This window comes from Stenella coeruleoalba (assembly GCF_951394435.1).
Source record: "Stenella coeruleoalba genome assembly, chromosome: 5".
NCBI classification, from domain to species: Eukaryota; Metazoa; Chordata; class Mammalia; order Artiodactyla; family Delphinidae; genus Stenella; species Stenella coeruleoalba.
In genome coordinates, this window is record NC_137150.1 from 27,725,958 (window position 1) to 27,870,136 (window position 144,179).

The 144,179-nt window shown below is 44.7% G+C and overlaps 2 protein-coding genes across 2 annotated transcripts; one reads left to right on the forward strand and one right to left on the reverse strand.

Moving 5' to 3' along the window:
* Nucleotides 1–47,227: 47,227 nt before the first annotated feature.
* On the forward strand, nucleotides 47,228–78,741 carry COPB2 (COPI coat complex subunit beta 2). Its single transcript, XM_079922672.1, has 22 exons — nucleotides 47,228–47,362; nucleotides 51,711–51,848; nucleotides 55,353–55,439; nucleotides 55,647–55,773; nucleotides 56,646–56,794; nucleotides 58,866–59,012; nucleotides 59,942–60,041; nucleotides 60,690–60,832; nucleotides 61,082–61,281; nucleotides 62,601–62,711; nucleotides 65,757–65,845; nucleotides 65,936–66,042; nucleotides 67,113–67,256; nucleotides 67,903–68,033; nucleotides 68,304–68,511; nucleotides 74,324–74,434; nucleotides 75,678–75,892; nucleotides 77,265–77,357; nucleotides 77,446–77,626; nucleotides 77,813–77,881; nucleotides 78,035–78,106; nucleotides 78,368–78,741. The coding sequence occupies exons 1-22, from the start codon at nucleotides 47,360–47,362 to the stop codon at nucleotides 78,461–78,463; spliced, it is 2,721 nt and encodes a 906-aa protein (XP_079778798.1). The 5' UTR covers nucleotides 47,228–47,359; the 3' UTR covers nucleotides 78,464–78,741.
* A 126-nt stretch (nucleotides 78,742–78,867) lies between these two features.
* Nucleotides 78,868–98,618, reverse strand: MRPS22 (mitochondrial ribosomal protein S22). Its single transcript, XM_079922673.1, has 8 exons — nucleotides 98,445–98,618; nucleotides 91,808–91,971; nucleotides 90,577–90,741; nucleotides 88,591–88,734; nucleotides 88,202–88,285; nucleotides 86,568–86,713; nucleotides 80,472–80,580; nucleotides 78,868–79,475 (listed from the first exon to the last, which is right to left on the reverse strand). The coding sequence occupies exons 1-8, from the start codon at nucleotides 98,614–98,616 to the stop codon at nucleotides 79,380–79,382; spliced, it is 1,080 nt and encodes a 359-aa protein (XP_079778799.1). The 5' UTR covers nucleotides 98,617–98,618; the 3' UTR covers nucleotides 78,868–79,379.
* Between the last annotated feature and the right edge of the window lie 45,561 nt (nucleotides 98,619–144,179).

Sequence of the window (144,179 nt, forward strand, 5' to 3'; positions counted from 1 at the left end):
TGTCCACAGGGTGTTTTGGAAACACTGTACATCTGCATTCAATGAGAGAAAACAAACAATATCATTTAAAACTCCCCTTTCCCAAGTGGGATTTTCTCAGTATATTTTCTTTCCACAAAGGAAGAGTAACTGAATTACTTTACATATGGTATGAAAGACTGGTTGTGGCAGTATTCATTCTACTGACCCTTCTTTCTCAACTAAGATGCATCTGAACTCATCAGAAGTAGTCAAGAGGGAAGTACCCATTTTAAAGCAAGGGCAGGTATTTGGGGCCAGGGCTGGCCTCCCAGTCCTGCACTCACTGCGGATAAGGTAGGGCAAGTCCCCTGCCTCCTATTCCTGTTCCCTCAGCCTATTTCAAAACCAAATCATGACAGGAATGCCTCACCCTGATACCGACAAGGCTGTCTGGGGACAGAGTGGAAGGGGTCACCTTGGTGGGAAAGGCGCCCAGACCTTCAGGACCCCAGCCTCCAAGGCGTGTCAGGAGAGAGACTGGGGTTAACATAAACCAGGGGGCCTGATCTGTCCCATGAAAATCCCAGTGCACATCTGGGCAGTGCCGCTGAGTGGTTTAAGCATGGCCTTCTCTGTCAGCCCTTGGATCAAATCCTGCCCCGCCTCTCTCCAGCTGTGTGACAGTCTGGCAGTTACTTTCCCCCTCTGAGCCTCTGTTTGTCCATCTGCAAAATGAGGAATAAGGACTGTGATTCATGAGGGGTAGTCAGGATTGAATAAGATCTTAGCACGGTAACCGAACCAACAGTCAGTTACCCTTATTACCTACCCTCAGTGCTCTGTATCCGCAGGTTCTGAATTTAGATCCCCGCTTGGTTGAATCCGTGGGTTCAGAACCTGCCAATGCAGAGGGTCAACTGTATTATGCCATTTCATATAAGGGATTTAAGCATCCACGGACTTTGGTATCCGTGGGTAGCCTGGCACCAATCCCCTCGGATACTGAGGAACGACCACATGTGTGTGTATATTACGTATACACACACACACATATATATACACATTCTCCACCCCAGTCCCACATATCTATACATACATACATACATACATACATACATAGTGAGATAGTGATTCCCTTCATTAAAACTCTTTGCTTTCTAAAAGCTTCAACACTGAGATCCTTACTACAATCCCCAGATGGGAAGATCACTAGTAAGACTTACTAAGAAGACAGATTCCTGCCCCCCACACCCCTTCCGAGATTCTGGCTCTGAGGTCACGGGCGCGGTCCAGGCATGTGTGTGCTTACAAGCTCCCTAGGTGAGCGCCCTCAGGTGCTTGGCAAGCACACCGACAAACGCTACGTTGTTCAGGTAAAGCATGATTCACTTTAAACGTGTACCCACCCACGTGTCACCCACGAACACCCTCAAGCAAAAGCCGGGTCTATCTCTGCAGGTGGCCAAAGGTCACGTGACCCACCCACACGTTTTTTTTCCTGCCATATGGCATCGGGGCCGCTGCCTGTGTGGCTGAGCCCTGTAACAGAAGTGACGGCACACTTTCTGGAGCTGCTGTGTGACAGGGGACGCACTTGGGCCCTGGAGGATGGCGGTGGGTGATGGAGACAGGGCACAGCGGAGAAGGAAGTGACGTGAACAAAGTCAGGGGGCGGAAAAGGCAAAGCGGGCTGGGGTGGGGGGAGTGGAGCACCTGCCGTGAGGGTCAGTGAGGAGGCCGGGTGCGGAAGGTGTTCGTCAGCCGAGGGAGGTTGTAAAGGCCTTGCTGGGCCTCATGGAAGCATCATGGGGGCCGGTGCAGGCTTCTGAGCAGCAAGTGATGTGATCCGATTCATGCACCAGGAGTAATGCTCGGCCACTGTTGGCAGGACGGATGGAGGCGGGCAGAGGGACTCAGGATTACCTGCTCAGAGGCTGTTACAGTGTCATTCCCAGGAGAGGCTGTGAGGGACCCACCTCAGGGCCAGGGAGTGGTTGCAGGGAGGGAGGGAGGGAGGGAAGTGAGAGGTGCTGGGAGGGGCCCCTGCACTAGGTGATGGCTGCACAAAGCTCCTAGAGGACGTGAGGCAACAGGATGGTGTGAGTTTGGGGAAGAGGGGAAGGAGGAGCCTCAATGCGGCTTAGCAGTGGGGGGGGGGGGCGGGGAGTGGGGCCAGAGGGAAGGTCATGGGTTTGGGTTAGGCCTGCTGCACATGCGGTGACAGAGCAGTGATGGCAAAGCCCACACGCCTCTCCCATTACCCACTGCCAGCCTCCGATAGCCAAGTGTCACCCCCTTCATCTTACCTTCCTGCTGGGGTGGGAGGCTGGGCTGGGGCTGGAGTGGCCAGCTGTCACAGACACTCATGAGGCCAGGAAGTGATGATGACACCAGAGGGGGGGAGGGGAAGGAAGGGGAGGGGTGGGGAGAGAGGTGGAGGGGAGGGGAGGGGAGGGGAGGGGGGAGGGGAGGGGAGGGGGAGGGGGAGGGGAGGGGAGGGGGGAGGGGAGGGGGGAGGGGAGGGGAGGGGGAGGAGGGGAGGAGGGGAGGGAGGGGAGGGGAGGGGAGGGGAGGGGAGGGGGGAGGGGAGGGGGGAGGGGAGGGGAGGGGGAGGAGGGGAGGAGGGGAGGAGGGGAGGGAGGGGAGGGGAGGGGAGGGGTGAGGAGGGAAGGAGGGGAGAGAGGGGAGGGGAGGGGAGGGGAGGGAGGAGGAGGGATGCCTTGACTAACCAAGTACACAGACCATAGCCAGAGTGGCAGTGACTGAGACACACCCCAGGGGCTTTATCTAGTTTTGTTCCCCACAGACACTCCCGAAGCACAGGAAGGTTTCTTTAAATATAACTAGGCAAGTCAACACAGAGCAGTTGTAATTACAGGCGCTCAATAGGCTTGAACACCTTAATCGGTGTTCAAAGAGAGGATACTGGGCCTTTTGTTAGGCACCTCATCAGTACTGGGGCACTTTCTAGGACTAGGATAGAGGAGCCCACTTCACAGAGGAGGAAACTGAGGCTCTGACTGAGTCCAACACTCACCCAGGACTCCACAGCTGGTAAGTCACAGAGGCAGAATTCGAACCCAGGTGGGTCTGTCTCCAGAGTTGGAGACCTGCCACCGAGGAGGCAGCCCCTGTCAGGCACAAGGTGGCCGTCCCCATTCCTGGACGTCCAGTCCCACCCCTGCAGGCTCCGGGCCCCCGGCATGTTCAGGAGACCACGAATGCCATTTTTTCCCAATCGTTTGAAATCAGGTTTTATTTTTCTTAAATCAACATTCACTTTGTCTCCTTCAAGACTAATGCTGCTGCTGACGGGACGTCATTGGAAGTGACTCATTTTCATTCTCCCGGCTGGGGGCTTGGGTCCTGCCGCTGTGCAGAGCCTGACAGAGCTGATGGACAGAGCAGGCTTCCTGGAACTGATTTTTCCACTTGCACTGGCATTTTTCACTCGTGATTTGTGATTGATTAGAAGGTCAGGAGTTGGGGATATTTAATTTTGGCTCACTGATTACACTGGTTATATAGATGGATCCTATTAGAAGCTGGGGCTTAAGAAAATGAAATAGAATTTTCAGAACTTTCAAGATTTGTTCATAGATTTTCTGGGACTGGCCCTTACTTTAGTTGTTCCTCATGCTTCTGATTGCTAAGGTTATGGAAAATGAAGGAGCGCCAAGGGGAAGGCCTGGAAAATGTGGTCAGATTCCACCTTTTTAGAATATTATAATAGAAAACGCACTTGACCAATAAGAGATTAGTGAACTCCTGCCATGGTCAGAGGCTGGAGACACAGATGTGTCAGTCTGCTCCTGTCAGGGAAATAGCCATGGAAGGCATTTCTCATGGAGGGCATTCAGTTCAGGGGATTGCTTACACAGAAGATGGGAAAGCTTGGAAGCCTACTAGGAGATGTGGAACAGCTGGGAGCTTGGCCACAGCAGGAAGCTGAGGGACAGATGCGTCAGGAGGAAAATGGTTATCAGAAGCCAGAAGCCAGCTGCCAGGTGGGGCTGGACCATAACAGGAGAGGCTATCCGATGAGACCAAAAAGCACCACCAAAACAGAAGAGGGAGGAAAAGACAGAGAAACACCCTGGCTTCTCCTTTCTTTCCACGTCTCAATCTCCAATCAGTGCTCCCACAAGTAGAAACTAGCCCAAAGCCTGTTGCCAGGAAGCCTAGGAAACGGAGGCAACAGCACAGGGAAAGGAGGGGAAGGCATCTGAGAGCAAATGGACACCGAGGGGCACTCGGAGGAGTGGCCCCCAGGCCCTGCCCTCCAAGAGCTCCCAGTCTGACTCAGGCCAGGGAAGAGGGGAGGGGTCATGATGAACTGACCCTTCCTTGTGCCGTGCGGTGTGCCAGGTGCTTTCCATATGTACCGTAGCTCTCTTAATCCTCAACACAACCTTGCACGGCAGTACCATCCCCACTTTACACAAGAGGAAACTGAGGCTTGGCAGGGTTGGGAGGGTGACAGTAAAGACACGGGAGGGCAGGGGTTTGGATGCAGCCTCACACAGCCCAGGCTGCTGTTGGCATTTCCAGTGCCTGTGGCTGCCTTACTCCTGACATCCGTCAGCCTTTGGGCTAATGTGACCTTTTCCAAATGCAGGCAAACTCATCCCAATCCTAAAGGACAATGAAGTCGATAAAAGGGAGCACTTACTGAATTGAAACAAAACAGACTATTTTATTCGCCTTACTTTTAACTCCTGTTAAGTACTTAAAAGCTCAATGGAAATGTTTTCTTTTATTAAAGTTCACTGTTTTAAGCTTTAAAAGCAATGGAAGGGTCCTCCCTGGTGGCGCAGTGGTTGGGAGTCCGCCTGCTGATGCAGGGGACACGGGTTCGTGCCCCGGTCCGGGAAGATCCCACATGCCGCGGAGCCTGTGCGTCCGCAGCCTGTGCTCCGCAACGGGAGAGGCCACAGCAGTGAGAGGCCCACGTACCGCAAAAAAAAAAAAAAAAAAAGGGATGGAAACCTCTCTAAAACTTCCCTAGAGCCCAGATCTTTGGCTAACCACAATCCCACAGGCTAGCCCACGGCTGTAGCCGGCGTGCTTACATGTGTCTGGGCAAGTGTGAGACGTGAGTGACTCTGAACACCCGCTTTGTGGCACCTTTCACACTTGTAATTGTATAGTGATTTGTAATTCTTATTCATTGTCATTCCCATCCTCCTGGCTCACAAACTCCCGCAAGGGCAGAGGCGGTTCTGGTTTGTATCCTGCTCTCTACAACCTCTGGTGCCTGCCGCTGCCTCTGCCCTTTGCCTGTCTGCATCGCAGACATGGTCAGCCAGGAAGGATTTATCAGACACCTCGGTGCCAGGGCCTGTGACAGATGCAGACATTTTTCTTCATCAACCTATTCATTCCAGGAACACTATCAATCATCTACTCTGAACCAGACCCAGTGGCCAGGCACTGACGGGTTAGAGAGAAACGAAGTAGCCATGTTCCCTCCTACCAAATTTTGTTTCTAAGCCCCACAGGCTTGCAAGGCAGGCGTCATTATCCTCTTTTTATACATGAGGCTCAAACAGGATAAGAAGGCTTCCAACAGCACACTCCTGATTTGGAAGTGACCGGGCCAGGCATCTCACCTCCTCTCCCTGCCCGGCACTGCCCCTCCTCCTTGCTGGGCAGGGCAGGAGGCAGAGAGAGAACCTGCAAAGTAACTAGAGAAATTGGAAGATGATGTTGCTTTATGTGTTTCCCATAATAAGAGAAGAAAATAAAAGACCCTTGTAATCCACTAGCCACTGATAAACAAGATCTTGTCTGTAAGGCCCTTAACCCAGCACCTGGCAGGTAACAGTCACACAGCAAATCTAAGACAATAGTCTGTAATTACTTGTTTTTAAGAACAAAATGGGACCATTTTTTAAAACCCAAAAAGGAACAATTTTGCCCTCCAGGGGACATTCAGCCTTGTCTGGAGACAGTTGTCATAACTAGGGGTGGGGTGCTACTGACATCTAATGGGTACAGACCAGAGATGCTGCTAAACGTCCTACAATGCACAGGACGGCCCTACAACAAAGAATGTTGTGGCCCCAATGCCAATAGTGCAGAGGATGGGAAGCTGGTCTCCTGGAGACTTTTCTTGCATCATTATTTTTTATAACATTATTTTCAGCAGACACAGAGGGATCGATTACATGGCTGATGATCTAGACAGTTGGAAGACTATTTTTTCTTTGTAACCTAAGTATAGGATTAATCTGCTTTATCCTAGCTTCACAGATGAGCTTCGGCACGTTGCCACCCTTTGACTCATCCCACCCCCCCTCCATCTTGTTGGCTCTCTCAGGGACCATGGAGGAGTTAGACAAGACCTACTTCTTTGCAGAAAGAGTCAGAACTCCAAGACTTAGTTCCTATTTTAAGTGCTCTCCCTCTCTGAGTTCCTTCTCTCCCTGTCACAGGCCTGGAGGCCCCTCTTAGCCCCATTATGGTCTTGAGGGAATGTTAATGCACTTTCCAATAATGGGAAATCTGAAAGCCAGCGCCATGTGATGTGAGCCCAGCCAGATTAGAACAACTTCAAATCCCTTTAGACTTAAAGAACAGTGGCCTTGTCGGAACTGTAGGGATAATTAGAAAATATGGTGCCGCTTTCTCTAATCCGGGTGAGGTTCTAGGATTGCAGAGGTGTCAGCTGGGAAGCAGCTACATCTTCTGTAACAGGTGAGGCTATAGAAGACCTTCTAAGATACCCTTCACACATAACCAAAGGGACCCTAGTCCCTTTGCTCTACCTTGGCCAGAGGTCGGGTCCCTAGTTTGTCGTATGTCCATGGCACCTCAATAGAGCTCTTTTTTTAAAAGTCAAAGCTCTGTGGTGGGAACCTGGTTATAACTCTGGCTGTAGAGATAAGGATTTCAATAAAATTCACAGAACAGGAGCCAGGAGGAGCCTTGGTGGTCATCTGACATCCCTCCCCCTGCTAGAAGCCAGAGAAGGGACTTGCTAAAATGGCCTACTGATGTGGAAGCTGGGACTCGAATTCATGTTTTCCCAACTTCCGCTCTAGATCGCTTCCCAATCACAATGGCACCTAAGGAGAATAACCTCCTCACTGCTGCCCACTCCCATGCTCTTCTTTCCAAATAGGGAGAAATCATAAGGCACAGCGCTGGGGTCACTAAAAGGGCCACCTGACATTCATGAAACATCTCTAAGTTTGCACGGAATTTTCATCCTTGTTATTGTGTGTAATCTTCTTAAAAACCAGGAAGAAAAGGCAGGTAGTGTTAAAATTTCCTCGGCAGATGAGGAAACTGAGGCACAATGGGGTTCAGTGACTTTCCCCAGGTCACTCAGATGCTAACAGCAGAGCAGGCCCTCAGCTGCAGTTCTCCTAACCCGTGTTCCAGGCCATCACCCACTCCTCTGAGGACTACATTTGTTCCAGCCCCAGGAAATCCAAAAGGCAGTAGAAACCTCAGGGTGCCCAGAAATCCCCAGTGGGAGCCACCCAAGTTTGGGAGACTCCCTTTGGAAAAGGAGAGAAAGAACCTGGAAGAACAAGGCACTCACTGACATGGAGGGTGGGCGTCTGAAAGGCCAGAGGAGCCCAGAGCCTCCTGCTGGCGCCTGGGAAGGGAAGGCCCCTTGTCCAGGGCAGGGGGATGGAATGGATCTTCCTTGACTCTGGTTCTCCCATCAGAATAAGAAGAAGAAAGAGAAAAAGGCCACACACACCCATCTCCCTGCACCCCTCCAGGAGCAAAGGTTAGGCGCCTCCAGCCCACAAGTGGACTCTGCCCCTTGGCTACTTTGAAAACCAGCTTGTCCAAAGTCCTGTTTCCATTCCCGTATTTTGCACCAAACATCAACAGGGAAACTCCTTGGAAGGAACCACATCTTCCAATGGGTGAGTCAGTGTGTTTGCCTCAATGGCATCGACATTCCAGGGGCAGGACCTGTACTGATCCACTCAAACCTGCCCGGATGGGCTTCACTACCATGTAGCCTCCGGGGGAGCTGCCCCAGCCTCTCTGTATGGGAATGTCCTTCTTCTCTCCCTCCTCCCTGTCCCCTGCCTGTCACACCCACACTGGGAGGACTTCATCATTAACTGATAGTGGGGAGTCGGGAGACAAAGGTACATAGAGGTAGGAAGGGAAAACGTGAAAAAGCATTGCCTGTGGGTAGGACGCAGGGGAAGGGCTGGGTGCCGGGGAGCAGCTGGTTGGCGGCTAAGGGCTGGGGGTTGGTACAAGTCTAGCACCAAAGTTCTAGGATGTGCATGTGGCGGGATTGTCTCTGAGTGCATTGTTGGGTACCAGTCAACTACAGAGCCCAAACTCAATGGCCTCTGGGCCTCCATAGGGCTCTAGACCACGAAGAAGCTCTGAGTGGGCAGGGAAGGGAAAAAAGACCCACTGTTTCTCCTCCACCCGTGTGACACTGAGTCCTTTCTTTACCTCTCTGAGCCCCTTCTGGCAAGTAGGTAGACTAATCCTTGCCCACCTCTCAAAGTTGCCATGGGTCTTCTTATGGTCAGGCTACTCAAGATGGCTGTTCTCTTGTTCTCTGGACATCCCCGGCTCAACCAGTGCCTGTTTCACCTACACCTTACACACATAACTGACCTTTCTACATACTTGCCCCAGCTAGCGACAGCTTCTCAAAGGGGTGGTGAGGGGTGTGCGCCTCTGCTGGTTTCCCTGCTAACTAATGAACCCACCTGATGTCACTCCCTTATAACTGGCAACCCCCCCTTGCCCCTGGGCGTGAAGACTGCCACCACTTCCTGCCCACCATCTGTCTCACACGATGGAGTGTCACTCCAGGACCTTACTTCAGATGTGTAAGCTCTCCTATCCATTAAAACACAGACGTCTCTGTTGCTGACTCTGGACTCTTTTTTGGTCTTGAAGCTGGGCAAACACAGGCCTTGTAGGCCTCCTGGGTGCATCCCAACAGACTTCAAGAAGCTAGAGGAGGGGCTTCCCTGGTGGTGCAGTGGTTGAGAGTCCGCCTGCCGATGCAGGGGACATGGGTTCATGCCCTGGTCCGGGAAGATCCCACGTGCCGCAGAGCAGCTGGGCCCGTGAGCCATGGCCGCTGAGCCTGCACGTCCGGAGCCTGTGCTCCGCAACGGGAGGGGCCACAACAGTGAGAGGCCCACATACCGCAAAAAAAAAAAAGAAAAAATAGAAAAGAAAAAAGAAGCTAGAGGATATGACAGTCCTAAAATCCTGGGAGTGCTTCCCGTGTGCCAGGGTGAGGCATGTATCTGTTAGGACATGTTGGGAGGTTGCTTGCCTACCCAATCCACAATTCTCCCCTGCCCCCACTTCCAGTCCAGTCTCACGTTTGTTCTGGGACCCACCCAGCTCCAGCAGGAAACCATGTTATTGGCTCTGGGGTGCCCTTAGTTGCCCGGTCGGGCTGCAAGGATTTACATTTCATGGTTAGGGGAGGGGGCTCTTGTACTCATCCCCCACCCTCACAAGAAGGCAGGTACTTGCCATTTTCCCTGCAGCCATGTGGAGACTGAAGAAAACCATCTTAGGAGGATGTCCACAGCAAGATGGCAGAGCCCAGACGCAAGGACGGCCAGCATTCTTAATGACATCGTTGAGCCACCTGTAGTCCCTCACCTGTGTCGTCAAAATTCAGCCTCTGTACCTTGACACGAAATTGAATCTCGGAGACAGAGTTTTGGGTGAAGTCGAAAAAAATTGCTTTGCCAGGCAAAAGGGGCCACAGTGGGCTAATGCCCTCAAAACTGTGCATCCCGACCTGGAATGGGTAGTGAGGAGTTTTACAGTAACGGATCAAAGAGGGTGTGATCAGCTCGTGGACATTCTTCTGATTGGCTGGTGGGGAGGTAAGTGGGAGTCAGCCTCATCAACCTTCTGATTCCAGTAGGTCTGGAGTCTACATGCTTGTGAGCAGCATACAGTTAACTTCTCCCACCTGCAGGGGGTTTCAGCATCTGCAGAACAGCTCAAAGATACTGTTGTGTGTATCCCTTGAGGGGGTGCCAGGACCCTGCCCCATGACTGCACTATTGTTTCTTTTAACTGTTACTCTCCTGCCTCTCCATGCCCTCCGTTCTCTGATTAGCAACTGTTTGAACCTGCCTGTTGGAATTCAGGGAAGGTCATGGAGGCTGAATGAAGCCTATTTCCTGCAAACAAGAAAACAGGAGGACACAGAAAGGCTTTTGTGCCCAAGAGCCCCACTGGGTCCTGCTCAGTTTCACATGGAGCCCGCCTTACCCCTGCACTTCTAGAATTGTGCGAAAACAAATAGCCCTATTTTTCAAGCCCATTTCTGAGACTGGCTACCCAAGCATCTTAACTGCCTGAGGTGTGGGTGTCTTTCTCACACCAGCCACTGAAGCTGTCCCAGGTGCTGCTAGAAACTGCCACACTTCTCCTCACACCCTAGGAAGCAAAGCAGCCACACGGTGGTGGGACAGAGCGAGGTCACTATCTCCCCCCACCCCCAGGATCAATGGTCACTCTCGGGGCCCCCTGTCGTTCAGGTGCTCTCCTCCTCCCAGTTTGCCTTACGTCCTGGAATGCCTGTCCCAAATCTCTGTTTCCATTCTGTTCCTGATTCTTCTCCAGACCTGGATGGAACCCTGGACGCTGACCCATGCAGACCCCCAGGCCCTTCCCTTATGGGCAGACTCCTCATTTGGACCTGCACACCTTGCCTCTGCTCAGGGGCCCAGACCCCACAGGACTCAGAGGGACCCTCCATCTTACAAGAAGCCCCTGCCCCTCTCCTGTCATCAGTGGCAGCCACCGAAGGGCTTCAAGTAGTGCGAAAGGTATGTTTAATAGCTCCATGTTTAGAAAGACCCTACTGGAGGCCCTGTGGAGGGTGGATCATGAAGTGGGCCCAGTGGACCTGTGTCTGGGCCTCAGGCCCCAGGGTCTGTGCAAGGCTGACAGGTTGATCAGTCTTCTCTGGAGTCCCAGCTTCGACACTGAGTCATTGTTTTGAAAGGAATAATAAATATACAGTAATAAAGGTTCCCATTTTTGAATACTTACCATATCCCAGGCACAGTGCTAGACCCCTCCCAACCATTTACTTATTGAGTCCTCACAATAGCTCAATAACCATTTTTGATCCCCATTTTAGAGATGAGGCTCCGTGCTGTTCAGAACGTTTATGTAAACTGTCCAAGCACCCCCAGCTGCAAAGCAGCAGAGCCCACAGTAAACCCAGATCCAAAAGCCCTGCTGGCTCTTAAGCAAGTGCTGGTTCCCGTCCTATAACACACATCATGAACAGCACATCTCTCACAGGGCAGGAGAGAAGAAGGGCTGGCCAGCGGGGCTTTCTCAGGAGCACCGTGTCAGATACGCTTGTTCATTGTTCATTGGGGCAGAGCCCTACCCGGGCTCTGGGACCTGAGTGGCCACCCAGGGCAGAAGAGGCCGGTCTAGGAGGAGGTCTCAAGGCCCTTCAGAATCCTGATTCCCCTCGGCTCTGAGCTCAGGGATGTGAAAATGATACATGTGGGAACAGTGGGCCCCACTGTATTCAGGTTGTGCTCTCTTTATGGGTGGGCAGTGGGTGGGCATGATGCCGGCGGTGGGGGGCTGGGGAAAGCATGCCAAAAAAACCCCAAGGTTCTTGTGTGTCCTAGAGGTGGGCCCTGGGTGGGTGAGCAGGTCAGTCCACAAGACCAGATACTTGCAAACGAAGAGGAGGAAGAAAAGTTTTCATGATCTGTCCCCTTTTGGATTTCTGGATGCCAGTGGGAAATGCTGGTAAGAATCCAGCAGGTCCTCAATCAGTAATGCTGTTAAATCTCTAGAACCTGAGATTTTATTTTATTTTTTTATTATTATTTTTTTAAAGCACGATCTTTCTTTTTTTTTTTTTTTAAGATGTTGAGGGTAGGGCTTCCTTGGTGGCACAGTGGTTGAGAGTCTGCCTGCGGATGCAGGGGACACGGGTTCATGCCCCGGTCCAGGAAGATCCCACATACCGTGGAGTGGCTGGGCCCATGAGCCATGGCCACTGAGCCTGCGTGTCCGGAGCCTGTGCTCCGCAAAGGGAGAGGCCACAATAGTGAGAGGACTGCGTATCGAAGAAAAAAAAAAAAAAAAAAAAAAAGATGTTGGGGGTAAGAGTTTATTAATTTATTTTATTTTTATTTTTTGCTGTGTTGGGTCTTCATTTCTGTGCGAGGGCTTTCTCTAGTTGTGGCAAGCGGGGGCCACTCTTCATCGCGGTGCGCGGGCCTCTCGCTATCGCGGCCTCTCTTGTTGCAGAGCACAGGCTCCAGACGCTCAGGCTCAGTAGCTGTGGCTCACGGGCCTAGTTGCTCCGCGGCATGTGGGATCCTCCCAGACCAGGGCTCGAATCCGTGTCCCCTGCATTAGCAGGCAGATTCTCAACCACTGCACCACCAGGGAAGCCCCTGAGATTTTATTTATATTCACTTGTCTTTCATTTTTGCTTATTCACCACCATGCTTTGAAAAAAGAGACCTTTAGCTGATTGCAAAACGTCCCTGATCAGCCGGACTCTGGCCCTGCCCTGCCTCCGCCTGCAGTATTTCCTCCAATGCAGAGGCCAGGCGGGCCGCCCTCAAGCCGGAGAAATCACTGAAAAGGGAGTCTAGCTGAGCTCCCAGCTCCCAGTCGCAGCACTTTCCCGCCCTGGTTTCAACCTTGTTAGTTAAGAAAGCAGACTGGGCCTGGTTGTAAGGGAGACTATTGAGCCTGCTTCTCAAAAGCAAGGGCACCACTGTAAGAACCAGTTGGCACAGCGACTGAGCCAGGAAGGTGCTTTCAAAATGGACAATTTAATTTAAAAAATCATTCCGTTTTTAACTAAATGTCACATTCCCATGATTCCAAGGACAGCTAATTGGGCAATTAATTGTTTGCAATCTTTTATTTCTGTTCTCTTAGTCCACTTAATGTGTGTGAAGGCACACACACACACGCACACACACACACACAATCCCTCACAATACGGGCCAAGTTACTTAATCCCATGGTTACCAATGACGGAAATTTTGAAGAGCTTAGTCTCAACGATTGACCGTTTGGTGGTGGTTGATTCATGGCTGATTCATCAGCTTCATCATTTCCTAATCGTGTTCACCCCAAGACGTCACCTCATCCCCTCCTCCCACACCGAGGATGTTGATACCCTCCCATCCAGAGAAGGTTGATGAGGGTCAAGATACTGTCAAGCCCCATGCAGAGGCACACCCACCTGACAGAGATGAAATTTACCTAGTGGAGGGACTCTGACTTGGGAAAGTTATCACCTGGACCTTCATGCATTTTTAAATTCTGAAGGCCCTGGCCTAAGCACACACCTAGGTTCACTTGTATATCCATTTTTCTAAACACTGACCTCAGTGAAAAAAGCAGATGTTGTCCTCTGAGGGAGAAATCGCTTGGACGATGTGCAGGCGTGCTGTTTGCTGTGATGAATCCTGGGTTCATGGCTATAGGCTTGGTGCCTGAACTGGAACTCAGCTCTTTGAGTTCACTGCTTTGATATACTAATTGCCATAAAATAGGCTTTGTTTTAAACGTTGTTTCCAAAACTCTGATCCTGTGAACAGCTCCATTTTGCTGGGTTCCTGTGTTAGCTGACTTCAGAGAGAATGTTTTCACCGTACCCTGGGACAGGCTGTCCCTCCAAAAACAACATGGAGGGCTGGTTCACTCATCTTAATTATTTTTTAAAATCCAAATTGCTGTTCTGAATAAGCTAGAAGGAACCGAATGTGCTCAACTTGTGTTTCCGCCCAGGGCAGCAGGCTGACTCTGCTGTTTGATTGAGCTGAAATCCAGAGATGAAGAGCTGGGAAGCAAGAGCCCGTCACCCCGTGGGGGAAATGGAAACCCTACTCATCTCAGAGGACAAACGCCATTCTGACCTCTCAACGTTGACCGTGAGCCTTTTCAGCGCAAAGCTTTCCCTTTGTTCTGATTTCCTGACAAATGTTTAATCATGCTCTATTCATAGAAGTTACAGTAGAATTCTCTTGTTTCCCACATATCAAATAAGATAATGCACAGGGAAATCAAGTTCTGGAAACAAATATTTGAGTTATAAGTCTCCCGCCAGTAGTGAAATCCTAAATTGTGTTGAAGGCTAGATATGTGGATACGGACCAGGGGACAGGGAGGGCATTTATCCTCCACAAATATTTCCTTGTAAATTTGCCCTCAACCCCAGGTCCAATCATCAATAAAATTTTAAAAATCTAATTTTAACAGCACAATGGAAAGACTTTAAAGAGGGAAACTGACATTTATGGAGTATCTTTCTAGTATGTTATTTTATCTGATTCCTACTATGACCCTATAACATAGGCTCCATTAACTGTATTTTATGGACAGAGAAACTGAGCTAGAGAGGAGAAATAATTGCCCAAGATTGCCTTCCCAAAAAGTTGCTGGGTTCTTAATCTTTCACCACCCCATTCTGCTTCCCAAAACAGGTCATCTGCCACAAGTCCGACGTCCCAACAGCTGCCTGCCCAGCTGGTCATCGGTAGCTTTAGGTCAAGCAGCTGTTGCTGAAACTTCCCAAAGGCTCAGGGCTATAGAACTGTCCTAAGACCAGGCAAGGTGTTCGGCCACTCATTACAAAGCAAACGTGACCTGGTTTCATTCTGTCTGGTCCATCTCATCCCAGATGGCTTCAGCGACCTTGCAAGTCCCCTGAGCCCAAGAAAGGCAGAAGGGGGTATAAGCTTCTTTTTTTTAACAAAAATGAAATCAATATATATATGACGTAGAAGAAAAAAGTCAACTCAATACAGAGAAATGCAGAGAATGAGAAATGAGAGTGAAAAATGAGAAATCCCATCATCCCGAGATAGCCATTGATAACATCTTAGCAAACACTCTCTTGGGCACTTTTCCAAACATAAGTACACAACTACAAGTATGCAGATCAGCATCCAAAGGGTCTTCCTTGGGAATTCCCTGGTGGTCCAGTGGTTAAGACTCCATGCTCTCACTGCTAAGGGCCTGGGTTCAATCCCTGATCAGAGAACTAAGATCCCACAAGCCACACGGTACAGCCAGAAATGAAAGGGGGTGGGGTCTTCCTTTACATGTTGCTTCATATCCTAATTATTTTCACTCAGAAATCTTAAAATCCCAATCTTCAATCTCAACACTACAAGGTATTCCTTGTATGATTTTCCATCCTTTACCCAACCAAGTTTTGACTATATAAATCATTTTTGCTTATGATTGTAGACAACAGTAGAAATATCCCTGAACGTATATTGTTTTTGTTTGTTTCATTTTCTCCTTAAGCATGAATTCCCAGAAGTAGAGGGCTAATCAAAGATCTAAGGCCATTTCTTTCTTTTCGTTTTCTTTCATTGCTATAAAAATCTGGTGAACGGCCAACTGGACAAAAACAACTGCCTCAAAATGGCTAGAGGGAATTTTCTTTTATTCCTTGAGATTTTCTTCTAATCAATGTTCTTCATCTATCCTCTGACTTCTATGTGTTGCTTGCTTTCATATTTACATATTTCTTTTTGCTTTGGTCATTATAATGTAGGTACCTCTGACAAAACTTCCTTTGTGGACTCTGTTCCAATGTACCCAAAGGCTGTTTGTCTTCTCCAAGCTCTAGAAACTGGGGTAATGCAAGTCTCTCCAATTTTTTATATCCTGAGGGTGCAGTAAGGAAGAGGACTCATGTATAAACCTGGAGGATTTTGGCTTCCTCTCCTGGGATTTTACTTAAGCTATAGGCAGCTCCCCTAAGGCTTTAGAATGGTCCCTTATAACCCCCCTTCAGAAAGGAGCCTAAGGAATGTTAAGTCTTATTGCTAATGAGACCTTTCTAGGGTAGTTAGGGGCTTCTACTTGAGGTGCTTATGTTTTTTTTGGTTTTTTTTCTGTATGCGGGCCTCTCACTGTTGTGGCCTCTCCATTGCGGAGCACAGGCTCCGGACGCGCAGGCTCAGCGGCCATGGCTCACGGGCCCAGCCGCTCCGCGGCATGTGGGATCTTCCCGGACCGGGGCACGAACCCGTGTCCCCTGCATCGGCAGGCAGACTCTCAACCACTGCGCCACCAGGTAAGCCCCGGTGCTTATGTTTTGTTTTTTAATTTTCTACAGAGTATCTGCTCATTACCTCGGTCTAGTGTTGCCAGATTTAATAATAATAATAATAATAATAATAATAATACCAGGACTTCCAGTTAAATTTGAACTTCAGATAAAGAAAAAAAATAATTTTTTAGGATCCATAAGTCCCAAGTATTGCATGGAATAAATATTATATTATAATATTTATAAGTATAATTTAAAATTATATTGCAATGAACAAAGAATTATTCATTGTTTATCTGAAATTCACATTTCACTAGATATTCTATATTTAAGCTGGCAGCCCTGCCTTTGTCACTCTTGCTCCAGATGCGGGCATAGTTGTGTGAATTCTCAGAATTTTGTTCACTCACATTCTTCTGGAAAGTTTACAAGTCATGGCAAGTCAAGCCAGACTTCTTTGCTTTGTTCCTTGACCGCCACTCTTTGGACTTTTTGGCATGAAGTTGTACCCCTTTCCTTGATTGGCTGCTGCTGGTTTTTATTTGTAGGGTGGGGTGGGTGGGAGGGGGAGGTTGGTTTTAATTTTGTGATTCTTTCATTAAGTATCCCAGGAAAGTGAGTTTGTGATCCAACTTCATTCTCTCTCTAGAGCTCAGGAATTATATTCTCTATTGGAACGTTTTGAAAAACACAAAGGTGAATCCAACCCATAACCCCCAGCAAATCTCCTTGGAAATGTTTTCTCTCCTTCCTAATTCTCTTCTACTCCACCCTCTCTGAAGACCTTCATCAGCCAAAATGCCCTCAAACTTATGACCCTCTACCTCTAGCCTTCACAACTTTTTTTTTCTCACCTCCTCCATTTTTTCTCTCAACTCTTTACTCTCCTGGTGTGGACGAGGGGTGGGAAAGTATTGAGGTAGGGCTAGAATGGAACCAGGTAGAAATTAAGGGGAGTGGGTTCTCTTTGGTGGGCTGGGAAAGGGGAATATCTTTGAATCTCTCCATGCTAATAATTGGTATCTTATCTCAAGTTCAGTAGTGGCCTTTACAGTTTAATGGTTCAGAGGGCTTAAGTTGATTTGCGCAAAGTCACATAACTAGTCAGGGATACAGCTTGAACCCAGACCTTCGGATTCCAAAGCCTGGGCAGTTTCTATCTCATGATCCTGCTTGTCTCATATTTTAAGTGTACATCATAGTAGCGATATTAGTATAACATTCTTTACCTGATGGTAAATGTAGTGAACATGATGATTCGCTCCCCAACGTCTAGTCTGCCTCTGTATTAGTTTGCAAGGGCTGCCATAATAAAGTACCAAAAGTGAGTGACTTAAGCAAAAGAAATGTATTGTCTTATAGTTCTGGAGGCTAGAAGGCCAAGATCAATGTGTCTGAAGGGCTGGTTCCTTCGAACAGCTGTGAGGAAGAATCTACTCCCAGCCTCTCCCCTAGTTCCTAGTGTTTGATGGCAATGTTTGGTGTCCCTTGGCTTCTGCTGCATCACCCCAATAGCTGCCTTCATCTACCCATACGGTTCTCCCTGTGTGCAGGTCTCCCTGTGTCCAAGCTTCCCTTTTTATAAGGATAACAAGCATATTGGTGTAGGGGTCCACCCTACTCCAGTATGACCTCATCTTAACTAATACATCTACAATGACCCTATTTCCAAATAAGGTCACCTTCAGAAGTACTGCAGGTTAAGACTTCAACATGGAAATTTGGGAGATGGGAAATGGGGACACAGTTCAACCCATAACAACTCCCCAAGATTGGTATAAGCCAATACGGTTCTTCACCACCTTGTTGGTTACAGGTTTAGAAGTGGGCATGTAGTTTAGGACCCGCCAATGAGACCTGAAGGTAACCCTTCCAGGACCTTGCAGAAAAAGATTCCTGGTTCCTAAAGAAAGAGCCACAAAAATGGATTTCTTTCTTGCAGTGTTGACAAAGTCTGGGTGTGACATCTAGAATCTCCGCAGCCATCATACCCCTACCCTGAGAATACACCAACACATAAGAGCCTGCAGAACAGAAACTGTCACAGAGCAGCCAAGTGCCCCAGATGAGCCGCCATTTGATTTTTCTCCACAGAGACCACGCACTGCTGGAGCTGGACAGGCAGGGCGGGAGGAAACCTGGGAAGGCAGACCCTTTCCGTCTGGTGAGGCCAGGATCTGAAGCACTCCCTAGATGGTAGTTTGCTCCCATAGGAGATGTCTTACTCATCACGAAGGATACAGATGAGCAAGGAGCCAAGTCCACACTGCAGCCCCCGCTCAGGACATGTTAGCGCGAGGTCGTGGGCCCGACGCATAGCGAAGCCAAATACAGCAAAACGTCGGAGTTTGGAGCATAGAAAGGCTTATTGCAGGGCCATACAAGGAGATGGGCGGCTCGTGCCCTAAAAAGCCCCAAGCTCCCCGAAGGGTTTCAGCAAAGCATTTTTAAAAGCCAAGTGAGGGAGGGGTGGGTCCCAGGGTAAGTGATCAGCTCGGGCACAATTCTCCAACTGGCTGAAGGTGAGGTAACCAGGCAGTGTCACAGGAGTTACTTTATCAGTCCGTAGGCTCCAGGAGGCCTGGGACTATGCGCTCATGGTCATCAAGTAGTTAACATCTTCCATTTGGGGGGACAGAGTTCACATACGTAAAACAACTCAGGAAATGGGCATCAAATACGGTTATCTAGGTACTTCAGAGAGGAACTAAAGCAGAGGATATGAGGGAAGGCCTGTCCCGGGAAAGACCCATAGGGTCCTGCTGGGTTACAGAAAGACATGCCAAAATGGGTAGCCCCCAACCAAAAGTAGGCGGCTGAGAAGCTAGATTGTTTGTTGCTGTTGTTTTCACTACTTTTAGTCTGAAGGAAAGAACAGGAAAACTAGAAATTCAAGAAGGCGGGCTGCTGCCAAGTACCATTGTTCTTTGGAAGCCACTGATGGGTCTGCTGTGCTGGGGAAGAGAGCAGGTCAGCGCCTCTGCTTTAGACACTCAGGGACCCTGAGTGACTTTCCTCCGAGAAAGGACAGTGCCCCCATCCAACACACAACATTTTGCAGGGTGGGGCGTTGTGCCAGAGGGGAAACAGAGACCACTCTGAATTCACCATCCTTCTTCTCTAGCTCTAGACAGACACGAAGGTTCCCTTTCCATTCACAGCTGGACCACAGGCCCAGGCCCAAGGTCCCAGAGGATCTGTCTCTTCCCTTGGACTTTCATATGCAACTGTTTCTTGAGTCCTGCCATTTCTTCACTCCTAGACTGTAATCTTGGAGTGAAGGAGCTGATAAGTGGAACCCAGAGCAATCATCTAGCCCAAGCCTTTCATTTTGGAGAAGATGCCCAAAGAAGGAAGTTGACTTGTCCAAGTCACACAGGATGTTAGTGACCAAGGTGTGCTGAAGAAAGACCCAACTGAGGGCTGGTGCTGAGAAAAAGCTGGCCAGGAGACACATTTTGGCCCAGGTTTATGCTTATATTTCTTACCAAAGAGAAGCAGAGGGAAGGGGCAAGGTACATGTCAATGAGGTGCAAGGCGAAGAAACACACAGGGAAAAGAGTTAATCTTCAAAAAACCCCACCTCTGTTCTGGGTATGAGACACTTTACCTATAACTCCAGTTTACCCCTATTTTACTGATGAGAAAACTGAGGCCCAGAGAGGTTAAGTGACTTGCTCAATGGCACACAGCCCATCTCTAGTAGAGCCAGGGTGAGAAGCCAAGTCTCTGTATAATGCCCTTGATGTTCATACCTTCTCTCTAATCCCCCCAGGCTCCCAGCAGGTCATATCAAGGTTATAGCCAGCCTCCTGGCAGGTACACCACCATGGTGTTCTCCACAAGTCAAGTAACCTCCACATCACCCCTAAATCACTTTTCCCAGAACATCCCTGTTTAAAGTTGACAGAACACCATGTAAGTGGAATTGTGTAATTATGTGTCTGCCTTCGTTCACTTACCATGTTTTTGAGATTCACTCACGTTTTGCATGTTCATCCCTGGTTTTAAAATTGCTGCACAGCATTGCATTGTATGGACATACCACAGCCTTTCATCCATTCACCAGCTGATGGGCATTTGGACTGCTCCCAGTTTTTGGCTACTATGAATAAAGCTGCTATGAACATTCACATACAAGCAGTGTGAGGACTTATGCTTTCATTTCTCTTGGGTAAATACGTACGAGTAGAATTTCTAGGAATTATATTAAGTGTGTGTTTTACTTTATAAGAAACTGACAAACTGTTTTCCCAAGTGGCCTTATGATTTTACATTCACACCAGCAGTGTATGAAAGTTTCAGTTGCTCCATATTCTTGCCAACTCTTGGTATTGTCTTTTTAATTTTAGTCATCTAGTGGGTGTGTGGTAGTATCTCACAGAGTTTGTGACTAGCATTGAGCACCTTTTCATGTGTTTATTTGACATCTATATATGTTCTTTATTAAAGTATTTGTTCAAGTCTTCTGTCCATTTTTTTAATTGGGTTGCTTGTCTTCTCATTATTGAGTTGTAAGAAATGTTTCATGTATTCTAGATACAAGTCCATTGTCAGATATATGTTTTGCAAACATTTTCTACTAGTCTGGGGCTTGCTGTTTCATTTTCTTAACAGTGTCTTTTGAAGGCACTGTCTTTTTTTTTTTTTTTTTTTTTTTTTTTTTGCGGTACACGGGCCTCTCACTGTTGTGGCCTCTCCCATTGCGGAGCACAGGCTCCGGACGCGCAAGCTCAGCAGCCACAGCTCACGGGCCCAGCCGCTCCGTGGCATGTGGGATCTTCCCGGACCGGGGCACGAACCCATGTCCCCTGCATCGGTAGGTGGACTCTCAACCACTGCGCCACCAGAGAAGCCCCTAAGACACTGTCTTTTAATGAAGTTCAATTTAATCATTTTTTCTTTTATGATTCATAATTTTTGTGTCCTATTTAAGAAATCTTTGCCTAACCCAAGATCGTTAAGGTTTTATTCTATATTTTCTTCTAGAAGTCTTTTAGTTGGCTCTTACATTTAAGTCTATGATCCATTTCATGTTAATTTTTGTATATAGTGTCACATAAGGGTCAAGGATTGTGTTTTTGCATGATATCCAACTGTCAACCCTTCTATTCTTGAGGCTCCTGATACTGAAAAAAAAGAAGCTACACCAAAACAGAATCTTAAAATATTCTCAAGTATTTTAAGTGGTCACATTTAATAAGTTAGTACTCTTAACCTCAAATTATGATGAGACAGTGATTATATGTAAAATCTCATTTGCTCAAATTATCTCGAGGTCCCTGAAGACAGGCCCCACCCACAAGCCTTCTTCCATCAGTCAACCTGTAACTCCCCAGGGCCTGAGCTATTATCTTCACACTCCCTACACTCTTCAGAAGGACTGGAGGGCAGGCAGGGACTCACAAGAGATGGATAGATATGTTACCCACATCCATATTACACAGCATGTACAAATGGAAATAACATGCTACTGTCCTCATTTTACAGTTGCAGAAACTGAGGCCCTGAAGTTTTAAGTTCCTTAGCCAACGTCACTGAATGATGAAACAGCAGGGGAGCTGGGATTTGAGGCCAGATATGCAGAGACTAGAGCTCTACTCCCCACCCCTAACCATCTCTCCACAGATCCAGGCTTGATACTTGTGATCCCATTCGTGTGGGTTCCTGAAGCCCTGCTCACGTAATCATTTCAGTTGGATGGAAGTGACTTTTGCCAGTTTTATGAGAATAAAGGGAAGAGGGTGTTTCTTCAATAAATGAAGGATATAAAACCAGGCTGTAAAAGTAATTTTCCTTCAGACTTTTTATTTTGAAAAATTTCAAACAGAATACTGAATGAGGATGACTGTCGTGTTATACGCCTAGATTAACAACTGTTAACATTTCGCCACATTTGCTTTACTTTATAGACTTTTTCTCGGAATTATTTGAGAGTAAGTTGCAGACATCACCCTTAAGACACTTCACCCTTATATAGTTCAGCATGTATCTCCTAAGAACAAAGATGTTCTTCTACAGAATGATGATACCATGATTACACCTAAGGAAATTAATAATTTCTTGGTGTCTAATATCCAGTTCGAGTTCAGATCTCCTCAAATGTCTCCAAAATGGCTTTTATAACTTTTTTTTTTTTTTTTTTTTTTTTTTTGGCTGTACGCGGGCCTCTCACTGCTGTGGCCTCTCCCGTTGCGGAGCACAGCCTCCGGACACGCAGGCTCAGCGGCCATGGCTCACGGGCCCAGCCACTCCGCGGCATGTGGAATCCTCCCGGACCGGGGCACGAACCCGTGTCCCCTGCATCAGCAGGCGAACTCTCAACCACTGCACCACCAGGGAAGCCCGGCTTTTATAACTTTTTAAAAATCAGGATCCCATCAAGGATTGACACATGGTATTTTGTTTTATGTTTTTACGACACTGACTTTGTAAAGAGTCCAGGCCAATTTTCTTGTAGAACATTCCACACTCTGGATATGTCTTGATGTTTCCTGGTGGTATGCTTTCACTTACTCCTCTCTCTGTAGAGGAAAGAGTTTTCAGCTTAGACATCCTGGTTCCTTTAACCAGCCTCATCTGCATTTGAACCATTATTATGTGAATAAGAAATGCATTGTACTTACAAGAGCTCTGGCTGTCCACACCAGCTGAAAAATGAGATGATTTACTTTTATAGTCATATAACAGCAACAATAACGATAACCTAAAGGTTTACCTTCCCAAACGATTGACTGCTTGCCAGGAGCTGGGTAAGACACAAAGAGCCACCAGAGGCCAGTCCTCCATGGCACTTGGCTCCAGGAGTTGTCAGGCGTAAGTGGAGAGAGAGCCATGGCTCCCAGCCTCCCAGTGACAGGCTGAGCCCTGGGAATCAGAAATGGGAGGGATGCCTGGGATTACATGAATTTCTTGGTAAACAAAGGCTGTGAAGTGCAGAGAGGCAACAGGTCCCTTGGCAGAGAGCAGGACAGGCATTCAGGAGACCTGGCTTCTAAGCCCAACCACCCCTAACAGCAGCCTGCCTTCTCGGACCCTCCCCCCCAGTGTATGATGGGGGATATGCCCAGGTGATCTCCACGGTTACCAGATATGACCTTATGGGAGGGCTCAGGAAAAACTGGGGCACGTGACAAGACACACCACCAACCTGAAGGCAACCCCATCGGCCAAAACTGGAACAAAATGAGAAATAAGTAAGGACTGTGTAATAATCCATAAAATAACATAAACATCCATGATTCCATACTGATATAAATTTTCAATTGCATAAATAAATGGGGAAGAAGGGACAGCTCTTCCTTAAAGAATTCCAAGAAATAAATGTAGAAGAAATAAGAAATGTAACCAATCACGATTAGGCAAACACCACAGTGATAGTTATCACAGGCAAAACCTACAGATGGATGCTCAAATTAGTATGAGAAGGTTTGAGGAGAAACAGAATAGTTGCAGAGTTTCAAAGTATTTCCCCCGAGATGTTTATTAATTATAAAGGGAAAATAACAATTTTACAGTAGAGAAACCCAGCAGACACCACCTTAACCAACTGCTCAAGGTTAATTATCACCAGTAGTAAGGCATATTGACATCATCTACCCCCAATATGTACGCTGAGAAGGTCACATCCCTCTGAGATATTCCTGCCAAAAATCCTTAACCTCAATCTAGTAGTGAGAAACATCTAACAAACCCCAATTGACAGATATTCTACAGTATAACTGACCAGTATGCTTTAAAACTGGCAAAGTCACCAAAGTTGAGGAAAGACTAAGAAACGGTCACAGGTTGGTAGAGACTAGGAGATGTGGCAACTAAATGCAATGTGAGAGCCACATCAGTGGAAGAACTGGTGAAATTCAAATCATAATAGTGCTAATAATAACATTCATAGTACCACTGTTAATTTCATGGTATTGATTACTGGACTACGGCTAGGTAAGATGTTAGCATTTACTTCCAGAGGAGCTGAGAGATGGGTCCTTTCGGGGCAACTTTTCTGTAAGTCAAAATTCATTTCAAAATAAAAAGTGAAAAAAAAAATACTGCTGTATACTTAAGTGAAGTAGGAGTTCCCTTAGACACTGTGGTCTGAGGGACACAGGTAGGAGTCCCCTGCTTTCACGTTTTCCTCTCCAGCCTGTCAAGATGTCTGAAATCCCATCAGTCAAGATGCATGCCTTTCAACTAAGGTCCAAATAGTCATGCAACAGATATTTATTGAGCACTTTCTACGTTCAGAAACCAAAGACATGCAACACCATTGTCCAGATAGTAGGTATGGCATTTCATAAAAAAGATGTTCTTCCTGGCATCACAACTTGGTGCATTGCACCCATGTCACTGTGTAAAAGAAGTAACACAACACAGTATAGATAAGAACCCCACCTGGCAACTGTTAGGTACTAGGGATAGGCGGAGAAAAAGACAGATGAGACGCCTCTTCCCCTGGAGCTTATAAACAGTCATTAGCATCTTAGTATGAATTAGTTGGTTTGCTCCATTTTCTACAGCAGCTACAAATCAGGCTACTAAGGAGGGGGAAATTTCAACAAGTAAAAGAGGGAAGGTTTAGAGCATGGGGCAGGTGCCGTATGCAGAAGGTAGGTCTGCATAGGGACTTCTAGAAGTTCCAAGATCTGAGCATGGCACTGAGACAAACAGGTTGGGGCACTGGGTGGCAATACAGCCCCTACCCTGGGTGTGAAGGCCAGCGAAGAGGTGAATGCACATGAGTCCTGAATTGAACCTGAAATAATAGGAGTAGCCAACACCTGCAGAGCACTAACTATGCAGCAGGTACTGTTCTCATGGTTTTAGAAATGATGACTCATTCGACCCATCTAACAACCCTATGAGACAAGGTACTATTACTATCCCCTTTTATAGATAAAGAAACTGAGGCACTAGGAGTTTAGAAATTTGCCCAAGGTCCCACAGCGGGTATGTGGTGGAGCTGGGCCACGGACCGGGGCTGTTTGGCTCCTGAGTCCATGCACTTAACATCCGTGCTCTAATGCTTCTCCCAGAGCTAAGGGGAAACACTTTGGCACGGGGCAGGAAGAAGAGTGCCACAGAGCCAGGACAAAGGCCTTCTCTGCCTCTAAAGGAGCAAAAAGAAAAAACCCCGAATCTTGTTTTATATGAGTGCCTGCTATGTGTTAGACGATGCCCACGGCTTTTCATGTATTCGACATGTAACACTCATACTTCTGAGGTCCTATCATTCCTTTTTTACAGATGAGGAAGCCGAGGCTTAGGGAGGTTAAGTGTTTTGCCCAAGGTCACATAATTCTAGCTAGGATTTCGTGGATTTGTGGAAAGAGACTTGGAGGCTATCAGTCTCACCCATGGCCTAGTACTAAATAAGCCCCCCCCCCGTCTCTTTCTCTCCTCCTCTCTTCTTCTCTCCCTCTCTCCCTCCCCTTCACACGATAAAGTTTATTATTTGATGCCCACAATATAGATCTTGAGTATGGCATTTTGCAGCCCTGAGCTTTAACAGTGCATGTTTAAATACATTTAATCCAATGACTATTTCAAGGTAATTAATCTCCATGCAGTGAGAGAATGCTCAGGTTTCCCAGCACATCATAATACATCTGAATCAGCAGAGGGAATGATTTGCTCACTCTGCAGTAGGTTGAGAAAGAAAGATTCACTTAAAGGCTTTTAGAGCTGACTCCCTGGTGTTGACAAGCAAAAATGCTGCCACTGAGGAGAACTAAAGCACTGTCTAGTGGCTGAAACTATTTATGCAGAGACAGAATATGCTAACAATTGTAGGACAGGATACCGGCTTGTTTGTGTGGGGTTTTTTGGAGCGGATGCCCTGCAAATATCTGTTGAAAATTATATATATATATAATGTATCAAATAACATGACCACTTTAAAAAATAAATTTACTTATTTATTTATTTATGGCTGCATTGGGTCTTCATTGCTGTGCGTGGGCTTTCTCTAGTTGCTGCGACCGGGGGCTACTTTTCATTGCGGTGTACAGGCTTCTCATCACGGTGGCTTCTCTTGTTGCAGAGCACGGGCTCCAGGCGTGCGGGCTCAGTAGTTGTGGTTCGCAAGCTCTAGAGTGCAGGCTCAGTAGTTGTGGCGCACGGGCTTAGTTGCTCTGCAGCATGTGGGATCTTCCCAGACCAGGGCTCGAACCCATCTCCCCTGCATCAGCAGGCTGATTCTTAACCACTGTGCCACCAGGGAAGTCCCCATCACCATTTTTTATGGAGATGAGAGTGGGATGGGGATAAGAGTGGGTGAGAATTATGGTCACACACCCACACGTCCCTGCCTGGATCCTGTAACCCTTCTGTGAGGTGTTGAAATGACTGTGTTTGTTGAAGGTTGAGTTTGAGGCCACAGAATTCCATGGAGTTAATAGACCTTCAGTGATTTCCAACCCATGACATTAGTAGTCGTAATAGCCGCCATCAACTGAAGGCTTATGGCTGTGACCATGTGTGTATATAAGTATGTTGTATGCCATGTATATATATGGCTCAGAACTTAAGCAACTTGCCCAAGGTCACACAACCTGTCAAAACCAAGCCTACTAACTCCTGAACGCATGTTATTAACCTCCATATTACACTGCCTTTGTGGCACATATTACACTGCAGTGAGCTTGTGTTACCGGCATCCAATCAACTAATATTGTATATCCACTTGATGCATGGTACTGTGCTTGGTACTGTTGAGAGAACACACACACACACACACACACACACACACACACACACACAGAGTATGATGCCCATCCTTGAGAATTAAATAGTTTTATTGGATAAGGTAATGCATAATTGGTTAAGAAGTAAGTAATCTCAATGTATATATGCATATGTATTCAAGCCGACAGAACAACCGTAGAAGATAAGGCATTAAGACAATGCTTGTTTAATTGCCAAATAGTATTGACAAGAATTGTCATGATAAAGTTTAATTCAGGGGACATATGGGGGGGCGGATTTGAAAGCTGGGTAAGATTTAGGTGGGCTGCGGGAGCAGGTAGTGCTTTCCCAGGTGGAGGCTACCCCAGAGGGTCATGAAATGTGGTGAAGTAGCCAGAAAACACTGGGATGGGGGCTCAGAGACCCAGAGACTCAGTCACTGGCTTGCTGGGCACGCTTAGACCAGGAATCCTTCTCTATTTGTGCCTCAGTCTCTCCACTTGTAAAATCTTTGGTGTTGGCTCCTCTAGGAACCTCTTTGGTCTGAAATTCTATCATTCCACAAGCCTGGAAGTCTGAGTCCCAGTCCATAAAGAGCTGCAGGGTGTTAGGGAGTTTTGTTGGTGGTGAACTGGCTGAGCTGTCCCTTCAGCGGCTCATCACTTGGGTGAAGGAGAGGCAAGTCGCCCCACCCACACTCATAAACGTGCTGAGGGCGCCCCCTCATGGTCAATGGCAGCACACCCTCTGGGATGGTCTGGAGAACCAAAGACATGCAACACCATTGTCCAGATAGTAGGTATGGCATTTCATAAAGAAGATGTTCTTCCTGGCATCACAACTTGGTGCATTGCACCCATGTCACTGTGTAAAAGAAGTAACACAACACAGTATAGATAAGAACCCCACCTGCCAAGTACAGCCAATTGATGTGTACTTTCCCGTGAATGGTCTGAAGTTCCCAAAATATACATGCTCTCTTCTATCTCCAGGATTTGAGCATGTTGCTCTTTCTGCTCAGAACAGACCACACACTCATACTCATTCATACATTACTAGGCATATGCATATATATACCTTTATTCACAATACTCACTGTCATTTATTCAGTTATTACCAAGGGGTATACACATATTTATCCCAGTCTGTAGCTTGTCTTTTTATCCTCCTTACAGGGTCTTTCACAGAGCAAAAAGTTTTCCATTTTGATGAAGTTCAATTTATCAGTTTTTCCTTTTATGGATTGTGCTTTCGGTGCCAAGTGTAAGAACTCTTTGCCTAACTCTAGATATGAAGATTTTTCTCCTATTTTTCCTCTATAGTTTCATGTTTTACATTTAAGTCCATGGTCCATCTTGAGTTTATTTTTATGCAAAGTATGAGACTTAGCGTGAGGTTCTCTTTTTTCCCTCTGTGGATATTCAACTGCTCCAGTACCATTCGTTGAAAAGCCCATATTTCTTCAATTGAATTGTGTTTGCACTTCTGTTAAAAACCAGTACAGCATCTATGTGTGCATCTATTTCTGGATTCGCTATTCTGTTCCTTTGATCTATGTGAATATCCCTCTTCCAATACCACATGGTCTTGTTACTGTAGCTACATAATAAGACTTAAAAAGACTATTCCTCTCACTTTTCCTTTCAAAATTGTTTTAGCCATTCTAGTTCCGTTGCCTTTCAATATAAATTTTAGAATAATCTTGTCTATATGTACAAAATACTTTTCTGGAATTTTGATAGGAATTGCAAATATGTACAAATCTCTGTATAAATCTGGGGAGACTTGACACCTCTACTATGTTGAGTCTTCTAATCTGTGAACAAGAGCTGTCTCTCCATTTATTTTAGATCTTCTTTATTTTATCAGTGTTATGCAGTTTTCAGCATACAAGTTTTATACATGTTTTGTTACATTTACATCTAAGTATTTAATTTTTAAAGCAATTGTAAATGGTATTGTATTTTTAATTTCATTGTCTACATGTTCATTGCTAGTATATAGCAATAAATTATTCTTGCATGTTTATCTTATATCCTGCAAATTTGCTAAATGCACTTATTAGTTATAGTTATATGGAGAATACTTGAGATTTTCTATATAGACACCCATGTCATCTGTAAATAGGAACAGTTTTATTTCTTCCTTTCCAATATGCATGCTTTTTATTTTTCTTTTCTTGCCTTATTGCATGTGTTAGAACTTCTATCACTATGTTGAATAAGAGTGATGAAAGTCGACATCTTTGCCTTGTTCCTGATCTTAGGGGGAAAGTATTCAATCCTTTGCCATTAAGTATAATGTTAGCTAAAGGTTTTTATAGATGCTTTGTATCAAGGTGAGGAAGTTTCCCTCTATTCCTACTTTCCTGAGAGATTTTATCATGAATAGATGTTACAATTTGTCACCTGCTTCTTCTGCACCAACTGGTACTATCATGTGATTTTTTTTTTTGGCCCATTGATGTGGTGGATTACACTTTTTACAAATATTGAAGCAGCCTTGCATTCTTGGTAAATAAACCCCACTTGGCCCTGGTGTATAATTATTTTTATGTATTGCTGAATTATAGGTGCTAATATTTTTGAGACTTTTTGTTTCTAAGTTCATGAGGGATATTTGTCTGTAGGGTTTTTACTTTTATTTTTGGTACTATCTCTGCCTAGTTTTGGTATTAGGGTAACACTAGTTTTATAAAATGAAGTGAAAAGTTCTCTATTTTCTTTTCTCTAGAAGAGACTGTGTAGAATCAGTGTTAACTTGTCTTTAAACATTTGGTAGAATTCTCCAGTGAAATCACTGGGGCCTGGAGAGTCTCTTTGGAGAGTTTTAAAATTATAAACTCAATTTTCTTAGTAGTCATAAAGCTATTCAAATTTTCTATTTCATATTAGATGAGTTATGGTAATTTGTGTTTCTTTTAGAAATTGACCCATTTCATCTAAGTGGTCATATTCATGTAGAGTCATTGTAGTATTCCTTTATTATCCTTTTGATGTCTGTGCAGAGTCTGTATTCATTTCTGTTATTGGTAATTTGCGTCTCCTTTCTTTTTTATTCCTTTGTCAGTCTTGCTAGAGATTTGTCTATTTTATTGATATTTTCAAAGAACAAGCTCTTTGCTTCATTGATTCTCTCTATTATTTTTCTGTTTTCATTTCACTGATTTCTGCTCTTATCTTTATTACAGTTGACCCCTGACCAATGCGGGGGCAGAGAGCGCTGACGCTTCACACAGTAAAAAGTCCCCGTATAACTTTGCAATCGGCCCTCCATATCTGGGTTCCACATCCACAGATTCAACCAACCACAGATCGCGCACTACTGTAGTACATATTGATTGAAAAAAATCTGGACCCACGCAGTTCAAACCCATGTTGTTAAAGGGTCAACTTTTTTTTCTTTCTGCTTAAGCGTTTTGGGTTTATTTTGCTCTTCTTCTTCTAGGTTCTTGAGACGGGAACTTAGGTAATTGATTTGAGATTTCCTCTTTGCTAATGTAGGCATTTAGTGCTATAAACGTCCCTGTCAGCACTGCCTTAGCCGTGATCCACAAGTTTTGATACGTTTTATTTTCATTTTCATTCCTTTCAATGTATTTTTTTCTTTCCCTTGAGATTTCCTCTGTGATCCATTGATTATTTAGATGTGTATCATCTAGTTTTCAAGTGTTTGGAGATTTTCCTGTTATCTTTCAGTTATTGATTTCTAGTTTGATTCAATTGTCATCAGATAACACACTCTGTATTATTTAAATTCTTTAAAAAAATTTTCTTTAGAATTTTTGTTCTATGGCCCAAGATATGGTTTATCTTGGTGTATATTCTGTGAGCATTTGGAAAGAATGTGTATTCTGGTATTGTATGGTAGAATGGTCTATATATGTTAATTAGATACTGTTTGTTGATGATGTTGTTCAGTTCATAGAGTTCTCTTATGTCCTTGCTGACTTTCTGTCTAGTTGTTTTTACCAGTCATTGAGAGAGGGGTGTTGAAATCTCCAGCTATAATTTGTTTAATTCTCTGTTCAGTTCTGTCACTTTTTGCCTTACATAGTTTGTGGCACTATTTTTGGTACATACACATTTGGGATTGCTGTGTCTTTTTTATTGTTATTATCATTATATAATTTCCCTCTCTGTCTCTGGAAATTCTTTGCTCTGAAGTCTATTTAATATAATATAGCCATCTATGCTTTCTGTTGACTAATGTTTGTATGATATATCTTATCCCAACCGTTTCCTTTCAATCTGCCTGTATCATTATATTTGAAGTGAGTTTCCTATAGATAACACGTAATTGGGTCAGTTTTTAATCCACTCTGCCAATTCTTGTCTTTTAATTAGTGTATCAATATTCAGACCATTTACATTTAGTGTAACTATTGATCTGTCAAGACATAAGTTTGTCATTTTATTTTTTGTTTTCTATTTTCTCTGTTTTTCACTTCTGTTTCCTTTTTCCTGCCTACCTGTGGGTTACCTAAACTTTCTAAAGAATTCCATTTTAGTTTATCTATAGTTTTTTTAGCATATCTCTTTGTATAGCTCTTTTAGCAGTTGGTATAGGTATTACACTATATGTATGTAACACCAAGTCCACTGATATTATTTTACCAGTTTTTGAGTGAAGTGTAGAAACTTTATCACCCTTTACATATTTTCACCCTTTCTCACCTATGATACTGATATAATTGTCTTAAACATTTCCTCCACATTCATTAGAACCATATTAGACAATGGTATACTTTTTGCCTAATTATCAAACATAGTTAGAAAACATAACAGGAAAAGGAAAGTCTATTGTATTTACCCAGATTTTGCTTTCAAGTTTTTGTTTCACTCTGATGTTTCAAATTTCCTTCTTTTATCATTTCCTTTCTGTTTAGAGAATTTCCTTTAGCCATTCTTTTAGAGCAGCAGCCCCCAACCTCTTTGGCACCAGGGACTGGTTTCGTGGAAGACAATTTTTCCATGGAGTGACAGTGGGTGGGGCGGAAATGGTTCAGGTGGTAATGCGAGTGATGGGTAATGATGGGGAGCGGCAGATGAAGCTTTGCTCGCTTGCCCGCTGCACACCTCCTGCTGTGCAGCCCGGTTCCTAACAGGCTGAGTACCAGTAGCAGTCCATGGTCTGGGGGTTGGGGACCCCTGTTTTAGAGCAGGTCTACTGGTGACACGTTTTCTTAATTTTCCTTCATCTGCAAATGTCTTGAGTTTCCCCTTCAATCTTGAAGGTTAGTTTTGCTTGATACAGTGTTCTGAGTTGACAGTGCCTTCTTTCAGCATATGAAAAATATTATGCTACTTCCTCTGCCTCCATGGTTTCTGATGAGAAATCTGCCATCCAGATGGTTTTCCCCCTATAAGTTGCATTTCTCTTGCTGCTTTCAAGATTTTTTTCTTTGTCTTCAGTTTTCAAAAGTTTGACTATGATATAGTCTTGGTATGGATTTCTTTGGGTTTATCATGTTTGGCGTTCTCTCAGCTTCTTGAATCTGTTGGTTTATGTCTTTTGCCAAATTTAGGAAGTTTATGGTCATTATTTCTTTGAAGATTTTTTCAGCCTCATCCTCCTTTTCCTCTCCTTTCAGGACTCTGATAACACAAATATTCTTCTTCTTATATATTTTGTTTCTTTGCTGAGACTTTCTTTTTACTTTTCATTTATTCAAGCATGTTCATAATCGCTTGTGAATCATTTTTAAGATGGCTGCTTTAAAATCCTTTTCAGATAATTCTAACAATTCTGGGATATTGGTGTTGACATCTACTGATTGTATTTTCCCCTTCAGTTTGAAATCTTCCTGGTTCTTGGTATGATGAGTGATTTTCAATTGGAATCTGGACATTTGGGGTATTATGTTTGACTCTTGACCTTATTTGAACCTTCTGTTTTAGCTGACTTCCTCTGACACTGCTCTAGTGATGGGGGGAGAAGAGGGGCATCTCATTGCCAGATGCAGATAGAAGTTCAGGTTCACTATGTAGCCTCCTTTGACACCTAAAAGCAGGATGGGGGAAGATCCCTGTTATTGTTAGGTGGAGGGAGGCCCCACTAAGCCTCCAATGATACCTCTCTATCTGGGAGGGGTAAGAGTGTCTCATTGTTTTTCCCCACGTGGCCTCCACTAACATCCCGGTGTGGGAGGGGAAGGTGGTCACCTTACTGCTAACTCTCCACTGATATCACTCCAGCAGAATGGAGGGGTACCTCCTTACTAACAGGTAGAGGGGGAAGTCCAGGCTTCCCACATTGTCTCCACACTGTGGAGAGCTGGGCCTCCTTATCATCCAGTGGGGACGAAGGATCCAGCTCTGTGCTAGCCTTCTCTGACACCACTGCAGCAAGAGGGTTGGGACATCTCATCATAGTCTGACCAGGGTGGAAGTCTAGGCTCACTACTTGGTCTTTGCTGTCATGAGTGGGGTGGGGCAGCATTTTTTTCTGTGGTGTTTGGCTAGAGTTGAGTGTTTATCATCTAAAAGCTTTCTGTCTCTCTAGACTGCCTCTTCCCTGGTCCATTGATTAGTAAGAACAGGCTCTTATTTGGGCTTTTTTGTTTGTTTGTTTGTGCCCATCAGTGTTTCCAGATTGCTGGCTTCTTCAGCTCCAATTCTGGGATGTATAGTAAATACAAAGAGAGAAGCCAGGGAACTCACCATTGTGCTGTTATTTGGGTCTTGGGGTCCCTAGCTGGTGTCTTACACTTAGGGAGAAGACTAGGGAAAAATCCATCTATTTAATTTTCCTGGAAGTGGAAGTCAAGTACTGATATTTACAAATTTTAAAACATCCAAATTGTTGAGTTCTATGGTCTATGTCCTGTGTCTTTCTTTTCTCATCTACACCTACTCAGTGACTAAAAGGGACTTCTGTTTTTATACAGTACATCTCATCCCTGTGGTAGTAATCATATGAAAAAGGGGATGGGGGTGGGGAACTTTAGCACACACAAAAAAAGGAAATATGAGGTGCAAAAAAAATGAGTTAATATTTTTAAAATGGTATCCTCATTTCAAATATATTATCTTTATAACTCTTGCAGCAATCCATGAGTTAGGTATTATTATCAGTTTACATTGAAAAGGCTGAGGTTGCTAGAGGTTGCGAACTTCCCCAAGTTAAGAAAAAGATGTGAAGAGACTGAGCCAGCTATGTCTGTCCCCTTTATTAGTAAAAGCAAAGGTTTTCCCAGAACCTTCAGAACCTGGCAGACTTCTATTTGCATATCACTGGTACAATAACTATGTAACGTGGCCATTGCTCACTGCAAGGGAATCTGGAAAATCTGGTCACTGTTTCAAGTGGATGGCTATAAGGAGAAGGTTGAGAATGGCTGTTGGATCCACCACCCTGCAGGTCTGCCATAATCCATAACTGTTAACCAAGGGCCTCTCCCTACGCTAGCTGACCCAAATCTCCAGGGAATCTACTTCATTTCTAGAAGGCATATTCAATATGCTTCCATATTTGGGAAGTTTTAAAGTAAGTGATAGGTTTAAAGAAAATTAAACTTAACATCTTCTTCACATCTGGGAATCTGTGAAAGATGTAATGACCAATATATGGTATGGGAGAATTTTTATATTTAACCAAAGAGGGCATGAATTTAAGCAGGTTAAAAAACATGATATCAGGAAGTAAGCACTATGGGCACTATTAAGAGACACCACCTGTATTAGGGTCCTTCATGAAACAGAACAAATACGTGTGTGTATATATATATATATATATATATATATATATATATATATATATACACATACATAAAATGAAATTTATTATGAGGAATACAGTTATGGAGGCTTAGAAGTCCTGTGATCTGCCATCTGCAAGCTGAAGACTCAGGTAAGACAGTGGTGTAATTCAATCTGAGTCCAAAGGTCTGAGAACCAGGGAAGCCAAAGGTCTAAGTCTCAGTCCAAAAGCAGGAGAAGACTGATGTCCCGGCTCTAACAGGCAGAGAGCAAATTCTCCCTTCCTCCACTTTTTTGCCCCACACTGGGGAGGACCATCTGCTTTACTCAGTCCAACTCAAATGCTAATTTCATCTGGAAACACACCCGCAGACACCCCCTCCCCGCAAGATAACGTTTAGTTAAGTAGCTGGGCACCCATGATCCTGTTAAGTTGACCCATGAAATTAACAATCACATTACCCTACCCTGAAAGTTACAGGAACTCTAATAGCCATATACAAAGATGAATTGACTTCCCTCTATGTCAGCTTCAACACATCTATTGAAAGGGGTCAGTGTGTTCTCTGGACCTGTCTAGAGTCAAGCTGCAAGTTGTCACAAATAGTTTGGTGACAGTGTCACCTGTTCCTAAAGTGCAAGGAAGATCCACAGGGGTAGGGAGAAAAGGAGACACCTGCTGTAAACCACGGCCAGGGCTAAGTGCCTTGTTTGGCTATGTTTTCCTTCAGGGTCACTTGGCATAGAGAACAGTCAAGCCCACGATTTGAGGAAAAGCTCTTCCACTCTACATGATTGCTAATTGTCCAAGGAGAAAATCACAGTAGAAATAACAGGCAGATACAAGACTCCAAATGTTGGTGATAACTGTATTTAACCTTTCCTAAAGGAACGTTAGAGAGGCTTTAATACTTTGGTTGGGGGACCCCCAATGTGTGAAAAAAGAAACAGCAATTGCTGACAGAGTCACTTTCCACCTGAAGGAACCATGCCAGAACCAGTTTCTAATAGGAGGGAAGGGTAACGAGAGTGCATTGTGGATAACAGTCACATTCAACATCACGTTCTACATCTCTGAAAGCTTCTCTGGACAGACTGTAAATTACTCTGACCTTGCAGAAAATGTTCACACTAAGGCTTTGGTTTTTATGAACATTCCACCTGAACAGTCTGACCTGGCTTCTGATAAAATAAGAAACCAACCAAGAAATCAGCTGAGCCACACAGAGCCGAGGGTCAGGCCTGGTTTGATGGTTGATTCAGACTGTTTTCTTACCACCCATATATCTAAGAGAGAAAAGAGCATAATTTCCATAAATGATAACCAAACCCAGGGCTAATTTGGAATGGCTACTTGCTACCCCAAACTTGCTTTGGCTATTGTTAAAATCAACGTGACATCTGGGGCTTTCTTTCAGGTTTCAAAACTACAGTTGAGAGGACCATACCATCTTTTGTTTGTGGGCAGGTTATTGGATGCTGTACTACGCAGGGCTCTTTATTGAAAACAACAGACACTAACTCTAGGTATGTATCAGGTGCATATTTGCTGGGGAACAAGGCCCACCCATGATGCCACCAAGGATCTGTGTATGCAGCATACTGCTATGGGCACTGCATAGGCATCATGGTCCTGCATCCTGTCCATTGGTGCTACTGCAGCTTATCACCCTGGACATGTCCTCTATGCTGTTGGATTCCACTGTGAATTATCAGCAGCTGACCAGTCTCTCAAGATTCAGCTCGGACAGGAACACTCTGACAGTTTGTACCGAGGCCACATGGCCATGCTTAAGTCCAAGCTGCCAGGGGATGGGGAAATACCCCACATGGGAAGGACGTACTGAGCAGACAAACAATAATGCTCACTGTAGATGAGTTAGAAAAAAATAAAAATAGCTACCCTCACATGATATCCAGATAGACAGATGATAAATAGACATGGTGTATTAGATATATACCATATATTTGTGTGTGTGTGTGTGTGTGTGTGTGTGTATTTTTTCTGGAAATCAGTCAACAAATATTTATAGATAGTAGGTTTAGGTGTCCTCGTGAAGATCTTATTTTCAACTCCTTAGCAATAGAAGACCAGCTAGAAACTTTTACATGGGATTTGCACTGGGTCCTCTTCCAGCCTGCCAGGCCCCAATGATTTGTACCAGTTTCCTGCCCTACACACCTCAACCCCATCCTCCAGCCCATTTTTTCTTGGTCCTTTTCTTAAACATTTACTTCTGAGCTAGATGCTGTAAAGGGACACAATATAGAATGATGGGAAGGGAACTAACATTTACCAAGTGCTCGTTTATTATTGAGTGTTCTGGGACCTGGTTAAGTTAACATTATCCTTATAATAGGTAGGGCTGTTACCTTCCAAGACTCATCTGGATTTGAGGCCCAGCTCTTTCACATACTGTGACCTGGAGCAAGTTATTTAACCTTTGCAACCACCAGATTTCTCATCTACAAAATGGAGATACTTTCAGGATTGCTGGATGAAGCGCCAAACCCTGTGGCAGATGGCCAACTGTTGTTACTAGCCAGCAGCTGAAATCTGGACTATTCTTAAGTGTCTCCTCCTCCCAGAAGCCTTCCTCAATCGCCCAAGGCAGATGGTATCCCACCCTCCTCCTTTTGTCTTTGGTTTTCACCTTCTCGGTGAAGCTCAATACAGGCAGTTAAAACTATTGAATACCAGGCATCTTCACCAAATCCCCAGCAGCACCTAACAATGCTTTGCACACAGTAGGTCTTCTATAAAAAGCCATTGAATTGAAATAGTCAAACTAAATTCTTCATGGCAAGCTATCCTTTTAGCAACCTAAATGTGCTAGTTAGTTGTCTAAATTGCTCTTTCTCAACAAAAAAAGGAGATGTTTCGCACTTAGAGTCACACCAGCAAGGTTTGGATTCCACATTTAGCATATTATACAAAATCATGACAAAATAACCCTTAAACACATCCTTAGAAAGGAGCCATGCTGGAGACTGACATATGGCCTTTCCATAAATCCAGCGTAGCCATTTTCCACTTTGATTACTGTCAAGTACTAGAGGACACAGATGGATTGCATTTAAGGACAAGTGATAGGAATATCACCTGTTTTTAAACCCCAGGCTCTCATCCAGTAAGGGAACAGGTTCTCATCATGGGCGGTACAAAGGAACTGAGGTGTTTGGAAGGAAAGGCAGATTCACTTCTGGCTTGTGTTCATTCCAAGAGGAGAGAGGTACTGCTAATATCATTTAAATTATTTTTTATTTCTGAAATCAAATAGCTGAATTTGTATAAATTTAAGTGCGTGATGCAATTTCACTATGCAGTCACAGACTAAGGAACTCACTCTGTCTTAACTCACTGGTGAATCCTACTCAGGGTTTTGTTGTACACATTAGCCTTTCAGCAAATTGCAAAGAAAATGGTAGAGAATAAGACAGAGGGAACATATTTGATCTGAAAATGTTCTAAAGCTTCATTAAGAGCCCTCTTCACTGTAATCTTGACTGTTGGAAGGTGTGGCTAAATTTCTAGTCTTTCTGCCTTCTCCCCTAATATCAAATACAAGATTGATGCTCCTCCTTATCCAGGGCTCTTAGGGGCTGTGTACACCTTGCATTTCTCGTTGGTGTCCCATGGATGCCCTCTTACCACTGCCATTGGTCCCAGCTCCGTATGGAACATGGCCTTCCATGTCCAGGGTACAGGGGGGAGGAGCCTCTTGTGTAAGCACTGCTGATTCCTGCAGTGTGACCACTGCACTGTGTCCTTCATTCTTTCCTTGTTTAGCCATGTGGCTACAAGCCACTAAAATCTGTAGCTAGCCCCCTACTCTTTCTGCTGTAATTGGAATTTATAGTGCATCCAATCTTCCTGGGTTTTGGCGTTTTTTTTGAGCAGGCAAAATAATTGTATAAAGTCCTTTAAAGAGTACTCCCCCTGGATATGTTTGTGAGGACAGTGTTTTTATTATATTATCGCAGTAAGCTCAAGCACCTTTAGGATAGGAATGGTGTCTCTTTTATCTAGATCTAGAACTCTGCATGATTCCTAGCACATAACAGGTCATCAGGAAATGTTTATTGAATTTGATTGCATTGTCTGCATCATAGTCTTGGTGCTTGGATTTTTTACACGGTTTCCATGAAATCTTGAAACTGTATGAAAAGTACAAGTATATATACCTTTTTTTCCCGTTGGGAGAATATTCTACTGTAATCTGGGAATTCTAGTGACTGCTGTGAACCTTTCCCTCATATTCTGACCCAGGTGAGAGAGGCAGCAGTGGTGGAAAGAATGGAGGGAGAACCTGAGACAGATGATTGAACAGAGGTTGTTGGAGAGTCAAGGCTGAGAGATGCTGGCAGAAAGTAGGCACATGAAGGAACGTGGGGAAAATTCTCGCCAAATATGTCAAAATGTTTTCCTGCCACATCACCCATAGTGGGGTCAGTTTTCAGGAGTACTGTGAAGGGTTCTATCTCACCTCCTTTAAAAGCATAGAGTTGGCATATGCTCCTTGCCATTTCAGCCTAGATCTCTTTCCTCCATTCTAAATCGGGATAATTTCTCATCGTTTTTGTTTTTCATGCTCAAAATGCCTTCATTAAGACCCAATTATAAACTCTCTCCAGGCTTCTGGTTTCTGTTAATAGCAAGCTGGTTTACTCAGATCAAAACTCTTGCTGAAAACAACAGTAAAAACTACTGCTAAAATAGATTTAAATAAACACCACTACCTTAAAATAATCAAAGATTTGAAAACACAATAAAGAACTTCCAGGTCAGTATCTGGATGAAAGCCTGCTATAGAAATGGCGGGAAGGCTATTGGATGATCAAAACCCCTAAGATCATCTGTCATTACTGCTGTGGCCACAAGGGGCTAGATGGGCACAAGTCAAGGCCTGGAACCCACAGAAACTGAAGAGTCTTATAGGACATAAGTCTTATAATTTCCCCAAATTAATACACACACAGATTGAGGCTAAACCAGATCTAAATCTGCCTTCCCTACCCCTCAACATCAAGGGACTGCAGGAAAGCCTGCCATGGCAATAAGCAAGGCAAAAGAATTAGAAAGAAAAGGGACAAAAAGTCTTCAAGAATTTGTAGCCACAGAATACCCTGTTGTGGGTTTGTACTGTGGGTACACTTAGCCTGGGTGGGCCAGAGGCGTTTAAGCCATGAATTCGGTGTGAAGAGATCTAAATTGTTATCAGGTGCCTGGAAAAACCAAAATGAAACCTCTCTGGAGGGGGACACATTCAAACTAGGCTTCAGAGTACCCCCCAAAATAATTTAAAGACAGTGACCAGTTATCCAATCAAAGATAACTAAGCATAAAGGGAACAAGAACCAGCAAAACAACAGACAGAAGAAATATACCCGCAGAGACTTCTGCTGTTAGAGCCAGGTTTAAAAACCCAGGTTTCCATGTTTATGGAAATGACAACCTTGAAAAGAACTGTAAGGAGACTATGAAAAGTTACATACCATATCTGAAAAAAAGAACCAAACTAAAAATAAAGATAGTAATTGAAATTTAAAACTCAATAATCACATTTGCAACATACTGACACTATGAGGGAGAAATAATGAACTGGAAGGTGGGGTAGAGGACCTTATACAGCATGCAGGACTGAGAGAAGAAAATGGAAAAAATACACAGAAGTGTGTAGAAGATGTGGAGAATGCGGTACAAAGTTCTAACTTTGGCATGCCAGGAAGAGACAAAAGAGGGAAAAGAGGATAGGGGTTGAGAATTTCTCAGAACTGATGAAAGATACCTATTCACAGATTTAAGACACTCAGTGGATCCGAAGCAGAATAAAATAAAACCCATGCCTCAACAACTCATAATGAAACTTCAGAAAACCAAGACAGAGAGAAAATCTTAAAGCAACCAGAGAAAAAATTTATCGTCAAAGGAGGAACTGACAAAGAACTTTTAACAGCAAGTCAGAAAAGGGTAGACTGATACAGCTTCAATGTGCTCAAAGAAAATTAGTGCTAACCTAGAATTCTATATACAACCACAAAAAAAATACCATTCAAAAATGAATTTGGTCCCCTTTCCTAGAGTGTGGTCCCCTGTAAAATTCTGGACACTCTGAGAGAGGCTTGAAAAACCCATGTTGATTGATTGCACTTTAAAGTAATGGGCTAGGTGATGAGTTTATCAGTCCGATATTTGAGAAAGTCATAGAACAAGTCCTTGTAACCACACACAGAGTTGGTGGGAAAGGGAGAAGAGGGTACCTGAAAGGTTGGAAGTGGCTGCCAAAGACCAATTACGCTTATTTGCCCTACCGTGAAGATAGCTCGTCAGTGTAAAATACCTGCTTTCTCCTTTCATTGATTCCTCAAATAGATGCATCAAGGACCAGTTCATTATCCTTACCTTACAGGCAGGGTTGATGCTCAAAATACTTAACAGTACTCAGGCACCAGCACTCATCAATCAGAAGAGTTGTCTAATCTCAGACTAGATGCTGGCTGTTGCACAAGATCAGGGGCCTGGGGGCCTATTGCAGTGTAAATTGTTATCCCTTTCGTGGCCACAATAGGGAGAAACCCAGGGGAGAGACCTGATCCGCTTAAGCTAGGATGGTGGAGTCATTCAAGGTAACAGCTATCTAATAACTGGTACATGAATACATTTGTTGACATACAAATACATACCTGCTGAACATGAGCCCTTCCAGCCCTTCCACCAGACTCCTTAGTGGGTCTCATCCTTCCCCTGCTCCCTGATCACTGCCTCACCTTTCTCCCTTGCAACTTTAAACCTTTCAGCAAAGCTGCCTTCTTGTCTAGTTTTACCAGGAACACACCTTACCAAAAAAATCCTTTCTCAAAACCCTCAAACAGGGATTGCATGTTCTACCTTGGTAACTGTTCACTCCTGGATATGACCATACCATTTTGTTGCACCTCAAATGGGCTTTATAAAATGAAAATCGAGATTTATGCAGAAAATAAGAGGTATTTCTTTGCTTTATAGTCAGATTCAAACTAAGCTTCCTTTAAATGACAGGCTCCTTTGCTACATTTTATATTTGCATAAAGTAATTTATTTTCTTTATTACAGTATATGTTTATAATAGAAAAGTTAGAAAATATAACCAAAAGCACCTGTAATCTTTTTCTACCTCCCTCAGATATTGACTTTACCTATATATGTATGTCTGTATGTCTGTATGCATGGATATATATATATATGATCCAATTTAACATTCACTTTATATATAAATCTTTTCAGGATAAAGTTATCTCCGTATTCATTGTCACTGTCAGATGCACCAAAGTATGGCCATATTTAGCAAAGAAAACACTTTCTTCTTCCTATATTTGGATTTTAATGACTGGATCAAGCATTATCAATACGAAGTTGCTTTGACATCAAGTGAAAAGTCCTGTAGCAGCACAGCTCAGTATAATTTGGATTATCACCTTCAGGTACAAAACCATATCATGAGTTCAGAGCTCAAGGACTTTAAAACTTGGAGCTTGAACTACATTTGAATTCAAACTCAGTAATGCCCTTAGATCAACTTGGGCTGACAAATTCTTTAGAAGACAGTGGAATAAGGCAATTTGATCGAAATTATACTGTGCAGTGCCTTGTCACTCCAGATATTTCACTTTTACATTAAATTTTTTTCAATTAATTTAAAGGTAACTGCTATGTGCCAGATATCCAGGCTATTTGTCATTATTATTCATTTATTTATATGCAGCACTATCATTTACAAGCACATAATTCTTAAGGAAACATCATTGCTCTAAACTTCTAAATTTGCTTATATAAAACTTTGTAAAGTCTTTTCTCTGGAAAGAAAGTTAAGCATTGATTGTCAGAGAATGTCCCCCCAGGACCTCTGCATACCATGCACACTTGGGCCTCTGCCGCTGGTCCCCTCACACCCACCAGGCTCCTTGCCCTGAATTCCAGGACCCTCAAATTTATACAGCACTGTTTCAAGCATAATAAAGCCTCAACAAACATTCGCTGATTTAAGGTGGCTTCCTGAGAAAAAGAGCAATGCATACTATAAAATATGCAGGAAGAACTACTTCACTGGCACATGAATGAAGTAAAAAATGTCTAATATATCCTGCAGCCACTCCCTTTGCCCATTTCATTTGACGAAAATATAGAATCACAGACTCAAAATTCTAAAGAAACTTGGAGTAGAAAGGGACTTTAGAGTTCATTTTTCCAACATTATCTTGTAGGTAATGAAACTGAGACCCAGAGAGTTCATTCCACAAGACAACCCTGAGTCAAAGAAGTCTCCAGAACCTGCTGGGCATGACTTAACCACAGGTTGTCTTAGCACTCCACATGTGAAGAGCTGGATATAGAATGTCCAGGGTGTGGACCATTATGGAGGTCACTAAATGACCAAGTCCCAAAACTCTGCTGCCATATTTACAATGTCCAGCAATTGCTACCTATGAAATCACTGCCTTCATTCATTCAAAGCTCACTTTAAACCCTGCCTCCTCTAAATAGGTTTATTAAAAAGACATAGAGTGAATGCCATTTTTAAGAAGGTAAAATATACTCGTGTCAAAAACATGACTAACAATCTGGATATTTACACTTTCAAGTACACAAAAGTGAACATTCCCTCTATCCCAAATCCCATGTCAAACTCACACGGAGTAAATTTAACAGATTTTAAATTCTGAGAACGTAATCATACAAAGTGTACAGCACATTGTAGTTGATCAGTGCTTTTCAATCCATCAAAGCTTTGCCTCTGTCAGGCAACCTTATTAAGCTTCATTCTTCTTGGAAGACAACTCAGTGGTTCTCCAATTCAATTCAGTCTCCTGCTGGTTAGTATGTGATTATGTGGTCAAGACTCCCACTTTCATTCACTTCATGCAGAAGTCCAGCTGAGAACCTTAACATTTCCTTTAATAGGGAAAGTAACTGACATGGAATGATGAATCAATAATAGAGCATGAAGATTACCCCACTTAACATTCTTCAGTGCTTCTCTAGGTCCTTCAGGGTAAAGTCCAGACTTCTTAAACTGGCAATCATGGACTTTCAAGGATCTGAGCGTCATCTATCTTTCTAGTCCCATTTCTCACTCCTCCCCCTTCTTACTCTCTGGTCCAAGCATGCCAAACTACTTTTAGTTCTCTGGAAAAATCGAAATCTCAAGTCTCTCCACTTAAAATGCCCTACATATACCCTCTTGACACTTGTCTGGCTAGTTCCTAACTCATACTGTGAAGGTCCATTCAGTTGCATGCATCCATGTGGAGCGTCATCATGAAGTAATTAACGTCAACTATACCCCAAATACAGGAACAATCAATCCGCTTTCAGTAGGACATCAACATTTGTCTTTCTATGACTAAACTTTTGGTAAAATAGTTTATACCCACCATTTCCACTTCTTTATCATCCAATCCTTTCTTAATCCCTTGCAAACCTGCTTCCCCTAGCATTACTCAAGTGAAAAAAAAATTTTTTTTAAGGCTACTAGTGTCCTCATAATCATCTAATTCACTGACAATAGTTTTTTTTTCTCCAAATACCAAGTTTCCTTAAGTTCTCTAAAGCCATCTAGACTGCTAGTCACCCTATTATATTCTACCTCCCTTCCCTTCTGTGGCATACTGTTTTCCTTGCTGCTTTATTCAAATTGTTCCTTTACTGTGTCATTTACTGGCTCCACTTCTTCCTCTAATTAAAGATATTCCTCTGGGTTCACTATTTTCAAAACATGAGCATTAGGATGCCTCCCAATTCCCTAACTCACAAAACAAATGCAAATTATTTGTGTACCCTGTTGATTCTAGCTTCTTAGTGAGAAAGGAAGAACTCACAGTCCAGTAAAAAGAGCATTCATTTTGGAGATAAACTTGGGTTCAGATCTCAAGTATGTCACCAACTCTTGAGCAGTGTGGCATGGAGCATATCTACTCAACTCATTTGGGCCTCAGTGTTTCATCTATAAGTTGAAGAAAATAATGGCTATCTTTCAGTATTACTATATGAATTGCAGTATGCAAAGTGCATATTTCAATGCTGGGTACAAAATTGGGCACTCAATGAAATCTATTCAATATTATTATTTCCACACCCACTTCCTCCAAACTTGTATAGTATCTCACTGTTCCAATCCATTTCTTCATACACATCAACAAAAGATAAATCTTATAGAGGGCATATATGAACATGTTTTTTTTCTGGCTTAATTGTTCCCGAGTGCTTACTGAATCAAAGCCCGATTCCTCCCTATTAAATTTTCAGATTTTAGCCCCATCCTTCATTTCCAGCCTTCTCCCTCACTGCCATTCTAAATGAATACCATTTTCCAAACAAACTGGATTTTTGTGGTCCAAAGGTCCACCTCAAATTCTGCCTCCTTTATGAAAATTATCTCCCCAGCTGGTTATTTTATCCTGAGTATTTTATTGGTACTTCTTATAAATTGTAACCCTTTTGAAGGGAGAAACTAGGTTCTTATTCATTCTCCTACTCACCACTTTGCTAAGTGATGAGACATGTATATATTTTAAAAATACCAACTAGACTTTTCCTCAAGGAATTATTTTCACTTCCTCAACTTCTCATGAAAGGGTGGGAATAGAATAGGGAGGGAAGGGTGTATGTAGAGTACTGACAGAGACACTGCTGGCTGAACTTCCACTTGGAATTCTCCCAGCAGCAGCAAAAAGGCAGGGTTGAAACAATCATCCTAGAAACTGACCAGGTAAGACTTTAAGATCTGTTGATCAATTGCACTCAAACTCTTGGGAAACCCTTTCCCAATTTGCTAAGCTTGTCCATATTTCTTTTCTTTCCCAGACTTATTTTTCTACCTTCTAGTCTTCTCTAAACTGAAGAGTAAACAAAAGATTTTATTTTAAACCCACAGTTGAACACACAGGAATATACACACATATATTTAATGTTATTTTATGTATTAGTTCATATTTGAGAATCTTATTTCTTTAAAGTGAAATTCCTTTCAACCCAAATCCAAGACTAAGTTTTTACAGGTATAATCTTCAGGCAGCACCTAGTATAGTGCTTTGGATACAGTACAAATTCATTATGTAATATCTGAAAGAAGAATGAATTTATAATGCACAACTCCAGAACTTAATGTTGGTTAACTGCCATGGAAAAAAATGAGAAAATATATAGTCAAAGTGAGTGTGATACTTCGGGACTCAGCATCTTGGGTGCCTAGCGGTGTACAAAGATTTTTTTTTTTTTAAGATGAGGAAAACTAAGACCCACAAAGAGGTCACATTGGCAACAAACTCCTGCTAAAGGCAAATTACTGAAGGCAAATTACCTGATGCAGAGTCCATATGTCTCCCTCTGAATATTACTTTCCACACACACACACACACACACCCCTTTTTTTTTTTTCTTTCTGATCATCTAGAGGTCTAAAAAACCCCCAAGGCTACTCTCAGGCCTGAGGTACACGTTTATATGTAGCAAAAGGGCAAGTGTTACTTGGTCCACGGTGTTTAAAAAACAAAATAAAATTTTAAAATAAATAAATTTATTTTAAAAAGTGGGAAGGGATTTCCCTGATGGTGCAGTGGTAGGATCTGCCTGACAATGCAGGGGACACGGGTTTGAGCCCTGGTCTGGGAAGATCCCACATGCCGCGGAGCAACTAAGCCCGTGCGCCACAACTACTGAGACTGTGCTCTAGAGCCTGTGAGCCACAACTACTGAGCCTGCATGCCACAACTACTGAAGCCTGCGTGCCTAGAGCCCGTGCTCCGCAGCAAGAGAAGCCGCCACAGTGAGAAGCCCAAGCACCGCAACGAAGAGTAGCCCCCGCTCGCCGCAACTAGAGAAAGACAGGGTGCAGCAACGAAGACCCAACGCAGCCAAAAATAAACAAAATTAAAAAAATAAAAATAAAAAGGCGAGAAGAGGGTGCGGGTAGGCAAATGCTCTAGCACTTTACTTTGCAACCGCTATGGCTCAGGTCCTTATTCTAGAGTTCAACTACCTTAATGAAGATATACTTTGGTGTAATAGAGCACAGGACTTGGAGGACTTATCAGTCTGGTATCAAATCCTGACTCTACCATTTAGTGTGGCCTTGGCGGGGGCCCTTAACTTCTTTGAGCCTTAGCTTCCTCATCAGTAAAATGGAGATAATTCAGATTCGATGTGAAGATTTGAGAGGGAAGTATTCTGGCACACAGCCGAAGATCAATAAATAGTTATAAATGAATGAACAACGCGGTCGACGCTCAATAGAAGGAGATCCTGCAGGGTCGGATACTCCCATATCCTGGGGAGCTCCAGAGCTGAAGACTCTTCGCAGCCCTCAGACCACCAATGCCTGAAGCTCAGCCCAGAAACCGGCCCACATCCTTCCAGCCTCAATCAGGGCCCCGAGCAGGCCCCGCAGAGGACTCTCTGGGCCTCGTTCTCAGGTCCACCAGAGTACAGTAGGCTTAGAGCCTAGCTTCGCCTTCCCTTCTCTTCCCCGCCCTCTCCTCAGAGCCAGAATCAGAGGAAGCTTCACAGCGCTTCTCAGCCCCTGCGACACAACTCCACTATAGGGGAGTTTCTCCGGCCGTTAGCATTCGGATGAAGCATTTCGCTTTTCCTCATCTCATTTAACTCGCGGTTTTCTGATTCTCGTACAAGCTCAGCAGCCCCAGGACACCGCAGCGGATAGTGGAGGCCACACCCCCACGTCCCCAGCAGCGCCAGGTGGGCTCGAGGCCATTTAGGAGGCCCTGTTGCCTGGGAAATTGGGGCGGGGCTTGGGAATCGTCAGCCCCCCCGCGCCGCGTTTGCGCAGGCGCTCGGGCCCTGGACTCGAGTTCTATCGCGAGAACTCCTCCCGGAAGTTCCACGTCAAGCAGTCGGCCGGTCGGCTGGTCGGTGGGTCTCTCCCGGACTGCTTCGTCCGCAGCGAGTAAAGGCGCCCGGGCTCGGACCAACGGAGCCATGGTAGGTCCAGGCCCTGCAGGAGGGAGTGGGGCCCCTGCGGCCAAGGCCAATTCCTGGGGCTCCTGGCCTGAGGACCGTAGTCAGCAGCGGCCTGCGCTCCCGTTGCGGCCGCCGCCTCAGGCCTTGCGGGGTCTTGGTCCAGTTTGAACTCTGGGAGGGAGTGGTTTGAGGAGGCAGTGCCTGGAATTGAGGGGTCCCTGACTCCTCCGGTGCTTACGGCGTTTGCCAGAGGTCGTGCGGTCTGCAGCGGGATCCTTGGTGTAGGGAAATAGAAGAGACTGAAAACGTTGAACTCCGTAGAAGGCTTTGGCGAAACTGCCTCATTGTGCCTTTAAAACGACGACAGCTGATTTTGCAGTCATGTTGGGTTTGCAGTCATGTTGGGTATAGTATGTGCTGACCGCAAACTACGAACTTAAACAGGCAAGCCCCCCCCCCCAAAAAGTAAATAAAATGCATAGAGAGTCAAGAGTGGAATTTCAGATGCTTTGGGACCCCAGCTTAAGTTTCTAGGGAGAAACGAAGAGTTGGGGAGTTGTTTATAAAACTGGTTGGCGTGTTTTTCTTCATTTGCAAATATAGCGGCTGATAAGAATGACAGTCATGACAGCATTTTTTATTATCACCCCCAAATATGCTCTAAAATACTTTTGCACAAAAAGAGTTATAATAGTAAGAAAAACAGTATAATAGTGTGAGAATTTCTTTCCAAAAAGTTGTAAGAAATTCAATATTTTGTATTTAAACATTTTCCTGCTTTTCTTCACTTGTTAGGAAGCACAGGTTCGAGGATTTTGGAGCTTGAAGACCGTAGGGATTAATAAGTCCAAGTTCCTCGCCTTGCTGTTAAAGGAAAAAAAATAAATAAAAACTTAAAATCAAGTTAGTTTAAGGCTCATTGCTGCAGAGTTTTAACTACAACAAGTTGATTTCCTGGGGAAACTTGTGAACATTATGGATACTTCCAGAAAAATGCATAGAGAAGCACGCTGTGTTTTAGTGGGTTCACTCACAGATACCGCCCCCCCCCAATCCTCATCCATGAACTTTATTGGGTTCCCAGGTTAAGAGCCTCTGAACAATACTGAAGTCACTTAATTATGCCCCCTCGTATTACCAACCACCTGCTCTGGGGTGTGCTGTGCTTTCAGCACTGGACATTTTTGGAAACAGCCCTTGCATCTGCCTAATTTAGTTTTCTTTTGCAATGTTTAAGAGTATTTTTATAATTACATATTTCATTCTTTAACACATTTAAAATCTTTTATATAACTACAAAATGTGAATTTATTTATTCACTCATTTACCATAGAGTGTTTGCTATGTGCCATGGATTTTGCTAAACATTTGCCTCCTAATTCTCACAGCACCTGGGAGAGTGAATTATAAATGCTTATGGAGTGGTTACAATAGGCCAGGCACTGTTCTGTTTAACACTGAATTTAATTCTCATTATACTAAGCGGTAGATAATAGTCAATGGTTTTACATTTTTCAAACCTGAGAGTTAAGTAAATTTACCCACTGTTGTACGTTTGAAATGAGTAGTGGAACTGAAGTTTGAGTCCATCATGATTCTTTAGACCTCGATTATACTGTCTGTACTTAAACCTCTATACCCAAATATATAAGATGCTGTGGAGATAAACACATGAATAAGCAGTGACCCTGCCCTTAAGTAGCATCTGTTCTAGAAAGCAAAAACAGACATGTGCACAAATGTTAAATGTTAAAATTAAAACCTGTAGGATCCCGTAGGAAAGGATGCTTCTGGTAGGGTAATCTGAAAGATCATAGTAGTGGCAGTAGCATTTAAGCTGAGTCCTAAATGCATCCAGCTTTTGGGAGATATAAGGAGACATTTAGAGTTAAGGCTGCAGTATGAGTACCTTACTCATTTTGTATTCCACAGTGCCTAGTACAATGTCTCATTCAAAGTAGGCACTAAAATCTTGGGAGAAATACAGCAGGAGCTCTTGGCTGTGCTTTTTGAACTGAGATTGTGCATTGGGGGTATGTAGAGTTATACTGGGGTTGCTCAGTCCCCTGGACCACCTTCCTGAAGCATCACTTTTACTCAGTAATCAAGCATTTAAAATATTTTTAATGGTAAAATATACATAGTTTATAAGTGTACAGTTTCCTCATTTACTAGAGGAAAAAGCCTCCACCGTGCTTCCTGGCATATAATAGACACATAATGTTTGCTGACTCTGAAGAGACCAGAAAAAAAGAGTTAACATTTGTGATGATAATTAATGGGACAAAATTCAGAAATGGGTGAAGTAAGAGGTCCTGCTTCAGCAAGGTGTGTGAAGATGATGGTTTGAAAGTAGCAAGTTTGAGATGGAGAAGAAGGTAAGACAGTAGAAACATTTTTGTGGCTATTGTAGAGAAGAGCCAGAGAACTCGGATCTTTTAAAGGGAAGTAAGAGGTGTAGGTTGTTGCCAAAAGTGAGGGAGGCCTGTATAGAAGTCAGAGCAAGGTTCGAAGCAGTCAGTGACCCAGATTTGATAGAGATCCAAAACGATGAATAAAAGCCTTGTGAGGTGTTTGCTTTGTCTCAGGAAATTATCTCTGCGGAAATTATGTAGCAGTCTTCATTTGTGTAGAAAAGTAACGTTAAATTTCTGTCCAATTCATGATCATCATGGAAGATCGCAAAAATAAAAATTGGATGATAACGCAACTTGCCAAATAAACTTTGAGGTTGTGTGTAAAACCTGTTGAAGGAGAAATATATTTTAAATCAGTCTTCCTCAGATCTGCTTCCAAGAGAGAATTGAGACTACTGCCCTAAGCCATCATTATATATAATGAGTTAACTTTTCTCCTAGAGAGGTATCCTTGGGAGAATTGAGAAAGTAGTTATTCAGATCATTTTCTTTCTGTGGTTTAGATGAGGAATCCAGGTTGAAAAAGGCTGTTTTAAACTATTAGTATTTTATGACTCGAGAGAGTATTTTAGCTTCGGTTTAAAATTGTAATTTCCGTTTGGTTCTTGTAACTTAAATACATTAAAACATTATAAACATTCCCATTTGGCTCCAAAGCCCTTCATGGACATGGATATAACCCCTATTGATCCCACATTACATTGCCTAGTGTTTACTGATATTATTGCCAAAATAAATCTAATACTTTTCTCTGAAGAACTCAATTTTTTAAAAAAATAATTGAGGTATAATTGACATATGACATTATATTAGTTTTAGGTGTCCAATATAATGATTTGATATTTGTGTATATCGTGAAACAATCACCACAATAAGTCTAAACACCTGTCACCATACATAGTTACAAAAATGTGTTTTTTCTTGCAATGAAAACGTTTAAGATCTACTCTCTTAGCAACTGTCAAATATGCAACACTGTATTATTAACTACTGTGCTGTACATTACATCTCCATGACCTACTTATTTTATAACTGGAAGTTTGTACCCTTTGACCCCCTTCACTCATTTCTCCCTCTTCCACACTCCACCTCTGGGAGTTACCAATCTGTTCTCAGTATCTGTGAGCCAGGTTTTTGTGTTTTGGTTTTTTTGGGTTTTTTTCATATACATCAACCAAAACAATATATCACAACATATTGAGGGCTGAAGCAGATATGGGAAAACAAATGTCCTCTATTAAGTCAGAATTTAAAGAGTTTTGCAAAAATGTGAAACATTGCTACTCTTCTCACTAAATTTCTTTTGAAACTATAGTTTTCATAACAATATCTTACTTAAGTTAACATGTAATGGGTTTAGTTCATTTTTGAAAATGAATTAATACAGAAATATTTTAATGTCTCAATTTTAATTTTTAGCATGGTAAATATTAATAAATATAATCTACCTAAAAAGAAGCTTTTTAGTGTCCTCAAAAATTAAGACTGTAGGGCTTCCCTGGTGGCGCAGTGGTTGAGGGTCCGCCTGCCGATGCGGGGGACACGGGTTCGTGCCCCGGTCTGGGAGGATACCACGTGCCGCGGAGCGGCTGGGCCCGTGGGCCATGGCCGCTGGGCCTGCGCGTCCGGAGCCTGTGCTCCGCAACGGGAGAGGCCACAGCAGTGAGAGGCCCGCGTACCGCAAAAAAAAAAAAAAAGACTGTAAAGGTGTCCTAAGACCAAAAAGTTTGACAAGTGCTGCTACAAATTAAAAATTCTTAAATACTCATTTTTTTTGTATATATGAGTGAATAAGTAGGTGCTTTAAACTTCAAATTGTGTCTGTAATTTAGCAAAGTAAAAACTGAATTGTTTTGTAGGCATGTTAATGCACTGTTTTTAGTTAAGATCTCACGCATGTTTTATTTGGCATAGCAATTTAATGTTTGTTTGTTTTTTATGTTTGTCCTTAGCCTCTGCGACTGGATATCAAGAGAAAGCTAACTGCTCGATCTGATCGAGTTAAGAGTGTAGATTTGCATCCTACAGAGCCGTGGATGTTGGCGAGTCTTTACAATGGCAGTGTGTGTGTTTGGAATCATGAAACACAGGTAGGAATTTTTAAAGACTTTATTAGAAATACCATCTTAATCTGTTTACAGTGAAAGAGAAGAAATATAACAGAGTTCAGTAGTATATGCCTACTGCTTTCTTAAATAAAATTAGTACGAAGTATTTTTAATAAACTAACATTTATGAGGGTAGAGCTTGTGGGAGAAACTGGGCTCATTATATCCAATATTTAAGTGTTAAGTTCTGAGATAGGTAGTATTAGCTCTACTTTGAAATTAAGGAAACTGACACCAATATAAGATCACTTGCTCTAGATGAAAGTATTTAATGGTACTTAATTTTCCGTTCAGTGAGTATTCTAACCATCTTAAGAATGGGATTTTTACTTTTATTAAATTGTCCCCAAGTGCTCACTGTAATGCATGATGCAGGTAACTTCCAGTCAGCCATACAAATTATAGATTATATCAGAGAGAGATTTGTAGTCAGCTTTTCATTACACATGAGAATGTGCCTTTTACAGATTATTTCCCTTAAATGCTTTCATCTGAGTAAATAATAGGTCTTTCAGCTTAGTTTGTCTTATCTTTTCCCGTCTTTGTTGGCCATCCTTAATATTTTTCTTTCAAAGTACAGAACATATCATAGTTTTGAGTCTATTTATACAGTAATTATCCCCAACATCCAAGGTTAAGTTCTTAAAATCCAGATAAAATTCACATTTGAGGGACTTAAGATGGCAAAAATAGGCCTTAGGGAACCAAGTTCAGGAGTAAACCTAAAAACACCCTTACAGCTTATATCACTCTAATGAAACAGTAAGGACTACACAGTCAACCAAGTCCCACCAGTGACATTTTATTCACATTAACACTTTGATCTCTGCTGTATCCCAGTGCCTATGACATTACCTGACACACAGTAAGGGCTCAGTAATTATTTGTTGACCTAGTGAATAATAAACTTTCCTTTTATCAGTATATCACTAATTCAGAATTTCTGTCCAGCGACTTCAAATCTTTATCTTGTGAATTCCTTTTGCCTTGATGCGGAGAGTATGCTTGTTAACTGCTTTTGTGTGGGTGGGGTCGGGGGGAGGATCTACTCTCTCCGTGTGTTTAAAACCTTTCAGATTTTATGCTTAGCAGATACACTGGTACCTGCTCCACCGCCACCTTGCTTCCTGATGCTCCCTGGAGTCCCCTCTGTCAGCTCCATTTAACCATTTCTCAGCTCTGTCATTTCACTATAGTTGTGCTCTAAAGCCCTGGTGTACTTCCCTTATCTTTCTCCAGGCTTTACTGTAACATAACTGCTTTATCTGGGTCATCTACTTTGCTTCGTTTTTCTTTCTGTACCCTTCTGTGCCCTCCTGCAGGGCCACCTACTTCCCCTTTCATAATTCATCTCATTGGTAAGTTTTTGTTTAATTTCCTTCTTTCCTTCAAAAATGGAGGTTTTATGAGGACGGGGATTATCCTAGTGTTAATTCCCATTGTTATTCCAAGTGGGTACCTGGCAGACAGGCTCATAGTAGATACTCAGTAAGTTTTTGTTGAATGGTTGATCTATTTTTGGTTCTACCTGCTTTTCCTCCTCTTTTTATCACCAACAGAAGTTACTTGCCACTCGTGTATTGAGAGCAAAATTTTTGAAAGAGCCAAAAAATGTTTTTGGAAGTAAATTCAAATGTACTTGAATTTCAAATAAGGAGATATTATACTCTTTGAGGTGATGGGTGCAGCAGTTAAAAAATCAGTACGTTATATATACAATGGAATATTTCTCAGTCATGAAAAGGAACGAAACTGAGTTATTTGTAGTGAGGTGGATGGACCTAGAGTCTGTCGTATAGAGTGAAGTAAGTCAGAAAGAGAAAGACAAATACTGTACACTAACATATATATGGAAGCTAAAAAATTGGTACTGAAGAACTTAGTGGCAGGGCAGGAATAAAGACACAGATATGGAGAATGGACTTGAGGACACAGTGGGGGAAGGGGAAGCTGGGACGAAGTGAGAGAGTAGCATTGACATATATACCCCACCAAATGTAAAATAGACAGCTAGTGGGAAACTGCTACATAGTTTCCCTGCTAATTAAATGATGTGGGCAAGCCTTTTAACCACATTGAGGCTCGGTTTACTTACCTAAATGAAGATGATATGTTGCCTTCTTTACTTCGCAGGATTGTCAGAAGGATTAAATCAAATTGATAAAATTGTGTAGGAGACCTATAAGGCCCCATACAAGTGTTTCTTTCTTTTCTTATATTTCGCTGCTGGTTTACATGTTGAGTGTGTAGCGTTTCCTCCTGTTTAGCTTGTTTAGCTTCTGGAGTGGGAAGACCATCCCTTAGGTCATTTGTATCAGCCACAGCACTTAACGTGGACCTGAAACATGACTGTTAGTTCTGTAGCTGCTTTATTTTTTATTGCTCAGCAGATCCCTGAATTTGTTGGCTCCTCACGAGCTTTCGTGGATTTGTCTGTCATCTTATAGGTTGCATGTTCTACCTGTTTGCAGTGTCTGTATCACAGTCAGCTGCTAGTGGTTGTGCAGGTTGGAGCTTATGTCCCCACTCATTCAGCCTTTGACTGAAGAATCTTTGAAGTCTTGCTCAGGAAGCCAGAGTGGGCTCAACAGTTCTTGTGAACCAGTCCCTATTTTTAAATTTGGTGCACATGGTTAATCAATCAGAATATGCTCTTTTCATTATTCTCTCGTACAGAAAGAGAGATTGAAAAGTGATAGTTTGATTTTCAGAATTTTAAAGAACAAAGCATCAAAGTGGGAGGACAAAGAGATGCATTCATCCCTGCTCTTTCTAGCAGGGTCTAGTTTTCCACCTTTATCCTGTGTATATAATTCTATTCTGAGCAGCTTTAAGGGACCTCTGAATCACTGTGTTCTCGTACTTCACTAAAAGGAAATGGCATCTGTATGGAAGCATATTGCTGAAGTGTACAAAAGAGTTGTATCTTGTTTATAAATTTATTTTACGAGTTTATGGGTTTAATTTTTAAAAGGAGAAAACTAGGGGCTAATTCATTCAACAAATACTTATTACACATTCATTGTTTTTCAGCAGCTGTTCTAGGCTCTAGGTATACAGTGGTGAACAAGATTCCTGCCCTCAGGGGGCTTAGCAGGAAAGATTGATGTTAAACACGTAATTATGAAGGTGCTATGTTGTGAAAGTGGAGTATAAGGTCCTCTGGGTGGGTTTTCAGGCGGAGGGAACATGAGCAAAGAAGGCACTGGGAGTAGCCAAGGATGAAGCTGGAGCACAGAGGATGGGGAACTTCATCTTGTTGACATTTGCTTTCTTTTGTCATTTATAAGTATTTGCACTTTGAATCTGTTAAAGAAAAGATCTTTGGTCTATTGTTTTCATTTGACTGTTGCACTTTTATATTTTAGCCTGAGAACATTTTATGATTAGTAGTGATACAAAAAATCGGATGTTTTAAATATAACAGGATAGATTTTTTCAGTTATTTTCTCATGACTCAAAGTGTATTCTTGTGAAATTTTTAAGACACTGGTGAAAACATTTGAAGTATGTGATCTTCCTGTTCGAGCTGCCAAGTTTGTTGCGAGGAAGAATTGGGCTGTGACGGGGGCGGTAAGTAATTCCCTGCGCTTCTAACCCATCCATGAACCTGTCAGTGGCTTCTTTGGCGGCGGCAAGTCAAAGAGCTTTGGCTCTTGCTTTGTTTTGTTAATTAGTGCATTGTTTTGGAACCTGGGCTTTATACCCTGAGCCTATAATATACTTTTTTGTGCAATTTACTTCGTAACATAATGATGGTGTTAAACTTTCCATTTCCAGGATGACATGCAGATTAGAGTGTTCAACTACAACACTCTGGAGAGAGTTCATATGTTTGAAGCTCATTCAGACTACATTCGCTGTATTGCTGTTCATCCAACCCAGCCTTTCATTCTAACTAGCAGCGGTAAGAGATGACCCCTTTTGGTCCTGTGCGTCTCTTTGAGTAATTCATTTTCATTCAGTGAGACATGCAATTCTTTTACTGCTGTTACAAGCAGAGTTCTAATTCCAAGCAGCCTTTAAACTATTTAAATCCATTAACGTGCTATCAGTGCTGCTTACTTTTGTATTTTAATGAATATCAGTTCTACTTAGGATTTGTATAGCAGTTGCTCCAATTCCCGTCAGGGAAGACCTGAAGGTCTAGATGCTGAAAAGTCTGCTGAACAGAAAGCTAATTTACATGCTCATTGAGTGAGTTTTTGGCAGATTGCCATATACCCTAGTCAACTTTATCTTTATACTCAGATTAGTTTGCTCCTTGGTATTATGTATAAAACAGTGGCGCTTTTGGAAGGCATTTAAAACCAGTTTCACTGAACTGGTAATAGCTCTTTGAAACATTTTAATTTAGAGATTGAGAAGTAACTCAGAACTTTTTTTTTTTTAACCAATCTTGTATTAAAAGAGAAATGCTTATTTCTGAAATAATCATTGCCATCATTATTCATTCATACTTAGACTCTAATCAAACTTGTTCCTCTTTCATCATTCTGTAAAGCCCATTGAGTCTGTCTTAAATTTTTTTCCATGAAATTTGTATATTTGCTATTAGTAATCTCTCTCTTTTATCTCCACTCTTTAGAGAGTTAAATTTATTCTTAGAATAAATAAGCATATTGAAAAATCTGTTCAATTCCGATTCTGTTTCTTTAAGACATGGAATATATGCTTTGTGTTAGATTTGCTGCCTTAAAAGGCACAGAGACTCTGCACCTTAGTTCTGAATGAAAGAAATAGAAATTGCAACTAACTGGAGACTTTCTTTTGGTCTAGATGACATGCTTATTAAACTCTGGGACTGGGATAAAAAATGGTCTTGCTCACAAGTGTTTGAAGGACACACCCATTATGTTATGCAGATTGTGATCAACCCCAAAGATAACAATCAGTTTGCCAGTGCTTCTTTGGACAGGACTATCAAGGTAGGATGTCTACTGTTGGTGTCAGTTATGCTTGTTGGTGATTTTACTACTGGCTGCCCAGAAAGTTATTCCTGAGAAGTTTCTCTCAAAAGCTCATTTTGAAGCAAAATAGGACTTCTCATTTTTTTTTTTTTTTTTTTTGTGGTATGTGGGCCTCTCACTGTTGTGGCCTCTCCCGTTTGCGGAGCACAGGCTCCGGACGCGCAGGCTCAGCGGCCATGGCTCACGGGCCCAGCCGCTCCGCGGCATGTGGGATCCTCCCGGACCGGGGCACGAACCCGTGTCCCCTGCATCGGCAGGCGGACTCTCAACCGCTGCGCCACCAGGGAAGCCCCAGGACTTCTCATTTTGAACCAGAAGGGCATATTCTGTTGAGAAGAACAGTGTGGCAGCTCAGTGTTCTTAATGAAGGAGTGTTTTTCCACGTGGAAGCAATATGGTGTAAGACTTAAACCTCTGCACACCCAGAATAAGAAAATGCCTGTATCTTCTCTAGGTCACTGTTTCCTCTCCTTTAGTATATTTGTTGTTGACTTCTGCTGATTATTAATCTGTTTTATATTTAAATGTCATCTGCCTTCATTCTTTTTCTTACTTCATTTCTCCATACTGCTTCCAGTTATCTTTCTAAAGCATGGATTCCATCTTGTCAGTTCCCAGTCTAAGGGTAAAGTCCAAATGCCTTGGTGTGGAATACAAGCGTTTCCAAGACTAGCCTTAGCTAATGTTATGAGATATCTCCAGTAACCCTGGTCTACTCACCATTTTCTAGAGAAGCCCTGAATGTTCACAGAACCTTACCTAATTCAGCTGGTCCTTCTGCCTGCAGTATTCTTTATTCTGCCATTTTGATTTCTTTTCCTCTGGATAATTAATTACTCATCTTTCAAGGCTTATTAGCACAGTTATTTACTCTGAGAAGCTCTCTTCAGACATACATTTCACCTCCAGACAGAGCCAGTCATTTTCATCCCGTTCCTTCCATCGCTTTTTGCCTCTATTATGACCTTCATGTTGAATAATAATGAACGTGTCTCCGGAAATTTTTATCCCTGAAATGTTGATGTTTGGGGCAGGAACTGTGTGTTACCCCCTCCCCCAGGCACACGTTAGCAAGCAGCACAGTGCCTTGCCTATACTAGATGCTTAATACATGTTGCAGTGAGTGTAAATACATTTCTTTTCCCACTGTAGTATTTAAATTATTTCTGTATGCATAGATTTAAAATATACATTACATAAACTTTTGTTTGCATGTATAGGCTTACATCTATATAACATTTTTATTAGCTTTCCTTTAACTTTTATAAAATGTTATATGCTGTTTGTCTGACAATTTATTATTAAATGTTATATGTTGAATATCTTAGGACTTCGGCCTACTTTATTTTTTTTCCTTTCACTGGATTGTCCTTGCTTTTGACATAGGTTGAAACTTTGAAATTAGTTTTAAACTTTCTTCACTAAATTAGGTATATCTTGAAGACAAAAATTATCTTATCTTTGGCTCTAGTAAAGTTTGTTTACACATCTTTATACTTCCCACAGGGCCTCCCATGTAGTAGGCATACAAAATAAATATTTGTAAAGGTAAAGCTCAATACCAGTGCTGTAGTAATATTTGACTACTTTTCCATACTTTTAATTTTTTGACTAAGCAGTAGTTTTCTCCTTTTAATATGTCCTACTAAGTCCACTTTCATTAGCTTTATATTAAATCTCTCATGAAGTCATTTCCTGCCCTTAAAGTAGTGTTTCTCAAAGTCAAGACACCTGGGTGTCTGTTAAAAAAAATCTAGATTCCTGGACTTCCTTGTAGATCCATTGAGTCATAATCTCTGGGGATAAAGCCTGGAAATTGGCATTTTTCAGAGAATGCTATAGTGATTCTGCCCCCTGGAAATTCAAGGAAAGTGAGAAAAAACAAAAACAAGTGGGTGAAAAAATGAGCTTTCTTCACCCCCCCCCCCCCCCAGCTTTGGCATTTACATGACCTGTCGGGGGTGTGGTGGAGCTGCCTTCTGAAAAGCAAGGCCCCATATTGACTGGCAGATGCTGTTGCTCTCTGAAGGTGTGGCAGCTGGGCTCCTCATCACCAAACTTCACTCTGGAGGGACATGAAAAAGGTGTGAACTGCATTGATTACTACAGTGGAGGCGACAAACCATACCTCATTTCAGGTGCAGATGACCGTCTTGTGAAAATATGGGACTATCAGGTACAGTTTTTTCATAACTTACTTGCCATATATTAGATATGCTTCTTACTGTTTCTTACAGGACAGTTAAAACTTGGGTTGTTGAACTCTGTTTATAGCATAATAACTTAAGGCATCAGAATTTGCACCTAAAATGTGGTCTCAGACTTTCATTTATATTTGAAAACTAGCAGACAAATGAATAATGTCATGACATCACCATGGTACAATCATTTTGCCACAAAGACTCTTGTAAACCTAGGTATGTAAATATACTTTTTTTTTTTTTGCGGTACGCGGGCCTTTTTTTAATGCGGTACGCGGGCCTCTCACTGTTGTGGCCTCCCCCGTTGCGGAGCACAGGTTCCGAACGCACAGGCTCAGCGGCCATGGCTCACGGGCCCAGCCGCTCCACGGCATGTGGGATCCTCCCGGACCGGGGCACGAACCCGTGTCCCCTGCATCGGCAGGTGGACTCTCAACCACTGCACCACGAGGGAAGCCCTGTTACTACACTTTTTATCTCCAATAGTATGTTAAATTTTTATTTTTTTGTTTCTCACATCAAAATTTCAATAAACAGTTAATAAAATGAGGCCTAGAAACCAGTTGTACTGAGATACTCAAATTTGTGTTTAAATACAGGATAAAATATTAAAGACATTATCTTCGGAATTTGAGGGAATGATACTTAGATGAAGACCACATCTTTCAGGGGTGTGTTGTGTTTTCTTCTTTAAATGTGATAGTTACATTTATATTTGCCTGTACTATCAAATAATTAGAGAAAATGTGTACACGGTAAGATGGTTCTATTCCAAAAATCTCTGTATTGAATACTGTTAAGATGTCATAACCACTCTTATTTATTATGTATCTGTGCACTGGGAAAATTAAGGATGAGTTATTGTTTGCCACGAATAAAAGTGTTTTCTGTGTACTGATTACAGAATAAAACATGTGTACAGACACTGGAGGGACACGCCCAGAATGTGTCTTGTGCCAGTTTTCATCCTGAGCTGCCAATTATCATCACAGGTTCAGAAGATGGTAAGTTAGAAATGGATATTTAGTCCTGTGTTTAATAGCATTACTAAGTGGATATTTAAGCGGGCTAGTGCCCTGCATTTTCTTTGGAAGTTTTAAAGGATTTTGATATTTTTATTAGAGTAGACTACTTAAGCTGTAAAAGAGTAAAGGGGCGTTGTTACCAGCATCATTCTAATGTGTTTTGACTCTGTTACTTAAATAAGAGGACACCCAGAAGTGCTAGAGAAAAGCTGAAAAAGCCTGTGCTTTGGAGTCTAAAAGCCCGGGGTCAAATTCAGCCTCTGCCACTTCATAGGTGTGTGGTTTGGGTACATTATGAAATGGGCATAGATACATCTGCCTCATAGGATTACAGTGAAAGGATGTGAAGAAATCATGTATAGAAAGCATCTGGCACATAGTGGGCACTGTACCCAGGAATCCTGTCATTATTTCACACTTAAGATCACATTTCTTAGTTTTAGTTTCTTATAAATGTTCTATTATTTATTTATGTTGCTTTATAAAATCACAGAATATAGATCAAGAAATTAAGCTGTCAGGAAGTGTGTTCTGTTTGAATATAAAGACTTCCATGTGGCTGGTTCACCTGACAGTTCATTCTTGGATGTTCAAATCAAAAGGGCGTATTCACATGGCTCTTTTCAGGAACCGTGCGTATTTGGCATTCAAGCACCTATCGCCTTGAGAGCACGTTGAATTATGGCATGGAGAGGGTATGGTGTGTGGCCAGCCTGCGAGGATCCAACAACGTTGCTTTGGGCTATGATGAAGGGAGCATCATTGTGAAGGTAATCTCTCATTACACTGTCTCTGAATAGATGGACATAGGGGAAGCAGTTATCTTCCAAGTCACCAGTTTTGTTAAACTGGCATTTCTGTCATTAAGCTCAAGAGATTAGCACCGGAGATTTAAAGTGGAAGAAAGGAACCCTCCATTAAATGAAAATAGAAAATGTTTATTTTGTCGTGGTTTTATTTTGTTGTGGTTTTATTTTGTTTTCCTTTTCATTGCTAAGAGTCATTTGTCATTCCTCCAGCTTGGTCGGGAGGAACCTGCCATGTCCATGGATGCCAATGGAAAGATAATTTGGGCCAAACATTCAGAAGTCCAGCAGGCCAACCTAAAAGCAATGGGAGATGCTGAAATTAAAGATGGAGAAAGATTGCCACTGGCAGTAAAGGATATGGGCAGTTGTGAAATATACCCTCAGACTATCCAGCACAATCCTAATGGGCGGTAAGCCACCACCAAAATCTCTCTCTGGGCTTCTGTGTATGTTTGCATATCCACAGCATATCCCACCCCTGCCCTTTGGTGGGCATTCCTCATTGAGCTTTTGCTGTGGCCTCACAGTCCTCAACACAGCAGCAGGCAGCCATGCTTCTGATCGGGTTGGCATGCAAGGTGAAGTATAGTTGCCTTCCTGGCCTTATCCCACCACGCAGTTTTGAACAGTTGAATAGTTTTGTGTTGACTCTTTATTTCAGATGTGTTGGTATGTGTCCTTCCACTCCTTCAAGGCATAGAATCATGTCTTATCCTGAGACTTAGTAGGTGCTCTCTAAATACTTGCTGACTCAGTGCTCTTAAGAAGAAGAGTTGTGAGGTCTTTGTCTTTTGAAAACATTTGGGGACTGCTAATAATTCTGCTTCCTCTCTGTAATTTGAATCGTCAGCTCTGTTTCTCCCTTAAGATTTGTAAAGCACTGAACATCTTGTGAGAGGAGAGTTTCTAGTACAATAAGTTTAAACCTGTGAGTTTTAAAAATTATTTTACAATAGATCTTGGCATTTTATAATGCTGTCCTGAGTATTAAAAAAGACAGAGTATATAAACCAAGTATGCTGCCTAGTTCAGTAAATGGTATCCATAATTACTTGTAATGAAATTTTCTTATGAAGATTAAGAACGCATTGCATTTTTTCCCCTTAATATCATAAAATGTTTCTTGCTGAAGTTTTACATTTCACCTTTGGCAATCTAATAACAGCCAATATGTCTACTGAGAAAATTTTGACTATGCAACATTCTTTTTTTCTTATATTTAAATGTTAAAATATCCTGTTTATTTTGATAAATTTAACAGTCATTAAAAACTGGGGTAAGATATCTTTATTCATTTGAATGATCAGCTTTAAAATGAAGATAGCCTTGCAACAAGGTAGTGCCTCCCTATGGTGTAAATGTAATGAGCAAACTGCCAAGCATCTTGGTGCTCAACAGGTGCTCGTTGAATTAGGGGAATCTTCCCCTGGTGCCTCCACACTTTCTCATCTTCCTGACCCTTTGTTTATAAGAGAGGCCACTGCAGTAACATTTTCAGTAGTAACCCCCTCTTCATAATCTGCTTTTGATTTGTTGGGTGGAATATTTATGTCTAGCTCCATATTCAGAGAAATATATAACTTTAAAAGGTAATAGGTTCATTTGTAACAGTCAACTGAAATAACGTTTGTTATTAGAAATATTTCACCATAAAGATGAATCATTGTTACTTAAATTTTACATGTCATTGGTCCTCTGTACTTCCGTCCCTGGGTTCTATAATTTCTAGGTTTGTTGTGGTGTGTGGTGATGGCGAATATATCATCTACACAGCAATGGCGCTGAGAAACAAGAGCTTTGGGTCTGCCCAGGAGTTTGCGTGGGCCCACGATTCTTCAGAGTAAGTTTTGGCTGTGTCATATCCAGCTTGCCCTGATTGCCAATGTGTGTTCTCTGTGCAGCTGTATTAAAGAGGTTTGCAAGGCTCAATGTAGGCTGTTCTTCACCATGTTAAAGAACAGTTCTCACCAGAGCTGTGTTGGAAGATTGGTCAGGGGCAGCTATGCAGCCTGAGCTGCCTCTGCCTTTTCTGTGTTCAGTATTGAGCGGGCACTCAATCTGATATAATAATCACATTAAACCGGGGACCCAGCACCTATTTCCTTGGTGGAGCCCGTGGCAGGGCCTGGTACTTATGGGCTGAAGGCAAAGTAGGCCCTCAAATCAAGACCATGGCAGGCCCTCCCCAGGACCTGGCATCCTGAGCTGCAGCTGCCCTTTTCTGAGCTACTGGGGAGAGATGCTGAATTCTGATGTAATCTTGATGAAAACCTCAATGAATCTTTTTTTTTAAAATATCTTTATTGGAGTATAACTGATTTACAATGTTGTGTTGGTTTCTACTGTACAACAAAGTGAATCAGCTATATGTATACATATATCTCCATATCCCCTCCCTCTTGAGCCTCCCTCCCAACCTCCCTGTCACACCCCTCTAGGTGGTCACAAAGCATCAAACTGAATCCCTGTGCTATGCAGCAGCTTCCCACTGGCCATCCATTTTACATTTGGTAGTGTATATATGTCAGTGCTACTCGCTCACTTCATCCCAGCTTCCCCTCCCCGCCGCGTCCTCAAGTGAGTTCTCTACGTCTGCGTCTTTATTCCTGCCCTGCCATTGCAGGTCTGTTTACAATAGCCAGGACATGGAAGCAACCTGAGTGTCCATCAACAGATGAATGGATAAAGAGGATGTGGCACATATATACAATGGAATATTACTCAGCCATAAAAAGAAATGAAATCGAGTTATTTGTAGTGGATGGACCTAGAGTCTGTCATACAGAGTGAAGTAAGTCAGAAAGAGAAAAACAAATACCATATGCTAACACATATATATGGAATCTTTAAAAAAAAAAAAGGTTCTGATGAACCTAGGGGCAGGACAGGAATAAAGACATAGATGTAGAGAGTGGACTTGACACGGGGAGGGGGAAGGGTAAGCTGGGACGAAGTGAGACAGTGGCATGGACATATATACACTACCAAATGTAAAATAGCTAGCTAGTGGGAAGCAGCTGCATAGCACAGGGAGATCAGCTCCGTGCTTTGTGACCACCTAGAGTGGTGGGATAGGGAGGGTGGGAGGGAGATGCAAGAGGGAGGGGATAGGGGGATATACGTATGCATATAGCTGATTCACTTTGTTATAAAGCAGAAACTAACACAACATTGTAAAGCAATTATATTCCAATAAAGATGTTAAAAAAAAAACTCATTTTCTGTAATGTTATCTCCCATTCTTTTTTTTTTTTTTTTTATAATCTTAGGATCCATTTAATTTTATTTAAATATATCATCACCCTCCTTGAGACTCTAAATCAAGGACTTGGGATCCTAATTTGAAAATGAAACAGAACAACACAGAGGAACCTGTTTCCTCAAAACAGTAATGGGCTTACAGAATGCCTTCTAGGAACTTATACCTAATTAAGTCTGTTCATTCCTTGCATAAACTTTAAGCTTCCTCAAATTTTATACATCTCTAAATAAAGTGGAGAAAAGGGGAAAAACCACATTTAGCTGCGTAATTCAAATAAAAGTATTTCTTTACTCACGTCCCATTCTTAACAAATTCTGTCAGAATTCAAAATGTTCATAAAATAGTCTCATTAAAAACAGGAAAAATTTACGTCTCAATTATTATAGTCACTGATCGGTTCCATTTTGATTCCTGTTTGGTGCATGTAATAAACTTCGGGGCTTACACGTTTTTTTCAGATACTGAATTACATCTTTACAGTTTTCTTAGTTTTGTTTTCCCCATATTTTGTGTTGCCTCTTCTGCCAGCAGTGGGTAACGTAAGCCTCGGTGTTGCATAGTAAGATGCATGCTTTTTATTTTTTAACAAAAAGTTCACTGAAAAGGTAAGATCTTTTCATAAATTTCCTAAATAAACTCATTCATGCACAGTTCCATATACTAAAAGGTACTTTGTAGGTACTTAGTTACCATCTTAAGCATGGTCGCCTTACCTCTCTCAACATACCTCTCTCTCTGTTTTGATAGTTTCCTCTTTTCAGCTTTATCCAGCCCAGACCCTGTTCAGCATCTTTCCCGTCTTGAGCAAAGCACTTGTCAGATCACTTCCTCATATACTCCCAAGTATCCAACCACAGCCCCTTTTCAAGGCAGAGGCCCGAGTATATATGATTTATTAAGTTGTTGCCAAACATGGCTGACTAATGAGCCCTTTATAATAAAAGTTTTATTTTTTAAGTTACTTTTATTGAGGTATCATTTATACCAAATAAAATGCACTGTTTTAAATGTATATTTCAGTGAATTTGGACAAATGGATATAATCCGCAACCACCAGCACAATCAAGAGATATAGAACATTTCTGTCATCTCAAAAACAATCCCCTTGTGTCCCTTAACAGTCAGCACCCCAGCCCCTACTCCCCAGTAGATTAAATTTGTCTTCTTTAGGGTTTCATGTCAGTGGAGTTGTGTGGTATGCACTCTTAGTCTGGCTTGTTTTGCTCAGCATTAATGTTTTTGAGATTCATCCATGTTGTTGCATGGATGGGTAATTGGTTCCCTTTTTTGCAGAGTAGTGTTCCATTGTATGAACAGACCACAGTTGGTTTAGTTATTCATCTGTTGAGGAACATTTGGATCTTTTCAGCTTCTAAAATAGTTTGTAAGCCCTAGTAATTTGTGTAATAGACCTTGTGAAACCCATTCATTATTTGTCCAACTGTAAGCAGGTCACTGATCTCTCAGGAAAAAATATAATATTGAATTTTCAACTATTAATTTTATATTTTTGCATAATTCACTACTCATATATATTTGAAGATATTTGTAACATTCGGTGGAATTGCAGTTTAGTATATACATAATATGCTGTTTGCTTTCCTTTTTTTTCCCACCCCCCAGATATGCAATAAGAGAGAGCAACAGTGTTGTAAAGATATTTAAGAACTTTAAGGAAAAAAAATCATTTAAACCAGATTTTGGAGCTGAAAGTGAGTGCTGTTTATATATGATACAATTTTAGAAGCTTTGTAATGGCTCAGAAACATCTAAAGATCTAAAATTTTTTTTGTTCTTTTTAGGTATCTATGGAGGCTTCTTACTGGGAGTCAGATCTGTAAATGGCTTAGCTTTCTATGACTGGGACAATACAGAACTCATACGCAGAATTGAAATTCAGCCCAAACACGTGAGCTCCCTCCATTGCTGTTTTTGGAGTGTACATTTTTGTGACAAGCTCTGAGTTCCTGAGGCCAAAAAACATCCTTGTACCCTGCTGTCCCTGTTCCATTGTGCGGGACACAGTGCCATGTACCTCAGGATTGCTTAGAAAAGGAGAGTCGTGGTATTTGAGTGAGGCTGTAGATGTTGGGCTTTTTGAAAAGTATAAAAAGTTATACAAATGCCAAGTGCTGTTCATATTTTAAATGGCTTTAATGCTTTGAAGATAAGTAGCCAGGGAGTTCTTGACCTGGATGGGCCTACAAGTCTCCCACTCAGTTCAGAAAGCCTTTTCATACCTTACCTGATAATGGCTGTTTAAAATTTAGGTAGCCATTCTCCAGTGACAAAGTTTTCAACCTTTACATCTGCCTGCTTCTTTGACAACTTTAACTGTCAGGAAATTATCTGTGGAGGCAAATCCACCTCCCCAGGGTCCTGGTTCTGTCTTCTAGAGCATGCATTTTCAGCAGGGGGACGTCGTCCCCTAGGGGGAAGAAATTGGTTCCTGAAACCAATTGATGAAAAAAAGTACTCTCTTTATCTATAAAGCATAGGTGCTCATATGTTTATACACATTAATGTGTTTGTGTACCTTATGTATATGTTTATGTACTAATATATGTGTAGACATATAGTATCTGTGATACTAAAACCTCAGGGGAAGATGATTGGGAAAAAAATGCCTAAAAAAAGTTTGGGGTGGGGGTCATAATGGGAAAGAAAAAAAAGAGTGAGAAACACTATTCTAGAGCAATAGGGAACAGGCTAGTGCTCCTCTGAATCTCAGCACACCTGGCACTTACTGCCAGCTCTCCTTGCTGCCTCCCTTAGGTCTTTCCATTTCTATGAATGGAACAGTACTGCCCTGTCCACCCTCCCAAATATGTGTGTATATACATGACAAAATTGTTAAGTGTATACTTAGTATCTTAATGTAGGAAGATAAATCTTGTAGGAAACAAAGTGTATGCAGTTTCTCATACCCACTTAGAAATCCGAAATCATTTATCTGTGTTTTTGTTTGTCATGTTGCAGATTTTCTGGTCTGACTCTGGAGAGCTAGTCTGTATTGCCACTGAAGAGTCATTTTTTATCCTTAAATATCTGTCGGAAAAAGTTTTGGCTGCACAGGAAACACATGAGGGAGTTACTGAAGATGGCATTGAAGATGGCTTTGAAGTAATTGCATCAGCACAACTTTAGCTTTGTTTTTAAATGATTTATATTCTTATAGCAGAACTTCACTCATTGTAACATTTTACTATAAAATAGGTTTGGGGAAACTAATAAGCATTTAAGGAGTTACGGTAAAATGTGAAAATTAAAATCTTGGCTCAGAGATCAGGGTCTGAAAGTATTTGTTCAAAAGAAATTTGTGCTTTGATTTTAGGAAACCTTTAGACTAACTTTGATTATCTTTCAGTAAGGAAATTAGAAGGTGTTTTGGTCTTAAGATAGTTTAGCCAGAGTTATTTGAAATGAGCTCTCAAATGTAAAGATAAATCGTCCATTGTGGAGGTGTCTTGGAAGACATTTTGAAATACTTATTATGCCAGTCTCATGTATGTTAGGAGTTTAGATCAACACATTCTTAGATTACAGCTTTGATGCTACAGTGAGATTTTACAGTACAGATACTCATCCAGGAATCTGTTCTTAAATGAAGAAAGTAGAAATTCCAAGGAAAGATTTTCTGTCTTGAAATAGGATTCTTTCTTTGCATTTCTTATTTTACGTATCACCCCTAATTATATTCAGTTTTTTGTCATTGACAGGATTCCTGTTGCTGAATAAGACAATAATAGACTTTATTCTTTTCCTGCAGGTTCTTGGTGAGATTCAGGAAATCGTGAAAACCGGGCTGTGGGTAGGCGACTGCTTCATTTACACAAGTTCTGTGAACAGATTAAATTATTATGTCGGAGGAGAAATAGTCACCATTGCCCACTTGGACAGGTAGCTGAGTATTGTTTTGCTTTTGTCTTTAGCATCCTAAATTTAAAAGTATACTTTTTAAACATAAAACCAGTTGCTGGCTTTTAACAATGATAGGCCTGATTTTTCAGTGTTATCGTTTTAATAGATGGCAGTTGCTAACCAAAATTGCATCAATCAAATGGAAAGATTTTGAGCAAGAGGCAGAGTGAGTGAGTGACTGCAAGAGAGAGAGTGTGTGTATGTACTGACTTGGGCTTAGTTCTAAATTAGTTTCCGTTTCTCTTACAGGACGATGTATCTCCTGGGCTATATTCCGAAAGACAACAGGCTTTATCTGGGGGATAAGGAACTCAACATCGTTAGCTACTCCCTGCTGGTTTCAGTGCTGGAATACCAGACAGCTGTCATGCGGAGAGACTTCAGCATGGCTGATAAGGTCCTTCCGACCATTCCCAAAGAGCAGAGGACCAGAGTTGCTCACTTCTTGGAAAAGCAGGTAAGGGGGTGGGGGTTGTTTGTTTGTTTTGTGTGTGTTTTTGAAAACCAGCAATTTGAAAGAATGTTAATACAAATTTGAAGAACTTTATTTCTTAACTGCCACTGATTTCCTTATGGCAATGGAATTTCTCTTGTAAATTTAAGTCACTTGTACACTCCTCCTCCTCCTTTCTCATTGCCCTTCGCATCCTCTTTAAATGTTGGAGGTGATTACTAGTCTTCCCTTTTTGTAGACTGCTTTTCCGTTCTATCAATATTTTCATTTCTATGCTGCATTTTTCTCTATCCTAGCTGGCTTCTCTCTCTGTCTCTGTCTCTCTCTCTTTGTAAAATATACATAAAATTTACCATTACTGATAAGCCTTTTCCTTGATGTAGCACTTTTTAGTATAAATTCAAAGTTATATGTGCACAAAGTACTACGTTTTGCAAGGCTTAGGAAAAAAACAGCCCTCCCTCTCTCATTTCTCCTCCCTAGCGGTAATCACTTGTAATTCTTTTAGCTGACTCTGTTGGCATTTATTTTCACATGTCTAACATGCTTATATTGCTGTTTCTCAGCTTTAGGCATTTCTTGGGACTTTCCACTCTATACAAGATGAGGAATTTATCTTTCACTCCACCTGCTTCTACCACATACATGCCACACTCCTATTCCTTATCCTCCCAATATAGTTACATCATAATTTTGATTAAATTGGTATTCATTGTTTATATTGTTGTGGCTGTGTAAACACTGTTCATAGCTGAGCCATGTGATATATTATGGCAATAGCTTTCTCTTCTTGCAGTTGTTTGTTTTCCTTGGAGTTAATAATTGTTTCTTTTTTTAAAACTTTGCTTATTTTTCTATGTGCTTAGGGTTATTCTCCCTACTCTGATGGTTCTCCAGATTTCCTTGAAATCTCCTTTCAGTATGTTCAGTCTGCTTCAGGCTAAACTGGTTTCTGCCCTCATCATGGATATCCCCTCACCATCGTGTTGAGGCTTCCCTTTGGCTCTCTTGAGTTGGATCCGTTGTTTCCTATATTCCCTATCTTTCCTGGTTTACTCCCGCATTTTGCTGGAGTATGTCCTTCAGTAGTTTCCTGAGAAAAGGGTTATTTATTAATAGCAAGTAAATTTTTTTGTGACCTCGATTATCTGAAAGTGCCATTGTTCTACCTTAAAACATATTTGGCTATTTAACTGGATATAGAATTCTAGGTTGGAGATGATTTTCTCTCAGAATTTTGAAGACGAAACTCTTATTTTGCCTTCTGCCTTCTAGCTTCTAGTTGTTGAGGTCTAAAGCCATTTATATGCCTGATTCTTGGTACCTGATCTGTTTATTTCTCTTTGGAAGTTTTTTGGGTCTTGTCCCTATTGTTCTGTGATGTTATCATGATGGTGGGCCTTGGTGTAGGGGTTAATTATTGTTCATTCTGCTGGGTATTAGATGAGCTCTCTTAATTGGAAACTCATTCCTTCTTTTTTTTTTTTGATACAGTGCCTGTGAAGTTGGCACTATTTTTATTTTTTATTTTTTTAACATCTTTATTGGAGAATAATTGCTTTACAATGGTGTGTTAGTTTCTGCTTTACAACAAAATGAATCAGTTATATATATACATATGTTCCCATATCTCTTTCCTCTTGCGTCTCCCTCCCTCCCACTCTCCCTATCCCACCCCTCCAGGCGGTCACAAAGCACCGAGCTGATCTCCCTGTGCTATGCGGCTGCTTCCCACTAGCTATCTACCTTACGTTTGGTAGTGTATATATGTCCATGCCTCTCTCTCGCTTTGTCACACCTTAACCCTTCCCCCTCCCCATATCCTCAAGTCCATTCTCTAGTAGGTCTGTGTCTTTATTCCTGTCTTACCCCTAGGTTCTTCATGACATTTTTTTTTCTTAAATTCCATATATATGTGTTAGCATACGGTATTTGTCTCTCTCTTTCTGACTTACTTCACTCTGTATGACAGACTCTAGGTCTATCCACCTCATTACAAATAGCTCAATTTCGTTTCTGTTTATGGCTGAGTAATATTCCATTGTATATATGTGCCACATCTTCTTTATCCATTCATCCGATGGTGGACACTTAGGTTGTTTCCATCTCCGGGCTATTGTAAATAGAGCTGCAATGAACATTTTGGTACATGACTCTTTTTGAATTATGGTTTTCTCAGGGTATATGCCCAGTAGTGGGATTGCTGGGTCATATGGTAGTTCTATTTGTAGTTTTTTAAGGAACCCTCATACTGTTCTCCACAGTAGCTGTATCAATTTACATTCCCACCAACAGTGCAAGAGTGTTCCCTTTTCTCCACACCCTCTCCAGCATTTATTGTTTGTAGATTTTTTGATGATGGCCATTCTGACTGGTGTGAGATGATACCTCATTGTAGTTTTGGTTTGCATTTCTCTAATGATTAGTGATGTTGAGCATTCTTTCATGTGTTTGTTGGCAGTCTGTATATCTTCTTTGGAGAAATGTCTGTTTAGGTCTTCTGCCCATTTTTGGATTGGGTTTTTTTTTTGTTGTTGTTATTAAGCTGCATGAGCTGCTTATAAATTTTGGAGAGTAATCCTTTGTCAGTTTCTTCATTTGCAAATATTTTCTCCCATTCTGAGGGTTGTCTTTTGGTCTTGTTTATGGTTTCCTTTGCTGTGCAAAAGCTTTAAAGTTTCATTAGGTCCCATTTGTTTATTTTTGTTTTTATTTCCATTTCTCTAGGAGGTGTGTCAAAAAGGATCTTGCTGTGATTTATGTCATAGAGTGTCCTGCCTATGTTTTCCTCTAAGAGTTTGATAGTTTCTGGCCTTACATTTAGGTCTTTAATCCATTTTGAGCTTATTTTTGTGTATGGTGTTAGGGAGTGATCTAATCTCATACTTTTACATGTACCTGTCCAGTTTTCCCAGTACCACTTATTGAAGAGGCTGTCCTTTCTCCACTGTACACTCCTGCCTCCTTTATCAAAGATAAGGTGACCATATGTGCGTGGGTTTATCTCTGGGCTTTCTATCCTGTTTCATTGATCTATATTTCTGTTTTTGTGCCAGTACCATACTGTCTTGATTACTGTAGCTTTGTAGTATAGTTTGAAGTCAGGGAGCCTGATTCCTCCAGCTCCGTTTTTCGTTCTCAAGATTGCTTTGGCTGTTCGGGGTCTTTTGTGTTTCCATACAAATTATGAAATTTTTTGTTCTAGTTCTGTGAAAAATGCCAGTGGTAGTTTGATAGGGATTGCATTGAATCTGTAGATTGCTTTGGGTAGTAGAGTCATTTTCACAATGTTGATTCTTCCAATCCAAGAACATGGTATATCTCTCCATCTATTTGTATCATCTTTAATTTCTTTCATCAGTGTCTTATAATTTTCTGCATACAGGTCTTTTGTCTCCTTAGGTAGGTTTATTCCTAGATATTTTATTCTTTTTGTTGCAGTGGTAAATGGGAGTGTTCTCTTGATTTCACGTTCAGATTTTTCATCATTACTGTATAGGTCATTCCTTCATTTTTGAGAGATTTTCTTGAATCATTTCTCTGTTGATTTCCTTCCTTTGTTTTCTATATTCTCTCTGTGCAACTGTTATTCAGATGTTGGACCTCTTGCACTGGTTTTCTCATTTTGTTATTCTTGGACTTTTTAAATCTTGTTTATGGATCAGAGTTTGTCTTCATACCTTCTGTAAGGGTATGAATGATAGTTTTTGTTGTTGAGTTTTCTTTTCCCCTTATGTGGTATGCTTTCTTCAGATTGCTGTTATTGGTTCATTTTGATCTCTGTCTTCCTTTTAAAGATTTTCCTCAGGTATCTGATGATCTTTGGGCACTCATTTAAGAGTGGAGGTCTAAGAAGCAGGTCAAAAGATCTGAGTTTATGGGTGAATTTATTGGCTGGACTAAAAATATGTGATGTGGCTGGGCCTTTTGATTGGGGAGCCTCAATCAGTATCAGTATCTTCATCTAATGAATTTAATGACTCTTCACTTATTCATTTAGTGAATTTAATGAGCACTTAATATTGTACCAGGCACTGTTCAGGCTGGCATATGGCCCTCGTTGACATTTTAGCATTTTTAAGTCTTACCCCTTTGACTTGTTAGTTTACAGAGAAGCTCCCCAATCACCATCCTTGTGTGGGCTGAGCAGAGTATGACTTGGTGTCTCAGTATTTAGTATTTCAAATATTTCGTGTCAACATCTATTCTTATAATCTCCTGTTTTCCTTTTTCCACTCAGCACTCCTTCTGGGTGTGCAGGGATCCCTTGGTGTGCAGGGATCCCTCAGACTGGAGACCCTCTAGTTTACTCTCTCCAAAGAACAAGATTCCTGTCTTCTGTGTGTGTCGAGAGGTCGGGGCAGGGAGAGGAGTGGGGACCTGGGGTATCTAACGGCTTCTTATATAGACTTTCAGGCAGTTATGTTTATTTGCTGGTTTTAGCACTACCCTTCACAAGACACCTCTGGGGATTCTGAGGTGTGAATCAGGTTGTTTCTATGCTGTCTTCACTCCTGATTTAGGGATTAGTCCTCTCTCGTGTTTTAACTTGAATGTTTGTACTCCTCCACCAGCTTTCAAGCTTCCAAAATTGTTACTCATGTCTCTGCTGCCTTTATGTGTGTCCTTGGGAGTTTATGCTTTTAAAAAAGAACCCCCTAAGTGTCATTTCAGTGGGGATTTGCAGGAAAGCAAAAGTAAGTGTATATAGCCCACCTCATTTCATCTGCTTTGCCCTCACCTATATCTGACTAGTTCTATAGATCTTCCATCCTCCACTCTTGGATTTTATATTGTCTACATCAGTGCTAGGGAAAAAAGGGAGTAATGCAGATTATTCAGAATGCCTTGTTACATTGTACTCCTGGGAGAATGAAGGGAGGGGCAGCTTGTATAGTCTGGGAAGTTATTTTAAACACAGTGATACAGCAATGCTGAATATCTACCCAGACAGAACTCAGACAGCTGTCCAGCTTCTCCCTCCTGACCACCCCCTAACAGAGCATTCACTCTCAGTCTGAGGAAGTCATATACCACATCCCTGGAGCTGAAGAACTTACCCATAGGGCAGACCCCATCAGCCCTGTTTGTCTTGGGGGAGAGGCTAATATAGTAATTACAGTAGTTGGTTTAAAAGCTTGTTGCTGATGACTGGAGCATGGGAAGGCAGTTTTAGACTTCTGTGCTCTGGAATACTTGCTCATGAGTAAACTGGACATGAGACCAACAGTAAAGGCATAGGTAATGACACCAGATCAATATCAGGACCTGAAAGCAAAATGTTTGCTAAATGACCTGCAGATGATAGAAAATTGGAAGGTTTTACATTCGACTTCCTTTTCTCTGAAGCACTGGACTAGATCTCTAAGGCCCAGCTCGGAGATTACGGACAGCTAGGTTTACACCACTGTGTCTGTCTTTCTCTTTTTGAAGTGGCTCTTGTTCAGTCAACTTTCCAAAATCCTTTTCTTTTTGACATTCGTTTACTTTTACATTTCTAAATTTTACTGATTGTTGTTTTACTTGAATTTATCAAGCATTGGTCAGCTCCCACTGCTTAGAAAACAGTAGATGTTGTGTGACTGAATTTTGTCTGCCCTGTTTTTTACCAGTTAATTTAACAACTCCTTAATTTTTCTGTCTTCTAATTGAAGAGCATTTTTTATTTGTTACTTTGTTTAAGTAATGGGGCTTCCAGTGTCAGCAGCCTGTTTAGTTTGAGAGAGCAATGGATTGTTTGCCATGTGTGTGCACTGTATATGTAGACTACACACACAGGTTTTTCTGTACATAAACACGTATTTTATCTGTTTAGGGCTTCAAGCAGCAAGCTCTTACAGTATCCACAGACCCTGAGCATCGCTTCGAACTTGCTCTTCAGCTTGGAGAACTAAAAATTGCGTACCAATTAGCAGTGGAAGCAGAGGTATGTACTAATTTATGATTTTTTGTAACTGATGGAAGGGTCAGTAGGTACTTACATGTGTTTACTATAAGTTATGTTTTAAAGTTTTCTGAAATGCAAATTAGTGACTCATTTTGGTGAGGTTGTTGCCTTTCTTTGGTCTTCTTAAAAAATGAATTATGTTTATCTTTGCATAAATTAAATGGATTATATTGGAGATATATATTATTATATTCTTATTAATATATTCTTAGCATTCTAATTTAAGAAAAAGTGGGGTTTTTTTAATCTTACATGAGATCTGTTTTGGAAGAGAAGGAAAGCTAGAAGATAGTAGATAAAGGAGTCTGGAACTCTAAAAGGATGCAGACACAGCAGTAATTTGCCAATATTAGTGAGGAAGATGTTGGTTTTAAAGAAGGGTTTTGACATTTTGAGACAGTTTGATGACATTTTTATGGATCGTTGTATATTTTGTGTACTGAGGGCTCCCAGTTGTGGTTTAAGTCTAGCATTTACTGGTAAATTCATTTCAGATGTACTAAATAAATTTTAGCTATGTTAAGATCATCCAAATGAGCAGCATTTTATTTGATTTCTGAGAAGCTACAAATGACAGAAATGTTTATTATTAAATATTTAAGGACATAAAAAGTTTTTTCTGGGGCTTCCCTGGTGGCGCAGTGGTTGAGAGTCCGCCTGCTGATGCAGGGGACACGGGTTCGTGCCCCGGTCCGGGAAGATCCCACATGCTGTGGAGCAGCTGGGCCCGTGAGCCATGGCCGCTGAGCCTGTGCGTCCGGAGCTTGTGCTCCGCAGCGGGAGAGGCCACAACAGTGAGAGGCCCGCGTACCGAAAAAAAAAAAAAAGTTTTTTCTGCTTTCAAAAAATGGTATTAAATCGTTCCTTAAAATAATTACAGTCTAATTACCTTAAAACTCGTTAGTTTTAGTTTCACTGTGTAATTACAAAATAAAAATATAATGGGCTGATGATTATTCACATGCAGCATTAAATTTGTGTTTGAATTAATCTTATGTATGTGAATAATTTCAATTTCCTCATTATACATTTTGTCATTCTGTTCTTAATTTGATAGAACCTACTTAAGCACAGCTCAGTATATATAAAATATGTATTTTATAATTATAGAAAATATAAAATTGTCATTACAGTAATGTTCAGACTAACAGAATAACATTGATGTTGGAAATTCAAATGTTTATTTAAAAGATATTTTAATGTGGAATCTCTTTTCTTACAGTCAGAACAGAAGTGGAAACAACTTGCTGAACTTGCCATTAGTAAATGCCAGTTTGGCCTAGCCCAGGAGTGCCTGCACCATGCACAGGATTATGGGGGTCTGTTGCTTTTGGCCACTGCCTCTGGAAATGCTACTATGGTGAACAAGCTAGCAGAGGGTGCGGAGAGAGACGGCAAGAATAATGTGGCATTCATGAGCTACTTTTTACAGGGCAAGTAAGTATTAACCCAAGGTCTAAAAGAGGTGGGCACAGTAATAAAGCACTGACTTCAGGGGTGGTCTTTGGAGAGGAGCATGAAGAAGGAACCCTGGAGAGAGCGCTGATGCCTGGCCAAGTGGTGCCGTTGACGGGAGCAGGCAGGAGGACAGTGCTGCTTTGGAAGAACTCAAAGGATGCTCTTCAGCAAAGGATGCTCTTACCACTAACATTAGGTCTGATGTTCGAGCAAAAGGAGCTGCTCAGGGAGGCTCAACTGGGAGAAATGGTAAACCCCTTTCTCAACAGCCCTGCCACTTACTGGCGAAGGTATTTTATTTAATGAAGGCAGGAGGCTGTTGGGCTGCTTGCTTCATTTGGTACCTGAACGGCAGGTGATTTTACCCAAGTTGAATAATTCTGATCTGCTTACAACAAAAATAAGGCGGATGAGGATGCCAGTTACTTTTAGATTTGATTTCAACTGTAAAGCATAAAAATGTCATGTATTAAAAAGTCTAGCAGTTAGTGCATATCAGATCATTAGTTGACCATATGATGAAATAAAACACAAAAGTATTCATTAACTTTGCCCTACATACTTTTTAAACCTCGCACTTAATCATAGAAACTTTGAATGTGTTTTTTATAACATATGTATGTGTAAATTTATATACCTGTAAGAATAGGTCCACTATTTCTTATCAATAGCTCAAAAACCCAAAAACATTCTGAGAATATTTTATTTGGTGGCAAAACTTGGCCTAAACGCTGAAGTGTTATTATTAGTTGCTTTTATGCCACTTGGTTTGTTTTTATTGCATTTAGTATTCATGTGTTATAGCAGAATACTGATGTGTGTGACTCTGATGCTGAGGGTATTATGGAACGTATGGTGTATGTACTTCCTAAAATCCAAAAAATTCTGAGTTCTAAAGCATGTTATCCACTTTATCAAACTTACCCAAGAAAAAGTTAAAAAAAGAAAATGGACACCTGGATATTTTCCTACTGGGCACCACTGGATTGTCCAGCACAGTCCATGTTAGAGATGCTGCCCTCAAAACTGTATTTGTGAAACCGAGTTTCTGCTCTTCATATTCTGAAGCCCTTAAATGTGCTCATCTAAGCTTCCTTGTTTTAAAAAGCCCCTTTAGATTCTTCTTAGGGAAGTTAAGGAGATTGAAAAATCTCTCACACTCCTGGAGTCCGTTATGTAACACACTGGTGATGACAAGTTAGTGGCTCAGTGACAGAAAAGAGGTGTATGCGTGAGAGTTGGAGAGGGAGTGCTGACTTGCCAGCACTAAACCCACATGTCTTTAATGTGTTAAGTGCCATTATTATAGCGTTTATTCTTGGTAACAGTGCCTCTCCTTTTTAATCTTTAGGCTTGATGCTTGCCTGGAGCTCTTGATTAGAACTGGACGACTGCCAGAAGCTGCCTTCCTGGCACGGACTTACTTACCCAGTCAGGTTTCAAGGTACAGACTTTTCATTTTAGGAAGAAATGTTTCAGATAAAAACAGAGCCCCTAACAGTCTCCCAATGGTTCTATGATATCTGTAATAGGGTGGTGAAACTCTGGAGAGAAAATCTCTCAAAAGTCAATCAGAAAGCAGCAGAATCCCTTGCTGATCCAACAGAATATGAAAACCTTTTTCCTGGATTAAAAGAAGCCTTCGTTGTAGAAGAATGGGTGAAGGAAACACATGCTGACCTGTGGCCAGCCAAACAATACCCACTTGTCACGGTGAGTGCCTGGGGTGCCTCATCCCGTGTGACTACGGGGTGGAAAGGCATTCACGACTTAAGGTTTTGAACTGCACCACATACATTATGGTTCGATTAGGAGCTAGTATCTGGGATTTAGGCCAAGTTTATAGATGACTTATGCTTTCAGAATATCTCATTTCATCATTGCTTTATTCTCTGATAGCCAAATGAAGAAAGAAATGTTATGGAAGAGGCAAAAGGCTTTCAGCCCTCAAGATCTGCATCTCAGCAGGTCAGTCAGACATGAGAAAGTCTGGCTGAGATTTGGTGATTTTTAAGTACCATTTCCCACTTCCTAATCCTCGTCTGCCTTCTCTTCGGGAAAAATTTCAAATTCCTAAACAGATTCCTTTGTTTTTATGTGTGTTTCTACTTGGGTTTTCAGGAACTTGATGGGAAACCTGCTTCTCCTACTCCTGTTATTGTGGCCCCCCACACAGACAACAAAGAAGAAAAGGTACGGACATCATACCCAACTTCCTATTGGACCCCAGCCTCACCCTCCCTCCTCGCAAATGTCTGCAGGATGTGCAGGCCTCTGCGTTTTAAGTGATGTAATCAGTTTCAGAGCAGGGGTTCTGAAATGAGAAAATGCCCCCTTTTGACTGTTGTTTTAGTGCTCTTTGGTTCATGAATCACAGATAACTCTTCTTTAATAACTTTGCTTTAACACAGTACTATATAACTATATTACTCACCCTCTTCCTTTTCTTTGCAGAGTTTACTTGAACTGGAAGTAGATTTGGATAATTTGGAATTAGAAGATATTGACACAACAGATATCAACCTGGATGAAGATATTTTGGATGACTGAATAATGTTTCCCATTTACTCAACTAAACAGATCATTATTATGGACAGGTATTGATCATCACCCTGACCACAGTGCTTTGGACTCTGAGAAACTCCTTAGATTTTTATATGCAGATGCTGTGGCCCACTGGGAGCACAATGCCCTCATCTTCGGAGGAGTTTATGTGCAGCATCTAAATCACAATGTTTCCTTGTTAACTAAGACTGCTGTGCGCTTTGATTTTTTTCATACTGTCATTAAGACCATATCTCATAAAATCTTTTGAATTAATGAAGATACTTCAAAGTTTCCTTTCTGCATAATGAAAATAGGATTCTAGTTTTAGAAGGCTGAGCCAAAACTACACCTCACCTAGGGATCAGCCCGCATTCTCTTTTCTTTGAATAAGTATTTTCAAATACCATCAATCACATTTTTCTTAGAACTGAATATCCGTGCTAAACCATTTTCCTTGACCTCATGGCATTATTCCTCTCTATGTAGCTTTCTTATGCCTTGCCCTGACTTTGTCTGGTAGGTACCCGTTTCTGGAATCAGGGTCTGAAACTCCAGCTCCTCTGACCTCATTAAGCTGGGCTCTAGTTAAATTACCGACTGACTGGCCCATTTGGTAACACAGAGAGGCATAGTACTTTTTTTTTCCTTTCTTGTTACACTACTCATCTGACATGATTAGAAAAATTCATAACCAGGCACTAAGATGTACTTCTCAGTTATCCCCTTGTAGCCTAGGAAAGTGAGCAGAGTAACAAGTTTTTCTTTGTATTTCTGATAGAGGCACTACTTGGAACTTAAAAAACAAAAGAAGTAATTTTATAGGGAGGGAACTCCCAATTTTGACATTTTTAAACCGCTCAGTATTAACAGAGAAAACTAGCCAGTATTTAGTAAAATGAAATTTATTTAAAAAGTATTTTTAGGAAGCTGCAGAATTGCTAATGAATGCATCTTGATAAGCTTGCAGTGTTAATTCTATATATGCTCCCTTCTGTGCTTCTGTTTCTGCAAAGACCTGTTTAAAAAAAAAAAGTTTGAAAATAATAGAGCATATACTATTGATAGTTTTTAGTTTTGAGACATCACTAACATTTCTGTAGCAGCAAAGGAAAGTCTCAGTTTAAAAAGCCTTCCACATTTCCAGTATTTTTCTGATTACCAAACAATAAGCATACTACATGAACAGAAAACAGTATCACATTTAAAGCAACACTAATTCTAAACACCAGAGGTATCCAAATATGGATGCCATCTTTCAGAAAAAAATTAAGAAACCTGACATTGCTGGATCAAAATAAAAACCATTAGGTTCAAGAGAAATCTGGAGGATAAGAGTTAGCAAACTGATTTTTCACTTTAAAGAATGGGTTTTTTTCTACCCCACCGATGATGTCATCATCACTGGTTGTTTTTATCCTTAGTAAGCTTTGTAACTGCTTTGAAGTATGCATGAAGTAATATTGGGATAGAAGCCAGATCCACAAATACATGTCTAACCTGAGCATTAGAATCTAGAGATGAAAATTATACAATGGTCTCCCCTTCCCTTCCTGAAAAAAATCGTCTCTCACATTTACAGAGACATCTATGTTAGCCCATAGTTTTGAGAGGTATGCAATTCCAAAATGATAGCACAACTAAGGCTTGGTATTATACAAGCACTACCCTCCCAGCTTCTGGACACCTGAACAGGAATGTGACCGAAGTGGAGGACAGGAAGCTGCACTGGGGACGTGTACTACCCAGCAGTCCTCCACCACGCCCTGCTGGTGACCTGACCACTTAGTTGCCAGTACTGCAAAAAACAAGGGGGCTACTGCCCCACTGTGTGAACTTCTTGGACTCCAGCAGCAGCTCTGTTTCTACTGTCCAGGCTAAAGAAATATGGTAGCTCTGATCACTCTGGTTCAAGGCCACAAATCTATTTAGTTACCATTAAATATGACCCACTTAAAAACTCTTTCCAACTCAGTCACCACACAGTAGCTAATGTGAAAAAAAGTCCCTTTACCTTAACTAAATGTAATCCCTCAGCCGCCTGCTTTTTGGCCTCTTGAGCTGACTGGCCATCTGGATGGAGGATGTGATAGAGCTGGACCAAGCTGGTGGCATCATCGACTCTAGAGGGAAAGGGTTTACTGTTAAAAAGGTTTATTGTTTTCTTCTTTTTTAATTTTTGTTTGTACTGTTTTCTTCTTTTGCTTCACAGTCCTATAAATCTGCCAAACTTTAAATTACATTTCAAACTTCCCTTGGGCCAGAAAAAATTTTTTATGGCCTTCAGTTTCATATTTTCAAAGGCACTTTCAGGAATACTGTCTAATTTAGGCTTCATTTCAACTCTGAGATAGGTAGGGCAGGAGTCAATACAGGCAGGGCCCAATTTCTGACAGTGAATATATTCTAAATGTGGCTGTATCCTTTTTGGAAGCAGAACATCATTTCTTGTAGAGACAGCATTCTAATGGTAGATGATTTCCAAGCCAGCCCACATCATCAGCAGATAACATAATCCAACTCAGGGGGGGTGTGACTGTACCTTCATCCTACATAAGCTGGAGGCTGGTGGTCATGGGGATTGCTCAGTGCCACCACTGCAGTGACATCTGCTAACAAATTTTCATTGAGACAGATGCCTCTGTATGAAGCATTTTACGAGTCCAAGGCAAGACTCCCAGGCCTCCTGTATTCCCAGGAACCCATCAGTTAAAAATCAGCATCCTAGGGAAGCAAATGTGCAATTATGCATACCAAACAAAAGGAAAGTCAGGTTCTACCTCAGCAACCTATCTAGTGTCACACAACTATCTATGATGAAGCCATAACAAAAAAGCTCAATTCTTACAGTTTGTACTTACCTTTTGTGAAACCTATAAACAATTTTCAACCTTAAAACTTACCTAGCCTTTCCCAAACTAAATAATCTCTGTGCTCTCACATAGTCAATACCTTCCTACCATTTGCCACCTCAAAGCTGAGAGGGTACATAAAAATAACCCTTCTAATGGCTTCACAGGCAAATTCTATCAAACATTTAGAGAAGAGCTAACACCTATCCTTCTCAAACTCTTCCAAAATATAGCAGAGGGAGGAACACTCACAAACTCATTCTAAGAGGCCACCATCACCCTGATACCAAAACCAGACAAAGATGTCACAAAGAAAGAAAACTACAGGCCAATATCACTGATGAACATAGATGCAAAAATCCTCAACAAAATACTAGCAAACAGAATCCAACAGCACATTAAACGGATCATACACCATGATCAAGTGGGGTTTATCCCAGGAATGCAAGGATTCTTCAATATATGCAAATCAATCAATGTGATACACCATATTAACAAGTTGAAGAATACAAACCATATGATCATCTCAATAGATGCAGAAAAAGCTTTTGACAAAATTTAAACCCATTTATGATAAAAACCTGCAAGAAAGTAGGCATAGAGGGAACTTTCCTCAACATAATAAAGGCCATATATGACAAACCCACAGCCAACATCGTTCTCAGTGGTAAGAAACTGAAACCATTTCTGCTAAGATCAGGAAGAAGACAAGGTTGCCCACTCTCACCACTATTATTCAACATAGGTTGGAAGTTTTAGCCACAGCAATCAGAGAAGAAAAAGAAATAAAAGGACTCCAAATCAGAAAAGTAAAACTGTCACTGTCTGCAGATGACATGATACTATACATAGAGAATTCTAAAGATGCTACCAGAAAACTTCTAGAGCTAATCAAGGAATTTGGTAGAGTAGCAGGATACAAAATGCAGAAATCTCTTGCATTCCTACATGCTAAAGATGAAAAATCTGAAAGAGAAATTAAGGAAACACTCCCATTTACCACTGCAACAGAAAGAATAAAATAGAAACCTACCTAAGGAGACAAAAGACCTGTATGCAGAAAACTGTAAGACACTGATGAAAGAAATTAAAGACACAAACAGATGGAGAGATATACCATGTTCTTGGATTGGAAGAATCAACATTGTGAAAATGACTCTACTACCCAAAGCAATCTACAGATTCAATGCAATCCCTATCAAACTACCACTGGCATTTTTCACAGAACTAGAACAAAAAGTTTCACAATTTGTATGGAAACACAAAAGACCCCAAATAGCCAAAGCAATCTTGAGAAAGAAAAATGGAGCTGGAGGAGTCAGGCTCCCGGACTTTATACTACAAAGCTACAGTAATCAAGACAGTATGGCACTGGCACAAAAACAGAAATATAAATCAATGGAACAGGATAGAAAGCCCAGAGATAAACCCACGCACATATGGTCACCTTATCTTTGATAAAGGAGGCAAGAATATACAATGGAGAAAAGCCAGCCTCTTCAATAAGTGGTGCTGGGAAAACTGGACAGCTACGTGTAAAAGAATGAAATTAGAACACTCCCTAACACCTATGCAAAAATAAACTCAAAATGGATTAAAGACCTAAATGTAAGTCCAGACACTATAAAACTCTTAGAGGAAAACATAGGCAGAACACTGTGACATAAATAAAAGCAACATCTTTTTTGACCCATCTCCTAGAGAAATGGAAATTAAAACAAAAATGAATGGGACCTAATTAAACGTAAAAGCTTTTGCACAGCAAAGGAGACGATAAACAAGATGAAAAAACAACTCGCAGAATGGGAGAAAATATTTGCTAACGAAGCAACTGACAAAGGATTAACCTCCAAAATATACAAGAAGCTCATGCAACTCAATATCAAAAAAACAAACAACCCAATCCAGAAATGGGCAGAAGACCTAAGTAGTCATTTCTCCAAAGAAGAAATAAATATGGCCAAAAAGCACATGAAAAGATGCTCAACATCGCTAATCATTAGAGAAATGCAAATTAAAGCTACAATGAGCTATCACCTCACACCGGTCAGAATGGCCATCATCAAAAAATCTAGAAACAATAAATGCAGGAGAGGGTGTGGAGAAAAGGGAACACTCTTGCACTGTTGGTGGGAAGGTAAACTGATACAGCCACTATGGAGAACAGTATGGAGGTGCCTTAAAAAACTAAAAGTATAACTACCATACAACCCAGCAATCCCACTACTGGGCATATACCCTGAGAAAACCATCATTCAAAAAGAGACATATACCACAATGTTCTTTGCAGCTCTATTTACAATACCCAGGACATGGGAGCAACCTAAGTGTCCGCTGACAGACGAATGGATAAAGATGTGGCACATATATACAATGGAATTTTACTCAGCCATAAAAAGAAATTGAGTTATTTGTAGTAAGGTGGATGGACCTAGAGTCAGTCATACAGAGTGAAGTCAGAAAGAGAAAAACAAATACTGTATGCTAACACATATATATGGAATCTAAAAAAAAAAAAAATTGGTTCTGTAGAACCTAGGGGCAGGACAGGAATAAAGACACACACGTGGAGAATGGTCTTGAGGACACGGGGAGGGGGAAGGGTAAGCTGGGACAAAGTGAGAGAGTGGCACTGACATATATACACTACCAAATGTGAAATAGATAGCTAGTGGGAAGCAGCCGCATAGCACGGAGATCAGCTCGGTGCTTTGCGACCACCTTAGAGGGGTGGGATAAGGAGGATGGGAGGGTGATGCCAGAGGAAGGGGATATAGGGATATATGTATCCATATAGCTGATTCACTTTGTTATAGAGCAGAAACTAACACAACATTGTAAAGCAATTATACTCCAATAAAGATGTTAAAAGAAAAATAAAAACCCTTCTAGAGTGGGATAAAGAATTTCTCAAGACATGGTGACCTTTGAGAGATGCTCTGGGCTCATTCCAAGGCCCATCCACCCTAAAGGCCATGTCTTGGTAGAACTGAGAAGCCAGAAGTGAGAAAGTAAAACTTTCCAGAGGAAAAATATTTTTTAAACGTTCAGTATAAATCTGTTGTGTTTGTTGTAATCTAATAGTCCAGTAGACGTGACAACAAAAGATAACAGTAATTCTCTTTAGAGCATAACCATGTGAACCCATCAAGAGCTTAAATGGGTTTCTATATCTTAGTCATGCTTAGGGCTTCTTTACGTTCATGCTACGGTACAATGCCTGTGTCTCACAGAATAATTTAGCTTCACACCCAGCCCATATTTGAAATTAAAAAAAAAATAAATTTACATGCAAAGATTTTAAAGGCATCTCAATTCAAAACCAACAGTGGAACTTCAGTTTGAAATAAATGTGCAGAATCTCAATTCTGGCCTGGGCTCCGTTCACTGAGGACATGCACCCTCTACTGTTTAGCCTGGGATTTGCAGCAAACTGTCCTGTTCAGCATTCCCACAGGAAGTTTTACTTAAGCAGATCAGGAAATTCAGGGAACTCAAAATTCCCTCCCAGTATGCAAATTAACTGCTTCAGAGGTAAAGCGTACGTGTGATGAGTATTATTACTATAATATCGCTTATTAGTACTCCTCGATAAAGAACCTTAATTTTCAAAGAAATACATTTTTTTTTTTAAATTTATTCCTTTTTGGCTGTGTTGGGTCTCCATTGCTGTGCATGTGCTTTCTCCAGTTGTGGTGAATAGGGTCTACTCTTCACAGCGGTGCGCAGGCTTACTGCGGTGGCTTCTCGTTGCAGAGCTCGGGCTCTAGGCAAGTGGGCGCAGTAGTTGTGGCTCGCAGGCTCTAGAGCGCAGGCTTGTGATGCATGGGCTTAGTTGCTCCTCGGCATGTGGGATCTTCCTGGACCAGGGATAGAACCCGTGTCCCCTGAATTGGCAGGTGGATTCTTAACCACTGCGCCACCAGGGAAGTCCAGAAGTACATTTCTCTGTTGCTCTAATTTCTTATAAAAAATGTTAAATTCGGGCTTCCCTGGTGGCGCAGTGGTTAAGAGTCCACCTGCCGATGCAGAGGACGCGGGTTCGTGCCCCGGTCCGGGAAGATCCCACATGCCGCGGAGCGGCTGGGCCCGTGAGCCGTGGCCCCTGAGCCTGCGCCTCCAGAGCCTGTGCTCCGCAACGGGAGAGGCCACAACAGTGAGAGGCCCACGTAGCGCAAAAAATAAAAAGAAGTTAAATTCTTTTTATAATAAAATAATTTCAGAATATTTACATTTGAGAAGCTTTATAAGAAAATTCATTCACAGGAGATGTCACTGCTAATGCACCTAAAGGCAAGTCATTTTTGAGCATCCTCATGACCAGCAGCAGCCTCTTGCTTATGTGGGATGAAGGTATATTTCTGCCCTCTGAATTGGATTACACTACATATGCTGGAGAAGAGGGCTAGCCTGGAAATCACTTACCATTAGGAATGATGTTTCTATGAGAAATGACACTGTTTCCACATGGGCTGTAATTCTTAGACAATATGGAACCTTCTAGTTCCAAATGCCTTACCTTTGTGTGAACGATTCAGATTACACGGAGGATAGTCTGAGTCAAAACTCCTTACATTCAAGATGGCAATAATCACTAAGCTCTCTGGTGACTTTCTTACTACAGCCGTGTTGGTTTCTTTTCCTTGTTATTTTGGCCTTTCTCTAACTCAACCAATGGAAAGATACTCGAAAATAATCTCCTCAGTTCATCACAAGTTGTAAAGTATTATTTCAGCTAGAAGGCTGGGTGCACACCAGTTGAATGCTAAAATACAACAGACATTCTTTGTTTCACACAACTTTGAAAAAAACCTGTAACCTTTTTAATGCCTTAAAAATCTTGCAAAAACAAGGAGGATCAAAAGCAAGAGTATTTTCATAAATTAAATGACTTTTACTGAAAAGCACCCATCAGAGCTTATGTCTACTTCTTTACATTTCCTATTTAATCCCCTTTAAGTATATGGAAAGTTCACTGGTATCCAGGAGCACCAGTAAGGCCAGGGATAAGTCAATATCCAGGGTATACAGTACAGATCCAAAGCCATTTACTCTTTCAAAGAATCCAGCCCCGTTTACACAACACAGAAGCAAAGACTGAGAAAACTGGATTATACTGGAAAAACAAACCCATAAACAAACTGAGGTAAGTGAAATCTATCACTGGACAGTACATTGTTATCACTGGAAAAATAACATAGATTAAATACAAGTTTAATGATAATAAGAATTTCTTTACTTACTAAGATCATACTTACAAATCTCTCTGAATCTGGTCAATCAGTAAACCATCAATCTTTTTCTTATTTACAAAATACCAAGCCATTCCACCGAAGTGTCTTGTTGAACGTAAAACGTCATACTTTCCATATTTATCTATATCTTCGTAGGTCTGATGATGAATCTGTCCACACAAAATGCAACTTTTCAGAGATATGAAAATAAATAGAAGTGAGCAGCATTACTGGGTATACATCTACTAGCATGTGAGCTGCCCAAGAAGGTATCAGTAAACGAGGTCTACTTATACCGGCCTCCACTATCACTAACCAGCAGATATGATTTAGACCAGCCTCTACTGTCAAAGTATATAGGGCCTGGAACAAGTCTGCCAAACATTTATAGCCAGATCAATTACTCTTCAGCAGCCACACACTTTTTTTTTTTTTTTTTTTGCGGTACGCGGGTCTTTCACTGTTGCGGCCTCTTCCCTTGCAGAGCACAGGCTCCAGATGTGCAGGCTCAGCAGCCATGGCCCACGGGCCCAGCCGCTCCGCGGCATGCGGGATCCTCCCAGACCAGGGCACAAACCCGTGTCCCCCACATTTGCAGGCGGACTCTCAACAACTGCGCCACCAGGGAAGCCCAGCCACGCACTATTTATTAAGCTCCTATTACATATATATATATATATATGGACCACTGGAAATAATGGGCCACCACTCCCTTTTTTCCCTACCCAATCAGCTACCCCACACTAACTTACTAACGAATGTTCCTTCAGTTCTTCTAGAGTGATCTTCCTAAATGAGGACTTTGATGAGGGCATTCTTGTGTTCAAAAGGCTGCTGACTGAAGTCCAGATTCATCAGCCTAGCATCTGAGGTCACCTGTGATATGGCCCCATCTACCTTTCTAGCTTAATCTTGAACCACTCCCCTACATATACACTGCATGTACAAGCAAACCAGATGACTGGCCATTTCTCAAGTATACTTTGTTTCCTGCCTGTTGTTCATACTTTCCCCTCTACCTGAAACACCTCTCCTCACCCAACTCCACCAGCCATAATGTTCCCTGCCCTTCTAGAACCCTCTTCAAGAACCCTATGACGCCTGAGAGCACGTTGTAACCTTCTCTTAGCACCTAACATCTTAGACCTACAGTGCTAATTATCTGTATACTTAACTAGCACTCTTCCCCACAATCATTTGTGGACTCTGACAGGGCTCCCTATCCTAGTTCATGCCATAACCTACACCTCCACAACAATACCTTATACATGGAAGGTACTATATGATTATTTATTAAACTGAACTGTAAGATACATACACTGCATTCTGGCAAATTTCCGTGAACAACTGTTTTCTTGTGTGATTAACTGAAAAAAGAATAGTCTTTGCCGTCAAGTTTGGGTCTTACCTCTACCACTGACTAGCTGTGCAACTTTCAACAAGTTACTTAACTCTCTTAAATTCTCTCATCCTTCAGTCAAGGGTTGTGAGAATGAAAATATCTATCTGGTGTACATCAGGCACTTGACAGGTGTTCAGGCATTTCCCTTCTTTTCCCCTGTATCAAAGCTTATAACCTAACTCATTGTGCTGGATTAAAAAATCATACTCGTAATCACACTTAAGCCCATACTTTAGAAACTGTAGAATATACTCACTTTGATATATTCAGCAGAATCTGGCTCAAACTGGGCAACGCAGAGATTGAGGACATCAGCATGCCGGTCCTGGCTGTACATGGTCTAAACCAACACACAGAATTAGATGAGAAGAACATGAGAGTGCAACACCTGTCCTGACGCCATGCCGGACCTGCCCATCCACACACAGGCCACATCTGTGCCCAGCAAGAGGGATGCAGAAACAACACAGGCTTCGTAACTGTCACACCTGGATTCAAATCCTACCTAAGCCAATTACAAGATAAATAACCCTCCTTATCATTAGAAATGTCTGTTTATCAAAGCAAAAGGCCCAGCAGCACCAGAGCCAACTGTTCAACGAAGAAACCATCAGCGCTACCTCTATGAAACCAAAATCACCTTACCTGAAGATTTTCTTCCTTAAAAATTACTGGTGTTAAAACTCTACGACCTTCTTTTGGGAAATAAACTTGAATCATCCGGTCCCTTTCTTCCCAAGTGGCTTTGCGTAGTGTGCCACTTGGTTCTCTGACGACAATAAAACGCTCCTGAAATAGAAAACGTAGTCAAGGATGAGGCCGTGAGGACTTAATTTTTAGTTCCAGTGTCCCACTAAGCACGATTATAAGAATAACCTGCAATCAACAATATAAAATGCAACCGGGAAACATAAGATGCAATCATCTGTATGATTTCAACGATAACTGTAAGCCTCAAAGACCTGGCGAGATTTGATACTCCCTTCACTAATCACTGCCGTGCCTCTGACAAGCAGAAACCTAAATCAAAGTATGTACTAAATGTGATCTATAGCCTTCAAGTGGGTTCAATACATAAAACGGTTCAACAAAAAAAGGTGACCTGAGATTCATCTAAATCCATTTCAAAAGAAAGAAGTGCTATAAAACCTTTCTGAATTATTTCATTTCCCCATCCTAAAGTCTCACACAGACAGACTTTACTACTTTATGATTTATGTTTAAAGTCCCAGGGATTGAAGGAACAAACCCAAAGGTGGGGAGTCTTAATCCCACACCTCTGCGATGCCTCATACTGGAGACAAAAGTGTCAGACTGGCTGGTCCGCCTGCCAAATCCCAGGCCACAGGACTGCTTCCTCCACTGAATTCCACCCACTGTGTGTACCACCCAACTGGCAATTTATCACGTGCAGGATTCTTAACACCTCTCAGATATTGTTAATATTGTTACAGAACTGGAAGAGGTCAGGAACTGTGGATTACAATTCTTTGCAACACCCAGAGTGACTTACACAGAGCCTTGCACATAGCAGATAAATGAGACCCATCTGATTAATGTTTAAATTAACCAGATGGTACTGACACTCAACTCTTCAGAAATGTTAAGAGTCTCTGAATGTGTTCTGAGGATAATATAATTAAAACTTTCATCAAGCACTGCAAATAGAAAAAAAATAGCAGATGGCAAAGTACCACAGTTGTTCCTCAAAAGGATTTTGGTAATTTGAATTCCAAGTTCCTTTCTCCCTCTCAGGTTATAGAATGCTCCCACAACCAGCCTGCACAGCACTGCAAACATATATAAAAGCAAAAACTCTATAATTAAAAATGAAAATTCTGATCCCTGTTCATTATGTCAGATATACAGGTGATTGATGTACAGACATGGACATTGCTCAAATCATGTCTTCCAACCAAAATCACATATGATAGAAAGATTAGTACAGGGTGGCCCTTTTCCCAGCCCTATCACTATGCAATATTCTACTGCATTTTGTGGGCTGAACTGTAAATTACTCTTTTGCTCTTTACTTGAAAAGGCTCAAACAACAACTAATATATTTTGTAAGTGCCAGAGTGTTCTTTTGGAACTGGCAATCAGAGGAAGAGGAGCTAGACAATAAAAACTACAACAGATGAAGTGGTGCCTGAAAATTATCTGGGGAAACCTGCCATTTTTACTGCAAATTCTGAACAGTGAAAATCCTTCAGGAAGTCTGAGTTTTTTTGGCATCAGCAAGAATTTCCATCTTAAAAAGCTTCAGCTACGGAAATCAGTCTAACTTGAGCAGAATCTCCCTTCTCCTATATTGCCTTGAAGATACTTTCCTATTTGTGGTTTGAGGGTAGGTTTCTGTCTTGTTCTGTCTCAGCACACCTGTCTCTTTTTCTGCAGTCAATCTGGAAATACTGTGTCCATAATCTGTAAGGAAATGGTGACATGATGATGTGGTACTGGTTTGCATTTTTCTTCTTTATGCTGTATCTGCCAGGTCTCACTCAGTCGCAGAAATTCTGGTTTGGAAGATTCAGAGACAGCTGGGTCACACGATGTTGACCCTCGTCCCTCAGGCCCATCTCTACACAGTATTTCAAATAAAAATCATTTTGCAATTAGACATACACTTACCCGGTGTGGTATGCTATATGATATATCAGTAAACACATATTTGGCTGTTTCTGTTCCTTCCAAAATCTTATCTTCAGCTAACACGTCATTTATTGGCGCTCGCTCTTCCAGAACTGGTGGCATTTTTAATCGGACTTTAGCCGCCTCGACTGCCTGTCTTGTAGCCTAATGAAATAAAATATTTCTTGGGAAAGCCGCAAGGTTACAGACCAAAAGGATCACCTGACAAAAGCAGACACTAATGAAAAATGCTAAAGACTTCAAAGAGAAGAGGCTGTAGCCATGAATAAGTGGGCTCCTGGGCCCTGGTCTTTGCCTCTGTGGTGTGGCTGAGAGCACTAGCTACAGGCTTAACCACTCTCAAAACAGCAAAGGGATGCTCTAAGACAGAGCCAGGCCACAAAAGCTGCCTGAAATAGGACAAAGGATTTCACTTATTGGGTGCTTACTATGTGTTTAAATATTTTGTATTAAATTTGGCTCATTTAATGCCCACAACTACCTTATGAGCTAAGTGCTACTGTTATGTCATTTTATGAGACAGAAAATAGAGGCACACAAATGTTAAGTAAATTGCTAAGAAGCTGCAGCACTAGGATTTGAACCCAGGCAACTTAACTCCAGAGCCCCTGCCCTTAACCACTGAGCACACTGCTCCATGCCATACTGTTAACGGTGGTTACCTCTGAGAGGTGAAAGGGGCCCTTCGTGTGATATGCTATTGGGTATTTGAATTTTTTGCTATAACTCTTAATTATTTTTGAATTAGAAAGAAGAGCTATTGCTCTTCACATATTCATACATCAAAGCATTTTCCACAAAGCACTCAATACTCACGACTCCAGGAGGACCCTTGCCTGGAGCTGGACGCTGTCCAGAAGGATCTCATAATCTCACCAAAGCCTCAGCCTCAAAGTACTCACAACAAATGCTCCTCTAGGAAGGAAGCTGGAACAGGCAGCACAAAGGGAGGCTGATCAAGCTGGTTCTGGAGCAGAGGCAGCTCTGCCGGACAGCCAGGCCTGGACCACACGCCCAGTCTGCCTAATTTTGGCCATACCCCCTGCTCCTCTCTGCCTGCCTGCTCACATTTCTTTTCTCACTTCTGTGCCTGCAACTCCCCCTCACTAGCACCTGTGGAAGAGCAGCTACCAGCGTCTGAAGGGGTCCTGGAAATCTTGTTTAATCCTTTAAAGGAAGGTATTATACCAATATTCTTACATTCACATACCTCTTCCAACTGTGCCTGGGTCATTAGCTTATACGTTGGTGGCTTCGCTTCTTGTATAGCTGGCTTAAAAATCTTCTTCAGATCTAAGCCTGTCATCTTGATGAGTATGCTTTGGACTTCCTCATCCATAAAGGTAGGTTTCTTGATCTTTGAGCTACCAGATTCTGTTAAAATGAATTTTTAGTAAATAAGATGTCAAAAATGACAAACCAATAAGACCTCTAAATGGAAAAGTCAACAATAAAAATTATTAACACAAGGTCTACCTCAGTATGCATAATACTACTACCTCCAAGATTCCTTCATTCGTTCATTTAAAATTACTGAGCATTCACTATGATAAAGATACAGTTTCTGTCAAAAAGGCACTGAAAGTCTAGTGAAGAAAGCAACATGAAAAAAGTAGCTAATGCAACATTAACAACAATCATGGTTACTACCATCTACAGAGTTGTCTCCTATATGCCACTCATTACATACATTTTCAGGAATGCTTACAACAACCCACAAAATACTGATATCCCAGTTTTGTAGATGAGGATATCGGATATTGGAGTCTTCCTAAAGACAACTAGCTATTAAATGATAGAGCCAGGATTTAAACTGCAGTTTATCTGATGCCAGAGCCTAGATCAATTCCACTCTTCCATTACATTCCTTAGAGCAAGTGCTACATACAAGGAAGGTACAGGGGGTTGTGTGATTACAGAGGCAGAAACTAAACATAGCCTGGGAGCAGAGAAGGGCATGGTAGGGTCAAAGAAGGCTTCCCAGGTGCCTGAATAGAGCAGAGAAAAAGGGAAGGAAATTCTAGGCTGAGGGGATCCAGCTAGGAAAAAGAGGCCCGGGTCACTGGACATGACACTGAAGAGGTCATGTGGCATCATGGAAGAAAGCTGGACGGAAGAGGAGGAGACTCAGATCTCAGCTCTGCCTTATGCAGCTTGCCTATCCCTTTGCCCAACCTCCATTTCCATTAAAAAAAAAAAGCCATTCCTTCCCAACCACCTCTTCCTCTGCTAGTCCTATAAATGCTGGCGTCCTGGTGTCCCTCAGGATTCTGAACTACACTCTTCTTTCCTCCCTTCTCACAGTCTTGATGGATGATCTCCTAACCTCCTATAATTACTTCTATATGCTGGAGACTCTACAATCTGAATCTCCAGCCAAGATCATCTTCCATCCAACCACCCAATGGATATCTCACATGCAGTTCAATGCTGCCAAAGCAGAACCCATAATTTCTCTCCTGTCACAAACCTGCTTTTCCTATTATCCTTAGCACCATCCAACAGGTCACGTGGGCCAGAAGCCTACAGTCATTCTTGATTTCTCCTTTACCCTCCACATCTAGCCAACAGCAGGAGTACTGTTAGCAGCTGACACTTGTTAGATATTTACTATGTGCCGGTACTAACTACTTTACATACTTGGCACGTTTAATCCTCCTAACAACCCCACAAATACTACGATTATCCCCATTTTACAAAAAAGGATACTGACACAAAACATACTGCCTGTTACACCTCATAAATCGGTCTTTAAGCCTCCATTTCCCACTGCCACTACTCTAGTCAAGGCCATCCTATCTCTTGCCTTAGCCTCCTAACCTATCCCCCTGCCTCCATTCTGACCGTTCTCCACAGAACAATCACAGTCATCTCTTAAAAATGTAATTCAAACAACCGAAAAAATTAACAAAGAGTTCGTTCATTGAAAAGCTAAGCAAAATTGACAAACCTTTAGCTAGACCAAGGAAAAAAGAGGATCCAAACCAACAAAATGGTAACTGAAAAACACATTGCAACTAATACTACAGAATTTCAAAGGATCATAAGAGGCACGAACAACTATATGCCAACAAACTGGACAACCTAGAAGAAATGGAAAAATTCTTAGAAATATACAATCTACCGAGACAAAATCGGGAAGAAATAGAAAATCAAAACAGACCAATTACTAGTAAGAAGACTGAATCAGTAATAAAAAATTCTCCCAATGAAGAAAGGCCCAGGACCAGATGGCTTCACAGATGAATTTTACCAAACATTTAAAGAATTAATGCCCATCCTTCTCAAACTCTTCCAAAAAATCGAAGAGGAGGGAACACTCCCAAACTCATTTTATGAGGCCAGCATTAACCTGATACCAAAGCCAATAAAGGATACTAACAGAAAACTACAGGCCAGGACTTCCCTGGTGGTGCAGTGGTTAAGAATCCGCCTGCCAATGCAGGGGATATGGGTTTGAGCCCTGGTCCAGGAAGATCCCACAAGTCGCGAAGCAACTAAGCCCGTGCACCAGGACTACTGAGCCTGTGCTCTAGGGGCTGCGCGTTGCGACTACCGAGCCCACATGCTGCAACTACTGAAGCCCGTGAGCCTAGAGCTCAGGCTCCGCAACAAGAGAAGCCACCACAATGAGAAGCCCGCGTACCACAACGAAAAGCAGCCCCCGCTCGCTGCAACTAGAGAAAGCCCGCGCACAGCAACAAAGACCCAACAATAAATAAATAAATAAATAAAAACTACAGGTCAAACATTCTCAATAAAATACTAGCAAATTGATTCAGCATAACATTAAAAAGATCATTCACCATGATCAAATGGGATTTATTTCTTGGGCTGTGAAGACGATTCAACATACTCAGGTCAATCAATCAATATTCATAGAATGAAAGGAAAAAAACATGATTACTTTGACAGATGCAGAAAAAGCATTTGACAAAATTCACGATTAAAAACTTCTAACAAATTAAGTACAAAAGGATCACACCTCAACATAATAAAGGCCATATATGACAAACCCACAGCTAACAATCTACTCAATGGTGAAAGGTTGAAAGCCTCTCCTCCAAGGTCAGGAACAAGACAGGGCTGTCCAATCTCAACACTCCTATTCAACACAGTACTGGAAGTTCTAGCCAGAGTACTCAGGCAAGAAAAAGAAATAAAATGCAAGAGAATTGAAAAGGAAACTGTCTCTATTTGCAGATGACATGATTTTATCTATAAAAATATCCTAAAGACTCCATCAATAAACCATTAGATCTAATCAACAAATTCAGTAAAGTTGCAGGACACAAAATTAATATACCAAAACCAATACCATTTCTGTACACTAACAACAAATTATCTGAAAAAGAAAGCATCAAAAACTATACAATATTTATGGCTTCCCTGGTGGCGCAGTGGTTGAGAGTCAGCCTGCCGATGCAGTGGGACACGGGTTCGTGCCCTGGTCCAGGAAGATCCCACATGCCGCGGAGCGGCTGGGCCCGTGAGCCATGGCCGCTGAGCCTGCGTGTCCGGAGCCTGTGCTCCGCAACGGGAGAGGCCACAACAGTGAGAGGCCCGCGTACTGCCAAAAAAAAAAAAAAAAAAAAAAACCCACAATATTTAGTAATAAATTTAACCAAGGAGGTGAAAGATTGCTATACTGAAAACCACAAAACACTGCTGAAAAGAAATCAAAGACGACACAAATAAATGGAAAGGTATCCTGTGTTCATGGATTAGAAGAATTAATATTGTTAAAATGTCCATACTACCCAGCATCATCTATAGATTCAATGCAACCCCTATCGAGGGTCCAATGGCATTTTTTTACAGAGGCAGAAGAAACAAACCTAAAATTTGTATGGAACCACAAAAGACCCTGAATAGCCAAAGTAATCCTAAGAAAGAACAACAAAGCAGGAGGCATCACACTTCCTGATTTCAAGCTATATAATCAAAACAGTATGGTACTGGCATAAAAACAGACACAGAGACCAAGGGAACAGAATTGAGAGTGCATAAATAAACTCATGCATATAGAGCCAACTAATATTTGACAAAGAAACCAAGAATACTCAAAGGAGAAAAGACAGTCTCTTCAATAAACGGTGCTGGGAAAACTGGATATTCACATGTAAAAGAATGAAACTAGACCCCTAGCTTACACCATTCACAAAAATTAACTCGAAGTGAATTAAAGACTTAAATGTAAGACCAGAAACCATAAAACTCCCAGAAGAAAACACAGGAAAACAGCTCCTTGACATTCGTCTTGGCAATGATTTTTTGTATATGACACCTAAAGCACAAGCAACAAGATTAAAAATAAACAAGCGGGACTACATCAAACTGAAAAGCTGCTGCACAGCAAAAGAAACAACCAACAAATGGAAAGACAACCTACGAAACGCAAAAAAAATTGCAAACCATATATCTGATGAGGAATTAATATCCAAAATATATAAAGAATTCATACAACTCAATAACAAAAAAACAAATAATCCAGCTAAAAAATGGGCAAAGGGGCTGAACAGACATTTCTCCAAAGAAGATGTATGAAAGGTACATGTAAAGTACTCAACATCACTAGTCATTAAAGAAATGCAAATTAAAACCACAATGAGATATCATCTCATACCTGTTAGAATGGCTATCATCAAAAAGACAAGAGATAACAAATGCTGGTGTGGATGTGCAGAAAAAAGGAACCCCTCTGCACTGTTGGTGAGAATGTAAACTGGTACAGCCACTATGGAAACAGTATGGAGGTTCCTAAAAAAAAAAAACTACCATATGACCCAGCAATTCCACTTCTGGGAATATATCTGAAGGAAATGAAAACACTATGTTGAAGAGATACCTGCAACCCCATGTTAATAGCAGTATTATTTACAATAGCCAAGACATAGAAACAACCTAAGTACCGACTGATAAATGATACATATTTACATACATACATATTTACATACATACGTATATGTTTATGTGTACACAAGAGTGAGATGTTATATACCTCACATCTTTATATACACATAAACACATATACATACGCACGTGTATGTAAAATATATATATGTAAAATATAGTGAATAACATACAATTTTGTTACAGATACTTCTGAATTTTTCCAGAAAGATAGTTTAAAAACATGTAAAAGGTGGTTCTGTTAGAGTAGGCACTCCTGATAGCATCCTGTCTTTACAGTTACTAAGAAAGAATATTATTAGTGAGAAGAAAAGCATCCCAAAGATCACGCCCTCGTAGAAAATCATGGCTGTCAGAGAAGTTTAAAATTTAATATGTAAAATAATACACACACACAGAATATTTTTCAGCCACAAAAAATGAGGAAATCCTGCCATTTGTGACAACATGGATGGACCCTGAGGGCATTACACTAAGATAAGTCAGGCAGAGAAAGACAAATACCGTATGACCTTTGTGAAGTGCAAGGTGCTGGGGGGGCGGGGCGGTCAAAAGGTATAAACTTTCAGTTATAAGATAAATAAATTCTAGGAATGCTGTATGGTATACATGAAAGTTGTTGAGAGTAAATCCTAAAAATTCTCATCATGAGAAAAAAAACCTTTTTCTTCCTGTTTTTGGATCTCTATGAGAAGATGGATGAGAAGATGGACGTTAACTTACTGGGGTAACGATTTCACGATATATGTAAATCAAATTATGTTGTACACCTTGAAGTTATACACTGCTGTATATCAAATATATCTCAATAAAACGGGAAAAGAACTTTTATCTTAACAGTGTAATCAAGGTCACTCCCATACTTAAAACTCACCAATGGCTTTCAACACCATTTAGAAAAAAAGTTAAGGTGATCTGCTTACTGCACCGTGTCCCCACTAGACTCTGTGTTCTCCCAAGGCCACAATCCTGTTTTGTACTGGTCTCTGGCACCCAGGGTCTCTTACAGTGCCTGGCACACAGTCGTGCTCAGCACTACTCTCCCCTCAGACAGTCCCTCCCACTCCGCCAGCTTCGGTTAACATTTTTACTCCAGTACTTCTCAATGTCTATGTAACTGCATACCCAACACCTCCACTTGAATCTCAAAGGCACCTCAAATTTAATGCGTCCAAAACAGACGTTTAACTTTGCTTCCCTTCCCATCTCCTTAGCTCATCTACTCCTGCCTTTTCTCCCCGATTTCTCCTCCTCTCATTCCCATCTAAAAAACTGCCCTATAATTAATCTTCTCTGTCTTGGTGTAAATGGGACTACTCTCCACTCAACTGCTCAAGCCAGAAACTTGAGAAGTAACATTGATTTCTCCTTTGATATCCAGATTCAAAGTCATAACCAGCCTCATCAATCCTACCTCCAAAGTGGGTTCCCAAACTACCTGTGTTCGGTCTCATTTCTGGACTTTTGTTTATGCTGTTTCCTCCGCGTGGAATGCTTCTTGTTTTCTCCCTGGCACGATTAACCAGGTCTCAGCTTTGGCCATATTTTCCAGGAATCCTTCCTTGCCTTTTCAACCTAGTCTGAGTGCCACTCTTCTCTGCGACCCCTATCACAGTCCGGGTCACAATGTACTGCCATTCCCCACTGGGCCGCCAGTTAGCTCAGGGCAAAACCCATGTCAGTCCTAGTCCACCGTATCCCCTAAACGTAGCTCTGTGCTTTACAAAGAGCGGAGTCCAGGCACTGACGCTTAAGTGAAGGAATTAATGAACAAACGCGGTAGACTACAGACCCCGCGGGTACAGGAGAGAGACGACTGGGTCTAAGGTCGCGCTGCAGGAAGAGCCGGGGCCCCCGTGTGGGTCTCGCCAGCCTGAAGCAGGCTCTAGATCTCCCAGGAGAACGCCCAAGCGGACGCCTCGCAGGTCACTTACCTGCCTCGGAGCCGAGCCCACGGCATGGCGTTCCCGCCCCGCAGACCCCGGGCAGAGGCTGGAACAGGGAACCGGGCCGGGGCCGAGTGCGGGCCCGGAAACAGACCCGCCAGGTGACCCGAGAACCTGCCTGCTGGGTGAACAGGGACACAAACGCTCTCAGGATCGCCATACTTATCCGGGCCACTTACGCCGGAAGCGTCTGAGAGCGATCCCGGGTCTCGCGCGGTTCTTAGGGCATTCTGGGAAATGTAGTGTGGAAGAGGGAGGAGGGAGGAGGCTGCAGGAAGCTACGCAATTTCTATCTATAAAACAATAAATTTCTGCTTATGAAGCAATAGATTGTTTCTTGTAAACCGCTTGTTCACAAGTAGAAGGTGTTTATGTGCTCTTTTTCCTAGACCTTTCCTTCGTTTCCATGGCTCTCAATAACAAATTTCCTGCCCAAACCTTTTCTCCCAGCCCCAGGTTTAAATCCAACTGCCCATTCGACTTCTCCGTTCAAACTTCTCACGGGGCCCCACCCCACCAACCCCGCCAAATAACACCTGATTCCAGGCTCTGATTGCCACCACCATTCCCCATCAACTCACGCACCGTTTGCTGTCTTGGAATCTTAAGTCTCTTCTGTAGTAGCTCTTTTCTCAATTTGTGCCCCATTATTTTGCTCATTTATCTGCTTGCTTATTTTTCTCATGCCATGAAGACAATGACTTTATACACTGTATTATAATATCACCTAGCCTGGTACATATGTACACAGGAAACATTTGTTGAATAAATGACTAACTGAACAATGAAAGGATCCCGTTAAGTTCTTCCCAGCTGTCCAGGATGTGCAGGTTTTGCCCTCCACCAGACTATAGGCTGGTGCCTGTACTAACTTGTCCCAACACCTGGCTAAAGAAGGGTGTTAAGTAAACGATTGTTTGAATTAGCTAGACAGATAGACTCATCTTCTAACCTCACCTCACCCACTGCCCAGTAAGAGCTCTGTTTATGAACTCATTCCCTATTCAGGCAGGGAAGGAGAGACCCCTAGGCTTGGTGATGCATTCAGGCATGACTGCTGCCCAGTGTGTCCCAACACTTCCTCTCACACCTATTGGATAAAAGGTGTCAGGGAGTAGTAGTGGGATGCATGCAAGTGTCTCCCAGCTATGTCCTTTCTCTGAGAATATACCAACTACTTTCCCAGAGGATAGGCCTCTGTGATTGTTCATTTAACATCCCCCCGGATAAAACTAACTGATTGGACAATGAGTGGACACCTAACGCAGGAGAAATGAATCCATTGGCTGCTGTATTAGTTCCCTGTAGCTTCTGTAGCAAATCATAACAAATTTGGTTACTTTAAACAATAGAAATGTATTCTCCCCCAGTTCTGGTTGCCAGTAATCTAAAATCAGTAGTACTGGACTCAGGTCAAAGTATTAGCAGAGCTGTGCTCCCTTCAGAGGCTGTAGGGGAGAATCTGTCTCTTCCAGATTCTTGTGACTGCAAACATTCCTTGGTTTACGGCTGCATCACTCCAATCTCTGCTTCATATCACCTTCTCTTCTGTCTGTGCCCAATCTCTCTTTGCCTCACTCTGTAAGGTTATACATACGATTGCCTTTAGGGCCCACCCAGATAAACCAGGGTAATTTCTCCATCTTCAAATCCTTAACACTTCTACAAAGACCCTGTTTCCATATAACATTCACAGGTTCCAGGGATTCTTTTCAGGAGGGTGGACATTTTTCAGCTGACCCCAGCTGTCCAGGTACCAAGCAGATTTTATCTCAATATTTCAAACTAAGAAACACAGAAACTATAGTTGATGGTAGAAGCTTGAAGTGAGTAACTATTTAGAGTTAGGTTTGGAACAGCCTTTTTCAGCAATATGCTCACTAATGAGTGAGCAAAGAAAGCCAGTCTACAGAGAAAGGCAGGAAAATGGAGCAGAAGCAGAAATGGCAGAGTAGGAGGTCTGAGAAAGAGAGAGACGGAGGGAGGTGCTATCTTGGCCAGAGATGCTCCCACTTTCCTTCTGTTAACCTCCTTTTCTTGGGCTACACTAAATTTTACTAATGGGATGACCAAGTTTCCTGGTCCCAGCTTTAATCCTCGGCAGATGCCCACATCTTTCAGAGCCTCAGTCTCTCACCTGAAAAATGGGTATGATGATAGTACTTATCTTGCAGACTCTGAGGATAAAGTACTTTCAGGATCTAATGCCTGGTGTTTCCAAAGAGGGTACAAGAAGGTCATGTGGTAGCCAAGTCGGTGGCTTTCTGAAGATCTTCAGAGGGAGAGCTTTACAGAGGTATATGCTTATCAGTTAAGATTCTCTGGTTACAAGCGACTAAAATCTTTCCTATAAAACAGAGATGGAAGTGATGGGAAGGATGCTTAATATCTCACAGAGTTAAAGGGGAAGCTGAACAGCCAAGCCTCAAGAAGGACTTGAAGGATGCAAGCTCCAGGCAAGAACTGAAGAGAAATCTCTCCAGGAGGCTGCTGTCAGAATGACGTGGTTGCAACTACAGTTGGCCCTTTGAATCCACACATGACACATCCACGACGTTTTGTGTTTTTTTTTTGGCTGCATTGGGTCTTCGTTGCTGCATGCGGGCTTTTCTCTAGTTGTGATGAGCGGGGGCTACTCTTCGCTGCAGTGTGTGGGCTTCTCACTGGGTGGCTTCTCTTGTTGTGGAGCATGGGCTCTAGGTGCGTGGGCTTCAGTAGTTGTGGCTCGCGGGCTTTAGAGCGCAGGCTCAGTAGTTGTGGCGCAAGGGCTTAGTTGCTCCGCACCACATGGGATCCTCCCGGGCCAGGGCTCGAAACCGTGTCCCCTGCATTGGCAGGCGGATTCTCAACCACTGTGCCACCGGGGAAGTCCCCACATCCACGACTTCTGCATTCATGGGTTCAAACTGTGGATTGAAAATATTCACAGAAACAAAATTCCAGAAAGTTCCAAAAAGCAAAACTTGAATGTGCCAGCAAATATTTACCAAACATTTACATTGTATTTACAACTATTAATATAGCATTTACATTATATTGGGTATTATAAGCAATCTAGAGATGATTTAAAGTGTACGTGAGAATGTGTGTAGGCAATAAGCAAATGCTATGCCATTTTACGTAAGGGATTTGAGCATCCTTGTATTTTGGTATTTAAGGAAGTCCCAGAACCAATCCTCCATGGATTCTGAGGGATGACTTTACATGCTTGCCATCAAATTCAAGTTCTGGTGAAAGAAGCTGATTGGTCTGGGTGGGGTTCTATTTACCCCTGGGAAATGGAGAGAGCTGGTCCTCCGACTGACAGTTTCAAGACAACTTGGCTGCATCTACTGGTAGGATTCATCAGGTCAAATCTGGGAGAGGGATGCCTAGCTCTGTGCAGCAAGAATGAGTCCTATTATTTGTAAAACAAAAGTGATGTTTCAATTACTCAACTGCCAGTGATTTTACAAAGTCTGCACTTTTCATGATTTCCCTAAAGGGACTAGGATTTTAATTCTTCAAGATGAGGGTATGAGGATAGATGTCAGGGAGAGGGACGGAGACAGAAAGAACAGGGACTGAGGGAGAAGGGTGACAGTCTGGACAATCTAAGAACCCTTGCAATTTTCAGCAACACCCTTGCAACTTCCGTAGAGTCTTCAAAACCTTATCGTTGAAGCCTTTCCCAAGGGCCACACCTGCTGCATTTTTGTCCTCACCCAGAGTGTTTCCGCCCTGTTCCTGTTCACGGTCCAAACCCCCAACAGGTTCCTACAGACACAAATTCCTTGGTCAAAGCCCTGTTGCGCGCTGAGAAGGGACCAGTAGCAAGAGAAAGAGTAAAGCGAGAAGGGATACGTGATGAGGGGAGGTCCCCAAGGAAGTATCAGGAAATAAGATTCTAAGTGGGGACGCTGTCCATTGATGGGAAGGGGCCTCTGAACCAGCAGGCAGGGAGTTAAAGATGGGTAGAGTGTGGATAGGTTCTGAGTAGAGAATCAGAGGGCCTTCCTGCCTCTTGGCCTCTCTCTTCTCTGAGCAATGGAAAGCAAAGTCATTGGCTGAGAAAAGGTAGGGTTGTGTTGGGAGCTGCAGGAGTGAGAATTCTGAAGTAGCTGCTGGGGGCTGTGCATGTGGCTGTGATGCTAGAACTTGAATCCACGCAGCCCACCGAGTAGTGGGACGGTCTGTAGCGCTGCAGGGCAGTCCTTCCTGATCACTCAGAGCACAGTCTTCTCATTAGTCCTGTGTGTCCTCATGGCAGACTGGTGAAGTAGACAAGGCAGGCACTGATAGTCCCACCTTCTATATATAAGCTGAGGCTCTGGAATTAAGGGTTTTGACCAAGGCCACCCAATTTATTCAAAGCAGAGACGAGGCTAAACTCTGTGGTCCCTGGCAGCTGTTACGATGGAAAAGCTCTGTTTCACTTGTGTTTCATGGGGTAGGAAAAACACTGAGACTTGTGAAAATAATAGAGACTGCCTTCTGAGCCCAGAATGTGGCCCAAAAGAGAGCAGGCGGGAGACTGTCCTCCACCACGAGATGGTGTGGTGAATGAGTCAGTTCTTTCAACCCTGGAATTATCAGCTTATCCCCAATTTTCCACATGACACTCTGTCTCTTTTCTTCTGACAACACCTACTGAACTACAATTCTACCCCAAACTGAACACTCAAAACAGAAAATAACTGCCCAAGGCTAGGGCTACATCTGTCTGTGATGACAGGCAGACTCTCTGCCCTATAGCACAGGGACATAAATGTCAGAGGCACTTGGGCCGGCTCCTTCCTGCCATCCCGGATGCCCCCACTGTGACGCAGGCCCAGAGCAATCATCCCATGTCACAGCCAACTGTGGACATGATCTATAATAGCTGACACTTGGCTCCCCTCCTCCCCAGAGCAGGCTACTGTCAGGTTTGGTATGTGGAACATTTTGTCTGAGGGACATGCTGGCCTGGGTTGAAAGTAATTCCCATCAGCTCAGAACCGGGTGGTCCGTCACAAGGTTATTTTTCAGTTTGATCTGGACTCAGGAGGTCTTTGGGACTGAGAGCTGGTATTTTCAAAGGTTAATAAGCACATCAGAAATTTCTTTCATGAGGAAATGTGATGCATCTGACTGCCCTGACTTGCATGCAGTTCCCAGATCAGAGGCCTGGGCGTTATTTCACTTTAGACTCAGGACTGCAGTTTCCTGAAGATTCCTGGGGCCTGGGCTGGGAGAAGCTGGCAGTGGGATGCACTGGCCACTACTAATGGGAAGCCAGAAAGGACAGAATGTACGTTCTTAGGATGCCCTAAGTGTGCGTCTGCGTGTAGGTGCACATGCAGTGCGTGTTTGGCTGTGTGCATCACACAGATGTTTATGTGCATGTTTGTTTGTCTCCGGGGGACATGTGTTTGTGCATATGTGTATGTATGGGTGGTCAATTGGTGTGAGTGTGCATGTGTATTCAAATGTGTGTGTATGTGTGTACACATGTGTATGTGTGTTGAACGTGTGTGTGTGTGTGGTCCTGTGTATGCATAGATGGACATGCATGTGTTCACACGTCTATGCTGGCCTGGGAATGGGGCGGTTTAATGGTAAGAGCTTTGGAATCAGACAGATATGGGTTCAAATTCTAACTCTACAATTTATTAGCTATATGAGCCCTTGCTACTCACCACCTTGGCTTCCTCCTCTCCAAGATGGGATGATACCACCTTTCTCATAGGAGCGGGGTGAGGGTTAACAGCCATGAAGTAGATACTGCCCCGGCACATAGTCAGTGCCCAGCAAGTGGTAGATAATATTATTACTATGACTCTCATCACCACCATTATCATCCTTCTTGTCTCATCTTATTTTGTTCCCTGGTTGTGTGGCATCCGTTCTGTCTCTTTAAAACCCATCCAGGGGGCTTCCCTGGTGGCGCAGTGGTTAAGAGTCTGCCTGCTGATGCAGGGGACACGGGTTGGTGCCCCAGTCTGGGAGGATCCCACATGCCGCGGAGCGGCTGGGCCCGTGAGCCATGGCCGCTGAGCCTGCACGTCTGGAGCCTGTGCTCCGCAACGGGAGAGGCCACAACAGTGAGAGGTCCGCATACCGCAAAAAAAACAAAAAACAAAAAAAATCATCCAGGGCTGCAAACATTTCAGATGGAAATGAACTAACTTGAACTAGCAGTCCAGAGAAATGGGTGACCACACCAATTCCCCTCACCCACTGTGACTTTGGCTACATCAGTGAATAATAATATCCCCACCAACTAAATGACATGAACAACCATCCCTGCTCAATGAGTTTTATTTCTATGCTGGTACCTCTTGTAGGGATGAAAGTAATCAAATGGTTGTTGGCCACTTTCTGCACACCCAGGCCTGGCATAGCTTCCATGGAACATATGAGAAGAGAATACACATATCCCTGACCTTAACAATTTCCAGTGCAGTTGTCTTGTTGTTTTTAATAAATAAACAAACAGGCTCATTCAGGTATAATTGGCATATGATAAACTACACACATACAAAGCATATGATTTGGTAAGTTTTAACCTATGTACACACCATATAACCATCACCACAATCAAGATAACGAGCATGTCCATCACCCCATCCCTTCCTCCCACTCTTCCTGGCACAGCCCTTCCCCCCAGCAACCATGCTTTCTTTCCCTGCAGACTGGTGTGCATTTTCTAGAGTTCTATAATCTTCAGATTATAATCATAAGCATGAATTCTGGGGGGCTTTCTCACTAAGCATAATTATTTTAAGCTTCATCCATGTTGTCATGTCAGTTTAACCCTTTTTATTGCTGAATAATGTTCCATTATATGGATGTACCACAATTTGTTATCCACTCACCTGTTGAGGGACTTTTGGGTTGTTTCCAGCCTTTGACTATTACAAATAAAATTCCTATGAATATTTGTGTACAAGCTTGGATGTATGTTTTCATTTCTCTTGGGAAAATATTTGGGGTGGGATGGTTGAAACATATGACAAGTGTATATTTAACTTTTTGGGCTTCCCTGGTGGCGCAGTGGTTGGGAGTCTGGCTGCCGATGCAGGGGACACGGGTTCGTGCCCCGGTCTGGGAGGATCCCACATGCCGCGGAGCGGCTGGGCCCGTGAGCCTTGGCCACTGAGCCTGCGCGTCCAGAGCCTGTGCTCTACGGCGCGAGGGGCCACAACAGTGAGAGGCCCGCGTACCACAAAAAAAAAACAACAAAAAAACAATATCTTTCAAAGAGAAATTTTAAATTTATCACTGTGCTCTTTTATGGGTTGTGCTTTGCCTAATCCAAGGTCACAAAGGTTTTCTCCTATGTTTTCTTCTAGAAAGTTCATAGTTTTATGTGAAATAAATGTGAAATCACATTTAGGTCTATGGTCATTTTGAGTTAATTTTTGAAATATAGGGAATTCCCTGGATGTCCAGTGGTTAGGACTCTATGCTTCCACTGCAGGGGGTCTGGGTTCAATCCCTGGTAGGGGAACTAAAATCCCACAAGCCATGTGGCATGGCAAAAAAAAAAAAAAAAAAAAAATATATATATATATATATATATATATATATAAAATGAGGTACGGATTGAAGTATATTTTTGCATATATATGCCAGTTGTTCCAGAATCATTGTTTAAAAGACTGTCCTTGGGGCTTCCCTGGTGGCGCAGTAGTTGGGGGTCCGCCTGCCAATGCAGGGGACATGGGTTCGAGCCCTGGTCCGGGAAGATCCCACATGCCGCAGGGCAACTAAGCCCGTGCACCACAACTACTGAGCCTGTGCTCTAGAGCCTATGGGCCATAACTACTGAGCCCACGCACCACAACTACTGAAGCCCACGCGCCTAGAGCCCGTGCTCTGCAACAAGAGAAGCCACCGCAATGAGAAGCCCGCGCACCACAACGAAGAGTAGCCCCCACTCGCCGCAACTAGAGAAAGGCCACGTGCAACAACGAAGACCCAATGCAGAGAAAAATAAACAAACAAAATTAAAAAAAAAAAGAATGTCCTTTCTGCACTGAATTGCCTTTGCAACTTTTTCAAAAGTCAGTTGTCTGTATATGTGTGGGTCTATTTCTGGAAACTGTTCTATTGTGTTGATCTACTTTTATATCTTTATGTCAATACTATGCTGATTGTTACTGTGGTTTTATGATAAATCTTGTAGTGTTAGTTCTCCAAGTTTGTTCTCTTTTCTTTCAAAGTTGTTTTGCCTATTTTATGTCCTTTGCATTTCCATATAAAATTTAGAATCAGGTATTCAATATCTATAAAAATCCTTCCTGGAATTCTGATTGAGATTATATCATATCTCAGATCAAATCTAAGATCTCAGGTCAAATTAAACCTATTCTCTCCAATAAATCAACTTGGAGAGAACTTAGGTCTTAAAAATATTGAGTCTTCCCATCTATGAACAAGGTTTATCTCTCCATTTATGTAGATCTTATTTACTTTCTCTCAGCAATGTTTTGTAGCTTCCAATGTACAGATCATACCTTTTGTCAGACATATCCCTACTAGTCTACACTGAGCCTCCAGCAATTTGTCAATTACAGTTCAAGTTTTCCCACCTCTGTGCTAGTTCCTGCAGAAGTTGTGACTCTATGTATCCACCTATCTGTCTCTCCAATTTGGGGGCAGCAGTTTGCCCTGTGATCTCACTTCTCTGACAGACCTAAGAAGGTCTGCCGATTTTCAGTTTGTCCACCCATTTAATTGTTAGGATAGAGTGATGACTTCTAAGCTCCTTACATGCTAAACCAGAAACCTGTTTAGGTTTTATTTGTCCAGACTGTTCATGATCGCTTTTCCTTAATTTTCTGCTTTTTCCCAAAGTGTTCATTTTTTTTTCATGACCCACTTTATGTCCTTTGTTGGCTTATTGTATTCTTATCTTAGTAATTATTTTAGGATAGTATATATCTATAACACATTTGGTGTGATATTACACACCATAGTATACTTCTGTTTTTTCCCCTCCATTATTTATGCTATTTTATCATACCTTTCACATATATATCGACATATATACATATATTTTACATACATATATTCTAGACCCCAGAGCGGGTGGTTACTATTTTTGTTTAAACAGTCAATTACCCTTTACATTTTTAATACTTTAGTTTTTAGAGCAGTTTTAGGTTTACAAAACCTAAAAAGTACAGAGAGTTCCCACATACCCTCTCTCCTGACCTCCACCCCAGTTATTAATATTTTGCATCTGTTGCATTTGTTACCAATGATAAACAATCTTGATACATTTTTTAAAATGCTAATGTTCATAGTTTACTCTAGGGCTCACTCTTTGTGTTATACATTCTATGGGTTTTCCCAAATGCATGAGGTCAGGTATCCACCACTACAGTACCATCCAGTATAGTTTCACAGCCATAAACATGCCCTGTGCTCCAGCTCGTCAAAATTTACTGCTCCCCCAAACCCTTGGCAACCACTGCTTTCTCCAGGATGTCCTATGGTTGGAATCATAAAGTATGTGGCCTTTTTAGACGGGCTTCTTTCACTCAGTAATATGCATTCAACATCACTCCATGTCGTTTTGGGGCTCGATAGCTCATTTCTCTTTGTCACTGAAAAACAATTCCATTGTATGGATGTACCATAGTTTGTTTATCCACTCACGTAATGAGAGACATCTTGACTGCTTCCGATCAAGCATTCCAATATAAACATTCATATCCAGGTTTTTGTGTGGACATAAGTTTCAACTCACTTAGGAAAATACTTAGGAGCATGATTGCTAGATAATATGGTGAGAATATATTTAGTTTCGTAGGAAACAGCCAAACTCTCCCAACGATTACCTTTTAAAGATATTTAAGTAATAAGAATATACACATACATAGATAGAGATAGACAGATACACACATACCCATATATGCCATTTCTAGTGCTCTTCATTCGTGTAGATCCAGATTTTCACCTGGCCGGTAGGACGTGTTCGGGTTCCTGTCCAGCGCCCACCTCTGCAGGGTGAAGGGACGCATGTTATTCTGGGACGACACTAGGTGGTGCTGTGGGACCGCTGTCAGCCCCCAGGCCCCAGGCAATGGGTCCTCCCGGGTGGCTCAGCCCTTGGAGGAGCCCTCTCCCACCTGGTCCTTCGTAAAGCCAGGGTGGCCCCTCTCCCTGTTCTCCTTCTCTCGGAATGATATAGTTGTGTCCTCCCTTTTCATGCAGCTTCTTGGTTCCTTTTCCAACAGCCCTGTGGGCAGAGAGAATCCTCACCCTCCCTCCTTCCCGCAGAGAGAGAGACACTGGATCTCCGAGGATAGAGGAGGAAGTAGGGAGCAGACAGCAGCACCATTCTTGGGGGAGACAGAAACCTTGCTACAGAGACCAGTCTACCTCCTAAATGCCCAAAGCCCACATCCAGGCGTGCTAACCCCTCTTTCTAATTTTGGAAGCTTGGTGATAAATCTCTGCAACCCTGTCTTTGGGGAGACTTGCTTTTCTAAACGGGCCTGTTCAGGAGAACCAGAGGACCAACTCTCCTCGCATCTGGCACTGAGGGACCCCCCTTGTGCCCACACGGCTTGGCTGTGGACCTTTCAATGTGGGATAACAGAGAGAGTGTGGGTCAGGAAACGTCAGCCCCGGAAGCAAGCTCAGCCTCACAGACTGGGTGATTTAGAATCAGTCAGCTTCTCTGAGGCTTGTCTGCAGAGTGGGGAGAGGAAGGCCTGCGTTGGAGGGCTGCAGTGAGGAATGAGCGTGTCTTGTGGAGGTGCTTCGTCCACTGGGAAGCTCTGAGCACCTGTGTGAGGTGCTTATCACAAAATGATAACAAACTTGGACAGCCTTGGGACACGTACAGGATGGCTGGTGTGGGCAGCAAGGGCCAGGGAGGCCGGAGGAGGGTGGAAGGGAGAGACGGGCCTTGAGCCAGGCAGTTGGGACGAAGGATGGGGGTTGGGTTCCCAGCAGCACGGGGATTGCAGAGTGCGGGGTGAGTGGGGCTTGGTCCACAGGCTGGAAGGAGAGGATGCAGTCTGAGACGGGGACCTGAGTGCCTGACTGCTGAAGCTGAACCAGTCCTCCAGCCATCAGAGAACTTCTACCCAAGAGGGGCAGCCCTTGCAAAGATCCCTCTGGCAGCAGTGGGATGAGAGGATGGGAAGGCAGCCTGGAGGCTACTGAAATCAGCGTGCTTTCACCCTGTTCTTAATTGTGATTTTGGAAGCACTGTTCCTCCTCTAACTTTTCCTGACTACAGTATTGAAATGGGCTTGAGAGCCGAGGTTTGCCCAAGGACGGGACTGGCCGGGTCGAGGCAGGCAGCACTTGACGGATGACACAGGGCTGTTCACACACGTGTTCCCGTCTGCACTGACACCACGGAGAGTGTCCCTAAGGCTTCCCCTCCTTCTTCCCAGCGAGGCAGGGAGCCCAGCTGAGGCCTATCTGGGTTGTCTCAAAGACAGAGGCTGGGGCTTCCCTGGTGGCGCAGTGGTTGAGAGTCCGCCTGCCGATGCAGGGGACGCGGGTTCGTGCCCCGGTCCGGGAAGATCCCACATGCCACAGAGCGGCTGGGCCCGTGAGCCATGGCTGCTGAGCCTGCGCGTCTGGAGCCTGTGCTCCACAACGGGAGAGGCCACAACAGTGAGAGGCCCGCGTACCGCAAAAAAAAAAAAAAAAGAGAGAGAGAGAGGCTGGTCACAGAACCCACGGCAGCACCATCCCAGCACGCGCGCGCGCACACACACACACACACACACACACACACACACACACACAGCGGTGGGGCGGGGGCTGAAATGTATGACGGACAGGGCTATCTCTGCTCTGAGGGAAAGCCAAAAACCCACAGGGCCATGAGATGTGCCCACACCTCTGGGCTTCATCTCCTCTGCTACCCACCAGAAGGAGAAGGCGCTGCAGGACCTACTTCCTTGGTATCTCCTCCACAGCAACCTTATCGCCGAGCCGTGGAACTGTGGGTCAGGAGGCCTTGGCTGGCCAGAGGTCTGGGGCAGTGGGCTCTTCTGTTGGGGAGGAGAGGGGGCACCTGAAGTCGCTTGCCTTTCCCAGCCTGTGGCTGATAATCTTTCTGAAATCCCAGCACTCTCATCACTGCTGGTGACTCTGGGTGAAATGTCCCTTGAATGTTAACTCTGAACCCCCAGCAACACAAGGACTTCAGAAAGGGAAGGAGCTGGGCTGGCCTGAGGATGCATTTGAGGACTCCGTCCTTAGGGGGAAGCTCGAATCTCATTTCCCTCCATGCATTCATGGAGAAGGCAGAGGAAGGCGGTGGAATGTGGGACAATGGGAGACTTGGTTTGCTGGGTCCCGCCTTAGTGAGATTTCTGTTCTGAGCTCTGGGAGCAACTCCCCATGGCACATGGCTTCCCCACCCCCCCGCCCAGGGGAGCCAGGAAGACCTCTGATCCAGAAAAGAGGCAGAGAAGCCTTCTATGTGCTCTGGACAGCCCCCTACGAGCTTTGCGCTCAATTTTTCCATCTGTAATATGGGGACAACAGTACACAAAGGCACTTCATGGGGTCACTGTGGAGATTAATGGATGTAAAATAATTTGGAAAAGGGCCTGGCACCATTTAGTGAAGGTGGTATTTTTCCCCCCAGTGTGAAAAAGAAGCAATATCTTCTCACTACATAGAAGTAAAACCTTAGTCCCCAGAGCCAAGCGAGTCCAAGAAATGAAGCCAAGAGCAAAACTGGAAGGCTGTGGCTGGAATTCTCAGCGAGGAGGCCTTTGAAGTGAGGCCTCTCCCTCCCTCCAAGGGCTCCGGCAGCTCCCCACTCCGCTCTTGATAAAAGGGAAGACAGGCTCTGTTGTGGTTTGACACATGCCCCAGATGTCAGGTTGCAGCTCCACTTGGCAATTAGCTCTCAGAGGTGGCAGCTGTGTGGAGTGGAAGGGACCCGGTCTTGGAATCAGGGTGCGCGGTGCCAGTGCCAGCTGTGCCTCTATCCTTTGTGAATAAAATGGGGGTGACACCAGCCCACGCCACCTCCTCTGAAATTCAGATCAATCTGAATTTCAGATAATGAACATATGATCTTTTAGTACAAGTATAGCCCATGCAGTATTTGAGACATACTTACACAAAAAAAAACCATTATTTGATGTTTACCTGAAATTCAAATTTTCCTGTATTTTATTTGGCAACTGTATTCCCTCGGAAGGCTTTACAGGGGTCATCTGGGTGAAAGGGCTTCAAACTGTAAATGCTTTGAAAGTACAGGCTGGGGGGTATTCTGGAAAGATGGTGGACGGTAACTTTGGCAACCAAAAAGGCCTTTTATCTTGAAACGCCCAAGGCCCTCCCCGCCCCCACGCATCCATACCCACTCCCACTGCAGTGGAATCTCTTCATCTCTAAAGGACTCCCCTGCTCTTCTAAGCCCTGCTCCCCTCTGGCTCGCACACCTCCTCCACCCCCAGGTCCTGGAGAGGCTCCCTGGGTTCTTGGAAGCTGAAATCATCGTCTGCTCTGGGTCCTGCGCACTGGGCTTAATCCACCTTGGGTTCAACGTGACTTTGGCCTTCATGGAGTGTGTGATGCAGTGGGGAGGCTCCCGGGTCCGGGCAACAGCCCTGGCTGGAGCGCGTGCTCTGCTGTGGAAGCAGAGACCTTGGACAAGCTACTTCTGTCTCTGAGTGTCAGAGTCGTCACCTGCACGATGGGAAGATGCTAACCCTAGCTCATCTTTAAGACAAGAGAAGCAGGTGATGCTGGCAAAGCACCTAATATGGAGCCAGGCACACAGAGGACACACAGTGGGCCAGTTCCAGTTCCACCTGTTCACCCCGCCCTCCGCCGCACCAGGCTGGGCTGCTGGCAGTCCCCCAAGTGTTCTGCCTAAAGGAAGGCTCTCCTGCACCGTTGCCTCCCCCATATGTTCCCACACTCTCAGGATTCCAAGCTACTAGCTTTGCCAGCTTCTATCTCCCATCTGTCTGCCCCTCCCCAAACCGCACTGGATACCCTCTCTTATGATGGGAATCTGGTCACTGTCATTGTCCCCCAAGTGCCGCAGAAAAACAGACTTAGCTCACACTGCCTCAATCACACCACCAGCCTATTCCCTTCCCTGCCCAACCAAGACATCCCAGAAATCCAGCCACTTGAGGGAAGCAGGGCAGGTGCCCAAGGTGGGGCTGTCTGCTGCTTCCCTGTTGGGACCCCAAGTGGCTTTCAGGACAAAGTATATTGGGGGATGGGGGTGAGCAGAGGACAATTACAAGAAGGAGGGTTTGGGGGGCTTCTGCTTTTGTTCCCTCAGCCCCAAGTGCAGCTGGGGCCAAGTGTCCCACCGGGAGGGGCAGGGTTAAAGGGTGGGGAGCCTCTGCCTTCCTCCACGGAGCCCTGGCCCATTCTTTTTTTTTTTTTTTTTTGCGGTACGCGGGCCTCTCACTGTTGTGGCCTCTCCCGTTGCGGAGCACAGGCTCTGGACGTGCAGGCTCAGCGGCCATGGCTCACGGGCCTAGCCGCTCCGCAGCATGTGGGATCTTCCCAGACCGGAGCACGAACCCGTGTCCCCTGCATCAGCAGGTGGACTCTCAACCACTGCGCCACCAGGGAAGCCCCCCTGGCCCATCCTTTATCTCCACTGGGCTGCAGCGTCTCCAAACGCATGGACAACCCCCCCCCCCGAATTATTCATTCATTCACCCAACACACAGACTTCTCGTGGGACCGGGGGACACGGCGATGAAAACACATCCCTGCTTTTGTGGGGCTTCCAGGCCTGAGAGAGGGAGGGCCTGAAATGAGGCAGATGCAATGCAGGTAGGAAGAGCTAAGACAGAGGGAGGCTCGGGTCACTCAGGATAGCATGGGGGGCAGGCTCCCAATGGTGTGCAGACCAGTGGGTGTGCAGGATACAGAGGAGGCACACATGCATCAACAGGTCGGCAAAAATGTTAAAGTTGCCATCGCAAACGTCGGCAAAGACGTGGAGCAACAGGAATGTTCACACCCTGCCAGAGGGAAGCTGATTTAGTGCAACTACTCAAAAACCACTGGAGATGCCCATTCCCTGTGACCGTAGGAGAAAGTCTATGCCCAGGTCTGTGCACCAGGAGGGCTGCTCGAGCCCACTCCCAGTCTCCCTGCTCGCCATAGCCTGAGACCCAAACAGCCCCCAGGGCCACCAGTGCTAGGATGTGGGTGAGTAACGTGTGGCAGGGTCACACGATGGAAGGCTGCACAGCTACGAAAATGCACGGGTGGCAACAACTACAAGCAGTAGCAGGGACGAATCTCACAAACACAGACACAAAACAGCACAGGCATGATTCCATTTTGACCAAGTTTTAGAACAAGCAAAACAAAACCATGTTGCTTTAAGGATGTGCACGTGGGTGTTACAACTCTACACATCAAAGCCGTGACTGTCACCAGTCAGAGTAGTGGCTTCCTCCACGGCAGAGGTCCTGTACTGGGGTGATTTTGCCCCCATGTGCTTGGAGAAGTATTTGATTGCCACAACTGTGGGGGACAGGGGAGTGTGCTACTGGCCAGGGATGCTGCTAAGGCCCCTCCCCCCATACACACCCCCCATAGTATTATCCTGCCCCAATCTCACAGTGGTGCCCTTGAGACACCTTGATCTAGGGGACAAGGAGGCTGGCTCACACAGGGCTTCTAAAACCTTGGCAATGTACAAAGGGGGTCATTTTATATATATCCTGTAAACCCTATATGGTGTTCTATACGTGCCAAAAATAATTCCAGAGCATGCAATTGGGCTCTGGGGGATGAGGACAGAGGCACGTGAGATGAGGTCAGCCTTGGCCTCCAGCTGCAAGGGGAGGCCAGGGACCAGTACTGTTGCTGGGACAACCCTCAGAAGGCATTTCAGAGACCTGGGCAGCCCGACACGTGCCCTCAACACTCCTCCAAGAAACTAGAACACAGAGGGGCTCCCCATGCCAAGGACAAGTGCCCTGCCCAGGGAGGTGAGTTCTCTGGGCTCTGCGGCACTGTGTGGCACGGCAGGGTCCGTGGAGGGCCAGGTGGACCGATGGTCTGGCCAGCCGCCTCCCCTCCTCTCTGCTCAGGAGGGCCTGGGTCTCCTGGGCTTCATCAAGGCATTTGGTCGGCGGGGGGGGGGCGGGGGGGCGGTCAGGAGGTAGATCCTTTTGGTCCTTGGATTCCACAGGTCGGGGCACCATCCAGACAAGGTCTGAGTGTTTATAACCCAAGATTAGTAAGGAAGGGCAGCAGTAAAGAGTACTGGGATTCAGACTGAGACCTGGGTTCGAATCTGGACGTGCAAGTTATAAGCGGTATGACCTTGGACAAGCTACTTGATTTCGTTGAACCTCAGCTTCATTATGTGTAAAAAATGGAAATAGAGGTGCCTCGGTCATAGTGTTCGCAGAGGAAAAGATGTGCTAATGTAGGTAAGACGGCCAGACGAGCTTCAAGGGCATAGTAGCGGCCGTTACCGTGGCAGCTGGGAACCACTGCTGCCACACTGAGTAACACAAAGGTGAGGGCTGCTGTGGGCTCTCAACCTGCTCTGTGCCACCCGCCGTGGTTCAGGCCTCTTGTGTCCTGTTTCCCTGCTAATGTCCCTTGGTATTGACTCATTTAAAAACTAACAGCCCCTTTAGGGAAGGAAGGAAGGAATCTGGTTCCAGGCCTGGGCCAAGGCTTTGGAAGAAGACTGGGGGTCAACCCCAGTGGGCGATGACATGAGAACTCACACATTAGCAGGAAATTTAGGGCCCCTTGGCTCTGCCTTCACCACCTCCACCTGCTCCCCAGACTCTCTTGCCAGTGTCAGAGCCTCTGATTTGTTTTACCAAAAAGATCATGTGCTCTATGAGTCAGGATCCCAGCAGGCAAGGTACGGCATACTCGAATTAGGATGATTTGAAGGGGTTTAACCAATGGACCATTCAAACGTTGTGCACAAGTGTAGGGCCTCCTCAGGGACAGTGCAGACGCTGAAAGAGTGGGAGTATGGAAGGGTCACCAGAACCTGGAAGGGAGAGTGGTCCAGGCAGGACTGCCTGAGGGGCCTGTGACCTACAGTCCAGGAGCACTGGTGGCCTGCAGCAACCCTACAGGATCTGCTAGAGGAAGAGATACTCCTACTAACCTTCCTCTTCCTTCGAATCTGCTGGTGCCTGTCATTGGCTGAATTTCATAGGAAGACAACTGGCAAGGGGCTGTCCATGCAGCCCATTCTCATCAGCCTGCCGGACACAGAGCAGGATGGAGTGGGGAGAGGGTACCCAGAGACACCCAGCACAGGGGTGTGAGGAGTACGTGAGGGGTGCTACTTAGGGGCTCTCTCTGGTGATGGGTTCCTGCCTGAGTGATATCTTTAAAATCAACTTTCTATGGGACTTCCCTGGCAGTCCAGTGGTTAAGACTCTGCGCTTCCAATGCAGAGAAGATCTAACACAGGTTAGATCCCTGGTCAGGGAACTAGATCCCACATGCCTCGCAGTGCGGCCAAAAAAAAAAAAAAAAAAAAAAAAAAAAAATCAGTATTAAAATCAACTTTCTTAAGGTATAATTGAGACACAATAAAATGCACCCATGTTAAGTGTACATTGTGATGAGTCTTGACAAATTTATACACCCACGTAACCATTGCCATAATCAACGTACAGAACATTCTCATCACGCTAAAGTACTCCGTGCCCCTTCCCAGTCAATGCTCCCTTCCACTTTGGCTCTAAGCAACCGCTGGTCTGCTTTCTATCATTAGAGACTCCATTAATCTTTTCTAGAGGTTCATATAAATGGAAGAATACAGTGTGTAATCTTCTGTGTCTGATTTCTTTCCCTCTGCATGATTTTGAGATGTATCCGTGTTCCTGTGTTCAGTTGTTCGTTGATTTCATTGCTGACTTGGTATTCCATTCTACTAATATGTCACAATTTATTCCTTCACCTGTTGATGGACATTGGGGTTGTTTTTAGGTTTTTGCTGTTGTGAGTAAAGCTTCTACAAACATTTGCATACAAGGCTTTGTAGAGACAGATATTTTCATTTCTCTCAGGCAAATGCCTGGAGTGGGATGGCTGGATCATTTTGTAAGTGTTGTTTAACTTTATGAGAAACTGTCGGAACTTCCCTGGCAGTCCAGTGGTTAAGACTCTGCGCTTCCTCTGCAGGGGTTCAATCCCTGTTCTGGGAACTAAGATCCCACGTCCCACATGCTGTGCAGCATGGCCAAAAAAAAAAAAAAAAACCAAAAAAATAAAAACCTGTCAAACTGTTTTCTAAAGTGGCTGTATCTTTTTGCATCCCATCAGCAAAGGAGGAGCATTCCAGTTGCTCCATATCCTTACCAACACTTGGTATCGTCAGTCTTTTTAACTGTAGCCATCCTCGTGGGGGACGCAGTGATATCTCACTGTGGTTTCATTTGAATGTCTCTGTGGCTGATATCCAGCATCTTTTCATGTGCCTGCTAGCTATTCAGATACATTCTTTTGTGAGGTAGCTATTCAAATCTTTTGCCCATTTTTTTAGGTTGTTTGTATACTTATTAGTGAGTTCGTTGTTCCCTGTCTAGAGTTTGCTTTTTTGCTTCTTATCAGTGTATTTGAAGGTCAGAAGTTTTTGATTTCTCATTGAGGCCCTTCTTAAACGTGGCTTCGGTCTGGGTAAGAAGGCGGGTTTCCCTCGGCCCCCGCCCCACTCCACGGTGGAGAGACACGCAGGTCCGGGTCTGTCTTTTATTCCGTCAGTTCTCACAAGAGCTCCTGGCTGGAAAGAACTGCCTCTTTGTCAGATGAGAGGAACCCAAGAGAGCACTCTCCTTCTTCCTTCAGCTTAAAACAGACACAGGGCGCTGCACTGGGGCCCTCGGCTGCTGAGGCTTCAGGCACCCAAACCAAGTCCTCCCTGGGCGCCAGACCTCGGTCCGTGATGCCCTTCACAGGCATCTCGTCACTGAGCCCTCATGACCACCTGTGTGCGTGGAGTCCCCATTGGACGGATGCAGACTCTGAAGAATGAACAGGTGTGTCCATCAGAAGATGGAAAATGTCTTTTTGACAGAGCTAATTTCACGTAAGCATTGCTAACCAGGAACTGCAGAACTAAAAAGACAAAAGGGAACACAGAGATATCACAGAAGTAGTAACAGCAGGGATGTGGAAAGGACTCCTGTAACTCAACAACAAGAAAGCAATCCAGTTTTTCAAAATAGAAGATTTCAACAGATACCTTAAAGAGAATATAGGAATGGCAATTAAGCACATGAAAAGATGCTCAATAGTGGTAATAGCTCCCAGGGCTGGGGGAACAAAGGTGAGACTCGGGGGTTATAAAGACCTAGACACTTGGAGGAGGCTGGGACCCAGACCCTGAAGGTACACGGAGGCCTGTGGAGGACACAGACAACTGGAACGAGCAGCTGCTGCTGGAGTGCAAGGCGACTGCTGGTGGGAACAGGGAGCAGGTCCCTTCTTCCTTCTCCAGACTGGCGGGCTCCCTCTGGTGTCCCCTCTTGGCAGAGCCTAGAGAGCCCCTGGCAGGGCATAAACCTGACTTGTAGCATCCCACAGGGCGGGTTTGGAGCTGAGAGATAAGAAGTCAATAACCAGTAGCACAGATAAAGTCTCTTGCCCAGGGAATACAGCTAGTAAGTGATGCAATGTTGATCCAGGAGCCTGTGGCTCTGAGGCCAACGCCCAGCTGGAGGTTGGCCAAGTGCCAGCCCTGGAGATCAGAAGAGACCCTGAAAAGTCTGATGTGTTGGGCACGGGGGCCGGGGCAGAGGGCTGGGCAGGCACTCCACAGAGCTGCCAGTGGGTACCAGCGACCAGCCCTGAGTCCTGAAGCACAGAGCCGGGGCTGTCGGGGAAGCCAAGCTGGAGCTCAGTTACGGGGCTGGGGTACGTGAGTTACATGCTCCTGAGCTAGCCCCCATTGCAGCCCAGGGGAGGCAGCAAGGCAGCCAGGGTGACCGCATGCCCTGGCTCTGGGCTCTGCATCCATGAGTCGTGGATGGCCCTGCCCAGGATGTCCTGGTGGCCTGAGCCAGGGCCTCCCACCAGGGAGCACAGTGCACAGAGCTGGACACCAGTGCCTCTCCCCTAGACACGGCACCCTCTTCAGCTGAAGTCTTCCCGAGGCAAGGCCATTAGGATCCCATTTGGAACATCTCCCGTCTTTTTTTTTTTTGCCATACGCGGGCCTCTCACTGCTGTGGCCTCTCCCATTGCGGAGCACAGGCTCCGGACGCGCAGGCTCAGCGGCCATGACTCACGAGCCCAGCCGCTCCGCGGCATGTGAGATCTTCCCGGACCGGGGCACGAACCCATGTCCCCTGCATCGGCAGGCGGACTCTCAACCACTGCGCCACCAGGGAAGCCCCATCTCCCGTCTTTATTTGCAATCTTCTCCTGAGACTAGCCTCCTTGTCGTAATGACCACGAGCCAGCCACCACTCCCTCCACCTCTGTGAGTCCCTTTTTCTCAGAAGTTTCTAGCGGGTGGGGCCACTCCCCAGACTCCAGGGTGCTGGGCAGAGCTGTGAGCTGGGGAGTGTGGGCTGCCCTCCCCAGGCATCTCTGGGCAGGGCCAGCCCGGGCGGTCACCAGCAGGACACACCACACACGCATTTGCTCTGCTCCTCCCCTTGCAGTCTTCCCGGGCGGCGCAGCTGCAGAGCTGCACACGTGGCGGTGCTCAGAGCCAGCCTCCCACTGCAGAGCCCTGCACCCCAAACTCTCAGGCCCTCTGACACCACCTCTCCTTTCTGTGATGAAGCCACGTCCAGTCTGATCTCTGAACACCCAGGGGTTAGGGGCCCCAACTTTGGGCTCAGCGGCCACGGGTTCCAATCCTAACTCTGCCGCAAGCCAGCCGCTTGACGGTGGGCACGGCACTCGGTCTCTCTGTGCGTCGTTGCGGTATTTGTCAAACCGGGTGACATGAGGATGCCCAGCCTTGCAGCCTGGTGGGAGGACTGCCCGAGGCCAGGTGCGAGAGCGCTGGTGCGGTGCTGGGCATACGGCTGGGTGCTCACGCAAGGGCGCTGTGGTAGGTGGAGCTAGCTTCAGATTTGGGGCTTCCGGGGCCTCCTTTGGCCCTCCGCCCACCGCTGGGGTATAAATGCTTTCCAATTTCCCACCCAGCCCTGCTCATCAGAGAACCAGATTAATTCCCCAGCCCGGCCCGAGCTGCTGTGGTCAGCTTCGGACAAGAGGAGTCACTGACCCGACACAGACACCTTGGGCACAGGGTCCATCCAGGTGCCTAACTGGTCAGCAGCGGCTGGCCATCCCCGCTCCCCTCCACAACTAGCGGGGCTGTCGGCCTGCAGTCCCAGCTGGCTCCTCCCCCGTTCCGCTCCAGCACTACCCATGGGCAGCGGACGTCTGCTGCCTCCACTTTGATCAGGACGGGGGGGTGTGCAGCGGTTGGTGTGGGACCATCTCTGTGATGCATTCTGACAGCCTTGGCCAAGCATGTGCTTTAAATCCTCAAGAGAAAGGGTCTTTTTAAGTGGAGAGGAAGCCCACTGCATGCAGCCTTCAAAGGGCTCTCTGGACAAATCGGGGTGCATGGAAAAGACCCCCGGCTCTGGATCACCCTGCGGCCCACGTGCAAGATCAAGGTGGCCTGAGAGAGAAGACTCCTGGCCTGTCCTCAAGTCCAAACGGCAACAGTAGAGTCGAGTCATGGCCTCGCTCAGTCTCCCCCCCCCCACCCAGGGTTCGTCCTCCTGCAACTTTTCCCACGTTTTCCATGCCCAGCTTTTTTACAGTCCCTCTAAGCAGGTCTCCCTTTGCTCTCCTTCATCAGCCGCCTTAAGCAGAACCTGCATTCCTTTTAATGGCTTCAGAAGGAGTTAGAGGATTTGTCACTGACACACCTGGAAAAACGTAATGAGATTTCAACTCAGTCCTTTTCAAAAATCAGTGATATCCAGCCACAAGAACTTGGGCAGCAGAAAGAATATTGCCAACAAAAAGATTTCACCTTTTTCTTCTTTTTTTTGTTATTAGTCCCCCTGTTCCAGTCGATATGAACATATCACCTAGATGCAATGCCACCTGGGGGTCACAGCTCCCCAGCTGACAGCAGGGTCAGCCTCTCCCCCGACGGTGCTCAGAGCCAGGCTGGGCCTCCAGGAAGGCAGGGAAGGAACCTCCCTGGAACTGGTGTGTTCTTCTGTGTTTAATTTTCCCACAAGTCAGCTCTGATTAAGGGGGATGGCCTCATGTTTCGCGTATTCAGAGCTGGGTTCTGAGAGCACCTTGCAAGGGCGGGGGAAGCCCCCTGGCTGGCGGGTAGGGGCAGAGGGGTAGCTGCTCGCCCGGTCACCCCCCGCTCCCCCCCCACCCCGCCAGCACACACGTCTGCTACCTATCAGGTCTCATTGGAGGAATGATCCTCTGGACGCTGAGATCATCTGACAGCCTCCTGCTAATGAGACCCAGGGCTGCTCCCAAGCTTGTGTGGGAGGCTAGATGGAGAGGAAGCCCCACCAATCAGGAGAAACATCTCCAGGGAAGGCGAGATGTTCTCCTCTGAGCTTGTTTTCTGTGTGAAATGGTGGACCCAGCACTTCAGAAGCAGATGCCTTCGTGCTCCACTTTCTTCCAGGGACCACGGCTTCTCAGGTCCCTCCAGGTCAAGACAGAACTTTCAATATTTCCTCCTGACATTTCGCATCTCTGTCGCTGGTTCCGTCCTGATGGCTTCAGACAGCTGCAAGAGGAGATGAGTTCAGTTCTCACCTCCAAGAACTTGCAGTCCTCCTGGGGAGACACGATGGATGCCCACGGAACAAGAAGTGTCAATGTCACCATGGAAAAGGGGAGTTCTGTGCATAGGGGCACCCATCTAAAAGCATAATCATGCATCCCGCCGCTGAAGATGCTCTACTGTATCTCACAGCACTTGGGAAAAAATCCAGACTCTTCTCCAAGACACTCCAGTCCCTGCCCAGCTGGGTTCCTGCCAGGGTGGTTTTCTTTCATTTTTCAAATGCAAACTACAACCCTCAGGGCCTGCGCCCTTGCTGTTTATTGCCTGGAATTCCCTTCCCCCAGATCATCACAAGGCTATGCCATCTCGTCCTTAAAGTTTCGGCCCAAATGCCATCTCCTCAGAGGGCCCTTCCCAGACCAACCCGTATAAACAAGGCTCTCTCCCCAGTCACTCGCAGTAGCACCAGCTCATCAGAATGGCCTACTTAGCCTTTACCATGATATATTTCCTACTGATTGCTTTCTGAATGATCTCCCACACTTCCCACTAGAACGTAGCTCCGTGAGAGCAGGGACCTCATCCATCTTGTTCTCCACTGTATCCTAGAATGCGAGGATGTTTGATGAGTGTAACAGAGGAGACTCATTAAATATCTGTTGAATATGTGATGGAAGAGGGAAGAAGGAATCTACAGACAGCAGCTGTTTCGAAATGCTCCCAACAACCAACATCAGCACCCAGAGTGGTGCAAAAATGACCTCAGTTCCACCACCTGCCAGCACATGGGAATGAGCCTCAATTCCCTTGTAAGTAAATGGGACTGTTTCAGGATTCAGCATGGACCACTTGGTAGGGATCAAGCGTGGCACACAGTAAGTGTTCCATAACTTGGAGTTTCGTCCCCACCACCACCATCGTCATCATCCCCAGCATGCCTGTCATCCCACCACCATCATCATCACCATCATCTACACTGCAGTTCAGCATCGATCCACTTTAAATTCTCTTTGTTGTCTCCTCTTAGCTTTCACTACATGTCTTCCTGTCCTGGCTCCCTCTCCTTGCCTGGTCTCACTTGAACCATTGGCAAATACTGTTGGTTTCCTGGCCCAAAGTCATCCCAACCTTTATCCCTGCTAATAGAACCCTGATTATCTCATAATAGATGTCTTGATCTTAGGGTAGGTGGGTGCAGAACCTGGTCTGAGGAATGGGCACATGAGCCATCCCTGGTCAAGCTTCTGGAAGAAGTTTTCCTACCAGAAAAGAGAGGTACATGAGCTAGACTTGAATAAAGTTGAATGTGATGTCTGGAGTTGTGGCAGCTATACTGTAATTATGAGGCAACACACATGGGAACAAAAATGCTAACAGGCTGAGGATAGGGAAATAGACAGCTAGAAAGAGCCTTGCTACTAGATGACAGCCTCGAGCTACTGATCTGACTCTGGATACACCTTTCTTCAGTCCTCCTGTAAAGCATCTACATTTTCTAAGTCACCCTTAGTTAAGTTGTTACTTGCAGCCAGAAGCTAAGACAGCGAATGCGGTTTCAGGCCATCTACAAAGCTCTGATCTAGCGGTCCTTGCAGCAGTCTATACTCCAGTGGCCACACACCCTCCCTATGAGACACCAACTAAGCTGGGCCTGCTGGAGAACACACCCCTGCCCTCCCTCCTCTCTCTCCCACCGAAGAAGGGGAGCATACTGGAGAGTAAACAGGAATCGGAATGGGAGAATAGGGAGTACAGCAAGAAGCTTCCCACTTGAAGAGAGGAGGATGTGGGGTATAATGGTCTTCAAAGACCTCTGTTTCTGGGTACTTAAAATGATAAAATGATTTAAAATAATAAATGGTCAATTCTCTGAGAGAGAAAAGAAAAACAACTTCACATGTGAGATACTGTGTCTTAAGCATACACTTATGGCCAAACCTGAGATCAATCTTGTTTCATGTTTAAGAATTTAACACGTTACACACTGAACTATGCCCAAAGTGAGGCTTTCTTTTATATTTTCTGTAATATATCTCCTCTATCAGGATAGTGGAGGGAAACAGGGGCGATTGAGTTTAACAATGAAAGGAATTAGTCCTCTCAGTCTTTCCCCCTCTTTCTTCTTTCTTCCTAAAACAGCTTCCAAGAGTAGGAGAAAGCGTGTGTCCTCTTTTGGTGGAGGGAGAGTCCTCAGGAAAGTGAGAGATAAGCCCCGGAACTGTTCTCTCCACCTACTCCTGCCCTCCTCTGATGGCACTGAGCCTGAGAACTCATGGTCTTTCTTTCAGCATGATCAGTGCCCCCTGGGCTCCCCCAGCTCAGCCCCTGGTTCCATCCTCAGTGATGCTGTGAGCCCTGTGTCTTAGCCACATGCATCACGTGGCCCAGCTCAGTCTCACCATCCTGGTCTCTCCTCTGGGGTCACCTTGGCCCTCATCACAGTGGTCCCCTGGCTGCCCCACTCCCAGCCTCCCACATCTCTCAGCGGGAGCTTGTGAACAACTCCAGATTCCTCCGGAGGAGCCAAAGGAGACCGTCCGCTATTTGTGTAGTCCCCTGTCCAGCCGCTGCCGGCTCTGTCTTCTGGGCAGTGACGCCATGTTGGATGCAGTGCTTCTCTAAGAGGGATCAAAGTTCTCTCAGTCTACCTCCATGGGAACTATAAACAAGCCCTGAAATCAGAAATACCCTCAAATTTATCTGTATCTTCTCACACCACATCTCTCTTAGGTTTCACAGGAGGGAGCCAGATGACATAGTCCGACCACTTCCCCAGCCTTCCTCCCAACACTGGCGGAGACTTGTCCTCCTTTGAAGCCTGACAGGATTCCTCTACTCATTTCCCCTTCCTTGCCCCAGGGATCTCCACCTTCTAGGCTACACCTGCTCTCTTCTCTCCTGGAGCACCAACCTCATGGCTTTGCCTCAGTGGGTAGGTGGGATTTCAGAGGGAAAAAAAGCCAACTTGCCCATTTTAGAATATATGTTGAAAGGCATTTTAACAACAGTATCAGGCTTTCCTGGTGGTGCAATGGTTAAGAATCGCCTGCCAATTCAGGGCACACGGGTTCGAGCCCTGGTCTGGGAGGATCCCACAGGTCGTGGAGCAACTAAGCCCGTGCGCCACAACTACTGAGCCTGCGCTCTAGAGCCTGTGAGCCACAACTACTGAGCCCATGCACCACAACTACTGAAGCTCGTGTGCCTAGAGCCTGTGCTCCGCAACCAGAGAAGCCACCGCAATGAGAAGCCCGCGCACCGCAACGAAGAGTAGCCTCTGCTCGCTGCAACTAGAGAAAGCCCGCGCGCAGCAACGAAGACCCAACGTGGCCAAAAATAAATAAATAAATAAATAAATATTTTAAAAAATAAAAATCAGTATCCTGGTTATATTCACCTCTGTACACTCTTCAAGGAACTGCTTAGTTGCAACTCTTTGAGTAGAATTTATTTCCAAATGAGAACCCATTGAAAGCTCCCTCCCACTGGGTTTGTTCAGCAGATGACAACGGCTCTTTCCCTCCCCTCCCTCTCCATTTCAGGGGGCCCCAGTTTTCTGCAGGACCTCCAGGTGGTGGTGTTTCCACCCAGTGGAGTGCTGGGGTTGGGTCACAATTATCCTGCACACAGGCCAGGGCAGGCCACCCTGAGGGTACCATCAACGTGACTGAACTAGACAAGAAAGGCTTCCTGGGAGAGGTGGGCTTGGAGCTCAGCCCTGAAGGGTGGGTAAGCCTTGGCTTTGCTCAAGGACTGCGAGGCGGGATGAGCCTGGTGAGAACATGCCCTTGCCCTGGAGTCTCCCTGATGAGCCTCTACCTGACCTCTAAGACTCAGATCCAAAGGTCTCTGACATCCTGTCAACACTGCTGACACGAACTCTGTGCCAATCGTGGGAAAACACGAGCCCTCCTTGATCAGAGGCACTGGGCTCCCCGACCAGCTTAGGCCTGGCAGCCCCTCATGTCCATGCTGCGGTGGCCGTAATGCCTTGTAGTGGAGGCCTGATCCCTTAGTCCTGAGTAAGGAAGACCTCCCCGTGGCCCTTTAAGACCCGTTCCCTGGGCTTTAGATTGGTTGCCCTTGCACCACTCAGGAGGGCTGTCGGCTCCAGTCGCTGGAAGTCACGCCCATCCTTGTCCTGATTCATGTTCATCTCTCTGCTGTGCAGCCTAGGCAAGCCTCTTCACCTCTCTCAAGCCTCATTCCTCACTCATGATGTATCCCTTGCAAGGGTCTGAGGACTACAAATGTTCATGCGTGAGACACACACAGCACATAGTAAGTGCTCAGCTAACGACAGTTATTACTGTATCTTTTCATACCTCATCATTGAGACGGGTCCTTGTCCTTTTTTTCCTATGGGTCCACACAAGCCTGTGCCAGGCTGCCCAGCGTCCATGACAAATATATCACACAGGAGAGTGTCTCCCTCACAGAGGCCTCACCATCTCTGGGCCTCCAGACCCTCTGCACCCCTGTTGGGCCTCCCCTGGCTTGCTCCACCTTTGTCCCTTGTGGGGAGCAGCAGGGCGCTCTGGGAACCCTCGGCCCGTCTTGTCGCCCAGAAATCTGTTCTGCCCAGCACCCTAAGGTCCTTCTGACTTGCCTCCCAGCTCTCATCTCCCATCTCTCCCCACCAACATGGGCACACGACCGCATGCACACCTGCTCTCGTACATGTACACAGATGCACATGACTACTGGCTCCCTTGTGCGTGGAACGACCTTCCAGAAACCACGTGCTGAGGTCTGGCCACACTAAGATGCCTCAAACACACAGGGAAAAACGGGTTTAAGTGGCACCTGGAGATGAAGAGGCCAGTCCCCTCACACCTGGGGGTTTGGCATTAACTAGGAGGCAGGGCGGGAGAACGAGAGCTGGCCGTGTGGGTCGCCTGCACACAGAGAGCGCAGAGGTGAGGGACGCGGGCTCTTCACCATACAGAGGAGGGGTTCAAATCGCAGCTCCGTCATCTCCCAGTCGTGTGGCCTCCAGCAAGTGACTTAACCTCCCTGAGTTTCCGCTGCCTCATCTGAGCAAGGAAGACAAGAGGACCCACCTCTGAGCAGGGCTGGGAGACTTAATGCAAATAATGTGTACAAAACGCTGAGCAGAGCAGGCATATGGCAAGCAATCAATAAGCAGGACAGCTTTTTATTATCAGCATCAGGCCCTCGGAGAACAGGAAATAAACGAGGGCCAGAGGAGCCCAAGGGGGCTGGGCGGAGGGCGTGGACGCTGACCCGCCTTGCAGAGGGGTCAGGGAGCTGGTGGAAACAGTGCGCGTCCAGGAAACGCAGTTTACACATGCACGGTCCAGGTTGGCAGAGGGTCTGTCCAGTGGGTTGAAGGGCATTCAGAGGACGCTCTGAGCCTGGAGCGAATCTTATTTAAAATCCTCTTACCCCAAACGCCTTTGGAACTGGTGCGAGGCCTCGGTATCAGTCAGCATCCCTGGGTGTGTGACAAGGAACAGCGATCTGCAGCGAGAGGCAGCTCAGGCCCAGGCCTCAGGTCACGGTCCCGCTGAAAGGCCCAACACTGCCCACATCACAGGGCAATCCAGGACAACCCACCCTGGAACCCACAAACCCAGCCTGGATCCCAGCTCCCCACTCACTGGCCACGTGCGCTTAGACAAGGCAATTCACCTCCTTTATGGGACAGGCAAACAGCAGGTGCTCAATGACGGTGCTCAGCAAACACCACTCCAGTACCAGCCTGCCTCCCAGTTCTGCTTCCTGCCCGAGATTTAACCCCCTCTCTGAGGATCCAGGCCACGTGGTCACTGTCCGTGGTGCGCCCCCCCTCCACATGAATGCTATAACGTTCCTCTCCTCTCCGGAAGAATTCAAAGGGCCCTGGAAACTTGTTTATTAGGAAAAGCTGTGGGAGTCTGTCCTGCTTGGTGGATTTGCTGACCTCTCCCATCCTTCCCTGCATATTTCTCCCCAGCGACATCTTTTCATGTTCCCTGGCTCACTTGGGTGAGTCACAGATCTGTAAATCCTGACCACAGAAAGCTTGGCAAAGTATGTTAGGTGTTTATTGGAAGGGGGAAGGAGGCAAACGATCAAAACATTGGCTGTGGCTCTCGTCTCTGATATTTGCAAGAGCAAGTTTTAAAATCTGTGTTTGAAGCATCGAAACAGACTCATGGAGCATTTTTTTTAAAGCCAAAATGAGGATAAGACTGTATCTACTCCTTAGTTATAATCAGATCTTTAAGCTGCCTTTGTATAGTACCAGATATATGAGTGAAAACCAAGAAATACAATTCCGTTTTCAGTTTCCCTATTTAGACAGCCTGTGTTTGCATCAGCTCTGCTGATGCAAACACAGGCTGTAGTTCTCTGTACACTCCACCCCCATGCTGAGTCGTGCCTGCCTCCACGCCTTTGCACATGCTGTTCCCACTGTCTACAACTCTCTTCCACTCATACCCGAGTGGAGTGTGTTTACTCCGTTTGTTGTTACTCTGTGCCAGGCCCTGGGCTGGGCCCTGGGACACAAAAATGAACCAGACACAGTTTCTGACCTCAAGAATTAGTGAGGAAAAGAGGCTAACAGAGGAGGAGGCCCAAGCTCGGTCTTGAGGGATGAGCAGAAGTTCTCCAAACCAACGAAGAAGGGAAGACCCTTCTCATGCAAGCACATCTGCTCATCCTCGAAGACCCTGGTTCTGTCTCCTCTGGGAAGTGTCCCCGTTTGTTAAGTTGGTGACTCCTCTCTGTGTCCACACTGTACCTGGTACACTCCCTCTCCTGCCCACCCTTTCCTGGGTTATTTATCTGCCTGGTGATCTAGTCTGGGGGTTTGGAGAGTAGACAATATCTCCCCTCTGGAGCTGATGGCGGCTAGGTGTTTGGTGGTGTTTGGTGGTGTTTCTAAGCTGAGCTTCACCATTATTATCAGGGGGCAAGAACTGACATGGCCACAGGGTATTATGAGAGTGCTGAGTGCTGTTCTGTCAAAGAATCCACACCTGAACCTCACCCACTGAACCCCCCATTGCTCCAGGCATCTGAGCCCTGAAGGGGTCTGGGTGGGATTAACCCCTGGATCCCAGCCTCATTCCAGCATCCGTGGTTTGGTGGTGGTAGTGGGAAGGGGGAGCTATTCAATCAAGGAAGAAATATGCTTTGAAATGAAAACACTTCTCTTTCTGATCTGCCTGGCTCTCCTTTCTCCTGCCTCCTTAGTATGCATGAATTCAGCCCCCATTTCAAGATGTACTCTCAGCATCTTCTCCATGCGGATGGGGCTGGAGTGGGCTCCCTCCCCTCGCCCCTCTCCAGTCCTCTCCAAAGACAAATTGCTTACATCTGTCAAGGCTTTTCTGATTAATAGAGGAATACGCCATGGGATGTCATCAGGGGTTCAGAGGCTTTTGATCAAAGAGGGAGGGGAGCCCAGCCACACATCCCCGTTGGTTCATTTATCAGGTCAGTCTGGCACCTTCTCTCCTGAGTGCCCCCGGCAAAGGCCTGCCCACCAGGCCACCATCAGCTCCCACACCCCTTCTGGAGCAGAGAGGGAAGCAGAGAGGAAACAGTGCTCCAGTGAGGGGGCAGCGGGGGGCCAGATGCAGGGAGAGAGGAAGAAGAGCGAGTTCGGGGCAGCCGGGGTGCTGACTGGGCAGCAGGTCCCAAGTTCTTCCTCGTTTCTGGGCAGCCACTGGGATGAGCATGATTCCCCAAAGCAAGGGATGAAAGGGAGGGAGGGAGGGGCCAGTGGATGAATGAATAAATCAGCGAGAGAATGCGGGATCTAAGAAAAGAACAAATAAAGGAGGGGACGGGGGCGGGGGGGGGGGGGGGTTGAATTAATGAGTCACTAAGCATCTGAACAGGCGCAGGAATTTACAGTCCTTACAAAAGTTGAGTTTTAGAACACAGATGAGCTCTTGTTCTTTCTTCCATTCACCCGTTGGGTGTTGTCAACAAGACCCAGCTTGGAGGAGCCACACAATGTTGAAGGCAACTCTGGAGGAGTTCAGGCCTCCTCTCCACCCAGCTGCTCCCAGATGACGGGGGAGGAGGGGGCGGCTGGGTGACTCGTGCCCAGGCAGGGGCAGCACGAGACCCGGGCCCGCCTCTTGGCTCAGTTCCCTCCCGCGTGGCCCGGTCCCCGAAGAGCGGCTGGTGTCCATCCCAGGCTCCGAGCGGCCTCAGCTGCAAGGCCACTGCCCACCGTTCCCCCAAAGCTCACTCCTGCTGAGACGCGGCAATGGCAACTGCAGAGAGCCATGTAGGGTAAGGCTTCGGTTGGCCTCGGAGGCTGCTAAATTAGGCTCTGAGGGTTTAGATTAGCCTAATTCAATGACACGGATGAGTGGCTGGATTGCAGTGCTCGCTACAATTTTTTTCTTTCAACTTGCTCAACAATTATTTCCCTCAAGTTGGTTGCAGATGCAGCCTGCCCAGGAATTATAATCCATTCCTTACTGAACAGCAAGGAGACCCGAGATGCTGGCCACGTCCACACGCACACCACCCGGGCAGGGGGCCGTGGCTGGAGGGAGGGCAGTGCCACCGTCTGTGTCTGTGCCATGACAAAGAACTTGGAATGGAGAGCCCAGAGCATCTTGCTGGGCTGGGCTGGCTATCCTGGAGGCTGGTAGGCAAGAGGCGTAGCTGCCTGGCTCCTGACTGGGTGGTGACTGTCTCTACCCCCTGCTCTCAGCCCAGAAGGAGCACCCCCTACAGACACGCAACACACACAGGCGCACAGTCGCAAAAGACACATATGGACACAGCCAGGAAGAGACAGCCACGGACACTCAGTCACACACACAAGCACGCAAACCTGTATGACACAGACCCAAACCACAAGGTATGACATATACACAGAGACACACCAAACCCCCTACCCTGATATCCCTCCTGTCTTAAGCCTAGTCAGCGAGGCACACAGGTGAACAGGCTAGAGCATCACCACATGTCAGGGCTGTGACGGAGGGGACTGTGGAGTCCTGAGGAGCCCGGGGTGTCTCCAGGTTCTTCCCAGAAGAGGGGATGCCTAAGGCCAGGGATTAGGTGAAAATGGTAGGACGGACATTCCTGGCGTAAGGAGGAGCCCAGGCCAGGACCCAGGGACACCAGGGAGAAACTATGTTCAGAGAAGCGTGGCTCACACAGTGCGGCCTGGCCACAAGGAGGGGCCGGGAGCATCTGAAGAGAGTCAGACCCCGGTCCTGCTGCCCCAGCAAGTCAGCCTCAACCTAGAGGCACTGACACTGCTGTGATTCACATTAAAAACACCTTTTCCCTCTGAGCAGGGGGTCATCTGGGGACTTCCCAGGGCTGGCCAAGTGCACTGGCCACGGCGGCCGACCCTCCTCACCACCACTGGTCTCCAGTCCCTTTAGAGGCTGGTCCAGCCTGAGCAGGAAGGGTGCTCTCTGGAACCACTCACTGCTGTCTGTGGGGCCACTGCCTGGGCCCAGGGCCTGGCTGCAGACCGGGTTTCAGAGTCTGCCGTCTTGATTTCGTCTGTCCTGGGCAGATGCAAGGGGCTCTGCCAGCTGTGAGGCCCTGTATGACAGCCAGTTTTAGAGAGACCTGTCACACACATGCAAAGCGAGCAAAGCCAGGTAACTCCCTGACAGCCACGTCCCGGGGTTCGGCCCCTGATCCAGGTTCTCCGTGGAGTGTCCCATCCCCACACTCTTTCCTATTTTCCGTCTTCCCCCTAGATAACTCTCAGTTGCCCTTCCAGACCAAGCTGAAGTGTCATCTCTTCCAAAATGCCTTTCTGAACCCCCCCCACCCCCGCGTCCTCACTGTCCCAGGGGAGTTCGATACATTTCCTCGGTGCTTCCCTCTGACCGGCCTTATCAAACAACAGACTCATTGTATGGTTCCTTGGAGATCTCCCCAGAGACCCTGAGAGCTCTCCCTCTCTGTGGGGTCAGCTTCCCCCATAGGACCTACGTATTAGCTATCTAGGGCCACATCACAAACCCTCCCAAAACTTAGTGACTCAAAACAACAACAGTTATTTATCACCTCCCAGGTTTCCGGAAGTCAGGAATTCAGCACAGCAGGGACATCTTATCCACAGCATACGAGGCCTCAGCTAGGGTCTGGAACTGTCAAAGTATCATTCACCATGACCAGTGGTTGATGCTGTCTATTGACGGAGGACCAGCTGGGTGTGTCTCCATGTGGCCTGGGCTTCCTCTCAACAGGGTGGCTGGCGCATCCCAGGAGGGAGAGACAGAGACAGACAGGAAGAAGCTGTATCGTTTTTATGACCTAAAATTGGAAGTCATACAGCATCGCTTCTGCCGTGCTCTGTTGACTGAGGTGCCCACACACACCCATCCAGATTCAAGGGGAATAAACATAGGTGCCCACTTCTTGGTGGAAGGAGTAACAGTCACCCTGTAGGAAAGGCATGTGGGTGGGATAAATATTGAGGCGTAGCTGTGCTTGGAAAAGGCAATCTGCGGCAAGCAGTTGCCACCAGGTGCTAAACGAAGGGGTGATGAGTGAACGAATGAGTGAAATGAATGAATGCGTGAATGACTCTTGTTCTGCACTGTTCATCTCTCCTCTGTCCTCACACAATTCTCAGTTAAGACTCTAACCCACTGTGACAAGCCCCAGGGCAAGTCACAGCCCCTCCTTCCACTCTGGAAGCTAAGAGGCCATGAAATCCCTTCCAGGTTCCGAGTTCTCAGAGTTGTCCCCTGAGTCTGAGTGGTTCTCACTGTGGTTTCAGGGCACGGGGGCATGCTGAAGGGAGCTAGAGAGGCCGACGGGGGAGGCAGTTTCCTTGCTGATTCACAGACAGGGCTTCAGGAAGCAGATCTACGGAACTAAAATATTAGAGGAAAGTCTCCTTTAAAAGGTTCTCAAGGTTTAAATAACTGTCTTCAGTTCCTTAATATTCTTAGGAGAAAAAGTGCTACTTGTACAAGCTGATTATATTTTACTCCAACTTTTGAACAATTACTATGTGCTTCCACAGCTTTTCTTATTAATAACAGAATGCACTGAACTCTTAAAGGGCCAGGCTTTACGTGCTTCATAAGCACTATTTCTGTAACAGGGAAACGTGATTCTTGTATGAGCATTGAGAGGCTCCCTCCACTTGCCATCTTATGATGGTAACCAGTAGGGAGACAACAGAAAAGCCCTTTGCTGAGGGAGATTTTTTGGAGCAGGTTACGGGAGGACTGAGGGGAAGAGGAAAGCGACCTTGAGAATCATTCTGGTGAGCTACGGACTGGATCTCCGGTGACATTCTGCAAGAAACGCAGTGGAGACTGAAATACTTTTTAAAGTTGCTTTTAGCTCTTGGGACGAGCTTCTGTGAATGTGACTGCAGAGTCTGAGCCACAGGGACGCTGGAACGTATAAGGGCGGCATCTCGCTTGGTCCACACGATAATGAATGAAATAGAAACGCCCATCCTCTCTTTTCAACAGCTGAGAAAAATCAGATGCAGACCTTAAACAACATGCCTGAGGTCACAGCACTAAGGGGTGGCCGAGCAAGGGCTGCAACCCAAATCTCTCTGACCTGGAGGCTGATCTCTTAGTGACATGGCCACTGTGTGATACCACCTCAATCTTCACAGAGAGGAATTGGAAGAGCACAGGCATTTCACCAGAAAGCAAGGCCAGGTATGATTCCCCAGGTGGGAGAGGGTGGGCAATCCAGCTCCTACCCTACTCGGGTGCCACTCCTCCAGGGGGTCACCTGTGAGCACCCCAGCCCACAGTATATGGAAACGGGTGCCAGTCTTCTCAGCTCCGCCTAGACTGTAAGTCCCTGTGCGCAGGGACCACACCTGCTCCCCTGTCCCGCTCAGGAGCAGCTAGCTCAGGCTAAGTGTCCACTAGAACTCTGGACTGAATTGGGCAGTGGGGGCAGGGATTAACCGGAGTCTTAGAGGGCGCTTTTTAGAAAGTCAAATCTAGTAAGACAAATCTCACGATCGCAAATTCAGTCTCAGCTGCTCCTATGTTCTCGGTTCTTCCTTTTGTGTTTACTCTGTTGAATGAAAGTCTGGGGAACCTGCAAAATGGACTAGGGTCATCTGATAGACCCAGGGTTCCTGCCTCTTCCAGACCCAGGCCCCCTCTCAAACAACAAATCATCACACACACACAGACACACACACAGACACACACACACACCCCACTTGTTCTAAATCGTGTTTCCGAGGGCCCCATTCTCAGTAGCAATCCCCAAAGTTGCTGGCCTGATACACACACAGCCGTCCCTGGATCCGGACCCACTTCCACCTGTCTTCCCTCCCCTCTCATCACTCCTTGCCTTGAGCCCTCAGTCAGTTGCTTAACCTCTCTGAGTCTCTGTGACTGCAACTTAGAACAGGGGTGATGAGAACGCCTGGCATATGGTAATAACTCATTCAAGAGTCGAGGAATGAATGAAAAATATCTACTTTGTAGGGCCATTGAAGGGGCAGAGTACACAGTAAGCACTCAATAAATAGTAGTTACTATTATACAAGAGGTGGAAGGACCAAAACATTGCACTGAGAGTTTGCATCGCCTCGTGAGCCTTCACGCCATTCACAGCCAACACTCCTTACTTTTTTTGCATAACCACATCTCCGTCTGATCTAAGCATTATGAAGAAACAGTAACAAACAAACAGAACACAAAACCAAAACAACCAGCACCGAGTAACTCCATAACTGTCCCCTGTGACCACACACAAGCCAAGCATCGCTTAGCGAGGCCAGTCCAGCCACCATGGAGAGGGAGAAGTCGTGATGAGATCCAGCAAAGGAAACCCGAGACCACTCCTGGGGGTGAGTCAGACTCCGGAGTGGAGACCGAGGCAGCCAGGGCAAGCGGGGTGCCAGTGAGGCCCGTGTGCACATCTGTCCAGCTCCGGTGCCATGGACAACTGTGCCCCACACACTGTGGGTGGGCGGGGAGGCAGCTTGGGAGTGAGCTGAACACGGAACCCCTGGAACAGAGGAGGACCATGCGGAGCTCAGCTTTCCACCCAGTGGAGCCTCACCGTCAACCCGCTACACAGAGGCTGTCGCTCCGCTGGCTCCTCAGGGGCCTTTCTCAGCACCTGTGGCTCTCCTGGAGGCCAGCCCTTCCTGCCCACCCTGCCCCACTGCTCACGTTCAATTCCCCCAGGCGACAGGCCTAGGGCTAGGGCAGGTCCCAGGCAGGGTCCTGCTGACATCTGTATCCACATCTGAGCAGTTCTTGGGGCAGGGCCCACCATGGCAAGACAAGTGCTCAATAGATGGGTGCTACCATTATTGCTGATACAGCCCGGCCTCTCCGGAGCCCACTCAGCTGCGGGCCACAACCTCCGGTGTGCTGCAAGCTCGGTCCACTCACTCCCCGAGCCGGTGGCCTTCCCGGGGTACAAGCATTTGGACCCTCAGCCCCATAGGAGGTGGGCATCTAGTGGGGGCTTTGGCCTGGATTTGATGGACCCGCCAAAGCCTGGAGCTCTAGGCCCCGCCCAGTGTCCTGGACCTGCGTGCAGGAGGCTTCTCCCGACCCTCCAGCCGACCCTCCAGCCGTCCCAGTGGATATCAACCCCGAACCTGAACTCAGGCCGCTTCTAGCCTGGAGGCTCTGCTTTTTCCTACCTACTCAGCACAGCACTTTGCAGGCAGCACAGACTTTGTCTGGCGCTGCAGAGGGGACAAAGGGAAGTATAACTCTTGGCCGGCAGGGTCACCCTCCTGGTGGGCCTGCTTCTTCCCTGGGCGTCAACTAGGAGGCCTGGAAGGGCTGGGCCCTCTCTCTGAGCAACAGGCAAAGTCGGCTCAGCTGGCTGTGTGGAAGAGTACCCATCAGAGAAGTAGCGCCCCATCACCGCCCATTCGCACACTCCTCCCTCCAGGGAGGGCGGGTTCCGAGCCCCACCGCACCCCAGCAGAGGGCTTTCAAGGTCAATTCGGGCACATGGGTCCCCCTGACAGTCCCTGAGCCCCATGGGAGCGGAGAGGGCTGAGGCTGCCCCTGTCCTCCCAGGCTAGAGAGGCACCAACCCCAGGAACGTTCACTTGTATTTATTGTTGTGGCTGGTTAGTTGGGTTTTTTTCCCCAACTACACAAGTAGAGCTAAATCTGCAGAAATTTGTGCAAACAGAAACGTGCAGAGAGAGGCAACCAACATTATGGGATTTTTCCTTCCAGTCTTTTTTCTCCCCGTTCATTTATTAAAATGCAATAGAAATCCTAGCTCCCCCTACCCACCCTCGGCCTTAATCTTGTATCAGCAAGATTTTCCCCACCTCACCAAACTCTCTTTGTAAACACCATTTTTAGAGTCTGCATAGCCTTCCACCACTGGGCTGAGTCAGGGTTTGTATGAACATTCCCCGAGCGTAAGCTTTGTTCGTTTGTTTTGCGGTATTGCAAAAGTAATGACACGAAAAGCTTTGCCTGAATTCCAAAATATTTCCTTGGGATAGATTCCTAGAAGTGGCATTGTTGGGTAAGGTGTAAGAACATTTTTAGGGTTCTTGGTCTCTGTTGCCCAATCGCCTCTGGGAGGACTGAACCAGTTTACCCTTGATAAACAGAGCCTTCGACACACTGTGCTCGGTGCTAGTGACAACGGGCCCCCAGCCACAGACCTTGCTGCTCTGAACCCGTCATCTTGCCACCACTATCAATTCTGGGATTTCTAAGCCCCAAACAGTCTCCCTTCTCCCATACCCCCAAAAGCCACCTTCCCCACAAAATGAAAAACTTTAAACATCTTTGGAAAGAGTTCTGGGCCCAGGAGATAAGGACAGCAGGTTCCAGACCTCTCCGTCACCGGTGAGCTGGGGAACTCAGGCCTTAGGTCTTCATTGGCCAAGCAGGGCACCTGAACTGGATGGTCCCCAAGGCCCCAGGCCAGGGGCACAGGCTGGCAGTATAGGAGTCAGGGGTCCCAACTGGGGTGTCAAAGGGCCTTGGCTCATGTCCCAGCTTTCACCACTTACCAGCAGCACGACCTTGGGTAAGTTGTTTGACTAGTTTAAGCTTCAATCCTATAATCTTTAAAATGGGAAGGAAGAAAATTAAATTACCTATCAAGGTATCATGATGATTGAATGTAATTATATATTGAAAAATTATACGTTGGCGAAAAAAAAAAGGCAGTGCCTGGCACAAAGTAAACACTACGTAAAGGGCTTGATGCTATTGCATTTGCAAACATCAGTACAACTGAAGGGGGTCCTCTGAGGTTGATATAACCAGTTGGGAAAGAGGCAGTGTTCCCAGCCCACAGCGGCATGGTAACCTGGCAGCTGCCTTACCCATCTCGCTCTGACTAGGTCTGGCTGTGCTGCACCCCTCAGGCTCTGAAACATGATGCTTCCCAGGGAAGGGAGTTGAAGGCCGCTACACCAGGTGGTTATCAAGGCCCAGGCTGCCAGGAGGCTTGGGAACCTAATCTCCAGAAAGAGATTGAACTCAGCCACTGGGGAACGAGGACACTGGGCTCTCATAAGCCTGTGGAGCAGATGAGAGGAATTATACCTGGGGACTTGGGGAGGACCCAAGGCTGACTCAGCCTGCAGACACTTCCTCCGGGCTTCACTGAGCTGGAAGCCAGATCCTTAGACCTAGGTGATAGAGGGCGGCAGAGAGATGGGGACAGAATCCTCTCTGTGGGCTGAGGATGGAGAGAAAGAGCCATGATCAGAAACATGTCTGTCTTATCGCCAGGGGCCAGGCCCCAGCCCGGCATCCAGCCACAGGGCGCGGCCAGGGCCTCTGGGGTGACTGGGGGCTGTCCAGGCTCTCGGGAGGAAGGGGTCACAGCTCTAGGCAATGGGTGTCCTTAGCAGTTTGCTCAGCAGCAACAGGAATGAACCTCTGCTTCCGGGACAGGATGTCCTCACGGTGGAGCCTCGGTGACAGTGACCCTCGGCATTTTACAGATCCCAACCAGACGCTGAGGTTGAGAGCAGTCAGAAAGGTGCCTGACCTGACAAAGTGAATCAGGGGCCAAGCGGCACATGGACACAAGTCTCCTGGGCCTCCTTTCCCTGAGAAGGGCTCATAGGCTTCACCAGCCTTGCAGAAGAGGTCAAGAACCCCTGAAGCACATTTCGAGGTGTCGCAGTCACTGACAGAAACTAAGTGAAATGATTCTAGGTACTAGGAATTAAGTTTCTGCAGCAAACTCTGTTCCTTAGTCATTAATGTCCACTTCAGTAGACCCTGTTACCTATGCAGCTGCCACTCTCTCTCTTTCTCTCTCTCTCCCAACAGGACCCTAATTTTGCTCAGGTCTCTATGGCACTCATGCCTGGCTCCATAGAGGCACAATCATTACTCTAAGCCAGTGGTTCCCAAATCATGTACCAAAGCACCACAAGGAGGGCCAGTGAATTCACTGTAGCACCAAGTGATAGCTTACATTTCGAGGGAAACGCAGTGACGTCTGTCAGAATCACGAGGACTGCTAGCTCAAGGCACTTCACAGTTTTCACATCAATAACACCATATCTTTGTAAAGCCAGGTTTTCAGTGGTTGCCATCATAAAAAGCAAGTACTGCCTCTTCTTTAACCATATACACAGTGGAATATTACTCGACCATAAAAAAGAATGAAATATTGTCATTTGCAGCAACATGGACGGACCTAGAGATTATCATACTAAGTGAAGTAAATCAGACAGAGAAAGACAAATATCATATGTTATCACTTATATGTGTGGAATCTAAACCAAAATGTTACAAATGAACTCATTCACAAAACAGAAACAGACTCACAGACTTCAAAAACAAACTTATGGTGACCAAAGGGGAAAGGCTGCGGGGGGGGATAAATTAGGAGTTTGGGGTTAACATATACACACTACTATATGTAAAATAGACAACTAACAAGGGCCTACAGTATAGCACAGGGGACTCTACTCAATACTCTGTAATAACCTATATGGGAAAAAAATCTGAAAAAGAATAGATTATGTATATGTATAACCAAATCACTTTGCTGTACACCTGAAACTAACACAACATTGTAAATCAACTAATATGCCAACGTAAAATAAAAGTTAGAAAAAAAGAGGAAATACCACACAGAAATCCAGGTAAATAGGAAAAAAGGGTGTGGCATCCAGTCTAGCTTCAGGTTTGAGAAGTTGTGCAGTGCCCATCAGGCACACATCTCCCATTAGTAAATAGTTGTGGTTAATTAGGAATAACATAAAAAGATTTTTTTTTCAATTTATTTTTCAAACAGCCACTAAGTTGTTAGGACATAAACTCTTATTAAATTGTTTGTACCTAACTAATTAATAAGGAGAACTGTTAGGTATTTCTTTTGCCTTAAGATGCCATGAAAAACTACTGAGATACTTAGGGTGCTATAATTGAGAAAGTTTGGAAACCTCTGCCCTAAGCTAATAAGAACAGGGCATTTCCCTGGCACCTGTCCATGGTCCCTAGTGGGCCACTGTCCCTATCAGACTGAGGATAAGGACACATGCGGCATGGCTGCAGAACTGATTCTCTCACTCTCTCGTGGGGTGAGAACAGAGTGGCACACAGACCCAGGTGCCACTGGTGTCCACCTTGTGATCTCAGGGAACCGCCCTTAGCACGGCACCAATACTGAGGACGGCAGAGGGACAGGAGACCTGGGTCCCCGATACCGTCACTGAGCTGCTGGATCTATTGCCCCTGCCTCCGGGCTTCCTGTAGTGGGTAACAGGACACTTGCTATTGCCTGAAGTAGTGTGAGTCGGCCTGTGCTGCTTGCAGCCCAAAGCATCCCACGGTATAAACGAGCTCACTGTGATTCAGGCTGTGTTAGGAGGAGCTGGGTATGGAGAGGCGCCCTTGAGGACTCATGGGGCAGGGGAGTCACCAGGACTCCCTGCGGCCGAGGTCTGTACAAAGCTCTCCTGGTACGGGGCCTGGAGGACTGGCTCTCCCCGGGGTGAGGGTGAGGGCAGTGGGTGCAGGAGACTTCTGGGGGGCGCTCTCCCCACAACACATCACCCAGGCAGCATGCATGCACTTGTCACACTGCGCCAGAGCTCACTGTTCCCACGTGTCTCCTTCACTCGCCTGAGCTCCTTGAGGGCAAGAACTGAGGACCCACCTAGTCCAGCCGTGGCCAGTAGGCATGAAACCAGGCGCGTTCCCACTCCCCAGACTGCTCGGGCTTCTCCGGGTAGGCAGAGCAAAGCTGCCCTGCCCTTCTGATGGCCGGTGGGATGGAGGCGGTCCCTCACAGAGGCGGGGGGCCCTGGCTAGCTGAAGGGTGGCCTCTGCTCTCCAGCGGCCTCCGTACTTTCCTACAGAGGGAGGACTCAGCTCCGGGAGCTCCCATCTCCACAGATCAAAATGGGCTCTAAATGCAAATCAAGAAGGAAATTACAACAATGTGAAGCAGAATTGCCTTCTATTTCTGGCACCTCGGTAACTTTAGAAAGTCCTGAAAGATTTACATGGTTTTTCATTTAAGGAGAATTCCATCCCCCTTCCAGAGCGAGGCCACGCCTGCCAAGCTCCTGCCCAAACAGTCAGGCATTTCAGACATGCATTGTTGCCAAAGAGGGTGCAGATGGGAAACCACAACTCACTGCTTACTGCTGAGCCTCAGAGCCAGGGGTCCCTGGGCCGGGCCAGTCCAGCCCCTCTCCTCTCCCTGTGGGTCAGGGCTCACGGCTGGACTCCAGCTGCAGCAGCAGTCGCAGACTCTGATCTAGGATCCAACAGGGGGCACCAGAGACTGCTCAGGACAGTGAACACAGAACAGCCAGGAAACTGGTGAGACCCAGAGTCTTATCCCAGGAGCAGCAAAGGTGAAGATCCCTGTACATTCACAGTGGGCCCTTTCTCCCTTTCTGTCTTACGATAAAGAGCAGAAATATATTCAATACATGCTCTCAGATGACTGTGAACAAACTCAGCCGGCACACATCTTCATCCCCACATACACAGAATATTATAACAGCTTCCAACTTGTCACCTGACTGAGATTGATTAGCAATGTCTGCTATGGGCACAGGAAAAGGGGGAATGTGCCAGGTTTTACCCATTCATGGACTGCACAGATCTTCTTGGAATACATATAAGTGTTCACTAGTTCAAAGAGCTACAGTGGTCCCTGCTGCCTCCAGAGAAAGCTAAGCTAGGTATTGAAGACCCTTCACAATCTGTACCCCACCTCCCTGGAGACCTTGATTCCCACCACTTACCCACTGGCCTGGCGGCCTCACTGTGGGCCTCCAACATGCCCTCAATAGGCCCAATGTACTTTTGCTCACTAGGATCCACCTGACGGGAATGTACTCTCTTTGCCTTTCCAAAGTCCACTGGTCTCAACTCAAGGCCAGGGACCCATCCGTGATCAGAAGGTCTAAGCAACCCACTTTCTGCTCGGCTTCTGTAGCATCCAAGCCTTTGTGGCTTTTGTTAGCCACCACTTTGTTAAGGCCTGGAAGAATCAACTGTCTTTTGTGCACATGGAGTTTGCCCATCTAGACTATAAGTTCCCTGAAGACAGGGATGTTGCCTCGTTCGTCCCTTAAGAAAGGAGGCAAAACACTTACTCTGTGCCAGGAACCATCCTGGAGAGTTTCACTCATTCTTTCACTCAATAACAATCTCGTGATGTATGACCACCTTCATTTTGCAAATGGGGAAATAAAGGCACAGAGAGGTTAAGTGACTTGTCCAGGGTCGTACAGCTAAGAAATGCCAAGGGCATGGATTCAGACTCTGATCTGCCTGATTTCAAATCCAGGCCTCTTTTGCCCTGTTCTAGGATTCCTCCCACAGAGAACCACATTTTCCACAGAGGACCCTGAAGAGGGCAGTGCTGACCCCCTACAGAGGTGCCTGACACTCCAAAAATAGTTATGGTCTGACTGATAAAGGTCTAATGGTTGAGTGTGACGTGTGGTGGCAGATGGTGGAGGGGCTGATCAGGCAGTGGGATGTGCCCAGCTCTCCACCCATCTCACCTCCCAGGTGACTGCTGATTCCACCTGTCGAAGCCTAGCACAGCCGGTAAGCCACACAGACCATGCTTTCCCTGCCTTTTTACTTTATGCCCGCCCCTCCCTCTACCCACAAGAGTCAGTCTTCCACCATCCCCGGTGATTCAGCCTTGAACTGCTGAGGCTGCCACACCGACTGCTTCAACCACATAGAGAAGTCAGAAATTGCCGTCACTTGTGCCCTCGGTTTATCTTTAGAAGAATGGCTGAAAGGACCTCCACTGCCCAGGATGATTGTTTTGACAGTTTTTTTATTGTGCATAAAATTGCATCATTGTTTTGTTTAACATTGAAAGGAGTTAAACTGCTATGAACTTAATGTGCCACCCCCCGGTAAACCATTAGGTCCCTTCTGTGTTCCTGACTTTATAAGTCTGTTTCCCTCAGAGGAACATCTGTTGTATACTTAAATGACCTTAGTTCAAAGGCACGATCAACAAAAAATTCTCAACTCCACTAGGAAGCATTCGAGGGTATCCGTTACTCTGCGCTGGTTGCGGTATTAGGGGCTTCTCCGCCAACAGCTGTGCACATCTGCCCGCGCGGGCCGAGGCCCCTCTCTTTCTGCACATCATTAAAGATGCTCAGGCCTGCTTTTCGGCCTCATTCCCGCTCTGACCCATGCAAATGAGTCTCGCCAAAGTCTCCATTTTATGGGCATCAATAGCCAGGGTTCCACTCAAATATAATTTCTACCCTGCGTGCGGAGGGAGTGTGATGAAAGACGAGCAAGGGGTGTTCTGCTAATCCTTGGAAAGAACATGAATGAGCATCAGGAATTTCGAGCAACTTGACAAATGCAGGAAAAACAGATTGTCCTGAGCCAAACGCAGAGGAATTTGAGGAGAAAAACGAGCCCGTTGCCGAGAAAGATTACAAGGAGACACCATCTTGGAGGCCATAAAAATCATATTGGAAACAGAAATGGCCAGGCAGCAGGCTTTCTGGCTTTCACCTTGATTAGCTCATCCAGATGTTATCCCCATTTTCCAGATGAGCCGACAGACACTGAGAGCTCCTGACTTGACCAGAGGAGGGCCCAGGCGTCCGCCTCCTGCCATCCTGTTTACGGGTGGCTGCTGCAGAGGTTAAAGGGAACCCGACCAGTCTGGAGAGAGGAAGACAACGACAGCAGGGACAGTCAAGGGGAGGGGCCTGAAATGTCTCTTTCCCCAGCTCCTCTGCTCTGCGCTTGGTTCTCAGTGGGTCTCCATGAAGTTAGCCGACGGTTGCTTTTTTTTCTTAGTGTTTGGTCAGATTTTCCAGGGGATGTGACTTTTTGAGGACGCTCTGATGTCTGCTGCACCGAACATCGGGGAAATGCAGAACTGAATTTCTCCAGGAGGTTGAGGACAGGTGGGCTTCCCTAGAGCAGCAGAGCCGAGCTCGCTCTGGGGCTGTACCATCCAGCCTGGCTGGCGAGTCGTCCTGGGGATGGGGCAACCAGCTCGGGTTTCGGGCTTTGTCTGGGGGCCCCTCCCTAAAAGGGGTCATTGGGTTTTCACGCACATGGGAATCTTTATGAGCTGTTGAGACATTTCTGGAAGATGGTGGGTTTCTGCAAGGCTGGTTCACGGAATTGTGCCTTCTTGCAGTTGGGAAAATCACTACTAAAAATAAAGGAAAGTTGGGTTTTGCCTTATTTGGAGAGGACTGGCCTGCACTGTCTCCCCCTTCCTATGTTATCTTTTAGAGAAAGTGGAAGATACACACACAGAGTGTTTTTTTTAAAAGTGTAGGTCAAATTCCATTGCCAAGAGTTTCAGAGACTGCTAGAATCTCTTTGTTGGACCACAGGGTTGCAGCATTTATTCGATGGTGCTGGTAACGTGTGGACCCATCTGGGTCTGAGGAACCTCAAGGGGTTTGTCTGGTTTGGTCATTAAAATTCTAGTTGAAAGGGGATGTGACCCACAGCTCTGCTATTCTTTCATTTGTCCATTCAGTCAGTCAGCCGGCCAGCCAAAGATGATCGAAGCCAATCTGTGTCAGGCCTCATGATGGGCTTTAAAGATGCAGAGAGGAACCGAGTCCGCGTTCTGCTCTGAAGGAGCCCTTGGCAACAGTGACTGGCAGAGGCGGGTGGAGCAGGGAGGGGGTGGGGAACACGGAAGGGCTCCTAAACTGGCCTGGGGATGAGGGAGGGGCTGCCACAGCTGAGTTTCACAACGATTTTAAAGGATCCTGGTGAGAACAGAGACAGAAGACAGGACAGAATTCCAGGAAGAGGGAAGAGCCCAGCAAAGGCCTGAGGTGCTCAGCGGACTGTAAGCAGCTCCTTGGGCTCAGCTGGCTGATGCAGGATGCGGTGGGCACATCCAGGTACATGGCCAGCACCAGGGTGAGGGAGTGAAGACCAGATAAAGACGGGCTCTGACCCTGCGCTTGCACGATTCACCTCACTTCCCTCACTCGAATCCTGGCCCTGTCTACGTCTTCGTTCAACGTTTTATTTATCATGGATTTTTTTTTTGCATTAATTTTGATTCTAAAAAAGATGGCACTAAAACATTATTTATCTTGATCACTGAGCTTTGGGGCGTCTCCTTAAATTTTGTTCCAGAGGTGAGCATCTTTCTTTCCTCTCTCTACTCCTGGTTCATTCAAGAGAAGAGGCTTGGGAAGTGGGCAGGACAGGGGGCCCGGGGGTGGCCTTCTCAGCTCAGAACTTTGCCTTTCACCCTGAAGACAGCAGGGAGCCACAAAGGATGGTACAGCAGGGAAGGAATGCCATCGGATGTGATGTAGAAAATCTCCCAGCAGGAGCAGCAGGGTGGAGGCGGGCCCGGGGTGGAGGGATTAGAAGCAAGAAGATCTGTGAGGAGTGAGTCCTAGAATCCTAGGTGAGAGCTGATACGGGCCCAAGTGAAGGCTGGGAAAATGGGGTTCTAGAGGAGGACCTGGAGGGGGGCAACATACACTGCGGACTCTCTACAGCAGTCCCAGTGCCCAGCCTCCCTGGGTTCCCTTTGGCAAAGAACAGGAAGAGAACTCCCGGACTCTCTGGTGGGCAGAGGAAGACGCGGGGGGTTGGAGAGGTCAGACGACCTGGCTGCAGCTGCCTAGGGCACGC

Excerpts from the sequence above, each read along its gene's own strand:
- COPB2 (XM_079922672.1), top strand. Across the intron at positions 68,512-74,323 it reads CTCACTTCTTGGAAAAGCAG|GGCTTCAAGCAGCAAGCTCT; the intron begins GTAAGGGGGTGG and ends TTATCTGTTTAG. Across the intron at positions 77,882-78,034 it reads CAAGATCTGCATCTCAGCAG|GAACTTGATGGGAAACCTGC; the intron begins GTCAGTCAGACA and ends TTGGGTTTTCAG.
- MRPS22 (XM_079922673.1), bottom strand. The coding sequence starts at position 98,616 with ATGGCGATCCTGAGAGCGTTTGTGTCCCTGTTCACCCAGCAGGCAGGT. Across the intron at positions 88,286-88,590 it reads TTAAGGAAGAAAATCTTCAG|ACCATGTACAGCCAGGACCG; the intron begins GTAAGGTGATTT and ends GTGTTGGTTTAG. Across the intron at positions 86,714-88,201 it reads ATTCTGCTGAATATATCAAA|ATTCATCATCAGACCTACGA; the intron begins GTGAGTATATTC and ends TTGTGTGGACAG.